Here is a 124977-nt window from a genome sequence, read left to right as displayed (position 1 = left end):
CGCTCCCTGCCTGCCCCAACCCCTCTCCACACCCCTGCCTCCTGACAGCCCTCCCCAGAACTCCCGACTCATCCAACACCCCCCAGCTCCTTGTCCCCTGACCACCTCCTCCAGAGACCCCCCACCCTAACTGCCCCCCTAGGACCTTCCTTGCTCCCTGTCCCCTGACTGCCCTGACCCCTATCCATCCTCCACCCCTGACAGACCCCAGGACTCCCATGCCCCATCCAACCCCCCCTGCTCCCTGACTGCCCCCTCCAGAGACCCCCCCACCCCTAACCACCCCCCTGGGATCCCACCCCCTATCCAACCCACCCTGCTCCCTGTCCCCTGACTGCCCCCACCCCTTATCCAACCGGGGCGGCTCCAGGTTTTCTGCCGCCCCAAGCAGCAAAAAAAAAAAAAAAAAAAAGTGCGGCAGCGCGATCACGCCGCTCCACTCTTCAGTGGCAATTTGGCGGCAGGTCCTTCGCTCCGAGAGGGACTTGCCACCGAATTGCCACTGAAGACCCAGACGTGCCACCCCAATAGCAGCCGGAGTGCCGTCCTTTATGGAGTTTGGGTGGGGGAGGGGATCTGGGGTGCAGGCTCTGGGATGGAGTTTGAAAGTGGGAGGGGGTGCAGAGGGTGGGAGTGCAGGCTCTGGGAGGGAGTTTGGGGGGCAGGAGGGGGTGTGTGGGAAGGGGGAGGGGTGCATGCTTTGGGAGGGAGTTTGGGGATAGGAGGGGGTGCAGGGGTGAGGGCTGTGGGGCTGAGGATGAGGGGTTCATGATGCAGGAGCGGGCTCAGGGCTGGGGCAGAGGATTAGGGTGGATGAGGGGTTTGGGGCATTGGAGAGGCTCAGGGCTAGGGCGGAAGGGCAGGGTAAGGGCAACCTGCCCTGCCATTAGAGGATGGGGGGCACTAGGACCCTAGGGCAGCAGACAGCAGTTGAGCAGGAATGTGCTACACCAGCAGCACAAGGAGGCAGGGGAGAGGCTCACGCTGCTTTCTTTGAGGCAGGGACGCTCCGGGGTGGTGCTAGCGGGGAGACCCGCAGGGGGGTGGCAGGCGGAGACCCACGGGGGGGGTGGCAGGCAGGGAGGAGACCTGCGAAGGGGGTGGTGGCAGGCAGAGGCTGGCCTGGGACAGCGGGGGAGGGGAGGCCGCTTGCTGCTGCCGGGAGAGTGGAGCCATTTGCCCACCCGTGCATTAGGGTGTGCCCATGCACACCCGGCACACCCCATGCACACGCCTATGCCAGTAATACATTTTCACATTTTTAGAAGGTCTCTTTCTAGAAATCTATAATATATAACTAAACTATTGTATGTAAAGTAAATAAGGTTTTTAAAATGTTTAAGAAGCTTCATTTAAAATTAAATTAAAATGCAGATCTTATCAGTTTAGTGTGATCCTTGCCCTTGCTTTTCCTTGCTGAGTTTTCCAATGTCTGGCACGTATTTGGATACTTTAAGCTGCACACAGGCTTCTCAGCGATCAGTTGTTAACCGGCTCCGAGAGAGACAGAGGACAGATTTCATGTGTGAAAATACCTGTTCACACAGGTATGTGGATCCAAATGCTGAAAGCATTGCAAATGCAATTTTCTTCAAACAGTTAAATTTCACTGGCAGGGACATCCAGCAAGTCAGAATAGAGGCCCCATGATCTCTCTCGGTAGCTTCAAGTGCACTCCGCACATCTCCAAACTTCGATGCCCACAATTCTGAGTTTTTTAACTGAATGAGCTGCATTTTGAAATCTTCAACACCCATCCACTGAAACACAGACAAATTCAAGTCGCTTTCGTTGAACTTTTCAGGTTTAATTAGAAAAGAAAGCATTGGGCCAAATCGCTAGAAATCTTTAAATCTTCCAGAAAATTCTGATTCCAGTTCTTGCATGTACATTCTAATCTCAATGTCAAACGCAGTGCGCTGTTCCACGTGGCGTGATGGTGATGTAAGCAGCAAGTCAGGACTTAAAAATATCCCAGTACAGTGGTGCTGGAACAATTTTTAAGGTGGGGGTGCTGAGCTGTGCCCCCTCTTGCCCCTGTCTGCACCCCTCACTGCCCCAGGCTGGGGCCAGTGGGCCACAGCGGGGGCGGCTCCAGAGCCCTGGGCCGGCAGCCAGGACCCCAGGCCGGCAGCAGAGCTCCCCGGACTGGTGGCTGGGACCCGGGGCCAGCAGCGGGCTGAGCAGGGCTGGAGGACGGCACCCCAAGCCAGCAGCAGAGCCCCCGGGACCGGTGGCCAGGACCCGGGCAGTGTGAGTGCCACTGAAAATCAGCTCAGGTGCCGCCTTTGACACAAGTGCCATAAGTTGCCTACCCCTGCAGGAGATAAGAGTCTTGCTCTGAATGTAACAGAATTACTACTGCTCTTTCTTCTATTTTGGTTCCCTAGCTGTAGTGTTTATTTTCCTCCAAACACACAAGCATATTTTAAAGCAAATTTCCATACCTTGGTTACTACCACCACCTTAGATGGATGGTTATGAAGCTGCAATAGTTTTAGAAGTCCACTTTACTTATCACTCGATTTAATTTTCGGATTTCATTCACACAGGGCAAGGAAAACCAGAGTCAGTTTCACTTTCAGGTGCCCAATCCTGCTAAAGCTCCAAATAGTGTAGGAGACAATTTAGGCAAATAAACACGACCTTTGCTTGGGATAAAGAAGATTCAAACAGCAAAAGTGCTTGTTATAAGTGTCCTATCAGCGAGGAAAGGTGCAATATGTAATATGTTAAAAACATTCAAAAGGGATTCCGATTCCCGGGTCACAAATGAAGGATGTAGCTGGAATACTCAGAACGAGGATGGAAAACTATGTTAGCACAAGTTTCCTTTACACCACAATCTCTAGGGGACAAACGTTTCCGCGATAGGAGCATGACATGTAAAGTTCCGCCTGTCTCTCGGAGAACATTGTTTCAAGAAGTCATTTCTTCAAAGTAAGATTCTTCGCGAGAGAAAGCAAGAAGTGGTTTGCTAACTACATCCCGCACTCACCTTGCCCGCACTGGGTGGGGTGGTTAATATGCCTGTGTGTAAACACACAGCCCCATGTATGGAAGTCAGTTCTGAAAACCACGTACAGCCTCTCGAGCAGTCCCAGAAACTAGAACTGAATAATAGTTTTCTTTTGAGAGCTATTGTGGGAGAAAGAGAGAAGAAAAAAGCCCACTGAATCTTACACGTTGTACCTAGGGACGAAATTCCGGCTTTTCGGAGCAACACACAGAAATCTGAAAACAAATCGGTAGTTTTTTGACCACCCCACCTTCCCTCCAGGAGTAGGAATTAATCCACCCCCCCGGCTCCCTTGGAAAACCAGCGCCTTAAAAGTAGCTGCCAACTACACAGCTGGCAACACCATCCGCTAGTGCATTGAGCCTAGCAGAAGCACCAGACCCTGCCCCGCACCTACTAGCCCGTCAGCTGGAGCCGAGTGACCAGCTGACCGGGCGGGGCGTTCCCTCGCCCTCACGCTTTTGGAATCCCGCACTCCCTTCTCCCCCTCCCGAGTTAGCCCAGGCGCTCCGGCTTTAACCATCTCCTTATATGGACACCAGAATGTCTGACGTCATCCAACTCTGGGAAACCAGAGCCTATGCAACCAAACTTGGTTGGGAAAAGCGGGCCGGAGCCGTTGGAATGTTGATGGACGCGACGCCGCAGCCATTGGGAGCCACCGGCATGGCTCCGCCATTGGGCGGGAGCGGCGAGTGGGCGGGGAAGGGGAGGGGTAGGTTGCACCGTTTGAAAGCCCCTGCCGGGCTGCGGGAGGCGACGAGTCAGTAGGGCAGGCGTTGCTGAGCGAGGAGTGTGGCGAGTTCGAGTCCCGCGGCTGGCCGAGCCGGGAGTTCTGTCGGGCCGCTGTAGTTTTTTCGCGGCGTTGGTAGGGGAGTGGCGCCTCCGCCAGAGAAGAGAGGTTCGCCAGGAGTTTCTCCAGAGTTCGGGCTCCGGCCCCCTCGCCACGCCGCCGCCATGCCCGTCTTCCACACCCGCACCATCGAGAGCATCCTGGAGCCCGTGGCGCAGCAGATCTCCCACCTGGTCATCATGCACGAGGAGGGGGAGGTGGACGGCAAGGCCATCCCGGACCTGACCGCCCCCGTGGCCGCAGTGCAGGCTGCCGTCAGCAACCTGGTCCGGGTGAGTGTGGGACGAGGACAGCCAGGCACCCGCCTGGGAAGGGCTTCCCGCGCCAGCCGCTCCCGGGCCCGGCTCCCCTGCCTCGAACTTCCCTCTCCGCTTAGTGCCAACCCCTGCTCGCTCCCTGACCGTGTCTTTCCTCAGCCCCCATCCCCTCACGCTCCTCCCCCTCCCCAGCGCCCAGGGAGGGGAGCTGAGGCAAAGGATACTCCGTGTGCCCTAGTCACCCGCCAGCTCCCCTCTCCTCAGGGCCTCCAGTCACTCTCCTCCTGCCCCCGCTCCAGCCTCCTCAGGGTGCGGTGAGAAGTGATAGCGCCAGCCACAGGGCCACTCGCTCTGATCCTGCTCTTCCAATCCCTCCTTGTCACAGGCACTCTACAGCTCTCCCCTACGTATGGGGGACAGCTCCAGTCCCTCTCTGTCTTATTTTCTTTAGCCAGGGTTTATCAAATCTCCTCACCCAATACACTTTGCATCTATATTTTACATTCACATACACACACAGTCCACTTACAGTAACGTGCTCCTTTCTGCATGGCAGAAAGATGCTGGCTTCCTAAGTGGTGAAGACGTTTCAGTTCAGAAATAATTGGGTCCAACATTGAAAAGCTTTTCTTCGGTTTTTATTTAAAAAATACACCAGATGCTTTGTTTAGTTCTTGTTTGTCCCTTGAGTTGTTTTGTGAGTTCTGCTGATTGTTCAATAGCCCCATATGCAACAGTTGCTTAAGATCTTAATGGCTTAAAAATCTATTCTTTTTTATTTTATGCACTCTTTTCAGAGGCAGTAATGCACCATAATTATTGGTATCTGCATCATGCTTTCCATATGGTGAAGGATACATTTGGAAACCGCTGATGGATATCTTTGACCTGATGATGCATAATCAATCTCTTAGTTTTGTCAATAAAGTGTTTACCTCTATTTTGTAAATTGCTTTCTCCCTGAGTCCAAGTGCTGCTTTGATGTGATAAACTGTTTTCTTTTTTTTAAGTGTGTAAATCAGTAATGATATTTGTGTTCCTTTGTAGTGAAGAGGGTTGCATAGTTAGCACAGCTGTTGGTATGTGTGGAGTCAGGACTTCTTGTTTGTTTCAGATAAAAAAGCTGGGATTGTGTTTTTCAGCAATGAGTTACTGCTTCCCAAAATACTAACCTTACCTAGAGCCAATGAAAAGTCAATTTTAATCTTTGATTTTTTTTTTTTCAAGTGTTACCTTCAGAGTGTTACTTTAACAGTTTGCCATGTCTTCGTTGCTAACTGACCTTGTGTCTGGGAAGTCCAAAAGACTGGAAAGTATTAAAATGTTTTCATTGGATTTCAAACACTGATATTAAATTATATCTAAAGAATAACAAATTACAGATCGGCAACAAACATGCACGTTTTGCTTTGTAAATCGTTAGGTTGCTGTACCATTTCCTATTTCCACAACTCCCTAGAGATTGCACATATCTCTTCCTCGCACATCTGTGGCTTTATAGAGAAGAGGAATTACTCCCATATCACATTCAATTCTTCATTTTTGTCATTAATCTTTTAAGATGCTCATAAAAAGAAATTTCTGCCTTGTCAATATAAGTTCTTTAAAAACTGGGACACAACTCTTTGCCACCTTCTAAGCATTAATCTGCACAAAAAAATCCTGTTCATTTTAGAAAAGATTTTTTACTACTTTTAATGTGGTACTGCAGCAGGACACAACATCTACCCTGGAATATTAACTCTACTCCTTTTGTACATACAGATAAATATTGGATGACTGCTATACTAATGCTTCAGAAAATAAAACAAAATCTATTGTTTAGATTGAATGTCATGCCAAACAGGACTGACTTTCAAGCTCAGACCATGGGGCTGCTGGGAGATATAGGGGAAAAATACGGCAGGAAGGCCTCTAGAAAGGATATGTGGATTGTATGATTACAGGCCATCGTAATGCCCTAGGAGTGCCATACGGTACTTATTACTGTGGTATTACTAGAGCCCTGCAAATCTGCAGATATCTGCGGACCACATTTGTGGATTGGATGAGGATATAAATTTTGTATCCGCCCGCGGCTCTAGGTATTAGTACTCACTTTTAACTTTAACTTTATTACATTGTAGCAGTATCTGTTAGGGAAAGAATCTTGGGCACAGAGTTTTAACAATAGTGATGTATTCTCTGGAATATCTGTGCTTTTTGCTTAGCTCCCTCTGGGCAAAGGAATTTAGTGTATAGGCTCTGAGGAGGTGAACCCTAGGTGTCTGGGGTAGTTTATACGCTCATTTTTCTTTCAAGGAGAATTTTGTAGTGAAGTTTTGTGGTGTTCACTGTGTCAAGCTAGTTTGATTTCACTTCATTATGCAATCATTTTATTATGGAAAGAACTTTAACTGGATAAAAGTAGATTCTGTTGGTAAAAAAGTCACAAAATGAGATTCTCTTATTCTTGACTATTAACACCACTAAGTTTGTCTTCCATTTTGGGCTGTGGCTATGGGAGGCATCCCAGCTTCATTTAACAAATAGTTGTCCATTAGCTATATGGAGACCACCGGTCAGGGATAAACCACTTCCTCCCCTGACGAACCAAGAGACGCACCCCACCCATGTACCTATTCGCTACACCAATACTGACTTGGATTCTAAATACATTCTATGGGCGGCATACCCGAGATCACTTATTCACTGATGCTTTAAAAATTCCCACACCCCAATCTGGGTCTGTGCTGGTTATGTACTATGTATGTATCTTGTGAACCTTGTAACCGATACTTGTAATCTCTCATAACTCAAGCCTGACCCCAGATGTACAGTACCTTTCTTCTTAACTTGTGTAAACTTGACTTTAAACATTAGCTTTTATAACAAGTATGGTTTCTTCCCTGTGGCCATGTGGCTTTGGCTTGCTTCAAAAATACAAAGCAACTAGAGATGGTGTTGAGTCAGAAATGTTCCTGAAAAAAGAAGGTGCCTTAGGTGTTCTAGAAAGTGTTCTACCAAACCCTGTTGTGGAGAAGGAACTAAGTGGTTTGAAAACCATTTGATATGAGATGCTGTCAGAGAGTAAATGTTAAGCAAAGTTGTAAGATGGGTATGTTACGGGACAAAGACTGAAAAAAAACATATGCCAGAGGATGCATGGAGACACAGAGGTTTGGACTCCTGCAGGGACGGTCCACCCAAACTGCTCTTTAGGAACATTGTGTGTTTGAATTTGAAGACTCAGCAGCTGGAGAGAGGGAGCAGATTCATCTGTTGGCTCCTGTGGCTGCAGAAAGGAAGCTTTTGTGAACGTATGCAGTCCCTATTACAGTATAAACTAGGAAGGTTACTGAAAGTTTATTGATCTGTTGTTTACTCAAATTAAATAAAAGTTTAGTGTTTTGTCAAACTTAGAAGTTTGAGGCATAGTCAATTGGTAGGTATTGAAGAGATCTGCAGGACCCTTGACATAGTTAAGAAAAACAGCAAAAAAGTAGCCCAATATTTACAGGCAAGTGTCCTGAGATGAAGATGGAGGGATAAAAAGGCTCAGCTGATAATGTGGTGACATTGAAATTGAATAATGTGTGTGCCAAGGAAGGGGCAGGTTGTGCCACTTGTCCACACTCTGGAACTTCCATTGCTAATATCAGAATTTTTTGTAAAAATTATAAGTGTAATCAACACTCATAAAGAAATCACCTTGAAGTTGACCTTTGACAGAACATCCAGTGGGTTACTAGCTGGAAGACTTACGCCATGTACTATCAATGCTCAGATCCCATGCGGAGTGTTTGGAGAGAAAGGTGGGTGGCTGAAGCTTCTTGCACAAAGGTAGTATTTTTGTGGGGTAAAACTAAGGCCTGGTCCACACTAACCCCCCACTTCGGACTAAGGTACGCAAATTCAGCTACGTTAATAACGTAGCTGAATTCGAAGTACCTTAGTCCGAAATTACCGCAGGTCCAGATGCGGCAGGCAGGCTGCCCCGTCGATGCCGCGTACTCCTCTCGCCGAGCTGGAGTACCGGTGTCGACGGCGAGCACTTCCGGGATCGATTTATCGCGTCTAGACAAGACGCGATAAATCGATCACAGAAGATCGATTGCCTGCCGCCGAACCAGGAAGTAAGTGTAGACGTACCCTAAGACAATGATGGAGAAGCTTCAGTTTTAGTACACAACTGACACAAATTGAGGCAATACACACCTCTCTAAATTAAGCAGTCTCTCTGTAGATTGAAGAAGTCAGTGCTATAAGTAGTTTATGTTAGAGGGTTTCCTTTGCTGCCAGTGGGCTAAAAACTAGAGTCCCATGAAATCCTTTTTGTATAATTTTTCATTTAATTTTTCAGGAGTTTCTTGTATTATCCATCTTCTTTACCCATCCAGGGTTGGGTCCTGCACCAGTGGGGTGTGTGTGGAAGGCCGTGATGGGGGTGGTGTTGCAGAATGAGCCTGCCCCAAACTCACCCAGGAGCTGTCGCATGCCGTTGGGCCCAGCTCCCCGCTCCAGGCATTGCAACCTGGCTCTTGGGGGTGATAGCATTGCCCAAGTTTGGCCCAGCCACCTTTCCGTCATGATTACTGGCCCGCTGGCCCAAACCTGAGCGGGACTCAAGGAACAGGAACTGCTGCTGCAGGGTGAGTTTTTTGTTTCATGTTGCTTTAATCACTGGGTTTTGATTTATTTGGGGGCTCTCTTAACTGTGAAACAGAAAGCTTAAACTGAGCAGTAACTGGTGTGGTGAACAGGCGAGTGTATTTGACAGCCCTATTCAATTTATTTGCTTTGTAAAATGAAGTTCAAAATTCTAACTCCGGTCAAACTTGACTGGACAAAGTTTAGCATAATGGTGATGGATAAAATTAACTAGTGACTCAGTTTTAGAAACTCAGTCACTAGTTAATCTACCATTTTAAGAGAAGTTATAGTACTGTGAAAAATTACCTGTAATTAGGAAGTAGTTTAAAAAATAAGCTTTGTGAACTGTCTTGCTGGGAAGTCTTTGGTCATGGACTGGTTTCTTCATAATTACATACACAGAATTATTGCTAGGCTGTGAATCTGTAAATGTATCTTTCAAGCTAGTAAAACTAAGGTAAATAAATCATATGCTCAGACTGAATTTTACTTATAAGTGCATTCAACTACTAGTTTGTGCTGTGTTCTGGATTTCTATTAGTATTTAAGCACAGTGGTTTTTAGAGTTAAAATAATTGTTTTGCAGAATTGAGGGAATATCTTTTAGCCTTTCAGCAACAACCCCAAATGAGCATAGAAGGTTATTATACATCAGTAAGTGTCTCATGAGAGGTTGTAGATATCTTGGCCTGCAGCTGTGGTAATTTGAATACTTTTCCCTTGTACATACTGTATAGCAAAAGAGTAATTATCTAAAATTGATTAAGCCAGTTCTAGCCACAAATAATTATCAATCGTAGATCAGTGGGGATTTCTTCAGTAAACACGGCCTTTAGATCTCCGAAAGGGGTGTGTGTGTTTGTTTGCGCGTACTCCAGAAAAGACCGGCTTAGGCTTTTAGAATTAAATGACAGCTTCCTTCTACAACTAATACCTGTCATCTGGGATATCAGGGGTGGGCGGGGGAGGGTGAGGGGAATGTTCCATGAATAGAACATGTGTGAGAATGAAAGGTGCTGATACTGCTCATGAGATGTTTCACACTCTCTAAGATATACCCCTAATAGTTAAAATAAAAATAACATTACCCAGAGAATATCAGTTTTATCCAGATAAAGTGCTGCTTCTTGCCCTGTCCCCCACAAAAAGTCATCAGTTCTATACTCTTCCTGCTCTTCCTCAGTTCTATCAGTCCTTGCAGCCTCTTGCCCACTGTCTTTTAGATCATCATGCTTTCCCTTTCCCAGTACCTCACTTACGGCTTGGCTGCACTCGCAAGTTAGAGCGCATTAAATCCGCCCCAGGCGCCCTAACTCCTGAGGTGTCCACACTGGCAAGGCACGTAGAGCGCCCAGACTCCATGGCTGGAATGCCCCTGGTAATCCACCTCCACGAGAAGCAATGAGCTCGCTACGCCCTGGCTGGAGCGCCTCTGTGCTAGTGTGGATGCCCTGGTCTATTAATGTGCTCTGATTGGCCTCCAGGAAGTGTCCCGCAATGCCTGTTCTAGCCACTCTGGTCATCACTTTGAAGTCTACTGCCCTGCCCTGCCCTCAGGTGACCAACCATCAGACCCGCCCTTTAAATTCTCTGGGAATTTTAAAAGTCCCCTTCCTGTTTGCTCAGCTAGGCCTGGAGTGCTCTCAGTGCATCTTTCCAGGTGACCATGCCTCCACACACCAGGCGATCCCCAGTATGGAGCAATGGCAAGGTGCTGGACCTCATCAGTGTTTGAGTGGAGGAAGCTGTCCAGTCCCAGCTGCGCCCCTGCCATAGGGAATTATGATACCTACGGGCAGATATCAAGGGCCGTGATAGAAAGGGGCCATGACCGGGATGCACTGCAGTGCAGGGTTACAGTGAAGGAGCTGCAGAACGCCTACCACAAAGCGTGGGAGGCAAACTGCCGCTCTGGTGCTGCCCCCATGACCTGCCAGACAAGATACTTGGGGGTGACCCGACCTCCACTCTGAAGAGCACCATGGACACTTCAGAGGCTGTGGCAGCCCAGAGTACAACAAGGCAGGAGGAGGAAAGCGGGCGTGAGGGTGCTGAGGAGGAGGGGGGCCCAGAGCCAGAGGACGGCCCGGCATCCCTAGATGCATGCAGCCAGGAGCTGTTTTCAAGCCAGGAGGAAGGTAGCTGGTCGCAGCGGACTGTGTTTGTGGAAGAACAAACAGCAGATGAGGTGCCCGGTAAGCGGCTTTTATTTTGAGATGGGAGTTGTTTGGTGCAGGCTGTTGGGGCAAAGAGGGTTGCAGAAAGAAGGGTTAGGGCTGCGTGCATGCCTAGATGTGGAATAGGGCGTTGATGTACTCTCTCACATCGTGGTAATCGGCCTCTGTGATCTCATCGAAGGTCTCGTGCAAAAGCTGGGCAATCCGCTTGTGCAGGTTTCTTGGCAGAGCTACTGTGCTCCTTGTCCCAGTAAGGCTAACATATCTGCGCCATTGTGCTGTGAGGGTCAGGGGGACCATTGCTGCACACAGGCAAGCCGCATAGGGCCAGGTCGGAAGCCGCATTGTTGCAGAAGACCTTCCCTTGCTTCCCAGGTCACCCTCAGCAGCGAGATATCTTCCAGGACAAACCCATCCTATGGAAAATGTGGGGACAGTGTTCAGTATAGGGGCCCCCTGCAGCTGTTGGCTCTCCCCAGGGCACAGGACCCCAGAAGACAGTATGGCCCTGGAACAATCAGTCCGCTCTTATGTCCGCTCAGCTTGGGGCAGGCAGTTTGTGCTAGTGTGTGTACTGTGCTTGTCTAGATGTTCGGCCGAATCATTGCTCTGTCTAGTGTTAACAATGCTGCTTCTGTTAAATGTTGCATTTTGGCTTTACAGATGCAACCTTGAGATCCCAGCCGTCCTTGTTATCAATGGCCGAAAGGCTGCAAACACTCAGGAAGCGGCCGCGAAGAAGCAAGGAGGACCTTCTGCATGAAGTCATGCAGCGGTCCCTTACTGAAAATAAAGTACAGGAGTATCGGGAGACCGAAAGGAGGGTCCACCAGGAGAATGAGGATCGCCGGCAACAAACCATGGAGCGGCTCCTAAGCATTATGGAGCGCCAATCGGCCTCGCTGCAGGCACACATACGGAGCAGATCCATGCCCGCCACCCCCTCCCCTGCAGCCCTTGTCTCAAAACTCTTTCCATTGTGCCCCCAGGTCACCGCCAACCCACTTTCCCCAACTTCCGGTTTCTTATTGCCACCAGCTGCCTCCAACACCTTTAGCTTCACCGCCCAGCCCTGCAAACTACGACCCTTACCCACTGCACTCTACCCCCATCACCATGCATTTTAGCCAGCCTGAAGTACAGAACTCCTTGCACGGCACTCCAGACAGGAAGGCGGAATATAACAGGACATATGGAAATCTGTGATTTGTTCTGTTCCCCACCCCTTCCCCTTCCCTCCTCCCACACAGCACAGATGTGTCATGCCATGTGTGTTTCTCCAGCAGTTGTTTCTTTTCAATAAATTAATTTTTTGGTTTTAGAAACATTCTTTATTGCTTTAAGTAAAAGATAGCATAGCCCAGGAAAGCAACAGGCACTGCTAGTACGTAGCAAACACAGATGTCTACTAGTATTGGAACCACTGCACTTCAGTAATGTTCGGTGCCCTGCACGGGAGTGGTGGCTTTCAGCATCGAATTGCTCCCTCAAGGCATCCCTAATCCTTATGGCCCCGTGCTGGGCCCCTCTAATAGCTCTGGTCTCTGGCTGTTCAAATTCAGCTTCCAGGCATTCAACCTCAGCGGCCCATGCCTGAGTGAAGCTTTCACCCTTCCCTTCACAAATGTTATGGAGGGTACAGTACGTGGCTATAACCATAGGGATGTTGTCGTCAGCCAGATCCAGCTTCCCATACAGACAGCACCAGCAGCCCTTTAAATGGTCAAAAGCACACTCAACAATCATTCTGCACGGACTCAGGCTGATGTTGAACTGCTCCTTGCTGCTGTCAAGGCTCCCTGTGTATGGTTTCATGAGCCATGGCATTAAATGGTAGGCGGGGCCTCCAAGGATCGCAATGGGCATTTCGACTTCCCCTAGGGTGATATTCTGGTCTGGGAAGAAAGTCCCAGCTTGCAGCTTCCTGAACAGGCCTCTGTTCCAAAAGATGCGTGTGTCATGCACCTTTCCAGACCAGCCTGCGTTAATGTCTGTGAAACGCCCATGGTGATCCACAAGCGCCTGGAGAACCATCGAGAAATACCCCTTCTGATTTATGTCTGGTGCCAGAATTGGAATATATGTGCCATCTATTGCCCGTCTGCAGTTAGGGAAACCCATTTGTGCAAAGCCATCCACAATGTCACGCACATTGCCCAGAGTCACAGTTCTTCTGAGCAGGATGCGATTAATGGCCCTGCACATTTGCATCAACGTGGTTCCAATGGTAGACTTGTCCCCTCCGAACTGGTTAGCATCCAATCAGTAGCTGTCTGGAGTAGCCAGCTTCCAGATTGCAATCGTCACACGCTTCTCCACGGGAAGGGCAGCTCTCAATCTCGTGTCCTTGTGCCGCAGGGTGGGGGCGAGCTCAGCACACAGTCCCATAAAAGTGGCTTTCCTCATCTGAAAGTTCTGCAGCCACTGCTCGTCATCCCAGACTTGCATGACGATGTGATCCTACCATTCAGTGCTTGTTTCCCAAGCCCAAAAGCGGTGTTCCACGGTGGTGAGCATGTCCATGAATGCCACAAGCAATCTCATGTCATATGCGTTGTGTCAACATTGTCTGACTCCTCACTGTCACTTTGTAGCTGAAGGAGTAACTCAACTGCAATTCGTGATGTGTTGGCGAGACCCATCAGCATATTTCTCTGCAGTTCGGGATCCATTCCCACAGACTGAAAGGGAAGACAGAGTGTGCCGTACAAAAAAAGGTTGAAAGATGGCACCAAATGTGGACGGAAGCACAGGTATTGCTGGATGCCCCACCTCCTCCTTCCCACAAGCCTCCATGCCGGAATGGGAAGAGGTGCTCTGTGGGATAGTTGCCCATAATGCAGCATTCCGAATGCCAGTGCAAGTGCCACAAATGTGGCCACACCACTGCGCTTGCAGCTGACAGTGTGAACACATGGCAGCACTTTCCCTGCTGTTGTCTCCGAGGGCTGGTTTAACACCCGGTGCTCTACATATGCAAGTGTACCCGTAGCCTGAGGCTCCTCTACCTGGCAGCTGTTACTTGGAGCAGCAGTGGTAGCACATGGGTTGTCTTGCAGCCTTTGCTGATAGTAGTGTCAGACAGTGGTCTCTGGGTGTGCTGTGATTATTTTGTGGGGGAAGGGGAGGAAGCAGGCCCTCCTTAATGTGTGCTGGGTTGTTGGGTATTGGGGGTACCCTTTGGTTCTTGGGGTTATCCCTGACTGGCAGAGAGGTCTCCTTCAGTTTATCTGTGTGTTTGTGTGCGGAGTGTCGCAAGCTCATAGACACAGTTCATTGGTGGATGCACAAGGCTCCCTCCCAATCACAACTCTTCAGACTCTGTGCTGGGGCTTAGCAGACAGGAATAAGCAGCGATAAGGACTACAGCTACAGTGGCTGTGAGACTACCACTCAATAGCTTGTCCCTGTCTCCTGTTTTCTTCATGTGCTTCTGGAGGAGTTGGCAGTGCAGGTTGTGAGAACTATATGGTATGTACGCCTAGAGGCATTGGTGGGGGACACAAGCAGGGATCTGCAACCGTTGTCACAGTAAATAGCAATAGTGGGCATGCTCAGGTCTGAACACTGTTAATAAACTGAAATGACGTGAGTGTTTGGAGGGTTGATTGCAAAACACTTATTTTCCATTTGTCCCCCGTCTCTCCCAGTTTATTTGATTTGTGTGATTATAACTCCAGTATGCACAAGGCAATCTTAAAGGTTTTTGCAGGGACTTAGTTAGATGATTCATTGGGATAGCAATGAGTTTGCAATGGTTATCTTTGGAAGGAAAAGGCCTTGAGAATTTTTTAAAAATGGAGGTTCTCCTTTGTGGGCCTTAACAAAGGATGTTTTGGGGTAACAAAGGACTTGTGCATACCCCTTCCAGCTCATCAGTGCTTAATATTCTTGACTTTTTTTTAACCTGTAGGTGTACAGTCTTACATGCGTTAAAAAGTAGAGTCTTGATAAATCTGGTACTGGAACATCTCACTAGGATCAAAGAAACCAATTCTTAATCCAGCCCATCTGGATTCTGTTGTATTCCTAAAGCTACTGCCAAATGAAAAATAACAGCTTGCTGGAGGAGTCCTGCCTAGCTAATGAGAAGATAAAAAAAATTTCACTGTAGGTTTGTATAGCTTACACTTGTGAAATACAATTACTAGATCATATATTTTATTTAAGGAGAGAACTTTTACAGGTGTAACTGTCTGAGTTTTCTATTCAGAAAGGGGTTGAAAACATCTGTTTTTCTTCAGTGTACCTGCAATTGCTTGATAATTTAGTGATCTTTAGACATTCTTTGTAACCAGTGGTCATCTGTTTTGATCAAGTAAGTTGATATTTTTAGATGAATAGTCAAAAAGAAAGAAACCAGCTTTGTGTTAATGCCGGTACACATCAGTAGCTAGTTCCTTGTTTTCATCATTTGGGAGCGATCTGTAAAGGAGATGAATCAATCCTTCATTTGAATGGAAGATAATCTTTTGTTCTGTTGATATGTTCTATGACTTTTTTCTTTCAGAAAGGATGGAAGAGAATAGTAAGAAATCTTCCATTTCTTATTTATGACTGTAATTGTCTTTAACTATGTTTCAGTTAGCTAAACAATTAGTGATTGTCTCCTCAACTTGTTCTAGGCAGAAAAATTGGGAACTTTGATTAGTAACCTGAATGTGATTGACTGGACACAGCATATTGTCAGCATTCTGAACTGCTACATACTACCCATGTTACAGAAAAATCTATAACTTGCAGCTAGTCTGAGTAGTCATTTGAAAAGCTGTCTTTTAAAACATTTTATTCCTTACCTGTAACTTTACTGTATTGTGGTGAGACTATTTTCTGTCTGACAACTTTTGTGGCCAATAGCTTGCTGCATATCTGATGCAATGTGTGGAAGCAGATACCTATACTTAATTTATAACTGAACCACTGTAGTAGGAGTTGAGTTGTTAGAGCCAGGTTATGTCTGAGGTGGTTGGTAGGTTGAGATGGGTCGAGGATCAGTGTGTGGATTGATGTGGCTTGGTGATAACTTATGGAGCTTCGACGTGAGATACGTAGTGCTTTGTAGAAAGCGTGTGTGTGTGTGTGTGTGTGTGTGTGTGGGGGGGGGGGGGTTAAATTCTGAAGTGCCATCACGCTCTTGCTACATTATTATTTTTTTTTAAGAGAATTTATTAAGTTGGCTATGCTGGGCTGGACAGAAAACTGTTCGGAATGTCTTGGAAACTGCAGAATACCAGTGTACTACATCAACTCGCCAAGATGTAGCAGTTTGTTTTACAGCTATTTTTCTCCTTATGGCTGGAATTTGGAGTGTGTAGCTGCTCCTTGAGAAGATTGTGTAATCTGGGTGAACAAATGGTGTTTTTTAACACCGGTTGGCCAACATGTATTAAGATTTTTAAGCACCACGTAGCACCTAATTACTAGAGACTTGCATTTAAAAAATGTTAGTTGGTTCTGGTGAACTTTCGTACATGTTTCTAGTTCTCTTGTGTTCCAAATGTGGTGTTAATTTGGTCTGATATTAAAATGTCCATTTCCCCTGTTAGTCCCTTCTTCAAGGACAGGGAACAGTTCATAGCGCTCATTTGCTTCTGAATGAGAGTTTGTGGCCATCCACTTCAATTCATCTGATGTTATACCCAAGATCACTTTTTTGAACTTAAGGCAACCCAGGATCTACCCTGCCCTCCCCCCGAAGCCCCGCCCCGCTCACTCCATCCCCCCCTCTGTCGCTCACTCTTCCCCACACTCACTCACTTTCACCAGGCTGGGGCAGGAGGTTGGGGTTTGGGAGGAGGTGCGGGATCTGGGCTGGGGCTGAGGGGTTTGCAGTGTGGGAGGGGGCTCCAGGCTGAGCCTGGGGCAGGGGGTTGGGGTACAGGAAGGGGTGCATGGTGCAGATTCTGGGAGGGAGTTTGGGTGCAGGAGGGGGCCCCGGGCTGGGGCACAGTGTTGGGGTCCAGGAGGGGTGTGTGGGGTGCTGGCTCTGGGGTGGGGGTCAGGTCTGGGGGTTGGGGTGCAGTCTTCCGATGGGCGGCACTTACCTGGGACAGCTCCCGGTCAGTGGCGCAGCAAGGCTAAGGCAGGCTCCATGCCTGCCGTGGCCCCATGCGGCTCCCAGAAGAGGCCAATGCGCCCCTGGGGAGGTGGCAGGGGGCACGTGGCTCCGTGCACTGCCCCTCTCTGCAGGCACTGCCCCCGCAGCTCCCATTGGCCAAAGTTTCCTGTTCCCGGCCAATGGGAGCTGTGGGGACAGTGCTTGCAGGCAGGAGCAGCACGCTGAGCCCCCTGGCCGCCCACTCCTCACCACAGGGCTGCTTCCGGGAGCGGCGTGGGGCTGGGGCAGGCAGGGAGCCTGCCTTCGCGGCAGCCCTGCTGTGCCACCAGAGATCGCGATTGACCGGTTGGTGACCACTGGCCTAGACCATAGCTATAGGTATCTTGTTTAATGTTATCTGTTTTTTATATAGTCACATGATTTGCTTGCTTGTCATCTCCTTTTCTGTTACAAAGCTTTTTTATGTGTTGTTTCTAAATGCTTGCTTTCAGTTGCATTGAAGTCCATTGTAAATCTTCTCTTTAAGATGCACCTCATTACATGCAGAGTCACTGTCCCTAAGGATGTTTTTAGTCAGGTAACACTGCATGTCTTATGGCACTCACTATATTAAGAACATTCATAGTTGAAATGACAGCTGGAACAGAGAACTAGAAATAGACTGAGCCTTATCTCAAACACTGAACAGAAAGCCTCACTTCTCATTATCCCAAACTTAATTTATATTTCTCTAACACAGTATCATTCTTCCTCAGACCATTTGTCATTTTGAAGTGGATATTTGTAAGTCTTTTTCATTTTATAGTGAATTTCCTTCCCCATAAACTTGACATTTCATTCTTCTTGGGGTGTAGCCACTGCAGTTATGATGTTGGAGTCATACCACAGATGCTACTTCTAAATATAATGTATGCAGAGCGGTAGTTTGGGTCACTTCTCCTCTGACTTAGGGATAGTCATTTTTACATGTGGAACAGCTTCAATTTCAAATGTCCTAGTAGTTTCAGATATATGGATTTCTTTCACAAAGCCTCAGTTGCTAGACAGCTTCAAGCCTTAGATTATAATGCAGCACAGTTGATGCAGAGCCAGTTACTTGGGTTTTTTGTTACCAAGCTTCAAATATTCAAAAGCATACAGGGAGCTTATTCATCAAAATGACTCGGCATACTAAAAGGTTTTGAAGGGAGGGGAAATTAACTGGAAAAAATGGAGTAAACTGGCTTTTAATGCATTAAGGCTTTGATTTGGTGAAGAATTTATGTATAGTGCTTAAGGCATGCTGAAGTCAGCGAGACTATTCATATGCTTAAATTGTTGCTGAATCGGGGCCTTAATAAACAATAGTCTTTGGTTTGTGTTACAGTGGAAGCATGAGGACTGTAAAAATTTAATGATGGGTTGCGAGTGTTAATCTTCTCCTGCAGGCCCCTGCCCCAAAATAAGGATGGAGAAAGCCAAATAAATATATTATTACTTGAGGAATTGGAAACTTTTTTCCCCCTTAAAGCTATAGGCCCTACCCTACCTAATTAAAATGTTTCTGTTGACATATGAATGAAGTTTTAAAAAAGGCCCCACTCATGGATAGTTTCTCTCATGCTCATTCAAACACTGGTAAGCAATCCACTTTGATATAGAGTTCACTCTGCTGCAAGGGGTTTTAATTGCTGCAAAAGGATAATTTCTTCTGGCATTTATTGTTAATTGTAGAAGCACAAGCCTTATTAGGGAGCAATTTAGCATCTTGTTTGGGCAATAAAATAGCTTCTCAGCATGAAGAAAACATTAAGGTGAATTTATTTGGTGTATAAACTGCATTTATAATTTCTTGCCTCTTCAATATTCTGTAATATCAGTCAGCCCAGGAGTGGATCTGCCCTTTTGAATATATTATCTCAGCTTCTCTAGTCAAGGTCCAAAATAATGTATTGCTGGTATAGATGTATGGAGTCACAATATAAACAAGCATGTCTTAAAAGTTAGGGCCTGAAGTAGACTGGAGAACTGGAGTCTCATAAGAGTACTCTTGGACTCTGTGACCAGCACTCTTAACAACTCAAAAATTGGCTTCGAAAGTCTCCTTAGGTTTAAAGCTTGGAAACAGCTGCATTAGCTCAACCTTTCTCATGAGCTCAAGTCATAGCTGCTCTGCAAACCCATGAAAAAGCTTTAAACATCTTCTTTCTTGTTTTGGATAGGAATGTCACAGAGGTTGAGCCATTCCTCTAACCATACTCTTCAATTAAACTTAAAGAAATCTACAGGGTTACCATCAGCAGAGTCGGCTCCCATCCTGAGATGAGAATCCATACTGCTCTTGAAAAAGTTATAGCAAGTTGTTCTAACCTGCCGAACGGGAAAACTTTGTGCTACCATGGGCTCACAAGGTGCTCCTAATACGCTCTCCTTTATGTACAGTAGTAGTCGGTGGCATATTACCCTTGGACATGGCTATCAAAACGGATACCTGCAATACCTTCACTTGCCTCTGACAATTTTTTTGGCTAAAGCAATGTATATGAAATTAGTGACATCAGCCAACATTAATGCCTCCAAATGGGAGGCCTCATACCTGGCATGAACTCATGCAAGAAATTGGTATCACTTTTGTGAAGTCACTGACCTTTTTGTGACCTTTGGTTTTTATTTTGCCTTTTTGTGCATCACCTGTACAGTTACTCATATGAACTGCCGACCCTCTGCTCAGTGTATAGTGCATTCATCAATGTGTGGCTAAGGAAGTGAAGGGAGGAAATGGGAGAAGCCCCTAAGGGACTGTCTATACAGCTTTTTGGAGCCCTCGAGATTGATAGACTTGGGCTAGTAAGGCTTGTGCTCGTGCTCTCAATATAGCTGTGCTTTGAAGTTGCAATTTGGACTGGAGCTCTGGCTCTGAATTCCATCCCTCTAGGCTTCAGAGCCCAAGCTCCGGCCAAAGCTGTAACTTCAAAGCTCAGCCTGCACAGCTATATTTGGAGTGCAAGAGACAACCCGGCTAGCCCGTGTCTGTCAGCTCGGGCTGGGAGGCCTGGTCCCACGGCCTGCAAAATACTGTGTAGACCAGAGGTTCTCAAACTGGGGTGTGTGGAATGTGTTCTAGGAGGCTGAGGGGGGTGAGAAGCTTTAAGGGAAAACAACTGTGCACATTTTACCCACAGCAGTGAATAGGGATCTACTTAAATCATGGAGAAATCCTACATATTTCACAGGTTGGTCAGAGCATAAAGAGCAAATTCTGTGGATGTGTTCATTCAGTTGTATATTCCATGCCACCCCTACTTCTGAGCTGCTGCTGGTGGAGCCTCTGCCTTCTAAGCTGGTCGCCCGACCAGCAGCTGTTGCTCTCCGGCCACCCAGCTTGGAAGGTAGCGCAGAAGTAAGGGTGACAATACTGCCCCCCCCCCCAATAGGTATCTCACTTAAAATACACATTACTGTATACTTAAATTACTCTGTTTGAATCAATGCCTTATTGTTTTTAACATTTAGTGGAAATTGCATGTTGATTTATTTTTTATCGGTATATGTACTTGTGGGGTGGGGGTGGTGGGGGGCATAAACTACTACAGACACAAAGAAGGGGGGGCGCAATCAAATCAGTTTGAGAACCACTGGCGTAAAGTATTGTAAGTGTCCTGGCTGATGAGGTTGGCAGCTGCTTTTGGGGAAGCTTTTAGAGAGGATGATCAGCTCTGTTGCTACCACTGAAGGAACTGAATGTTTGTGAACAGTTCAGAAGTTTTTGATTTAGATGGACTAGATAGGCCAAAAGTGTTAACATAAACCAGTGACTGTCCAATATAAACAGTTTTAAACAAGGTTCAGGGTTTGGCATGCAGAGACCTCAGCCTGCTTAGTACCATGGCAAGTACAACATTGAAAATCTGTGTTAACTTTTTATTAAAGATACAGAAAAGGAAAAAGTACTTGAAATGTAAAGTATTAAGTAAGGCTTTCATTTCAACAACATCCCTTGTTCCCTTTCCCTTCAGCTGGCGAGAGTTTTTAGAAGGAAACTCCTCCCACCCCCCTTGTCTGACAGTCTTTTAGATAAAAGATGGTAATAACTCCTCTTTTGGGGAGAAAAGGGAAGTTAGTAAGATGGGCTGGCGCTGTCATTGAAGTCCGATCCTGTTTCCTGTAAGACAAAACCAGACTCACACACAAGGGAAGAGAAGAAAATAGCAAAGATAGAAAATACAGCTTCTGTCTGCTGTTGACTTTCACTTGCAACCTCAGTGCTGGAGAAACACAGGAACATGTGCTGTGCCTATCAGCATTGTCAAGATCTGGTAACTTGTACCAGCATCGGGCTGTTGAGAGCATTGCTTTCAGTTGCTTTTTTCTGGTCACAGGCTTGCAGTAGTGTTACAAAATAGTGTTTTAGCCTTCTAGGCCGGACTCTTATTAGACAGAAGGAAAAAGAAGAGGAATAGGTAAGGGAAGAAATAAGGTGGCGAAGGAAAAGGACATATGGGAGTGGGAGGGAAGAGACACCAAGTCTCACATTCCAGATGGTATTTGGGCCTTAGCTTGAGCCAGGGGAAGTGGCTGTATCATCTGGGTTCCTCTCTCTGGCCTGGTCCGGTCAGGACATCTCTCAGGATTAGGATGAAGAAGGTCCAGGGTCCCAGGAGATGGTGGCAGTCATGATGGTGATGTAGCCATGTAAGTGAGTGGGACTCACCCCTGCGGCGCCTCCTGCTGGTGGTCTCTGGGAATTAGCTCATCCAGCCTCTAGAGCACCCTCTGCAGGCTGGTGTCCCGCTGCAGGCCGGTATCCCGCTGCCACTAGGCCCCCGTGTCCCTCCCGGACCCAGTGCCCTGTTACCTGGGGTGCTGCCCCCGGGCCATACATCCCTCAGTCTTGGGGTCTCCCCTCCCTGGGGAACCCCCACCCACTATCCCCACCTCACCTCAGTATCAGGCTACTGCCAGTCATCGTCTAGCCCCCGCGCTCTGGGGCAGACTGCAGTATCAGCCTACTCATCACTGGCAAGGTTGGGTTTGGACCTGCTGCCTTTGCCTACCCCTGGGCTTCCCTCTGCAACCCCCAGTATCCGTTGGCCTTCTGCTAGGCCGCAGCCTGGGGCTTTCCAGGCTGGAGCTCTCCAGCTCCTCTGCCTTTTCCCAGCCCTGCTCCACTCAGGTGCAGGTGAGTCTCATCTTATGCGGGGGTTCCGTTCTGCGGTTAGCGCGTAAAGCGAAAACCGCGTATAGTCAAAATTACATTGAGTTCAATGGTGGGCGGAATCGCCCGCACTACAGGTACAGTATTAAAATTGTTATTTTTCTCTTCTTTTTTTGTTTTTGTTTTTGCCGATTGCGTAAAGCTGAAATCGCGCATGTTAAATGCGCGTAAGATGCGACAGACCTGTACTTTGCTCAAGTCCCTGCAGCCAGGTCCCTCCCTCTCAAAGGCTAGAGGGAGTCTGCTGAGTTCCTGGCTCCCAGCCTCTTATATAGGGCCAGCTGAGGCCTGAGCTGGGCATGGCCCAGCTGCGACTGCTTCCCCAATCAACCTAGTAGCTGCTTTCCCCTGCAACCGCCCTCTCCCAGGGCTGTTTTAAGCCCTTCAGGGCCGGAGCAGGGTTACTGCCCCGCTACAAGCCAGTTTTTCAAAGCCTTCCCTTAAGGACCCCAAAAGGGGGCTTGATGGGCAGAATAGCCTAATTTCCAACACATCAGTTTTGGTGCACTGATTTCTGATTCCACGCTTCTCTTGTTTACCAGGCATGATCTTGACACAGGCCTTGAATTATTTCAGTAGGCCTTTTTGTTTGGACTAATTCAGTTTCTCTGTCTCCCTTTCAGATCTTTCCCCATCAATATTTATTGTTATGGGCTGACGTTTTATTAACTTTTACAGTTAAATTCACAACTGGGTTAAGTTTGTAGGCTGAGTTATCACAACAGTGTGAGTTTTGCACACAACAGACATCACATAACTTTTATGGCAGGGGTGAGCATTCTGATTCATGTACTGGTCTTCAAATTAAGAGATGGTTCAGTCTTAAAAGGTCTTTCAAATATATATAAGTGGTTTGATGTGGGCTTCAATTTCCTTTAGAGAGAGACTGTACACAGTGCATGCTATATTCCCTGTCATTGCGTACACAGGGGTGCATGGATCAGTGTTCATGTCGCACTCCCTGTCAGTACCCAGCCCAGGCTGGGGAAGCCAATGATCCAACCAGCGGACCAAATTTGGTGATGAATCCTGGTCACGTGCCACCTGAGGCATGTTGCACATACGCTAAGAAGAAGATTGCATACACATCCTTATATTATTTTTAATACAAACTTTATTTGAAATCAAACTCTGAACACTGGTTTATTTTTCTATGAACGATTTGTAGTGAACATGCTTCTAGTAAACTACACAAATTAAAGAAACATAGAATTGCACATAAACCTTTAGGGATCACTTCTATTGCAGCATTTTTGCTTTATGATAGGTTTCCAATTGTAGTAGTTTTCCCCCTTCCTTTTAATGTCTATTGGAGCTTTGACACTGGGCTCAAAATAATTGAGACTTCTATGCACAGAACAGCTAATAGGCTCTGCGTTGGATGAACAAAAAATGTTTTAAAGCTAGTAGAATGTCTTATAAATATCTCAAGGGTTGTGAACTTCTTCTTACACTGGAAGAACGATCCAATATTTCTCATTCCATACCCACGTGTACTGCTTTTTGAGGGGGAGAGGAACATTTGTTATACTGAATTAGTTAAAAAAGGTAATATAACACAATCTAACAAGGTTTGATTTGAGCAAATGTGGTTGGTTGTTAATCTCCGTGTTCTGATGTAAACATTGTGCTGTAACAAAGATGAGTAAGAGAGGATTCAGACAGCAAAATATTGCTTTGGCTGGTTTACAATATCTTTATACTTGAACGTCTTTGTGTATGCCAGTTTAAATTGTGTGGAGACACAGCAGCTGTTCTCTTGTTTCACTGTTCAGCAGGTCAGCCTTCAGTTCAGATAAATAGGAGACAGTAAATTGTGTATGGTAATTCCAAAGTTGTCTTGACTCCTTAGCAGTTCAAAAAGGCACAGATTGGTTCAAGGCAGTCTTCAGCTCAGCTTGGCACTAGTTAAACAGTAGAAAGCTTTGTTCTCTAGGGATAGTAAAGTCTTACAAAATGCACTTGCTATTCATGTAGATATTAAAAGTACTTGCTATTTTTGGATGGTGTTATCCTGCAATGAGCTTTCAAAGAGATGATGGGAAGCTTTTTAATAGTGACACACTGATGGCATTAGCAGATGATCTGTTCTTCACATTTAGCTTCTGGTTGTGAAAATAGTGAAGTATGATGGTACTCCAACTGGACTGACATCAATATTTTAATTGTAGAGCTTCTGATTTTCAGTTTTAACTGATAAACACTCATAAAACACCCTGGCACTTTAAAAAAAAAAAAAAAATCCAGTGTTTATTAAACACCAATGGCTACTTGTATCTAAGGTCTTGTCTGTACAAAGCAGTAATGCATATTCTATGGGGGTGTGATTTTTAAAGCACACTAAAGCGTTGCACGGTAATTGGTCTGTGCAGACCCTGCTGGCACTCACTAAAGGTTCCCTACAGTGCTTTAATGTAGTGAAACAGAACTTTGATAAAATACACTAAGAAATCGTACAGAGACATTACTCATTACAATATATACTACTGTAATGTATAATAGACTATTATTTACTACAGTATACATACAAAGAACCCCGAAAACCCTCAATTTTTGGACATTTATAGAACACTCAGAAATAAACCCTGAAAAATAGAAGCCCTATTGAATAGCCCAAACTGTGGCTGGCAAGTAATAGAAGTGCAGCTGTGGTCAGAAAAATGAACCTTTTTCTGGGGGTTGGGTGGGGTACAGCAAGGGCTTATGTTTGTCCCCTTTTGTCACTGTTCATGATTTAGGATAGATTAATAGTAACCGAAGGAGATTCTCTAAAGAAGAGGAAACTCCTGACTTGATAACGCCCTCTAGCAGGGGGACTAGAAGAGAAGTCATTTCAGGTTCCTCCCTCCCACCCTTGCCTTCTGGGAGAGTTGCACTTGACAGCATAGGCCTCACAAATTGTCAGCTTTGGACCAAAACCACCACTCCTATGCTCAAATGGTTTTGTAGTCTGCTGAAGACTCAAGCCTGATAGAGAAGGTATTGCCAGGCATTCTGGGCATCCAGAGAAACTGCGTAAAGCTTAAATAAGAACAGATCCATGTGGACTGGTATTGGTTATGACTAGAACTAATCTGCTCTTAACAGAGGGTATCTTCAAATTTCCTCACTCTGGCAATGAATTCCCCTGATCAGTACTGTATGGGAGGTAAGAGCAGGACAGGTATTCATTGGTAGACCATCTGTCACAGATCCACAGGATCAGTGCTATGTCCCCACCTTTGGAACAGTCTCTTGGAGGATCCTGGTCAATGTGCCAGCCCCCCAAGAGATCTCACCCTTCCTTCAGGGTAGATCAAGCAGCCTCACCACCTGCTGAGACTGAACCTCTGGCCTTTCAATACTCTTGTTTTACACCGTGAGCCCTGCTCAATGCCTCCAACTGAGGGCAAGCCTACACTACAAAATTCAGTCAACTTAAGTTACATTGACGTACAGTCACTGCAGTAATTACATTGATTTTGCATGTCCACACTACCCTCTATCTATTGGTGATGTGCGTCCTCACCAGGAGCACTTCTACCAATTTAATTGACAGTATGGAGCACTGACAGCTGCCAGGGGCCCCGCTGCCCGGGGCTGACAGGGGCTTTGGGCTGTCAGCTACCTGGGTCTGACAGCCGGAACAGTCAACACAGTGTGTACACTGTGAGTAAGCGCTATGCCTCTCACAGAGGTGGAATTATTAGATTGCTGTAGTAAATGACTTAGATCAGCAGGAGCAACATTGTAGTGTAGATGCGTACAAACTTAGGTCAGTGTAAGCTGCCTGATATCGACCCAACTCTGTAGCGTAGACTGGGCCTGAGATACTCCTGGTAGAATCTTGTACAGTCTTCAGAACTAATGCACCTCACCCAGTATTTGCGGTGATGCTGAAGCAGCGTTTTCAGAATAGTAGGGTTTATTAGTTAGCTGGAACACAGAACTGGAAGTCCTTAGGTTAACACAGAGAAATAAAGGTTAAAGCATTGTCCATTCTGGTCAGTCCAGACCAATTCGCCTGCCAAGCTGTAGTGAACTCTATTTTCAGGCTGTTTCTCTCACAGACTTCCTTCCTTAGTCAGTTCCCAGGTGAGAGAGCGCCTCCAAGCTTCTTCCAGAAGCCAACTCTTTATTCGCCTGCCTCCTGCTCCTTTGTTCTCGAGCTGGGAGTCTCTGCTCAGCTTACCTTCTGAGAGGCAGGGAAACCCACCACCCTCTGGGTCATTGGTTCGTAGGTATCAATGTTCTGGTGATCGGGTTTTCCATTGTCTTCTCGGATTTACCATTGATCCTCGTTGGCCTTGGACAATCCTTTAATGACCTATTCAGTCTGCTCAGAGAGCTAGGGGACAGATGGACACACACTCCCACCCCTCCCTCTCCTTCTTGGTATGCCCTGAGAGCAGACTTAGTTGAGGTCTACACTACCGCTTAAATCAATCTAATTTACGTCACTCAGGGGTGTGAAAAAGACACCCTCTGAAGGATGCAAGTTACAGCGACCTAAGTGCTGGCCACACTGGCTCTATGTCACGCTGACATAGCTTCTGCCTCTCGCAGAAATGGAGTATTTATGCCGATGGGAGAGCGCTCTCCCATCGGCATAGTGTCTTCACCAGATGCGATGGAGTAGCATAGAGTGTACATCTGTTACCAAGCTGCATACTAGACATTTGAATTTTTTTTCAGTTTTTTATAGCTTTTACTGCTGCTGCTTGTAAGTATTCTGCTGTTTTGTGCATTTCCTGATGTATCAATTGTTTCTGTAAGGAAGACATTCCCTTCTTCTGTTGTCACACAAGCACATACAACAGGATCATTGTGGACATTGCTCCACCCATCAAGACTCAGGTTAACAATTTCACCCTCTAGACCTTTTGCACAGTGCTCAATTTCTCTTTCATACACTTTATCCAGCAATTTGCCTGCGACATCTGCTCTGTTGGGTGGACTGTATCCTGGTCTTAATGACTGAACCATGTTAATGAAGTGTGGGTTCTTAATCATACGGAATGGAGAGTTTGTTGCATAAACAAACCGGGCAATTTTTTCATCTATTTCCTCTTTTTGTAATCTGCTGGTTCTTGTCACAAACTTATCTATGGTTGTTTCTGGATGATGGAGTTTTTTTTTCTTTTCTTTTTTGTTGCAGGTGATATACTGTGGTTATGTGACATACATGATGTGACTGAAACACTATCATTGGCAGATAACTCTGAAACTATAGAAAATGATGGTGATCTTGAAGGTGGATAGTCTTCAGATTCCTGTATGTTGAGGATGGATTCTCCTAAACAAAATAAGTCAATGCAGTTATTTAATTATTATTACCATACTGCTCATTTAGTATTACTCATTGCATTCACTGACACTCAGTACTACTTTAAAGATGAAATTGTAAAAGGAAGATCTGCCTATTTCAGCTATTTATTTTTTTCACAACTGCATCTAAAATGATAGTACTGTAGAGTAACTACTATATTTTTTGCTCAAACATGAGAATTCAAGAATAGTCCAGAAGGAAGACAGGCAGTCCTTAAGAAAGAAGTATGAAATAAAAAAGTTTACCAACCTGAAAATCCTAAATGTTCATACACGTTCCTGTCATCATCTTCAACGCAGCTTCTTCCTGAGATGTTTTATTCGGGCAACCAGGCCTTGCATTTCTTTGTTGCACTGTTTGCATTTTGCACGCATGCCTGTCTTACCCACAGGTAGAGGAACTTTGTTAAAATATTCACAAACTGGGTCTCTTTTACGGCCTGCTGCCATTATAGGTTTTCCCTTCTAGTGAGAGAATGGTATGGTAGATCTCAAATCAATGAAGGCCACATTCAGTAAGACTTCTGGAATATGCTGCTCAAACAGTTTCACTTTTGTTTCTACTGCCTGTCCCTCCCTTCTCACATTTATCTCCAGACTTCTTCTCCTTGTTCAGATTTATTCCGCCCCCAACAATCTTCTATTCATTGAACTTTTTGAAATTTTGCACTTCTAGAGAGAGGTAAGGGATTGACTCTGTGTACACAAATTTGCTGAGGGACAATAGAGTTGAGGTCTGTTATTTCTCACCTCTCTATTATTTATTTAAAAACATTTTTGCTGTTAACAAGCATGTTCTCTGGAGACACAAATCCAAAGTTTGAGAACTGTAAAACTAAGCATCTCTGATGGTCTCTTCTAGACTGAGCACTGAGTCCCATTGGGTAGATAGAAAGATTAACCTAAATAATCTAGAAGATTGGGTTCCTAATCTATGAACTATTGGAACTCATTTACAAAACTTTTCTTAAACGTTACATGAATATATTGTCTCATACTATAGAATTAGAATTTATAATCCCTATTCCATGATGAGATACATTATAGCTCAAAGATATCTTAATTAAACCTATCATTAGATAAGTTTTTTCCTCAAAAAGCGTTTTATCAAAAAAATCTGATTTAAATTAAAAAAAATCAGATTTTTTTTTTTCATCATTGATTTTTATCCACCCTGATTCCCAGTTACTTAGTCACACATTCTTGTAGTGTTACTTCTGCCAATAGGTAGTGCATTTTCCTAATGGTCTGAGCAGGGCTAGTACAGTCTGTGTGCTTCCTTTGTTAGCAAGTGTCATAGAAGTGTAGGACTGGAAGGGACCTCAATAGGTCATCTAGTCCAGTCCCCTGCACTCAAGGCAGGACTACGTAATAACTAGACCATTTCTGACATGTAACTTGTTATTAACCTGGTACTGCATCAGTGACCCTATACTTCCTGTCAGTGACCACCTCAAAGAGATTGGAAGGTGTGCGGGAAACATGTAGTGGCTCTACATTCCATCCTCCTCTTTGAGTTGCTGGCAGGTTGGCGTAAAACTACCCATGACAGATCCCATCATTAAACTGTTCCAAAGGAAATGTAATTTTGGTGTTAACCTGATTTTCCAGCCTAATGTTGATGATAATTACTATAGCTTCTACGTAAGAACATAAGAACGGCCATACTGGGCCAGAGCAATGTTCCATCTAGCTCATCCTGTCTTCTGACCGTGGCCAATGCCAGGTGCTTCAGAAAGAATGAACAGAACAGGTAATCATCGAGTGATCCATCCCCTGTTGTCCAGTCCCGACTTCCCCTAAACAGAGGCTAGGGACACTCAGAGCATTAGGTTGCAACCCTGACCATCTTGGCTAATAGCCATTGATGGACCTATCCTCCATGAACTTATCTAGTTCTTTTTTTAACCCTGTTGTAGTTTTGGCCTTCACAGTATCCCCTGGCAATGAGTTCCACAGGTTGATTGTGCGTTGTGTGAAATACTTCCTTTTGTTTGTTTTAAACCTGCTGCCAATTAATTTCATTGGGTGACCCCTAGTTCTTGTGTTTATGTGAAGGAGTAAACAACATTTCCTTCATTTTCTCCACACCATTGATGATTTTATAGACCTTTATCATAGACCTGATATTTTTAATCTTTCATCGTATGGAAGTTGTTCCATAGCCCTAATCATTTTTGTTGCCCTTCTCTGTACCTTTTCCAATTCTCATACCTTTTGTGAGATGGGGTAACCAGAACTGCACGCAGTATTCAAGGTGTGGGCGTACCATGGATTTATATAGAGGCATTCTGATATTTTCTGTCTTATTATCTATCCCTTTCCTAATGGTTCCTAACATTTGTTAGCCTTTTTGACTGCCACTGCACATTAAGCGGATGTTTTCAGAGAATATATATAAAAATAAACCTATAGAATAAAACTGAAGTCTGTAATAACACTACTTTATTCTGGAGATTAGGTCCCAGGTATCTTGATGCTCTCCAGTTACTCCTGACAGTGACACTTGAGAAGCTGCCCTTGCCATCTTGGCGGAGCGACTCTTGCAGTTAACTGATATTAAGAGCTGTCACTTGGCTTTGGTTTAATGCTGCCTCTTGCTCTTTCTCTCACTCTTCCTGAGAACTGTTACTGTGGCTCTTACATTCCACAGCTGGCAGAGAATAAGTGCTTCCTGTTCTTATATGGTGCCCATCACAATAGTATCTGAGTACCTAAACTGGTAAAGCGTTCATAAACATGATGCAGTTTGTACCTGCTTTCTTCAAAAGAGAGCACTTCGTCTCCTCAAGACCATCAGACCCAGCTGGCCTGAGAATCAATAGCCCAAGAATTCCTTTATGAATCTGGGTCTCCTGTATAGTATATTGCAGTGCTTTGGTCATCAGTGTGTTATCTGGTCTTCTGTGGTGCAAATTGCTTGGTATCTGTTCCTCAATTTCCCATCTGTAAAATGGGATTATAATAGTACTTCGCTTCTTATAGGCGTTGTGAAGACAAACACTTAAAAAGGTTTTCAGGCACTTGGGATGGGGCCCCATAAGTACATAGATGTGAGTAATGGTACTGAAGCCAGTGGGACTTCTCATGCATGCACCTAGGGACTTCAAGGGTCAGGTCGATATTTCAGGTGGCCAGTGTAAAGAGGGCCACATTTGAAAATCAATTTGAATAAAACTAAAGCAATTTCCAACACCATTTTGGCACAAACAGTGTCTTAGATTGAACCATGATTACCAGTTTGAAGTAGACTTTCAAATGTAGCCAAAAGCAGTGTGTAGCAAAAGAGGTAATGGAAGAACAATTGGTGTGAATCTGGGGAAAACTGACCCGTTGCGATTTCGTTCTTTGTTATGTAAATATGAGAAAGAACATGTTCCAGAAGATCCACTACTATTTCTTGATAAGCTTTAAAAAAAAAAAAAAAAAAATGGTGCGGACTCCCTGATGTTGAAGTAATGTAGTTCAGCTGTATTCTTACTTAGTGGGAGGTATTATAATTATCTTAGGCCAGATCTACACTTAAAAATTACATCGACCTAGCTACGTTGCTCAGGGCTGTGAAAAATTTTGTGACCTGTGCGACATCGTTATGTCAACCTTTAACCCCCTGTTAGATGTGGCTAGGTCGAGGGAAGAATTTTTCCCTTGAGCTTGCTACCACCTCTGAGGGGTGGATCACCTACATTGATGGAAAACCCGCTTCCTACAGCTACGGAAGTATCTATGCTACAGTGCTACGTTGCCCCACTCGCCGCATCATAGCTGTGCTGCTGTAGTGGGTGTAATGTAGACATACCCTTAGTCATGCTGTTGTCTCAGTATTGACAGCCTTTAACATTAAAATAACTTTTTATGTCTCCAGTCAAAAAAAGTCTAGTTTCTTAAGATAGTAAATAAATGACTGGTGGTCAGCCCTTTTGTTGGTGTGGAAGGAAAAAGTGATGTTAGTTAAATGCTTTTTGTGTGTGAAATAGCTTAGTGTTTTTTTTTTTTTTTTTTTTTTTTTTTTTTACAGCATCATAGTCCTACTAAATATATCAAAAGTTATCCAGATGTCAGTTAAAATTTTATCTAATTTAAAAATTAATGCAAGGCCATAAGTGTCTTATTTATTTTTTAAATGCCCTAAGCAGCAACCTAATCACAACGGTATTAGTAAGCTTTCTGAATTGAGCAGTCACCTCATGCATGGTGGCAGGCTGTTCTTGTGCAGTGACCATGTGGGGAAAATCTGTGGCTGACTCTGTGCTAGTTATACTGTGTATCAGATGATACAGGATTCATTATAGTGCAAATCCAAACTGCTCTGTGTGTGTAAAATAAACAGAAAAAGAAATGTCAGATTGGAGTATTTCTTGTTCAAATGAAAATAAATCAGAAGATTTTTCAAACCCAATGCAGAAGGTTGACAAGCCATCTAATTAAAATTAATCCATGTTTGAGCTCCTATAAAGTTGCCTTAAGTGAACATTGTCCCATTGAACACATTGTTTGATACTTTATTCTGTTTCATGTAAACATAAGTAGTATTGTAGTGAATATAAGCTGCATGTGAGCAATGGTTTACATTTTTAACCTAATGTGGATATGGGTTAAGGATGCTTATTATTCAAGAGAAATGAGGAAATCAGTGAAGTTTGAATCAAAAATATCCTATGTTTCTACAGAGGATCAGTAAATCTCAATCTCTCTCTCTCTCTCTCTCTCTACTCATTCGAAGATGTATTTGATGCAGGACTATACTGTGATTAATGCTGTAGAGCTTATCTGAAATGAAGGCCTGCATGCAACATGAGCCTGCTTCACAGCAATCACATCCATTATAGCCCCGTATTAAAAAGGGAAGGAGGGAGAGAGAAAGCAACAAAAACCAAAATTGGATTACACAGGTGGAAAGTTTCAAATTAATTTTTGATTTGACAAAATTACCTGGTAGTGAAATACAGTTTCATTAAACTTTAGACACGGTGAAGGTGTAAAATAGGGTTAGATTCTTCCTTTGCAAGTTGACTCGTTAAATAAAAAGGTAATGTAGCATTTCTATAGTATTTTCCCTGGCTCACAATATTCTCTAACAACAAGCAGTTTTTAGCACCCTCCAAAGATCTGCTCAAAATTGGGGGAAAAAAATACTTTTTTGACTGTGGACAGACTTCTCCCGCCTGCACTGATCCATATGGATGCTGATAATCCGCCAGAATATTGCAGGCTGAGATATTTGTGATGGAGCAGTAAATCCTGCAGACACCAAGAAAACCAACTTAATCTCCTTGAAACAATGTTAAGATAAGAATTTCAAAAATTATCTGGAAGTAAAAGTATCGTTAAAGGATGATGGTGGAAAAATGATTAGATTGTATTATCAGTTTTCAAATGTATGTGTGAATAATAATAGATATGTCTTCTCAGAACTTGCAGTCCTCTGATATATTAAAAAAAATTAAAAACTACATGTGGAAGAAGCAAATCTTCAGCCAAATTTGCCATGACTTGGGAGTCTATAGTGACCGATCTACTTTTCACTTGTTATCGCAGTTATACCTCAAAAGAAACATAGAATTCAAAATAAACTAACTGCACTAATTTATTCTCTCCCTACCCTTCCCACGCTTTTCAATCCTGTCTTCAGACACAGAACTGCTATTACCTTGATTTTCAGAAGAAAGATGCCTGAGATGTATTGGAATTATTACCATGATACTGTTAAAATACTGGCACTCCTGAGAAAGGTAGGGGGCTGGCTTTGCTGTTGCCACTGAAAAGGGATCGCTGTGTTTTAAGCAATCTGGTATTTAGAAAGTCAGTGCAAGTATTTGCACATGATGAATGTAAGACCTTAAAATTCAGTACTTGGCAGCTAGCTGCATTTTTATTTGGATACATTAGAGCTCTTTATGCAACTCCCAATTACTGTTAAAAGTTAGCAGTATGTTTCAAGGCTGATTGATGTTCACGGCAATGGAGTACAGAAAACAAGTCAGATTTTTGCAGTAATTAAATGCTGAAGTGAATCTTTGGACATTTAAAAAATAAGCTGTTTATTGTGGTCAAGTAAGATTATAGACAACAGCTTTAAAAAGAGAAAGTGCTTTAGTGTGAGGACATCTTAGAATCTGGGTGTGATCATTCTGTTTGTCTTGTCTTTAGCCTTTTCTACAAAATGAAGCATCTTGCTCTGTCCCTGTTCATTCAGTTATTTAGTGCCATAAATGTACATGACTTTTATTAAACAAACACAATGGAAAGATTCCAGAGTAGCAGCCATGTTAGTCTGTATCTGAAAGAGACATCATTAGGTTTGTCTTCAAGATCAAAAATTTCATCAAAGAATTGGAACTGTCGATGAGTCTTCCCATTTAAGCGGATGAAATTGACAATTTCTAGAACCGTTTTTGTAACATTTCCGTACTTGAAGTATCTGCGTGTGAGATGTTCATGATGGAATGAACAGGGAGAAACTCTGGAAATTTGGAATTGCTTTTCAAGAGTCTGATAAGGCCTACTTTTTGCCCCACCGTTGCAGGACTCCATCCATTGCAACAGTGACAAATTTATCCAGTGGTACATCGGCATTTGTCAGTGCTTTGTCAAGTGTGTTCTTTACGTCAACACCTCGGGTTGTTTTTTTTAACGCCACTAAGTCCAACACTTTTTCTTTCACAATTACATCAGCTGAAACCAGAGGTGAAAGTAAGCCGGTACGGTCCTGTACGGTGTACCGGCAAGAGCTAATACGCCGTACCGGACTGGACTGGCTTCCGCGGTGGAGATTTAAAGGGCCGCTGCGGGGAGCCCTGGGCCCTTTAAAGCACCGCCGGAGCTCCGGCAGCCGGGCTCAGGTGGGGATTTAAAGGGCCCAGTGCTCCGGCCGCTGCGAGGATCCCTGGGCCGTTTAAATCCCCGCCGGAGCTCCAGCAGCCGGGTTCGGGCGGGGATTTAAAGGGCCTGGAGCTCCGGCTGCTGCGAGGATCCCCTGTCCCTTTAAAGCGCCACCGGAGCTCCGGGAGACGGGCTCCCGTGGTGATTTAAAGGGCCCGGAGCTCTGCGGCAGCTGGAGCCCCGGGCCCTTTCATTCGCCCCTGAGCCCGGGGGCTCCCAGCTGCCTTTGCAGCTGGGAGCTCCGGGGTGATTTAAAGGCTCTGGTGCTCCCAGCCACAGCCAGAGCCCCAGGGCCTTTAAAACTTGAAAGGCCCCGCCTCTTCTGGTTGAGGCCACACCCCCGCTCAGGACTCCGGCATACCGGTAAGTCCTTTAAATTACTTTCATCCCTGGCTGAAACATAGTGAACATAGATCGCTAGTTGTGGTTTATCTTGTTTAATTTATGGATTTGTCGACAGCTAGGCTAAATGCTAGAGAATTCTTTAGATCATTTTGTATCTTGCTTGCAACATTAGCATTGATCTGGGAGAAACACCTCTCCATAGTGTGGCGCAAAATTGGAATTTGCTTTATTAGTCGTTGAAGTATTGTGTTACTTGGATCTAAAATTGCAACCACTTCTGCAATATTCTTCTCAGACTTCTCTTAAAGTGTTGCCTGGAGCCCCCTGTGCCTTCCCCCATTCTCTGCCTATCCAACTGGCAGGGGGAGCTCAGGGCTTCTGTCCCGTGTGTGTGCGCACGCTGGGGCCTGGGGCTTCAGTCCTGTGGGGAAAGCTGAAGCCCCGAGACTCCCCTCTCCACAGGGCAAAAAAACATTGCTCCCCCCCCCCCCCCCCCCCCCCCCAGTCTGGTAGATATAGAAGCTAGTAGTTGTAGAACAGGGGGATGGGGGACTCCGCTAGCCACACTTTAACTATAACTATAAAAGAGCCATGTAGCTTACAAGCTGTGGTTTGGTCAGTCCTATATAAATACATAATTTATAGTTGGTACTTACAGTACTGAGATCTGTGTCACTTGAGTTTGTCATCCTGCTGAAGGGGGAAAACCAACCATTAACCTTACTGGTTTAGGGGTCATTTTCACGCATCAATAAGTGCGCTCCAACATGATATATGCCATCATGTGCCAGCAATGCCCCTCTGCCATATACATTGGCCAAACCGGACAATCTCTACGCAAAAGAATAACTGGACACAAATCTGACATCAGGAATCATAACATTCAAAAACCAGTGGGAGAACACTTCAACCTCTCTAACCACTCAGTGACAGACTTGAAGGTGGCAATTTTGCAACAAAAAAACTTAAACAGACTCCAAAGAGAGACTGCTGAACTTGAATTAATATGCAAATTAGATACAATTAACTTAGGTTTAAACAGAGATGGGGAATGGTTGGGTCATTACACTAATTGAATCTATTTTCCCATGTTAAGTATCCTCACACCTTCTATGGGTCGTCTCGATTATCACTTCAAAAGTTTTTTTTTTTTTTTTTCTCCTGATGATAGCTCATCTCAATTGATTGGCCTCTTACAGTTGGTATGGCTACTTCCACCCTTTCATGCTTTCTGTATGTATAAATATCTTCTTTCTGTGTGTTCCATTCTATGCATCCGATGAAGTGGGCTATAGCCCACGAAAGCTTATGCTCAAATGAATTTGTTAGTCTCTAAGGCGCCACAAGTACTCCTGTTCTTTTTGCGGATACAGACTAACACGGCTGCTACTCTGAAACCTCTTAGGACTGGGAGCACAAGTTCATACAGGCTACTTATTCTCCCTTTCAGGGGAGGAAAGCTCTCTTCCCCCACTAGCAGAAGTGTGAACATTTTGTGATGATGTCTGTCTGACCTACTACATTTTAGAGTGCTAAAAAGAAGTTTCTATCTTTCCTTCCCTCTCAAACGTCCCTATTAATACTTTCCATATATTTCCATCTCTGGTTCCCCCTGGAAAAAGCCACTAAACTTTTATTTTTGTGTTGGGGTTGGGGTTGTTGACCAACATTAGGCCATCACTAACACTGATACAATCATACCCGCATATCATTGATGTACAATATACTCTGCCCCGCTCTTCAGACTAGTATGTTTCTATTGGATAAGCAGAGGGGTTTAACCCTATAATATCACAATTGCCCTACTTTTCATGAAACTCCCTGGTGGTATGCTTCAGTTCACATGTTGTTGTCTTTCTCCAAATGTTTATGTACTTCTATAGAATTCTGTATCACCTACTGGAGCCACTTTGAGACTTAGGGATCTTTTACAGCCATAGGTGTCTTAAAAGTGGGTCAGAGAACAGTATTTTGGTATCTGCTGTGAAAGATTTTCCTGCATCTCCTTCATGTGAGGCAGAGTTGACATATTGCAATTGTGCGTTTCACCAATTAGACAATTGCCATTTTTCTTGTGCATATATTAACTTTATCTGGAAAATCTAGGAGGAAAGAGTTAATCTTTGTATGGGCCTGATTAGAGTGGGGCTAGCATATTATAATCTTGGAGTAGTTCTAGTCTAAGAAGTATTGCAGCAGGAGAGAAGCTTTTCATAATAGTGCTGGAAAAATTCTCCAATTCAATACAAAATATTTTAACAGTTCACTGTGGCATACCTAATATTTGCTTTTGTGTTTCCTTCATGTTGCTTTATGTGCCCTGCATTTAATCAGAACACTTATGCAGTGGACTCATTATCTGCATAGGGTTACTAGGCTTCTGCAGCATCAACAGAAATCAATTTTGCTGTCCAAATGATGTCACTTATTCTGGTTTCTGTATAGTCTTTTTCTGTAATTAAACTGTTTTAGTTGAATTCTAGGATTTCCTTGGCCCTGGGCAGTTGGAACTGGTGTTAAAAATTTCAGTGTAGCAAGTAGGTTTGTTGCCTGATGTTGGGGACAGATGGCCGAGCTTTAATTTTCTTGATTTATTGCTGGAGGATGTTGGAATGGTGCCTTGAAACTTCTGGAATTCAGTCTCCAGTGTAATCCTGAGAAAACGAGCCAAAAAAAGCATACGTAAATGAAAGATAGGGCCTATAGATGGAACTGATTCAGCAAGGTATTTAAACTTGTGCCTGACTTACAGTGTAAATAATCCTGTTGACTTCATTGAAACTACTCATGTGCTTAAAGTTAGGTGTGTGCTTGGGTACCTTGCTGAATCAGGCTATACTGAGGTTGGGTCAAGTATTAATGTTGCAATGATAAAGATTTATTGTGTTAGAGGACCATAAGATACTTGATATGAACTACAGGTAAGAAAGGAAGAGCTTGGTTTCTTGTTGGTTTACATACATGTTTATCTTGCAGCTCCTAAGCAGATGTGGCTACTTTTCACAGAAGTAGTGCAGTATACAGGCTTTATCAAAACTTTCAGAAAATAGTGCTAGAGTATGCTTTTTAAACATCTGTCACTAACATCTTTTAATCTCTTCTTTAGAGCTGGTGCAACTGATTTAAGAGTGGCAGTGGAACAAATTAAAGTTCAAGGCGCTAAATGCGACAGGGATGAATTTTGAATAAGAAACATGCATTAGAGCAGTGGCTTTCAACCTTTCCAGACTACTGTACCCCTTTCAGGAGTCTGATTTGTCTTGAGTACCCCCAAGTTTCACCTCACTTAAAAACTACTTGCTTACAAATCAGACATAAAAATACGAAGCGTCACTGCACACTGTTACTGAAAAATTGATTACTTTTTCATTTTTACCATATATTTATAAAATCAATTGGAATATAAATTTTGTATGTACATTTCAGTGTATAGAGCAGTATAAACAAGTCATTATCTATATCAAATTTTAGTTTAGTGCTTTTTATGTAGCCTATTGTAAAACTAGACAAATATCTAGATGAGTTTATGTACCCCCTGGAAGACCTCTGCCTACCCCCAAGGGTATATGTACCCTTGGCTGAGAACCACTGAACTAGAGTAAAGCTGTTAGGTTGTGTTTTTTCTCATTATTCCTTGATTATTTATTAATTATTTTTCAAGATTATTTCAACTGGGATAAATACATTATAAGGTGGCAAGATGTTTCCATTTGCCTTATTAGGACCTTGATTTAACAAGTTAGTTTTAAATATGTGAGTAGTCCCATTGATGTCAATGAACTGGAGTAGCGGGCAGGGAGTAGCCTGTAAAATGGGTGTAATCCTAAAATAGCCTGTTCACGAGTCTTCCATAGTCTTAATTCATTCTTGCTTGTAAAACATACTATATCTTCTCTATAGGACGCTGAGGTCATCATCCCATCAGACTATTTATTGGGATTGAGGAGTGACAAGTGAAACCTGCATTAAATCTCACAGCTTTCATGAGCCACCCAAACTATGTATCTTTATTCAGAAAATTCAGTTTTTTTATTGCTAAACCAGAGTGTGTAAAGTAGAGTTGACCTAGTTTATTCTTCGGTAAATTTTTAAATTAAATCCTGCTGGGTGGCAGTATCTGGGGCCCAAGTCCCATAGAGCAACTTAGAACTTGAGGCACATTCAAAAATGCTGTTGATTGCCTATACGAGCCAAATGTTTTGCCCTGTTTCAGTGGCTATTATGGTGTGTGGTTGCTAAATTTCGTCCTGTATTTACGTGCTAAATATATATCATCAACTGCAAACTAAACATTGAGTTTACAGTCTCAAATCAGAGTGATCTGAATAAAGCATCTGGTAATCTCACCCAGTGTAGTAAATATTTTCTCTTACCTGACTTCAAATTTAGCAGTTCTGTACAAACAGGAGGCAGGCATAAATTTATCATAATTGCAGCTGATTCCAGTGGTATTTGACAGATGCTTATTTTTAGCCTTGCAGCCTAGGCCATTTTTTATTGTTTTAGAGCTGACAGAAATTATATTGACCATCAGCTCCTACAGCCTAAATATTTTCCTCTGGATATTGCAGTTTGACATTAATGTGGGTCCTGACATGTGTATAACCAGGAAGTTGTTTTGCATTTGCCCTTTAATGCTTCAGTAGGTCATTAGTATTTGTTTTCAAGACAAATTCCTAAGAGATGGGGAACATGAGAAATTGCAGAAGCTGCAGAGGATTTGATTGAGGTGCATAGATAAGTAGATAATTTCTGACATGTTTTAACACACAGTTGCTAAAACATCTTCTCTTTCACAGTCTGTGTATTCCTCATTGGCTTGCTTTAAAATGTGGGTACATTTTAAATCCTGTTGCTGGCTTAATGCATATGCAGTGGCTTGGGGTAGTGATGATATATTTCTAGGATATAAACAGGACAAGTTCAGTAGATAAGGTAATTTTCTGCACAAGCCATTCCTAGCATTTGTTATGCTATATTTGTTTATTTAATTCTTCACTTTTTATCAGTTATCCAGCTGACAAACACACTGGTGTTCAGCTACAGCAGCTGAATTTATTTGTTATGATCTCTAATAGTAAGGATGAAAGTTGAGGACTATGACTTCACCTCCCCCCCCCTTTTTTTTTGTCATGGTGCTTTACATTAGTGAATAATATTATGGAAAACCGATCTTGTTTTAAACATTCTAGAAAGCACTAAACTTTCTTCCTTTCTAATTGAAGTGGGGAGGTATGGGAGCTGTAAGTAAAGATTTCATTTCTGACTTTTAAGTCTGAATCTCTTCGTTTCTGAGGTTTGGCAAGTCCTCACTATTGCCAACCCTAAGCATTCCAAAATCTTGAGATTGGCTTAAAATCATGATTTGTTTTTTTAAATCAATTTTGGATTCTTTGTATGTGAGGCTTTACAGTGCACTCTGTTCACATTTTCAAGCTGTTCTCCACAACCATAAGGGCTAGAAACTTACTTTCATTTTTTTTAAATGAAAAGAAAGTTCAGTGAAAATTCATAATTCCAGGAGCTGGGAAATAAAGAAAAATATCCAATATAGCAAGACTTGTGATAAAACTGCGAGCATTGGCAACACTGGATCCTCAGTCTTTGTTCTGGGAACATAGGCACTGGAGATGGCACCTTTTAAACAGGACTGTGACTCTTTCCAGATTGCCTCTTTCTCCCACAGCAGCAGCCTGGGGAAAAAGTCACTAGCCATGGGCAGGAATTTTAAAAGGTACTAGACCTTTACTAGTCACAGGTAGATAAGAGGGAATAAGGTCCTCACCAACAAGGTCAGAGAGCTACAGTTTGATGAAGAGCCCAGCCTCCTGCCTACCCTAGCTGCTAAGAGTTCCTACCAGCCTATTGTCCTTTACCTTTGTACAGGAGAATCTATTCTTCATATCTGCCTCTGGCTTGTGGGTGTGGGATAAATCTGAAACTCCACTCCTTTAACTTCTGGAAGGGACGTATCTCCCCTTCTTGAGTATAGTTAGTGGCTACTGGGGGGAGGGGATAATAGGATGAAAGAAGTTTCTACTACGTACTATATATGTCCCTTAATCTCTCTTAGATTCCATTCCTTGCTTTTTTCATTCCCCTTCCTCCCAAACTGTGTGGCTTATTGGTTTGCCCAGCAACTGCCAGGTTCTCAATTTCATGCTGTTGCTTTTGGTCAATCTGTGAACTGCAACAGAGTCACTGAAAGTGTCCATAGACTCTGTTCACCTTTGGGAGGCCTTCTTTGCAACCGTAAGTGCTGACACTTAATTTTGTTTTAAAATGAAAGCTTAGATTCTGCAGAAATTGGGGTGGTCCCCGTCATTTGCCAGGGCAAGCTTCTCAAACAGAGAGAGTGAGGTTTTTCAAGTCCAGATTAAGATCACCCAGTTTGCTTTACTGTTTATCTGATTAAAACATGTTGTGTAGAAAATATCAAACTATAGAAGTTCTTGAAATATTAGTAAACATAGATACTCCTTTTGTGTTAACTGGACCACCCATTAAGTCAGGGGTGGGCAAACTACGGCCGTTTTAACACTGCCCTTGAGCTCCCACTGGGGAGCAGGGTCTGGGGATTGCCCCGCTCCGGCACTCCAGCCGAGGAGCAGGGTTGGGGGCCACACCATGTGGTTGCCGGCAGCCGCAGCATGGCCCCCCCCCCCCCCCCCCCGGCGCTCCAGCCAGGGAGCAGGGTTAGGGTCTGCTCCATGCGGCTCCCTGAAACCACAGCATGGCCCCCCTCTGGCGCTCCAATGGGAGCAGCAGGGGTGGTGCCTGCAGACGGGGCAGTGTGCAGAGCCGTCTGGCTGCGCCTCTGCGTAGGAGCTGTAGAAGGGACATGCCGCTGCTTCCAGGAGCCGCTTGAGGTAAGCGCTGCCTGGAGCCTGCACCTCTGAGTCTCTCCCCACGCCCCAACCCCCAGCCCTGATCCCACTCCCACCCTCTGATCTTGATCCCAGCCCTGAGCACCCTCCTGCACCCCAAACCCCTCATCCCCAGCCCCACCCCAGAGCCCATAACCCCAGCTGGAGCCTGCACCCCAACCCCCTGCCCCAGCCCTGATCTCCCTCCTCCCCTCTAAATCACTCGATCTTAGCCCAGAGCACCCTCCTACACCACAAACTCCTCATCCCCAGCCCTACCCCAGAGCCCACACCCCAGCCGGAGCCCTCGCCCCCCCCGCACCCCACTTCCCCAGCTCAGAGCCCCCTCCCACGTTCTGAAGTCCTCATTTCTGGCCCCACCCCAGAGCCCGCACCCCTAACTAGAGCCCTTACCCCCCCCCGTACCCCAATGCCAATTTTCTGACAATTCATGGCCTGCCATACAATTTCTATTCCCAGGTGTGGCCCTTGGGCTAAAAAGTTTGCCCACCCCTGCACTAAGTTATACAGTAGAGCTGTTTGGGAATTTTTTGGAAACCATTTTTTGTCAGGAAAATGCTTATTCATCAAAACAATTTGTAGGAATGCGCTGATTTCAACAAATTTCTTCACTTGAAATTTTCTAATAAATTCTAGTTTGCTCATTCAAAATGACAGTAGAAGAACCATTTTTAAAAAAGCCAAAATCAAACTGAAATATTTTGAAATTATCTGTATTTCTGTTGACCCAAACAGCCTTTTTTTTTCCTCCAAGTTTTTGGTTTGAAAATTTTTTGAGATTTCTACTTTTCTCATCCCAGCTAGTGTTGGGAAAAATTTTCAAAATCTCAAATTTTCATGAGATGGGTAAAGAGATGACTGCCCAGCTCTATTATACCAACTTTGCAAAAGACACAGAATTTTATAATTTATTTTGCCTTGTTATAGTCTGCATATATGCAAAAAAGAGATTGAGAACTACCTCCACGTGAAGTCTGGATATTCTTTTCTCATATATTCACACAGCTCTAATGGACTTGAGTGGGAGTTTCTGTGGTGTATCCAAAGGCAGAAATGACCCCTGTACCTTGCAAGTGTAACACTCCTAAGTTACAATATGTATGTTAGTGGTAAACGTGGACTGTTTTTTGGTGTAAGAACTAGAAAATGTCAGGGCTATATTTTCCTATGTCTTGTCCCTGTAAAGTTTAGAACTGTACTGAAGAGGTCAAAGAGGGACAGTGCTGATGAGCAGAGTGTAGGTTGTACTCCTGGAAGACACTCAAGCATTGAGGCTTATGCAAGCTCTGTGTGTGTCTTATGGATTCTGACAAAAGTTTTAATAAAATGCGCCAGCTTTAACATCTCTCTGGTCTGGGAGTGTAACTCAGGCAAACCTCTTCGGTTTAATGGTTGTATGTTAAAACATATTTGTTACAGTAAAAATTAGGATACAGTGTTGTCTTGTCTGTAGCTCAGGCAGCCCTGGAAGCACTTAATATAAACTAGTGTCTGGGTTAAAGATCTTCTGCTTCCCCGGGCCTTGCTGAATGGTTTATTCATCTGGAAAATACAGTGAACAATGCAACTGGAAAGACTCTGTCAAGTTTATGATCTCATAGACCACAGAGAACCAGCTGCTGATTTGAAAGATTTGTGTAACACAAGAGCTATTGTGTATGAAAACAGTGAACGTTGTTACCCCGATCTTCGTTTAGTCCCTTCATTATTAACTATAAGGGGAAACTTGTGCACCATTACTTTGCCTGAGGATAGTCTATTTTGTGTGTGTGTGTGTGTGTGTGTGTGTGTGTTTACTTCCTGTAGTTAATTACATTTTCTAATAGGCAAGTCAGGTCGAAGGGTAGAAGAGGGATTTGTTTTGTTTGTTTTTTACCTTGGAGCCTTCTTTCTGATTCACATTTTATTGGCAAGCCTGCAAAGCTTATTGGGGATATAAAGTTCCTTCTCTTTTCTTACATAATTGTGTAATGATTTTTTTCTAACGATTTCTGTAGGAAGAAGATACAAACTAGCTTCTTCTCTGTTTCTGCATTGAGATTTAGTAGGGTTACCATATTTCCACAATCAAAAAAGAGGACAGTGGGGGGGAGCCCTGCCCCCAGCCCCAACTTCCCCCCTCAGAACCCCCAACCCCCCCTGCTTCTTGTCCCCTGACTGCCCCCTCCTGAGAACCCCCACCCTAACTGCCCCCCTAGGACCCTACCTGTCCCCTGACTGCCCCCATGGGTGGCAGGTTTGTAAAAATTTTGATGGTGCCCAGAACCTGCCCCCCCACACGTGCCTAAGGCTCTGGGAGAGGGGTTGGGTGCGGGGAGGAGGTCTGGGGTGCAGGTCCTGGGCTAGGGATTGGGGTGCAGGGTGCAGGCTCTGCGATAGAGTTTGGGTGCTGGGTGCAGGCTCTGGGCTGGGGCAGCGGGTGGGTGTGCAGGAGGGGGTGAGAGGTGCAGGCTCTGGGATGGAGTTTGGGGGTGGGAGGCGGTGCAAAGGGAGGGGGTTCAGGCTTTGGGAGGGAGTTTGAGGGCAGGAGGGGGTGTGTGGGAAGGGGGAGGAGGTTTGGGACAAAGTTTGGGGATAGGAGAGGGTGCAGGGGTGAGGGCTGTGGACCTGAGGATGAGGGGTTCATGATGCAGGACGGGGCTCATGGATGGAGCAGAGGATTAGGGTGCAGGGGGATGAGGGTTGGGGCTGGGGATGGGGGGTTCATGATGCAGGAGGGGGCTCAGGGCTGTGGCAGAGGATTAGGGTGCAGGGGGATGAGGGCTGGGGCTGGGGATGAGGGGTCTGGGGCGTTGGAGAGGCTCAGGGCTAGGGTGGAAGGGCAGGGTAAGGGCAGCCTGCCTTGCCATTAGTGGATGGGGGGCACTAGGACCCTGGGGCAGCAGACAGCAGTTGCTGCCTGGAGCAGGGTAGGAATGTGCACAAGCAGGCAGGGAAGAGGGGTGCGCTGCTTTCTTTCGGCCAGGGACGGGGGGGAGGACCCGCGGGGGGAAGATGCATGGAGGGGGGGTGGCAGGTGGAGGCCGGGGCCCGCTCCAGGCAGGGCTGGGGGGGAGACCCAGCTCAAAATATTGCTGGAGCCAGGCCCCTGGCCCTGGATATTGCTGGAGCTCGGGCACCACAAAAGAATATAACCTGCCACCGCCCCCCACCCCATTCACACCCCCACCCCCGACATGCCTATCCAACCCTCCCCCTGCTCCCTGACTGCCCCCCGGGACTCCCCTTACTATGCCCATGCCGGTCAGATGCTGGCTCCACGTGTAGGCAAAACACGCTGCAGGCAGCAGGGGGGGGAGCAGGGGAGGGGCTCTAGCTGCTGGAGGCCAATGGAGTGGCTCAATCAGGCCCAGCCGCCCAATCACCACGCTGCACTCTGCATGGGAGAGAGGGAGGGGAGGGGGAAAAATCCCGGACCTTTTAACCTTGTTACCAATTCCTCCCGGACGGCTATTTAAAGACACAAAAGTCGGACATGTCCGGGGAAATACGGACAGATGGTAACTCTAGATTTAGTAGAGATGTTACACAGGACATAAAATGCATTTATTCGTAATACACGATAACGTGACTAACACCAAGGTAATGTTGGTGTACTTACACTAAAGATGCAGTGACCAGTTTTATTTGGCTATTAATATGCACTTTAAAAAAGTGCTCTCATTTAGCATATACTCATGCTCACATAAGTGGAATCCCACAAACCCATAAATAAGATTGCTATAAGACTAAATGTTCAACTCATGTAATTTGCATTATAAAAATGATTAGATATTTTATTTTTATGGCTCAGTGCTGCAGTTGGTGTTCTCGAAATGCATATTACCTGTTTAAAAAAAAAAAAATAATAATTGTCTTTCAGCAGTAGCGAGAATTGTTTCCTCAAAACTTGACTGTAGCAATATTGGAAAGCAACGTTTTTATTGGTATTATTAATTTGACGAGATCTGTACAGGGAACATTACCATACTGCTCTCCACAAAACTTGTACAGTGATTAACTAGCAGTTTATTGTCCATGAATTTAATGCTTTCCAAAAAGAGTAAACTTTAAAAATTCTACTACTTAGCACCTATATAATGCTTTACATATTCAAAACTCTATACAAACATTACTAAAACTAATAAAAGGGCTTGTCAGTTACTAGTTCCTTTTGTTGGTATATGGTCTGATTGATGTAAGCATTAAACTGAAACTCCAAAGCTGAGGGGTTAAATATGACTCTTGGATTTTTCATACAGGTTGGAAAAGAAACAGTGCAGACAACCGAAGACCAGATTTTGAAAAGGGACATGCCACCAGCCTTTATCAAGTAAGTTTATCAACATATTCAACATGTCTGCCATAGGTACAGGAACCTACATCTAGAACAGGGGTCGGCAGCCTTTCAGAAGTGGCGTGCCGAGTCTTCATTTATTAACTCTGATGTAAGGGTTCACGTGCCAGTAATACATTTTAACATTTTTAGAATGTCTCTTTCTAGAAGTCTATAATATATAACTAAACTATTGTTGTATGTAAAGTAAATAAGGTTTTTAAAATGTTTAAGAAGCTTCATTTAAAATTTAAATTAAAATGCAGAGCCCCCCGGACCGGTGGGCAGGACCTGGGCGTGTGAGTGCCACTGAAAATCAGCTCGCGTACCACCTTTGGCACACATGCCCTAGGTTGCCTACCCCTGATCTAGAAGTAAATGTTTCTTTACAGTGGGGGACGGGGGGGCTTTATTTTTAATGGCCTTTATTTTAATATGCCTTTTACTTCCCTGGTCTCATTTACTTGCTTGGGCTATGTTTACACTACCGTGGTAAGTCAACCTACGTTACGCAACTCCAGCTACGTGAATAAGGTAGCTGGATTCGACATACCTTAGATCAAGTTACTGCGGGATCTACACTCTCCCGTCGACTTACCTTACTCTTCTCGTCCGGGGTAGAGTACAGGGGTCGACTGGAGAGCAATCTGCTGTCAATTTGGTGGGTCTTCACTAGACCCGCTAAATCAACCACCGGTGGATCAATCTCACAGCATAGAATAGATCCCGGCTGTACTGTTGGCCTGCCCTTAGGCAGAAAGATTGTAGGCTTTTGCTAACAGGAGTAGCCAGATGCCAAATCTCTGCCAGAGGTAGCTACTTTGCCAGCCTTTGCTTGTATGGGTAGCTTCCCCCTTTCCCTCCCGCCTCTCCCCACCCCATGGTACCTTTCTTTCCCTCTGGAGGGACACTGATGAAGGATGGGTACACGGTATTTCTCCATGCATCCCGTATTAAGCTGTGCTAAAGGGCTTTTTCTAAAATTTAGTGCTGTTCTCCCCATAAGTGTTTTTCCATTCTTTTGGCTGGAGGAGTATGTCAGTGACTGTATAGCCAGTTGCTGCATAACATGACTTGAAAATATTTTTAAGACACCTAAAAACTAACTGACTGGCACTTCTAATTAAGTTCATGGCTCAGTACTGAAGACAAATGATTTTCTCCTCTGTGGCCTTGAGTCTTAAAAATGAAACATCACTTTTTAGCGGTCATTAAACTGCCACACCTGTCATGTCAAATGACAAACTCTCATTGAAAAGACTTCCCTTACCCAGCCACCCCCTGTGAATTCAGTGTTTTCTTTATTAGCAATTTCTGCTGGCACATGCTAAGTCACTGAATATCCTAATGTTTTCTTGAGAGAGAGTGAGAAAGACAAGATGCTCAAGAACCGGAAACTACTGAACCAAATACTAAAATACTAAACAAATGAGTTCTGTGGGGGGGGGGGGGGGGGGAGGAGGGGGAGAAACAGAATGGTTCTCAAAGAGAAACATTTTTGAATAATTTTCTAAGATAGTCTTTGTGAAGATTTACATGCATGGCAGGGCTATGTTTATTCTTTTGGATGCTTACATTTTTTATATTGCTGCTCCTTTAGAGTTATGCAAAATGGTTTATTTTGTTGCCTTTTGCTGTCCAAGATGTATACATAATAAAGTGAAGCCATGGTTTAGTTGATACTCTTTATTTAGGAGGAGGATGGGAGAAGCAGATGGAAGAAATTAATAACTTTACTGGAATTTAGTGAGCCAGCACTGCTTTGTGGAAACTTTTAAGTATCAGTCATTAAGGGCATGTCTACACTACGAGAGTAGTTCGATTTTACTTAAATCGAATATGTGGAATCGATATTACAAAGTCGAACGTGTGTATCCACACTAAGGACAGTAATTCGACTTTGTGAGTCCACACTAACGGGGCAAGCGTCGACATTGGAAGCGGTGCACTGTGGGCAGCTATCCCACAGTTCCCGCAGTCCCCGCTGCCCATTGGAATTCTGGGTCAAGCCCCCAATGCCTTCTGGGGAAAAAAATGTGTCGAGGGTGGTTTTGGGTAACTGTCGTCATCCAACCGTCACTCCCGCCCTCCCTCCCTGAAAGCGCCGGCGGGAAATCAGTTTGTGCACTTTTCTGGTCAGTGACAGCGCGGACGCCACAGCACTGCGAGCATGGAGCCCGCTGCGACCATCGCTGCAGTTATGGCCGTTGTCAACACCTCGCACCTTATCATCCACCTTTCCCAGAGGCAGTTGCTGAGAAATCGGGCGAGGAGGCTACGGCAGCGCAGTGAGGACCTGAAGTCTGAGAGTGGCACAGACCTGTCACAAAGCACGGGACCCCGCGCCGAGGACATCATGGTGGCAATGGGTCATGTTGATGTTGTGGAACGGCGATTCTGGGCCCAGGAAACAAGCACGGACTGGTGGGACCGCATAGTGCTGCAGGTCTGGGATGAATCCCAGTGGCTGCGAAACTTTCGCATGCGGAAGGGGACTTTCCTTGAACTTTGTGAGTTGCTGTCCCCTGCCCTGAAGCGCAAGGACACCCAGATGCGAGCAGCCCTGACTGTCCAGAAGCGAGTGGCCATAGCCCTCTGGAAGCTTGCAACGCCAGACAGCTACCGGTCAGTCGCGAACCACTTTGGTGTGGGCAAATCTACCGTGGGGGTTGTTGTGATGCAAGTAGCCAACGCAATCATAGACTCATAGACTTTAAGGTCAGAAGGGACCAATATGGTCATCTAGTCTGACCTCCCGCATGATGCAGGCCACAAAAGCTGACCCCCCCACTTTCCCTTAACTCTGCTGTTGAAGTCTCCAGATCTTGATCTAAAGACTTCAAGTTGCAGAGAATCTTCCAGCTTGCGACCCCTGCCCTATGCTGCGGAGGAAGGCGAAAAACCTCCAGGGCCACTGCCAATCTACCCTGGAGGAAAATTCCTTCCCGACCCCAAATATGGCGATCAGCAGAACCCCGAGCATACAGGCAAGATTCTCTAGCCAGACCCTCATTTTACCAGCGATGGCCGTTATTGCCTAATTGACTAAAATCACGTTATCCCCTCAAACCATTCCCTCCATAAACTTATCTAGCCTAATCTTGAAGCCAGAGAGGTCTTTCGCCCCCACCGTTTCCCTCGGAAGGCTGTTCCAAAATTTCACCCCTCTAACGGTTAGAAACCTTCGTCTAATTTCAAGCCTAAATTTCCCCACGGCCAGTTTATATCCATTCGTTCTCGTGTCCACATTAGTACTGAGCTGAAATAATTCCTCTCCCTCCCTGGTATTTATCCCTTTGATATATTTAAAGAGAGCAATCATGTCCCCCCTCAGCCTTCTTTTGGTTAGGCTAAACAAATCAAGCTCCTCGAGTCTCCTTTCATAGGAAAGGTTTTCCATTCCTCGGATCATCCTAGTGGCCCTTCTCTGTACCCGTTCCAGTTTGAGTTCATCCCTTTTAAACATAGGAGACCAGAACTGCACACAGTACTCCAAGTGAGGTCTCACCAGCGCCTTGTATAACGGAAGCAGCACCTCCCTGTCCCTACTAGAAATACCTCGCCTTATGCATCCCAAGATCGCATTAGCTTTTTTCACAGCCACGTCGCATTGCCGACTCATAGTCATCCTGCGATCAACCAGGACTCCGAGGTCCTTCTCCTCCTCCGTCACTTCTAACCTATGCGTCCCTAGCTTATAACTGAAATTCTTGTTAGTCATCCCTAAATGCATCACCTTACACTTCTCACTATTAAATCTCATCCTATTATTATTACTCCAATTAACAAGGTCATCCAAGTCTCCCTGCAGAATATCCCGATCCTTCTCCGAGTTGGCAATACCTCCCAACTTTGTGTCATCCGCAAACTTTATCAGCCCACTTCTACATTCGGTTCCTAGGTCAGTAATGAATAGATTAAATAAAATCGGACCCAAAACCGAACCTTGAGGAACCCCACTGGTGACTGCCCTCCAATCTGACAGTTCACCTTTCAGTACTACCCGCTGCAGTCTCCCCTTTAACCAGTTCCTTATCCACCTCTGGATTTTCCTATCGATCCCCATCTTTTCCAATTTAACCAATAATTCCTCATGCGGTATCGTATCAAACGCTTTACTAAAATCGAGGTATATTAGATCCACCGCATTTCCTTTATCTAGAAGGTCTGTTACTTTCTCAAAGAAGGAGATCAGGTTGGTTGGGCACGACCTGCCTTTCGTAAACCCATGTTGTAATTTGTCCCAATTGCCATTCACCTCAAGGTCCTTAACTACTTTCTCCTTCAAAATTTTTTCCAAGACCTTGCATACTACAGAAGTTAAACTAACAGGCCTGTAGTTACCCGGGTCACTTTTTTTCCCCTTCTTGAAAATAGGGACCACATTAGCAATCGTTGAGCTACTGCTCTCAAAGGTAGTGACCCTGGGAAACGTGGAGGTCATCATAGATGGCTTCGCCGCGATGGGATTCCCAAACTGTGGTGGGGCTATAGATGGAACTCACATCCCTATCCTGGGACCGGACCACCAGGCCAGCCAGTACATTAACCGAAAGGGCTATTTTTCAATGGTGCTGCAAGCACTGGTGGACCATAGGGGATGTTTTACAAACATCAACGTCGGATGGCCGGGCAAGGTTCATGACGCTCGTGTTTTTCAGGAACTCTGGTCTGTTTAGACGGCTGCAGGAAGGTATTTACTTCCCGGACCACAAAATAACTCTTGGGGATGTGGAGATGCCTATAGTGAACCTCGGGGACCCAGCCTACCCGCTAATGCCCTGGCTCATGAAGCCCTATACAGGCGCCCTGGACAGTGAAAAAGAACTCTTCAACTACCGGCTGAGCAAGTGCAGAATGGTGGTGGAGTGTGCTTTTGGCCGTCTCAAGGGGAGATGGAGAAGCTTACTGACTCGCTCTGATCTCAGCGAAACCAATATCCCCATTGTTATTGCAGCTTGCTGTGTGCTCCACAATCTCTGTGAGAGCAAGGGGGAGACCTTTATGGCGGGGTGGGAGGTTGAGGCAAATAGCCTGGCTGCTGATTATGCCCAGCCAGACAGCCGGGCGATTAGAAGAGCCCAGCGGGACGCGCTGTGCATCCGGGAGGCTTTGAAAGCTAGGTTCCTGAGTGAGCAGGGTAACCTGTGACTATTAAGTTTGTTTACAGAGAAGCTGAACCTGCCCCCGTTTCTTTACCCAGTGAATGTTCACTATCCTCTCCAGTTACATACCCCGTTTCCCCCCTTCCAACACACGTTTAAAAATAAAATCACTTGAAATTTGTTAATGAACACCGTTTTCTTTATTACTGTTTTCGCGGTAAAGTGTTGAACCTGGGATGCAGACTGTGGTGGGGAGCAGGTGTAGTGTAGTGATGCAAAGGACGCTTCTAAACTCGAGGAATGACAGGCTCCGCACTGGTGGACTGGTTGTTTCAACGGAGCCTGCCACCCCTCCTGTTCGGGACTCTGTGTGTGTGTGTGTGTGTGTGTGTGTGTGTGTGTGGGGGCTATGTGACTTTGTGGCAGGGGGAGGACGGTTACAGATCCCCTGCTGCGTGGCTCTGTGATCCAGGATAAGGACCGCTGCATAAGATCTCTAACCGCCCTCCCCCGCCACAAAGTCACATAGCCCCCCCCCACACACACACACAGAACATGAAAACCACCTCCCAGACTGACCAGGGTAACTAGTGACTGCAATGTGTGTGTGCCCTGCTGCTGAACCTGCCCCCGCGTCTGTACCCTGGTAAAGGTGACTGTCCTGTCCAATTACCAACCCCCTTCCCCTCCCTTCAAACAGACTCTCCTCTAAAAGAACATGATGGAAACAGTAATTAACAGAAACGTATTTTTTATTAGCAACTACACATGAAACTGGGGGATGAAACTGGGACGGGGGCTTGGGTGAGGCGGGAAGGAAAGGACTTATCAAATTTTGGGGAATGAGAGCCTTCTGGTACTTGAGCAGTCTGCAGGGGCGTAGTGAGAGTTTTCACGGACTCTGCCGCCCCTCCTCCTTGGGACTTTGGGTGAGGGGGGTATGGGACTTGGTGGCGGGGGAGGGCTGTTACAGATAGACTGCAGCGGGGCTCTGTCCTCCTGCCTCCGGTCCTGCAGAACATCCACAAGGCGCCGGAGCGTGTCCGTTTGCTTCCTCATTAGTCCAAGCAGCGTTTGAGTCGCCTGCTGGTCTTCACACATGGAACGGGAGGAGAGGTGGCAGCACGATTGGTGGATTTGGGACAAGTTCTCCCTCCACTGGGTCTGCTGGGCTGCCTGGGCTCGGGAGCAGCCCATAAGTTCCGAGAACATGTCCTCCCGTGTCCTCTTCTTCCTACGCCTAATCTGCGCTAGCCTCTGGGAGTGTGATGCCAGGGTAGGTCGGCAGACAGTCGCAGCTGTGGGATGGGAAAAAGGGAGTGAATTCCTCAGAAAGATAAATTTTTTTGTGAATGAAGAACATAGTCTTTCTCTGCGAACAAGACCATGCACAGCACCTATCACATGCGCACTCAGGACAAGGTCGAATTTTCAGCCTTCGCATTCAGTGCCTGGGGTCTTGCAGTGCAGATCAGACAAGCGGGGCAGGACAGCGGAATTTGGGTAACAGGCTGACATGGTAAGCCGTAGACTTGTGGCTGCTTAAAACTTGAATAATAGCACTGGCCTCCTTTCACGTTCAAAGCAATGCCAGTCCCTGCTGCCAGCAATCCGGCAAGCATGAACTCTGCCCCTGTCCCACTCCCTCGCGGCTGTCCCAGGGAAAGATCCCTGTATGGTGCTCCTCTCCTGCCTCCACCGCGTGGCTGTAAACCGCCGGTTACAGTTTTGTAAAGGAACAGGCAAGCAGTCCCAATACTAACATTCCCCTACCTAATTCAAAGCAGGTCACCATGAGCGACATCACTCTAATGAGGATTTCAGAGACCGAGAAAGAAAGGATGCTTCGGGAAAGCCTGCAAAGACCAGGACCGTATGCCGCCATGCTCTGCAAGGCAATGATCCCCGAGTACTTGATTGTCTCCTGGCGCAGAAACGTTTCCTACCACGGAGGACCCAATAAGGCCGCTCTCCCCAGGAACCTGATGCAAAGGCTTTCCAGTTACCTCCAGGAGAGCTTTGTGGAGATGTCCCAGGAGGATTTCTGCTCTATCCCCGGACATATAGACCGGATTTTACTGTAGCTGCACTGGCAGGGACTAAACAGTAGAGCGCCTAGGGCAAACCAATCATGCTAAACCGGACATTGTTAGATATTTTTTTCAGTAGTTGCACTGCCAAGGACTGAAACGTTAAGCGCCTAGGGCAAACTAATCATGAAAAACCCATTGTTAATATTTTTAATATTCCTGTTCTGTTAAAAATAAATGTTTACATGTTTAAAACACTTACTGACTGATCCTTCCCCTGATTCTGTGTCCGGGTTAACGGCTGGGGACGGTTGGTAGGGGATCTCTGTAAGGGTGATGAAGAGATCCTGGCTGTCGGGGAAATCAGCGTTGTAAGCGCTGTCGACTGCCTCGTCCTCCTCATCTCCTTCCTCATCTTCCCCGTCCGCGAACATCTCCGAGCAACCGGCCGTCGACAATATCCCATCCTCAGAGTCTACGGTCAGTGGTGGGGTAGTGGTGGCGGCCGCACCTAGGATGGAATGCAGTGCCTCGTAGAAACGGGATGTCTGGGGCTGGGATCCGGAGCGTCCGTTTGCCTCTTTGGTCTTCTGGTAGCCTTGTCTCAGCTCCTTGATTTTCACGTGGCACTGCGTTGCATCCCGGCTGTATCTTCTCTCTGCCATGGCTTTTGAGATCTTCTCGTAGATCTTTGCATTCCGTCTTTTCGATCGCAGCTCGGAAAGCACGGACTCATCGCCCCACACAGCGATCGGATCCAAGACTTCCTGATCAGTCCATGCTGGGGCCCTCTTTCTATTCTGAGATTGCACGGCCATCTCTGCTGGAGAGCTCTGCATCGTTGCCAGTGCTGCTGAGCTCACCACGATGTCCAAACAGGAAATGAGATTCAAACTGCCCAGACAGGAAAAGGAATTCAAATTTTCCCGGGGCTTTTCCTGTGTGGCTGGTCAGAGCATCTGAGCTCGGACTGCTGTCCAGAGCGTCAACAGAGTGGTGCACTGTGGGATAGCTCCCGGAGCTATTACCGTCGATTTCTATCCACACCTAGCCTAATTCGACATGGCCATGTCGAATTTAGCTCTACTCCCCTCGTTGGGGAGGAGTACAGAAGTCGAATTTAAGAGACCTCTAAATAGCTTCGTTGTGTGGACGGGTGCAGAGTTAATTCGATGTAACGGTGCTAAATTCGACACAAACTCCTAGTGTAGACCAGGCCTAAGTCAGTATATGTTAGACTGAAGCGGAATTGTGTTGGAAGTTTTATGAAAGATATCTAAGCAGTCAACCCTGAACAAATTCATTTTTAAAAATAAATATTTTGCCAAGTATTAAAACAGTTAGCAAAACAGTGTACTTGTACAAGATTGGGCTTTTATATTTTATCTCTGAAATGTTTGTTCATGTAGATGGGTCTCACAAGTTCTTTTGGGCATTTGTTAATTTGATTAGATCATAACAGTGGCTAAAAGTATATTCACAGCTTTTATTATAGACCTTATTCTGTTGCAAGGCCAAAGGTAAAACCTTGGTAACAGGGAGTGCATGCTTAACTGATATACATGTCTGACATTGAATATTGGTGTGATACCTAAGACCTCCAGAGTTAATTATTCCATTACAATTGTGTTGTTCCTGATTCTTTACAGAATCTAAAGAATTTAATGTCTGAACATAAAAATTGTCATTATAAATATGCAGACTTTCATAGAACCACCGTTTTTTATAAGCTCTGGTATGCAGTATAATAAGTACAAATATATCAGATATGTAATTTGGGTTATTTTTAGGGCTGTCAATTAATTGCAGTTAATTCCTGTAATTAACTGAAAGCAAAATTAATGTGTTTTTTTTTGTGTTAATAGCATATCTGTGGGTGGGGCAGGAGGCATTGGCGGCGGGGGGGCTGGAGCAGGCCAGAGCCCCCAGCCCTGACCCTATATTTGAAAATATAGAAAACCCACAAATTTATTTTAAAAAATTAAACACACTTAATTGCAGTTTTAATCGCACAGTTAAACAATATTAGAATACCATTTATTTAATCGCTTGACAGCCCCAGTTATTTTTCTTGAGTTACAAACTAGCTACCACAAATGATATCCATGTGGATGGGTTATGAACTATTTTAATATCTTTTCACATGGCTAGCTTTGCTTTGGCACACTTACTAATGGTAGTAAAATAGAGGATAGTGTTTCACATAAATACCTATGTAGTTAAATAACTGTTCCTTAATTACTTATATTGGAACCGTATACTGAAAAATGATTAGTCTTTACTACTGTTGTGCCCCAGAATTTGCAGCAGAGAGGGCTCTTACATTTTATTCTCTTGTTAATAACAAAAATGCTTTTATCAGTAAAGTGACCTGACTTTTTTGTGTGATATGGAAAAACTGTAGAAATTTAAGACCTTGCAAGAAATTGTTACTGTCCTTTAAACAATGTTGAAAGTATGTTAGATACTTTCAGGAATGAAGAAATGCTCCTTGTCATGATGAGTTTACTGCAACTACATTTTAGTATCTGAAATACAGTATCTTTCACTTACTGAATATCTTCTTCTCCTAATGATTTATCATAAGGTTCTATGCTGTAGCCCTTCATCATAGTGCCAGGGGATAATCATTCAATTCAGTTCAGGAAACTTGGAGCTTTTTTTGTGGAAAATGTGTAGCCACTCTACCTTGCGCTGTGACCCTATCCGATTGGTTAGACCAGGTCTATACTTGAGCTGGAGATACTCCTTGCAGATTTCCTGCTCAGTCTGTTGTAGGCAGTGCTACTAGTGAATTAGGGTAAATAGGTGGCACACTTCCATCATAGTTGATATTGAGGAATGCCTTTTATGATGTTAAATGGATCCATCTTGTTGGAGGTGCCATATTTTGTGTGAGACCCAAAAAGGTCATGATGAGGAGTGCCATGGGAATTTTAGTGACGACAAGAGAAGAGTCTCTGAATCTTGTGTCCTAGCTGAATGGCACTTAAGTAATTAGTTTCATTTGGACAAAGGGTAGAATTTTCAAAGGCTCCTAACTTCCAAGATACTTTTGAAAGTGAGATTTAGCAGCCTAAATAATTTTGGATGAAACTTTCAAAAATAACTTGAGGGTTAACTTCCTGCTCTGACCTATTTTTTTGTTTCTACATACTATCAACCAATTGCCCTATTCCATATCGGAGGTGGATAAAGAGATCATTGGGTGTAATTTAAGTTTCACATGGGATCCTTTGGGATGAGAGCTGCTGTAAAATGATATATTAAGAATGACTCTTGCTGCTATAACGAGCAGCTTGCAAATAAAACACTTCAGAAGAGGTGCCTGTGGGAAATAAGGTTTGATCGGTTATTTGAGGTCATGTTACAGAATATGAATTGGAAAATTTGAGCAAACATGCAAGTGACTACAGAATTTCATTGAACCATTGTTTGTATATGTGTTTTTTCCATATAACTACCAAACCTGGAAAGGATTCAGAAGGTACTTTCATGCAGCATTTTTATAGAGCATTTTGGAAACATTGAGGAGTTATCTAGCATTCAACAAATGGAATTTAATTTTCAGGCTTGTGTCCTGCTTGATTTTAGGTTTAAATAGCTGTTCAGTATGGGGTATTCTATTTAAAATATTTGAATGTTGTTTAAATTTATCACTAACTTGACAGCAGTTTGACAGCAGTATATGTTGGAAAACCTCCACTCCACTAACTAAATTGCTGTTGGTCAACTTTACATTGTGTTCCTTGTGGTAAATGTCACTGTTTCTATAAATTGCAAGTGTACCCTGTGCACTTATAGAAACTAGTTTCTGAAGAAATGATAATTGATTGCCAAGAGTCCTTTAACATTTTTGTAATTATGGGAAAAGCTTGAAACTGCTCTAATGTCAGTAATTCCAACAGAATGATGCAAATGTCATTGACTGTAATGAAATGTGATATAAAATAATTGTACCAGAAGGGAAGTACATCACAGAATAAAACATGAGAAAGATATATCGGCACACCTGCAGTAATTAAACTTTATCTTTAGCAACTGAGCTTTTGTGTGGCATTTAAAATTAAGGATTGGCTCTGGTGTTTAAAAAATAAATAGACGTTTTGACACACATGGATCCAATTACATCACAAGTCATCCTAACGTTCTGCTCATGTCTAAAACAAGAGTATCAAAATATATTTATATATAATTAATCTGGTCTATAAATGTGGTGTTACAGCAGAGGTGAGCTGACAAGTCTGGCAGTTAGATTTCTAGAGCTACCATTTTCTGTACAGTGGCTTTTCCATTTCAAATTATTGTCATTAGCATGCATTCTGTATATTAAAATGAACCAACCCCCTCCCCCTCCCGAAAAATAGCCTTGATGTTAGTAGAGAAGTGTCAGATTAGTATTTTTGCTTTACAGAATGTATAAACTGACATTAATATAGGTTGAGGGGAAACTGCTCTCAAAATGTTCCAGAAAAGAGTAAGAAACCTAAACACTAGATGTAAAAAATAGATCCTCCTCCTCCCCCTGGATTGGTGTTGACAAAATCTTAGCCTATGGTCTTCCCTCTAGTCCCCCAATAATTTTACTGTGTGGGAGAAAATAAATTGAATCATAAGTTGTAAATTAGTTCGTTACTTAACTATTTATATAGCGTTAAGCATAAAGAATAAGTTTCTAAACATTTTTTTTGTCCTTTACACCTACCCACAATCTACCTACCTGAAATTTTTGTTGGCCTAGTAATTAATCTTGTCTAGATAATTATGGATCCTCTATATCAATTTGCCTTTTTACAAAATAAGAGCATAAGATATGAGAGAGTTGTCTTCAGCCAATAACATTTGAATGTTTTTGTAGCTTAAAAGCTTTGTGTTCTCTGGTTGAATCCAAATCTAGCAGTTAACTTTTGTTCAATTTTTTTAACATACTACATATAGATTCTGTTGGAGGGAAAAAAGCAATTGAGTGGTGTGATTGTGTGTTTTTTTTTTTTTTTTTGCATGTCTTTCAACTCAAACTAATTTTTTTAAATTGGGCAATAAATTTTGTTCTTTTACAAAAACCCCAGTCCTGCAGGCAGAGGCACATATTCTGAAGTTGCAGTATTTTGAGAGGTAATGGTGTGGAACATTTCACTAAACTGGGCTTTATACAATTAAAACACAAATCCACCTCTAAATCTTCTAAATGGTTTTTAAATGAAAACTACATTGTAGCTAAGACATTCCATTCACATGCTGAATCTTTAAGACATGAAGATTTAAAGAGTTTTTACTTTTACATCAGTTGTTCACAAATGGGAAATACAGCCCTACCTGCATTGGAACTTTTATACAAATGACCATGAAATTCCATAATGCAAATCCAGCAGTTTTGAGCGTATTATTTTGATTTGGGTGGATAGGTGACCTGTTTAATGCCTTTCTTAGTGTGGCTGAAAAGAGAAAAGTTTAACTGCTTCCAGCAGTGGGAAACTAACTTTAGTGAAGTATGTTGGACTGAAAGCTACAACTACATTTTACATAGTGGAGACCAGATCATTCCTGTTTTCTGACTCTTGTTAGTCTTAATGGATTTTCTTACGCAATTGTCAATATTGCCCCTAATGAGCTGACCAGATGTTTCATTGTAGACTACATCTTGTGATAAGGCCCATTTGAGTCTACTCAGGGGAACCACTGGCTGAAAATCTTGTATTGTTCTGATACCACTTTTTAAAGTATTGTTTTATTTCTTAGTGGGGTCAGGAATATAGGATGGATTAGTCAATTTTCAATGATTTCACTGCTCTCAGCACTATGTCTAAATGCTTATTAGGAGGAACTCTGATCAGCATGAAGAAAGTTAGGTATCATGATCCAGTTTCTCTGTAGTAACTCTTGGTTTAGCTCAGAACTGGTGTAGTAAGAGTTTCATGTTTGACTGAACTTTATTCGAGGATCGCTTAAGATCGAATTGATGGATGACAGTAAGATCAGTGTAAGGAGAATCTATGTCCTGCGCTGTACTTAACTGTCTTGTGGGAGGAAGCCAGAAAATGGAAGAAAACCCATGAGCAACATAATCAGTGTCGTATCTCCAGGAAGGTCCTGCATCTGAAATTGTATCTGTTACTAGGTCGGCAATGATTACCCAAAAAGCTAGAATGTGTCACTTTAACAATACTTTGTTTGAAGCTTTTTATAGGCCCCCAAAAGTGGGTAGCTGGGACGGATAAGTCTTGTAATCTTGATGTCCTGACTCTTCCTTTTGTGAGCTTCAAACACTGAAGGGATCTGTGATCTTCAAGTACTTGTCCAAGTGTATTCCACCATTGGTGCATGTGTACGTCATGTACGCCAGTTTGTACTCTCTTGGCCAGCAGTGTCTATTAGGCATGTGAGGGTATGTCTACACATCAATGTTAATCTAGGGCTAGTGGGACTCAAGTCAATTGACCTGTATCAGGGAACCATGGGCATTAGCATCTACACTGCATTCTAACCCTAGGTTAAGGATTTCTGACCTGTGCTCAAACCTAGGGCTCTGGTGTCCACACTCCAGTGCACAGACCCAAGGGGGCCGAGCAGTCCCCCCTCTTGCCTCCACCCCGTCAACACTCTAGCTCTAAGAATGTGTTGCACAGTGGGAAAATGCTACCAGCCACCGTTTCCTAACTGATGGTGCTACTGACGGGGCTCAGGTGCCCATAAGGAACACATGAGTACATAAACTGCATACTTAGCTCCTTTCGTGGCTGTCTCAGTAGAATGATGGCAATGTGAGACGGCTTTATACTGAACTGACATCTAATCTGAGAACTGGGTTCTCCACCTCTAGGTTGAATCACGTTTGCAGGAAAAGGCCCATGTGCACCTGTTCTGAGGATAATTAGGACATCAGTGTCCAGGGCTGTCAAACTGGAATGGGATGTTCAGTGAAGAGGATTTTATTTAGCTGTATTTTTATTTATTTTTGTCTGTTTTGAAGTTTGACATAAAATGTAGGTTTTAGAGGAAAAGCACACACATCCCCCAGCCTCGCTGCTGCCAGCTGTGGGGCAGTGAAGTGCATCCCCAACATGACCCCCTAGGATCCCTGCCCCCCGGGAGGCAGGGAGAAGGGATCTGTGGGGAAGTTGTGTGGTTGGCTCCTACTCACTGCTCTCACAGTGCACGCTGCCTGGGCACCTCTGCATACACAGCCCCAAGGAGGCTTTCTTCCTCTGTGCGGATGCAGAAAGAAGACAGGACATCTTAGAGGTTTTTGTTAGTACACTTGAATGCTTTTTTGTTGCAAACAAACTTTGGTACTAGCTTTATTTCTGTCATGTTACCATTCAGTTTCCTCTTTAACAGTCTCTTAATGTTCCTTGTCTTATAAATACACTATTGCTTTTCAATTGCTTTCCTTGCTGCACCTAGCTAACTACAGACAACTCTATATTCTTACTTATTCAACTGGCTCCCTGTAGGCACACACCTGAGTACAGGAGTAGTGGAGAATTGTGGTACTTTATAGGGAGGGAACAGTTTTAAAATTGTTAATTCTACTCCTTCAGCCCCTCATAGTCTATCCCACCGCACCTGATACATAATGTCTTCTGCTTCCTTCTCTCCCCATGCCCCAATTTCAGGGTTTGTGTGTTTAACTTTTCCCCACTTCTGCAAATCTAATATAAATTCCTAACTTGTGTTCAGTGACAAGTATTCAGAGTTGTGCTGTTTGGTGTTGGTGCCCAGCTGTGATAGCTTATAGCACAATTATTGTGGAGAAAGAGGAAGGTGGAAGCTAGTTTTTTAAGCTGTTAAGAAAATTTTACAATTGACATTTTTTTTTTTTTTTTGGTTTTGTCAAATATTTACTTGGTGGGAATAAATATACAAAAGGTGTTTGGGTGAGCATGAAAATATATGCGCACCTATACAAATGCCTGTATTCACACTAAGAAGCACCACTTCAAATGCTTCTGTTTCCATGAATGCTCAGGGAAATGTGAACCTAGAAGATATGAATACTGTTTGATCAATGAGTTAAACTTGGCAAAACATTCCATTGATAGCTTTGCCCTGCAACAAAATGGTGGCAGAGCAGATGCTTGCTTGCTAATCTGTGTGCCAGGATACTATCCAGATATGAGAGGCCAAATTAACAGTTGCGTAGTTTGAACTTGTGTTAAAGCTTTAGAGTTTGGCTGGAAAGCCAGCTTTTGCTCTGCTACCAGAAAGCTTCTGATTGACTTGTTCAAAGAATACGACATTTGCGAAAAGTGAAAAAGAAATTGATAACTGAAACAGGGTTAACTCCTTAACTCAAAATAGTTTTCTTTAGGGCTGCATTTCAAATAGCTGGATAGAATTAGTTTAATTTTAAAGCTCATATCAACTGTGTTGAGTTAAGGGTTATAATAACACTCAGACAGTCTGCATTTGGGACCTTCTCTCTTAGACTTGGTATCAGAAGTTGAGAGATTCAAACCATATGCCTATTCACATGATATTGACGTGCACAAGTAGTAATATATATTAAAGAGCTGGAAAGCTTCTTCATTAACAAATGAGGATCTGAGGAGCCTCAATACTTTTCACAAAATGTCCTTTTGTTATCTTAACTTACAGGTGTGATTAATTACCTATTGATGCATTTGCCTGTTGACATTAATAGAACATAATGCAAATGCCAGGATGTTGCACAGTGATTACTTTTACTCTATGATCCTGTTGGAAAAACTCCCCGCTACCTAACCTCCTGGCTTGCTGGAACTAAAAGGGTATTTTGTGACTCATGTCAGTGTCTCTAACCTGTAGCCTCAGTGTTGTTAACTTATATATCTTGCTCTAAAGACAAAGGCTGACTTCATCAGTGATGTGTAAATATTTATATTTGCATATTTAAACCATAAGTGTGTGTGTTGGGATGGATAAACAGTTTGCTTGCTGTGTTTTGATAGTTACAAATAATGAGATTTCAACCCCCTATAAGTTTACACATCTGTTCACTTCTGGCAGAGTAAGTATTAATGGCTGAATCTTATTGTTGCACACAGAGTGGAGAATGCCTGCACTAAACTTGTCCAGGCAGCCCAGATGCTGCAAACAGATCCTTATTCAGTACCTGCTCGTGATTATCTCATTGATGGATCAAGAGGCATCCTCTCTGGTACATCAGACTTGCTTCTGACGTTTGATGAGGCTGAGGTAGGTGTCTTAGTACCAATAACATCATCTTCTATATATCAGTATCATGTTATCTCAAATACCCACTTAATTTACATTTGCTAATTTACAGCACTTCCCAAAATTCATTCTGTGACAAGGACTCTGTTTGGATAGATTGAAAGCATTCTTTGTGCCTATCTTCCTGCCAAGAAAAACCTTTTTATGCTGCCCTGTTACTTAAAGGTTTTTGTGTATTTCTTAATCCCCCTCATCTCCGCCCCCCCTCACCCTGAAAAAAAATGGCACTCAGGACCTTATGTAAACCCATAGATGCAAGGAAATGTGAGATTGAGGCTTCTGCTTCATCTTGTGTATGTTTGTGTGTATGGTGTTAGTAATGGAACCAATTGGGTTGCTTCACTTTTGTGACCGTGTTTCCCCTTCTTAAGAATATGGTATCTCCTGTTTTCTAGCGACTAGCGTCCTGCCTTTAAGAGGGAATGAAGTTAAGATAAACATATCCCATTTGGTTGAGGAAAAATTGATGCTACTTACAATGTTTACCTATATCCTACTTTTCAACCTGCAAAGTCTCCATATGCTTTCCTTCCCATGGTATGTGAGCACTCCAGTACCAGTGTTGCTGCTTCACTGTTAACTCACTGATTACTGAAACTGTTCTTATCATGATATCCTGAGATGACGCTAATGCTTGGAATTACTTTGTGGCTCTAGCGATCACATATATTTTTGCAGGTGATTATAATCAGTCCACAAAGAGTTATGAGCATGTCCACCTATTCCAACTATAGATCCAATGCTCAAGAAGAGGATTCCGTTTTTTTAAGTTAAACTTTTTTAGAAGCTCTCAACCTCAGCTGTGACCATACCCAAGTTCAACAAGACACATATATTTGACTCTGGATTTGATTTTCACAAATCTAGCATGTTCCCAACCACTTTCAAGAGAGCCCTTGTTCTAATGTTCTACCTTAGTTTTAGTGGTAATTGTGAGCTACTGTTTTTGAGGACAATTTCTAGAAGCATAATTTCAGACTTATCAACACTTGGAGTTTGATTTGAATCCACCACAAGCAGTACTTTCAAAGTTACATCCTCTAAAATAAGATTTCATGGTGCCATGGGATCTGTCTGTTTTTCCATGCTCTGAAGTATGTGGTAGAAGAATTAAAGAGGCAATATTTATACATGTTGGTGTGAATCTTTTAAAAAGCAGTTAAAAACCGAATATGGATTAACAGAGTATTAAACTAAAGTGTACAGAATCTATATTGAAGTAAAAGGAGAATAAGTACCTCTCTTCAAATGTGCATTGTTTTTTGGAAGACTTAAGAAATTGGATCTGCCCTTCAAAAAAGGATATTGTATATTGTGTTCTGCATGTGCAAAACTGCCTAATGGATAACCTTTCATAGGGTAGTCTTTGGAGTATGCTACTCTGATATAGGTTGGCTTAGGTGATTTCATTTTTTACCAGTTGAATAGCAATAATAAACTTGAAACTATGCTGTCTTCAAGCTGACAGCATTTTCTCTAGTGCCATGATAGTTAAATACACTTCCTCACCATTTTACTACTTCTTCTCTGTTATTCTATGTTGTCATACAGTTGGAAATTGTTAGAAGCAGGATTTGCATTTCTAAGTACAGATATGTTGATTTTGGCTAATGAGGCTTTCTTGAGTAATCAATTGGTGAGCAGCTTATTCAACATTCCAAACCACATACTTTTCTATAAATTATGCTACCAGATGCTGTACCTGTTCTGTTTCAGTAATAAATATTTCTAATTTATTGTATTATAGCTTGATCTAATAAATGCTGAAATGTTTTTTTTCCCCCTAGGTCCGTAAAATCATCCGTGTCTGCAAAGGAATTTTGGAATACCTAACTGTAGCAGAGGTGGTAGAGACTATGGAGGATTTGGTGACATACACAAAGAATCTGGGTCCAGGTTAGACCTTTCCAGTCCTGTGACTATATTCTTGCATGCAGCTTTATTTCTCCAGTAGTTCAGAGGCAAGATCTTGGAGAGAGCTAAAGCTGGGGCTTTGAAAACAACTAGAGGCCAACCGTTTATCTCTTTTTGCTTGACAAATATTCTTTTCAGTATGTATAGTAGTTCTAATTAGAAAATTGTGCACCATGATTTAATTGACCAGTGTTGGTTTATTTATGTCAGAATATCCATAAGAGAGGTTAATGGAATGCACTATAATGTCTTTTACTTTGATGGAGTAATGTGCTAAAAGTTAGCATTTGCTGTTGTATTTTTGTTGTACATCATAAAATACAGTTGTGGAAGCTGTGCACTCACTAACACAGAGCTGAATCCCATTTGTGGAAATAGTGTGTTCTGATTCAGATGGTTTATGTCTTGAAGGCTCTCTTGGGATGGTATACATTTAAACCACAGTATGAGTTTGACATCTTCATGTTAGTGAGAATGCAGAAAATAATGTTATAAAAGGCCAGCTTGGGCCCTACCATTTCCCCCCCTCATTACTCACCATCCTTTCTTTACTTGCCAGCTAGTTTGCAGCCTTTTTATGACCTGTTACCTTGCTGATGAGGTCTTTCTGTTACATGTATTGATGCCTTTGCCCAAGAGTCTGATAAAGCCTGTGTGACATATGGAGGTGCTAGTTGTGCTGCAGGAAAATATTAGATATTAAACTTTGATTTGAATAAAAATAAATATGTCCATGTAAATAAGAATTACCATACAATATCAGAGCAATGAGCCATCTTGTCTAGTACCTTATCTCTGACATTGGCCAGTGTTAGCTGCTTCAAAGAGAGAACCAAGAAACCATATTCTGAAATGGTGTGACAAAGTCAGGGTGGGCGGCTGCAAGAGAGTGGTGGAAGGGCAGGTATGTGAGCCCAAGAGTGATATGCCCTTTTTCCTACAAGCTGAGAAGGGGTTACCCTTGGTCGATTAGGGACACCTGAGTCCAATTAAGGGCTGCTTGAGGCCTTTAAAAACCCCTCCTCTGGTGAGAGAAAGGGAAGAGAGACCAGCTGCTGCAGGTCTAGTGGTGGCAGGGAGATATGCTGTTCCAGAGTGAGAGGCAGCTCTCTTCCCTACAGGGGAAACAACCAAAACTGAATGCCTGTTTAGGAGGAGGACTGCCACCCCCCCCCTACCCAGTGAGGCAGCAGGGAAAGGTGCATCCCCTTGTTTTGTGTTTGTGAATTGGTTTCTTTTGTTTGGTGGAGGAGCACTCCTTGGGCCTGTGCTGAGGCCTACCTTGAAAATACTGATAAATAAACTCAGAGTGGGAAGATAAACACTGTCCAAAGTGGGGTTGATTTTACTCCAGGTCCTGCCACCGTCAAAGGGGGAAGTACTGAGCCTGGCGAGATGGAGGAGGTACCTTGCCACAACGGGTAATCCTTTTCATCCTCAAACTCTTGGCCTCAGTGTTACCTTGTAGTAGTAAGTTGGTTATGCATTGTGGTTAAAAAAAAAAAAAATCCTATGAGAAATAACGAAATTGAAGGCAATATATTTGGCATCCCCTTGTTGTGCTTGAAGAAATAAGAACCATTCATTATTTTACATACTTCTTAGTCATCATCTCTAAATCAACAGTCATACTCTTGCCGGTTTCTTCATATGGAAGTCATTCTATAGCTCTAATTGTTTCTACTGGTTTTCTCTGGACTTCCTTTACTTCTGAGATATATAAAATTATTTATTTTTGAGCTAAGGTTACCAGAACTTAACGCTATTTCAGGTGAGGCTACACCATTGATTTACAAAATGAGGATAATACTTACCTCCTTGGTAAAGCAATTTGAGATCTACTGACGAAAAGTGCTATATCAGAGCAAGTTGTTGTTTGTTTATACTTCCTAACATTTTTGTTTTGACTGCAATGACTTACTAAGCAGATATTTTCATTGAGCTGTGCACAATAAGCACAGCTCGGTTTCCTGGAGTGGTTACAATTAATTTCGAACCCAGTAATGTGTATGTGTAGTTCAAATTATGCCTATCAGTGTTTAGAAACTTTGCATTTTTCAACCCTGAATTTCATCTGCTATGGTATTGTGTATTTTATCTAGTGTTGTTAGGTCCTCTGAAGTTCTTCAGTCTTCTCTAGTTTGAGGTATCACCATAAATGTTGTTAGCTCCATAACTTTCCACCTCGTTATTGATCCCCCTACTCCGGAATATTAATGTGTTAACATTAGCACACATTAAACTCCAGTGCTAGCCCAGATCATTGATGGGGCAGTACCCTTTCACAGTTAATCTTTTTTGCCATGCTGAAAACTGACACTTCCGTCTGTCTGTCCCTTAGACAGTTTCTAATCCATGACAATCCTTATCTCTTGCTCCTCATAACTAAGATTATTTTATGGCTTGTTGTGAGAGAGTTCTCAAACTAAATATATCTCTTGTGTTGCCTACTTTGTTGATAGGCTGAAACTTAGAGTGGATTGGAAAGCCATGATTTTGCTTTGCAGGAATGATGCTGGTTTGTCCCTGTCACGTTTATCTCGGTATTTTATAACTCTCATTTTCCAGCCAGTTCAATTGACACTGAAACAAGTCTCATGGGTCTGTCATTCCCACGATAGTGTCTGCTGTCTTTCATACAGCCAGATGCAATATTTGCTATCTACCAGTCATATGGTTAGTGTTTAAAGTGGTCTCCAAAAAAGGGTGTGGGGTGTCTGTCGACACCCCCACATCTGCCCAGAAATCAGTTCTGCCCCCAGCCCCAAATCAATCCTACCCCTCTAGCCTCATCTCTGCAGCACGTGGGGTTCTTTCTCTCTCCCAGGCCTGTGGGGTGAGGGGGCTACAGTGAGGACTTTTCTGCCCAGTTGTACCGGAGGCTGGAGGGGCAGAGGAGTCTTCCTGTTGCTCACAGGATAAGAATAGGGAGTGGAGCCATTCTGAGCTGTTGTTTTTTTTTTCCCTCTTTTTTTTTTTTTTCTTTTTTCTTTTCCCTGCTACCTCCTATCCTCTCCCACCTAGTGAGAATGATGTTGGTTCCTAAGGGGAGAGAACTCTACCTGTTTTTGCCCTAATTGGCTGTTTCCTAGCTGGCCCACCTTCTGAGGAAGAGCAGCCAATTAGAGGGTGTTTTCCCCAGATAGCACTAAAAATGCGTATCCCTCAGTGACATTGCTTGCTTTTGGGAAATTTTATTTCCTGATCTGCGACCCAGCACACTTTAAGTATTCTCTCTGGTATAGGTGATTTTACTGAGATTGCATATTTTCTGCTGGTTTTGGCAGTGTAGTGTCCTAGAGCAGGGATCGGCAACCTTTGGCATGTGGCCCATCAGGGTAAGTCCCTGGCGGGCCGGGCCGGTTTGTTTACCTGCCGCGTCTGCAGGTTCGGCTGATCACGGCTCCCACTGGCCGTGGTTCGCCGTCCCAGGCCAATGGGAACTGCGGGAAGCGGCGCGGATCAAGGGATGTGCTGCCCGCCAAAGGTTGCCGATCCCTTTCCTAGAGCCTTTCCCTGCTACCTCCCCCTGCCAGAGTCTTTCAATGCTGTGAATAGCTACACACTACAGTGTGAACACTAACTGCTTTTCACTGAGGTGTGTAACTACACATACGCTACACACCACCACCACCACCGCAAGTTTAGACAAGGCCTTTGATACCTCAGTCGCTGACAGTGCCTTGTCTTCTTTACCAGGAAAGAGTAGATCAGTAACATTCTCTTTTGCTCCCATGCAATCATGTAGACCCACCAGTTATCTCACAGGTTTCTCCTTCTGGTATAATTGTTGCTTATTTTTAGGCATGGCAGAATTGATTTTTTGTTTGTTTGCAATTTCAACGATTAATAGCACTGATAATGGGGCTGCAGGGGGTTCCCTGCTCAGCCAGGGGACCAAGACACCTGGGTGCAAGGTGCAGGGGAAGTTTTGGTTCTGGCCCAGCAGAGCAAAGGGCTGCCAGGGGGAAGATGAGCTCCCAGCCACGAGGGAGGCCACCCCACTGAACAATTCCTGCCTGGGGATGGAGCCATTCTGTAGTGGGGTGGCCTCCCCTGTGGCCAGGAAGCTCTTCCTTCTCACCATCCTGGCCAGGGGACTCTGCTCCCCCTGCCAACACAGAAGCCTTCCCTGAACCTGCACCTGCAGGGATCAGTTGTCACTGTTTGTGCAGGGAGCCCTCTATAACTAACTCTGCTGTCATATCCCCAGTGACAGCAGGGCCACAGAGGGCTCCCTGCACTTCCACAGGGCCAGTGACACCCAATCCCTTCAGGTGCAAAGTTGGGGGAATAGGCTGCACTTTCACCAGCTGTTACTAATGGATATTTTTTTCATCTGTTTCAGTGAGTCAGCTGAAATCGACATTTGCCAGTATCTATCCATTAAAATTTAACCCTGCCAAGCCTACTTATTTTGTATCGCTTGCTTTTTATCTTCAAAATTCCTCCTAGCCCTCCTAATATTTTACATGTCTAAGTTGTGCTCCTTCCTTTTGGTTTCACTTGGGCTGGATTTTGATTTAGGAAGAACATTTGTTTGGCTCAAATAATCACTAAACACTTAAAACATAATATTGATAGTAAGTTTTTTATAGTCTTAGGCATAATGCTGCTACTCCATCTCTGTGACCTCAGCAGTTCTTGTGTGGTTTATAGTCAAATAATAAAGTATCCCACAAATGTTTCTTTTCTCTAACTCCTTAACCTGAGAATTTTCTTTTTCCTTCTGGAGTGTACCTCTCCCAACTCAATCTGTCCTGTTCTTTACTGGTTACAGTGTTACTTTGGTATCACTGGTATCCCTCAGAGATGTCTTTTTGCATAAGTGCTCCTCAGCACATATCTTTTCCCCCTAGTTCTAGTTTAAAGAACCACCTTAAAACCTTGTCAGCTCTTCCAAGGCAGAAGTTTGGCTTCTCTTTAGCTAAACCAATGTGCAACTTTATCTTACTGCCATCATGAATACTATTACCATGAACATATGCAAACATGAACAATGCATATCTTAAAACCTGCAGATTGCATGTTGTGTTTAAGATGCGGGTGAGGAGAAATACATGGTTTCCTCTATAGTTTCTGGCCAGTTGAAAGTGTGATTATACATGTATATTCCACTGTTCCTCATGCAAGCCTTGAAAGTGCATTTACTCCTGAAATCCAAAGTAACACGTGCTTTGATTCTCTTCCTTTCATCACCAATATAATTTTTTGTAGAGAATTAAGATATTTTTATTTAGTTTTTCTAAGACAGTGTAAATTAATACAATCATGTAATACTTCCAGACAATGAAAGTCTTTGAAGCCAACAAAACTAAACCTGTGTCAGGGATATTTTCCTATTCTTGTCACCCACCCCATTATTTAGGTGAGAACTGATCAAAGCTAAAGGAGGAAAAAGAGCTCTAAACTACCTTGTCATACAATGCTGAACTGACTAATTTCCAAGAAGTAGGCTATTCATTACTTTTATATTTGTATAGCTCTTTTCTTAAAATTCATGATAAATGAACGTCAAAATTATGAGACCTATATTCTATCTTGAATTAACAACTAGAAACTGGATCTGTGGCTTCCCTTAAACTACTGAAATATGGTTTAATGAAAAGTAGGTGATACAAAACTTCTTCAGTGGTGGCATAACTCATTACATGTTTGCGTTCTTGTTTGGAAAGCTAAACAAATAACTGAGCCTAGACATGCTTTGTAAAATGTTCATAAATCTGGGGAAACTCAATATTAACAGTTTTATCACTTGAACTTCATTTTATGACCTAGGAATGACAAAGATGGCCAAAATGATTGATGAAAGACAGCAGGAATTGACTCATCAGGAACACAGAGTGATGTTGGTGAACTCCATGAACACTGTGAAGGAGTTGTTGCCTGTCCTTATTTCAGGTAGTTTCTGCTGTACTATTAGATGCAAATACATGATCTGAATTTGGATGCATGTGTGTTATACCATTAAAAATAGAAGCTTTGACATGCCTCTTGGGCTGACTGCAAATATTTAGATGTTTCACTGATTTGTGGCAAACTGGGAGGGGATGGCAAGTTGTAACGCCAACTCTCCATGTGCATACCCTGCGTATTTCCTATTTTAAGTTCTGTGCACCTCAGACTTAAAATGAGCTACATAAACTAGTGATACACTATTTATACCAGATGTATTTGTGTCATGCATACTTGTCACAGTGTACAGGGTTTAGTGAGTATTTTTAAATCGCAGTATGCATGTGTGCATTCATATGGATAAACTCTCCCATGGTTGTCCTATTTTTTTCAGTATCTGTTCATAACGTGTCTCACATTAATACAATCTAGTTGCCATCATGGAAGGATTAAGGGGAACGATCTAAAAAAACTTTATGGGGGTGAGAGCCATGGAAAAGTATACCAAAAATGGGGCACACTTCTGCTGTATTTCTCACCCTTTTGTCTGGCATGATATGGGGTTTTTTATCCTGTGAATGGGCAAGAAGAAAGGCGGGCTTAACAGCTGAAGATTGTTCAGGAGCAGAATTGCCAATCGGACAGCTGAAATAGCTTACTCGTCTAGCAAAATTCAAGGGGTTAGTCAGAGGGAATGCTGGTCTGATAAACTACAGAGGGACGTGGAATTTCCTCCCCAAGACAAGGGTGAAAGGGGGATTGGGGAAGAGGGAGGTATGTAATAGGACTGAGCACATTTTAGTATGTCAGGGTTTTCACACTTGTGAACATATTCACCCCCTCCCTGGCACTGACCTAGGTTTTACCTAGTGGTATAGGTGGTTTAGAACATTAAAGTTTTGCTTTTATTTTAAGAACTTGCCATAAAATGAAGTAGAAACTGAAAATGAATTTGACAGTTGCTTCTTGCTGCTAAGTGGGTGTCATCTTGTACATCATAAAGCACATTTAACTAAATTACCTACTCAGAGGCCCAAGCAGGAGTAGCCATCAGTGTTACAGATCAGGACAGCGGATGGAAGCTTTTGAGCAAGGCCATGTAGGAAGGCTGCACAGAACTTGCCTGCATTTGGTCCATGTGTAATTCCTCTTAAAGCTCTACTTTTGTCCTGCCTTTGATTTTTAGGTGAATTTACTGTCAACGGCCACTCAGATTTTGGCCTCTATCTCCAGAAGAATTTACAGCAGTGGTAATGCCCTGCCAACACGCCTCCGTCTTAAGTCAGTGGAACTGATTCCAAGAGGTTGGAGGATTAGTTGAGTGTTTAAACAGGGTCAAACCAGAGTTAAAGCTTGATTCTAACATGGCTTTGGTTCTGAGTAGCAAGATAAACCAACTTGTAATACATATGGCCATGCCTCCATATAAGGCCAGTGCTTAAATACAATGGTGTTTGTAATGCAGATAGGGTTTTTTAATTACTTTTTGTCCTGGGGTGGATTTTAACTGGCAACATGGGGGAGAGGAGGAAGCAAGCTTATGATTGCCTCTGCATTTTTGCTGAATATATGATACATTGATGTGTAAAAAAAAAAAAAAAAAAAAAAACAGTAGGAGAACTTTTTTCTCTTTAAATGAGAGAGTTTTGGTTTTTTTTGTCACCACATGTATCTAGTCTAAGAATGGGACTGTTGTGCAACCATGGCAGAGCCTGATTGCAAGCAAACACTGTTGAATGCATCCACACAGCACCATTTTCCTCAGCAAAAACTCCACTGACTGTAGTGGCTTTTGCATACTGTACTGCACAACCATGTTTTTGCATCTGTGCATTCTGTGAAAACCTGGGCAGCTCTCCTATGTTGCCTCAGCTGCTGCATGCCCTCCACCTCAAGAGCAGAGGATTATGGGTGTGTTTTGCAGAGTGGAATGTACTTGGTATCATTCTTCACAGAAATGTGGGAGTAACTGTGACATGTAACTTTGACACTTGGTTAGCTAGTCTAAGAGATGTTTCGATTGGTCCTAGCTATAGAGCAGAAAACTTGTCAGGGTCTAACCAAATTCTAAGAAATATGTTCTAGCTCTTCTCATAAATTAACAAACAGTATAGTTAGTGGCAAAAAAACTCTCTCTAGTGTAGAAACAGTTATACTAGTATAAAAGTGCTTATACTACTATAGCTTATTCTTGTTTGAGCCCTAGTGTAGACATATTTATAACTATCAGCAAAAAACCCACACTGTTAATCAATATAGATTTACCAGTAAAACTTAAGTGTAGACCAGCCTTTAAAGTCATCAGTCTTTATGGTGTTTTCCTGTCCTGTTCAAAACATATAGCTTCCTGTTCCTGAGTTTATGCAGGAGGAGGAGATCCTGTATATCAATCATATCTTCTTAGATAGTTTCTCTAATCTAGAGTGCAATATTCACAGCTATGAAGATTTTTGTAACTACTAAAAGTTCCAAAAGCCAAGGAATAGAAGAGGCTTTGAAAAACCGCAATTTCACAGTAGAGAAGATGAGTGGTGAAATAAATGAGATCATCCGTGTGTTACAGCTCACTTCCTGGGATGAGGATGCCTGGGCTAGCAAGGTATGTTCACTGTTCCTTCTGGAAATAGAAGTCAGATTCTACTTAGCTTCTCACAGCAACAATAAATTGAGGTTTTCAAGAATGTTTGATTAAAGTGTACACTACCTGATCTTGTAACACAATATAGTGTTATATCATAAATAGGATTGGAAGGATTAGATTTTTCAGTAAATGCTCATTTCACTGTATACACACAAACAATGAAAAATGTTGCCATTGATGTTGATCAAAATTTACAGATAGGCAATGTAAGAAAAATGCTACTTAAGAACTTACCAGAGTTTGACTTAAAGCTATTTACGTTGTATATTTTGACATAGATTAAAATTTGTGTTTTAACCGTTATAAAGCTTTAACTTTTTTTGAATCTGAATGTCTGTCATAAAATTGTCTGCTCCCCATAGTTTCCCACAATTGTGAAAGATTTTAAATCAATAAAAATCAAGTGCTTAAAATAAACCATCGATATAGTCCATCAAAATTATTTAAAAAAAATTGAATTCTGCCAAGCTAATCACAAGATACCAAAGTAAAAAGAATATCTTTGGAGATAATTTGGTCCCTGTTAAAGCTTGTTTTTAAAAGTAACTTGCCTGTCCCATTGCTTAGTCTTTGCTGATTTCTTTAATAGAAACAAGAAGGTTAAAACGTATGGCACGTGACTCAGTGGCTTATTGTACTGCCATGTAGGAGATCAGGGTTTGTGTTCATTTCTGGTCTCTCTCTTTGGCTTGATAGGGAAGTGTTAGAATGTAGTATGTCTTTTCAAGGAAAGAGTGTGTTTAATCTCAGTCATGTGGTGACCAAATTTTACACTGTGTGGTGTGAGTAAGTTGGGCACACAAGCTGTCCCTTGTGGTCTGGACAAAATTTGTCCAACTCAGTACAGTACTTAAACACCCAATCTAGTATTACCTTAAGGCGCTTCCATATGTGTTAGCAGGCAAGCTAGTTTGCATTCATATTCTCACTAGAAACTTGAATTTGTTGCTTGGTGTAAAAACTAGGTGAAGAACTCCACATCTTAACTGAGCAAGTCTTTTTGTACTAACATGGGTGTGGGTGGGATTAGTATCAGTATATGTTCTCCTTACCCCTCACCTCCCAAAAGGCACTGTGTTCTGAACAGTCTTTCTGGAAGAGAAGAGGTGTGAAATGAGATCTGAGAAGTTGGAACTTTTACAAAAATGACTCCCAGCCAACCCAGCGTATTTGGGTTTGTTTGCAGCTGCTGGCATGCACATGGAGTGTGCAAGGGATGCCATTGCTCTGCTTGACTTGACTGTCTGCTTAGTACAGAAAATGCTGCCTATGTCAATGCCTGCCTGCTCACATGGATGGAGCACAGGCAGAATGGAGAGCTACTGCTGTGTGCATTCACATCCTGGGTAGCTGCAGTTACCAGCAAACACAGCAGCACACTAGTGGTTGGGATGCCAACTGTGTTTGGATGGCCTTTAAAGTATGCTGCTAATAGGCTTTTTAGGATCAGTGGCACAGCAGCAAATAACTGAAAAACTATATTTTAAAAAACATTTAGACATAAAGACAGACTAGTTCCCCCTTAGAAAACCTGTTGTGATATAGACATTAAAAGCACTTTAGCCTATGTATTGGTGCCTTGACCCTTATTTTGCATTTGAAGTATTTTACCATTCTGCTACTTCCTTATTATGACTACTTTATGCATCTTTGTTTTTGTTCTCCTGTTTCTTATCTTTTCTCACCTTTAGAAGGTAAGATTTCTTCCACACCCCACACCTGTACTTCTGTACTAAAACAAAAAAGCATGTCTGTGGGATTTTGTGCTGTGTGCAGACTGTGTGCTGTGTATATTTTTTTCTGTGTGCCAGTTGTAACACCATACTTATGTATGTAGGTCTAATAGAGGTTTTAAAATGAGCTTAGCTACCCCGCTGCTCAGCTCTAAGATATCTGAAGTTTGAAGCAGCTTGTTAGGTGAGGGTGATGACAGACCAGACTATGCAAAGACTGCCTTTCAGAGTTTGATGGGAGTCTTCCCAAGTATTTAGGACAGGTTCCTGTTATTTAACCTATGTTACTAGCTTCTGGTGCTCATAATCATAGAGTCCAATTATGCAGAAGCAGGCTTTCTGTTGGCTGGAAAGCGTTATACAGTTTATTTCAGTAATTTTGCCCATCCCATCGTTTGTGGGAAGAATCTCTTGCTTTTCATCAGCATGGCCCCTCAATAAATAAGTTTCCTCGGAGAGCTTAAGCCTTCTATACAGGGCACGTGGCTTAGGCTCATAACTTGTTTTTTTAAATTAGCTTTTCCTTATGTATTTAAACATTTCCCCACTTTGTTTGAAACACACACAACCTCACTATTCTAGTGCATGGGGAAACCAGGAAGCTTTCAATGTCCCAAGATGAATGCAGTACGAAGTAGATAGTAAGTGAGATTTTCAAAATTCTTAAGATATATATGTGAAAAATTTCTATTAGTAAAACAAGTCAAGGAGCTTTTATAAAAATGCTTATATTGACAGTAAGTGGAAAATTTTGGCCAGGGTGCATAATACATAAGTATGCTTTGTGGTCAGTATTCCAAGTACATCATTGTGCACTCTAGGTAAATTTAGAGTAATATTTTAATTATAAATTATATTTCAACATGCAGGATTATGATAGTCTGCATTTTAGACATGTAGCATTGGGCATTGCTTGTGTGTTGAACTGTTCATGGTACAAAGAATATTAAATGTTACAACTGAACACTTGTGAGAAGAAATAAATCCTGGCATTGGTTGTCTTGCTAGTGGTCCCACACAGAAGACATTCCTCTATTGATACACATGGCAAATGCTTGATTTGGGGAGAGAGGAACTATTAATTTACTTATATTTGCTGTACTTGTTGCATGCTTCTCCTTACTGATGGAGACTTCCAATGGAAGGAGATGATTCCTACAGAAAGGAGAGGGAATAAAGTAAGTGGAGGAAAAAATTTGGAGCAGAACTGCTTTTCCTATCAAGTGCACACCATTATTAACGTCATTAAGATAATTCCAACACTGTTTCTTAGACTGGGTGTTAATTTCAAATTTAGACAATATTTATAGTTCTGGCAAACCATAAATTTGCTTAAATATGGTTGTTGTTTTTTTGTTTTTGATTAAACATAATTTGAGTGTTGGTTTAGAATTTAAATGCTGAATGAATGTTGACATTTTTCTGATGCAATTAATTGTTGAATTGTCTGGTTGCAACAAGTTTTTCATGTGCATGCTTTTTTTTAATGAACAGTTAAATGAAAAATCCCAGTAGATGAGTGGGGATGAAACTACAAATGGAATACATTTGAGTATATAAATGTTTAGTTTCTCCTTTAATTCAAATGTCTACAGGCTGTAACAAAACTAGGAAAAGAGAATCTGCTGCTGCAGTGCTCAATTCATATAATTCCCACTGAGGCTGAAGACGAGCAAGCCTGTAGTGAATGAGGAATGGATGCTGCAAGAAGCTGAGCACTTCTTGAGAGTTGAGGGCTGTTGGGAAGTATCCAGCAATCTTGTTGGATGTTTCCCAGGATTGAACCATGTTTGACTAAGCTAGTTGATATGCCAAAAAACAGGACTTGCTGTACTGTACTGTACCAACATTGCCTTCTTTGGTAAAGAAATGCAGATATTGCACAACTTCTCTAGACTTAGAGTACTTAATAATTCAGAGATTATAGTTAATATTTAGCAACAAGGGATAGTGTCAGATTTCGGAGATTCCCTCTCAAGCAGGAGAATTGCCAATATCATTTTTCCAATCTGGACTAGCTCTATGGCTCTTTACAAAATTACTAGTGACAGCAGAAGCCGCAAAAAGAGGAAAGTAGATCTAGGAGGTATCCTTGCTGGAGGATTGGCTAGTAAAATGCCCATTGCCTCTTCCCCACTCAGGCAGTGGTAACCCTGATTGTTTTGCCTGTTTTATCTAAGCTCTGTGAAAAACCAGTTTTGTTTCTGTTGCTCCACCTTCTTTATCTGAGGAAAATTTAGATACCATAAATTTAGCTGAGTCACAAGGGAGACAAATCAGTGGAACAGTTTCAGATCTCCAAGAAGATCAAAGTCCAGAAACTGAAACATCTTGCTTAATATTTTTGTATTAAAACTGGTTTCCCTGGATACGTTTTTAGTTCCAGGTCCCTGCTTGCCAACCTTTATCAATCAACAGGACTGTAGGTTTCAATGATTTCTGCGCTCCAACTCTCTCCAAAAGTCTGACAGTGGGGAAGGCTCTGTCAGTGCTTAAGGGATGAAGCATACAACAAGTACAGTATCAGTGTGTCCAGTTAAGGGGCCTGTTCTGATGGAGTGTGTCCACTAGAAATGAATCCTTTCTGGATAGAATGAAAATGTTAAAACAGGCTAAAAGCTGAGCGCAATCTTCTGCATTGCTGTTCAAAAGCAGATACTCTAGTACCATACGACCATGATTTTGATAGGCTACAACTGTGGAGCTATCTGGACATACCAGGGGTTGATGTGAAGCTTGGTAACTATGCTTTTAAAGAAGAGATGCTCTTGAATTTGTTGGAACGATTTATTGGCTACGCGAATGAGTTTCCTAGCAGAAATCTGAAATATCCAAGCAGAACAGACCTTGATTTACCACCAAAAGGGGGCGGGGGGGAGGAAAAAAGGTGGGGGAAGGGTGCTATTCCAATCTGTGCATTATGTCTGTAGCTTTTGGGGAGCCCCAGGAATTGATATATTGATACACAGGATGGCAAGACTTAGACAACAGAATGATCAGGAATGGAGCCCTGGTGCTGATGGGAAAGATGACAGAAGACAACTTGGCTCTTTTAGATCCCAGGTTGAGTATGTAGTGCTGGGAGTTTTCAAAATAAAAAGTGTAAAAGCTTTAAAAAAAAAAAAAAAAAAAAAAAATCATGTTGCCTTGTGTTGACTAAACAAGAGACTCAGTAAAATACAGGAAACCTTCAGTGTCATTTTACTGATTATAAATACACAAATCAATGAAGAGGACTGCAATTAGCATGATTAAATATAATTCTTGGGCATCATCCGTGCACATTACTAAGGAGGAAGATATGGGTTTCTAAAAATGTTAAGTAGACTTAAAGTGGAAAAAAATCGATGAGGTTTTTTTCAGTTTGTCCTCTTGAAACCTCTTTAATACACAGTATAAATCCAAAGCTTGAAAGTAGTGTTCTACTGAATGCCTCAGAGATATGGATGTGGTGGACAAACACAACTTTAAAAATCGTTTAATTTATAAACCCCTTTCTCCATGGTAAAGCCCTGATTCTACAAAGATTTATGCACAAGCTTTACTTTAAGCACTGAGTGATCCCATCAAGTCTCTACAGGGTCAAAGCATTAATATAGAGACTAGTGACTAATATGTATACCTTTTTAAAGCTTCAGTTAATGCTTTTGTGTTTGGATTATTTATGGAGTGGCTGGCTTGCTGTCCACTATCCATTCGGAGCTAAAACACCTTTAATCTGCATATGCAATAACTGAAAGCTGCAACCATCATCACAAGTTATAAGTTTATCAGCTTAGTTAAATGTTTAATAGCTTTATGCATGGTGCTTATTTTCTTCACACTTGCCTTACATTAAATACAGAATTCACAAATTACAGAGCTCTAAAGTTAATAAAAAACAGTACATCCTGCCCTATAATGGTTTGAAGTAATTTAAAAGCCACTCCAAGTACAGATCTTTCACTTAGCCCTGAAGGTCATCAATCTCTAGTTCTGACAGACTGTAGAGGAAGCAGGTTCCGAGACCTAGGCCTTCTAATGAGCATGTTCTGACACTGGACCTTGAGAGCTCAAACCCAGCCCCTGACTCCAAGAGCCATCTAGAAGATGCAATATAGCATGAGGTGACCTTTAAGGAGCTGGGTCCCACACAATATAGGACAGCATAGATTGAAACCAGTCCTTTTGAACTATGCTCAGAGGTGAATAGGTAGCTGGTGCAGGTCATGGAGCAGGGTATAGTCTGTTGAAAACAGCTCACCCTAAGAAAAGAGTAGCTGCATACTGCACCAAGCGAAGTTCCTGTGTTTAGCCCTAAACACAACATACTGTAGCAAGCTAGTTTTGGGATTACAAAGGCATGGATACACCAGGGGTGAAAGTAACTTAAAGGACTTACTGGTACGCCGGAGTCCTGAGCAGGGGTCGGGGCCTCAATTGGTAGAGGCATGGCTTCAACTGGAAGAGGCGGGGCCTTTAGGGCCTGGGGCCCTTTAAATCAAGATTTAAAGGGCCCCGGGCTCCGGCTGTAGTGGCAGCTGGGAGCTTGGGGCCCTTTAAATCACTGCCAGAGCTACCAGCTGCAGAGGCGACTGGGAGCCCCGGGGCTCAGGGGCTACCGCAGTGGAACCCTGGGCCCTTTAAATTGCCGACGGAGGCGCAGGGGTCCCGGCTGCTGCCGCTGCAGCCGGGCTCGGGCAACCATTTAAAGGTCCCGGGGCTCCGGCTGCCGCTACTGCCCTGGGTCCTTTAAATCTCCGCCGGCTCTGGCAGCGGGGCTCTGGCGGCAATTTAAAGGGCCCGGGGTGGTAGCAATGGCCGGAGCCCCGGGCCCTTTAAATCACTGCCTGAGCCCTGCTGCCAGAGCCCTGGGGTAGTGGCGGCGGGGCTCTGGTGGTGATTTAAAGGGCTTGGGGCACCGCTACCACAGCAGCGCCCCGGGCCCTTTAAATCACCGCCGGAGCCCTGAGGGTCCCGGACACCTCCGCTACCTGGGGGCTCTGGCAGCAGGGCTCAGGTGGTGATTTAAAGGGCCTGGGGCTCCAGCCGCTGCTGGGAGCCCCAGGCCCTTTAAATTGCTGCCTGGGGAAGCTGGTCCGGTATGGCGTACCGGTGCATACTGGCTTACTTTCACCTCTGGGATACACTGATCCACTTCAAAGAAGGGTTTCAACCTCTAGTGCTGCCAGTGTACCCCTCATTGTACAAGACACAGACAAGTGTACAAGACACTGAATCCTGTCCCAAGTATCTTACAGTCTAAATAAGAGATCTGACATGGGTGCTTTGGGGTTGTGTAATGGTGGGGGTAGGGGAGGGAGAAGGAAGGCTGGGTTCTGCTGACTTATTGTGCTAAGTACCAGAACTCTGCATAAAGATACTGTCATAAAGACATGACTCTGTGGCAGGGGCAGCTCATTAACACCATTTAGAATAAACAAATGTAAGTTACTTTTATCACATGCTTATTGAAGAGCTGTTATTCTAGCCCTGCCCAGACTTCTTGCATTTGATGTTCTTGTTCTCTCCTACTGTGTTGGATAGAAAACTCACAGTGCCTTCTAGTGGAGAGTTAACAGATCAACACTGGCAAATACACACAGAGAAAGGACTCCATGTTTTCAACTTTTCTAGGTGAAGGAGTGTTAGTGAGCCAATACATTTCATAGAATCATAGAATATCAGGGTTGGAAGGGACCTTTGCTATTGTTAGAAGAGCGCTTCTCAGGAAGAGACTCATTGCCATGGGTAGAGTAGATGGGACCTAAAGTGCATGTGCGCCTTAATCTCTATAGATTTAAAAGTTCTGATTATTCTCTGAATCCTGATAGTTGACAGTAAATCTGTATCTTCTTCCATCCTTGTTATTGTTGACTCAAAAGTGACACTTTTAGTGTCTGACTTTAAAGGGCAGATGAATTCCAAAAATGTAGCTGTTCAACAAATTAGGCAGAAAAGGGTATTAAAATTGTCATTGACCTCTTAACTATAAGACACCATTTCCAGTAGTATCAAGTCATTTCTGAAAACACCTGTAAACCATAAACTTGTTGCTAAATTTACTGTAGTTGCTACAGAGTCTTGGTATACTCTTACAAATCCTGATTTCCAAGATACTGTCTGAAAATTGTTGCAGCTTTTTTTCCTGAAGGAATTGTAGGACTGGGAAAATAACTGAACAGAAAAAGTAACTAAAAACTTGCATGAAAGAGTTCTTTGCATTTTGTGTGAAATGAAAACATATCTGTTGGTTTTAATTCTCAAGAAAAGACTGTGACCTGCTTCTGTCCAATACTTTTTTGAGCTGTTTTAATGGGAGAATCAACTTGTGTTAAGCTTAATTTTCTGTCAGCTTTGATTTGTATTTACTATCTGTGTTTTGGCAAAGAGAATGATTGTGAAGGTTTCTCTTTTGTAAAGGACACTGAAGCTATGAAGAGAGCTTTGGCCTTAATAGATTCCAAGATGAACCAGGCAAAGGGCTGGCTAAGGGATCCCAATGCATCACCAGGTAATAATCATACTCCACCCATGCAGTGTTCAGAGCCTTACTGTCTAAACGATTGTTTCTTTTAGAGAAAATTCTGGTATATTACTAAATTACAGGTGAAGTATTCTCAAAAGAAATGCTTAGATGTTCCTTCCTTCAAATATTAATGTTAAGAAAAAATAATTTATATGCAAAGTGCTTTGGAAAGGTTCCCCCCCCCCATGTTGTTCAAATGATATAGTTCAAACCGTGTGTAAACTAATCTTCTCTTTTTCATCGTTAGAAAATGTGTTCAATATTTAGTACTGTATTTATCTTCCTTTGCTAGTTAAAAAAAAAAAAAAAAAAAAGTGTAATACGCTACAATTGATATGGGAAAATGTGGCTCAGCAGCCCAGAGAATAAAAAAAATCCCTTCTTCACTTCCATGCTTGATACCTTTTAGTTCCATATAGTATTTATCTATCAATCTATACACACATACACAAACCCTCCTCCCGTGGTCTTCTCAGAAATATCTTTTTAACATATAAAACTATTTGACACCTTATTTTTTTTTTTATTCCTTTAAGACTTTCCTGTGGCTAAACATAACCAGTTGCCAGTCTGTTTGTTTTTCATTTGTGCATCAAAGATCTAAACAAAAAATATATATATATATATATATATTAAGGTGGAGGTCAATGTACACCTGAGCAGCAATACTGGAAGTGTTTATTTTTGCTGTGTATGGTGTCACTGTTTTAAACCTCCCTCTCACTCTCTCCCCCTCCCTCTACATAGTCAACTGTGGCAACTTCAGTTTCCTGTGGCTAAAAGTCATTGAAATGCATCCTACAAAATAACATTTTAATGAATGTGTTACTAATACAATCCAGTGTTAACTGGGTTGGTAACTTTCCTTTTAAAAGAATTTTTGTATCTTACACTTGGATTTTAATTATTGTATTAACTAGGTGTGTATAGCATTATAGAAAAGCCATAATCCAATTTTAAGAAGCGAGACAATTTATTAGATTCTAGATTAAAAAAAATAAATGAAGTAACCTTATTAATCCCAAATCTGCTGTCCCTACTGTTTTGTTGCCCCTTTCATTGAGTCATTGCTAAATTGTAAGTGCTTTGGCACATGGACGTTGTTCTGTGAGTGCTGGACGTGCCTACAACACCTGGGTGTTTTTTTAAAAAGAAAGAGAATTGAGAACTACCATGCTCTTTGTTGAACACCAAGAAAGCTTTGCTGTAGGCTACAGCTAATACTTTGAAAGTTTGTCCCTCTTTCCCTTGCCTCCTACCCCACAATCCAAAATCATGTTCTTTTTTAAAATGTTTTTATATTCCTAAACTTTTATATAGAAGCTTCATCAGTAGAAATGAAACCATCCTTAGGGATTCATTTCATGCCTAATTCATGGGACAGGATATGCTATTAAAACAACACTATACTGTTGCAGGAACATTGTCTTAGTACAAGGTATTGGATTTCTTGCACTCTGGGTGCCTTTCCAATCATTTCAATTAATGTACTTCATTCACTGAGTAAAGTATGATTAGTGCAGCAGGTCTTGATGGAATTAGCAGTTTCCTCTTAATAAGTAATGAGTGTCTTTCAATGTACTTATTGACTGTCTCCTGCATATTAGGGGATGCTGGTGAGCAAGCTATAAGGCAGATCCTTGATGAAGCCGGAAAAGTGGGAGAACTGTGTGCAGGCAAAGAACGCAGAGAGATTCTGGGAACCTGTAAAATGCTAGGCCAGATGACTGATCAAGTGGCTGATCTCCGAGCTAGGTAAACCTTCTATTATTAATAAGAGTGTCTCTGAAGTATATAGCTGTTTAGGCTGTGATGTTCATCACTGTGGTACAACAGGTTACATTTGTAGGAGCGTACACATTATCTTATTTGTTTTGTCTTGCTGTCCCTTCCAGAAGGATGAAACATATGGTGATGTGAATTCATATTTACAAGTGTTCTTGGGACAAAGCAAACAAAATAGTTGAATTAGATCATTCAGACTTCACTCAATTGCAAACATGTAGCGATCTGATTTGCCTTGGAAAAATCAACAAGCAGAAATGAGCTCTTCAGCTCAGTATAAATCATTCCACAAACTCAGGTGCCTTGTATAAATCAACACATTTCATATGATTCAGAGTACCCTAGTCCTTTGGGTTGCCAGAGGTAATGTACCAGAAGATAGTTGCTCATCACCCTGATAAATAATGTAGAAGTTTGTCTTCACCTACAGTTCTTTTTGTTTCTAATTTGCATTTGACCTTGATGAGCCTGATTCTTTTGCTTACACCAGTCTTCCATCTGTGTAACTTCATTGACTGCAAGAGTTACTCCAGACTTGTACAGTGTTTTGAGAGGAGAATCATGCCCAGTGTCCCATGATGAAATTCTGGTTCTGGGCTGGAAGAGCAATTTTGTAGCAGACACAGTTCAATATATGGTAGCCTAATTGGATCAATTAGATCATGTTTTGTAGAGCACATTGGCAGTGCTTTCCTGTTCAAAGCACTAAGAACTTTTTATTATACTCTCAAAAGCTCAGGGGGCCTTGTGTTCCTTTGTGAAAGTGGAAAGGCAGGAGGGTTCCAAAATACCTTGTAATATGAATTTTATAATTGAATTTTGGTGGCTGAGAACACAAAATTGATGTGCAGTTGAAAACTGTCAGTCAGTTTCCTAACATTGATCTTACCTCAACAAAAAAAACTGTTCCAGTGATCCATTAGGTAGTTGTGCAATGGCTTCCTGGCACAATTATTTTCTTTTGAAATATTAATGAATCATGCATATTGCCAGGAGTAGCAACAGAAATTGGTAAGAGGAGGGCATGTAAAACAAAACTTCATAAATACCATGTTTTTCAAACTTGCGTAAACCAAATGGCCTCTTCTGGCATAAGCCTCCTAGTGAAATATGGGTGAGAAGCGAACAAAGCCAGAAATTACTTACAAGTTACTTATTTTGAGCTCTCAGCTTTTTTTTTTTTAAATAGAAATTAAATCCACTGTATGCTAAACCATAAAATATTTTAATGGTATACCCTCATGCTTGGAATACTACTTTTGTATTTAGCTAAATGAGCACTCGTATACATTAATAGTCGTTATCAGTTCACAGTCTTTGTACATCAAAAGGCACAAATCTGTTCCAACTTTCAGAATATTAACTTAGTTGCTTAATGATTCCATTTGTGCAATTCTTAAACCTGAAGCAGTCTCTAAATTATTAGTTGCATTGTCCACAAAACCAGTTTCAAGGTGTCGATCCATTTCGGCCTTCATGGGAGCCGTGGAAGAAAAAAGTTAAAACTTGAATCTAAAAGCTTCTAGCAGATTCATAAAGAAATAATGCAGGATTTGCCTTGAAATTTTACCTGTTTTTTTTGCAGAGCATCAAGGACAAATTCAGTCTCAAGGTTGAGTTTTCTTTCTTTCACAAAGCAACAGTTGATGACAGTCTTGTATTGGCTTGAAACGTCCAGGATAATGCTGAACCTCTTTCCCCCCCCCCCCCCCCCCCAAACAGTTAATTTCTGTGCTGGCTAAATAGTTAAAAGTCCTTATACCTAATTTCTCAGAGGATAGGGTAGAAGAAGCATATCTAGAGATCTGGCCTGACTCAGGAGAGAGGACCTTTAGACTTCCTATTACATGATTATCCACAACCTCCTCATTTGGTGTCGTCCCCCCTCCCATCCCCCCCCCCCCGGTCATCCATGTCTGCTCTCTTAAACTAACAAAGTATTCTTTTATAAGAAGAGGAAAAACCTCTTTATTAACCCTAGTACTTCAGACACTTAGAACCTGAGAGTCCTACAACCACATCTAAAAACCTATAAGATTCTTGGGCTTTTACTTTAAAGAATGTTCCTCTTCAGTTGTACTTCATTTCTAAATGTTTGAACAGCCACCTGTGGTGGTTTCAATTCTTCTCCTGCAGAGCTTTGCTGATCTCCTACATGTATTTCAATAACCTTCCCTCGGGTTCCAATTTAGTAAGATGTCCTACCAAGAGCCGGTGTGTGTTTTTCAGTATTCTATCTTTTGAAATGGTGTAAATATGGGAACCAAAGAAGAGTGTACCTTTGAATTGCAGTACATAACTCATTTAATCCAGTCCTCCTTGCTTTATGCAGCATAAGATGTGGCAAAAGATTATTCCCACTAAGTGCCATTGTTTAAACTGTCCTAGGAGTGTTGGGAAGCCTCTGAGGAATGAACAGAGGAAGTAGACACAGGGCTCTACCATGGGTAATTCAGTTGCACTCTGCCCCCATAATGCCCTTTCCTCTTCTTGTCATCATACTAGGGAACCTTCAAAAATTCAATTCTTGTGCTGATGCTGCATGTAAAACTCTAGTAAGAGACAGGTGCCATTTGTGTTTACTTTTCAAGAGGCACCTGTCCTAGCCAGTGTTCAGATGAGCTGTTGCCTTCTTGTTCCCGCTCCCCAGCGTACTTTTTAAACATGTCTCCTGAACACCTTTGCAATATCATGGTTGTGGTAAGAATTGATGAAAAGTTCGAAAACAAAAGTTAGTGTTTTTTGTAATTTAAAAAAAAAATACTTTTTGTATGATATTCCTATGATGATCTTTGTGTTTTTTGAGTAGAGGACAAGGTGTTACACCAATGGCCATGCAGAAAGCACAGCAGGTGTCTCAAGGTCTGGATTTGCTTACAGCGAAAGTGGAAAATGCAGCCCGCAAACTGGAGGCCATGACCAACTCTAAGCAGGCAATTGCTAAAAAAATTGATGCTGCTCAGGTACCTAGTAATTTTATGAATTCCCAAAATCTCTCAAACTGTGCCTTTAAGTTACTGTGCTGAACTATTGCAGGCATCCCCAAACACAGTCATTACTTTATATGAGGTATATATTGGGGACACTTTCTTGAACGTACGTAAGTCTCTTCTTTCTGATTTCACTATCTAGTGGGAGCTCATAGGAGTTCTGTTACAGTTTCTCACAATCAATCTCTCTCTCTCTCTCTCTCTCTCTCAAGATGGAAATTCTTTAACACAGATGTAAAAACTGATACATTTCTGAAAATAGACGGGGAGGTACAGTCTAATTTTGGCCATAACATTTGGCCAATGCTATGAAAGTTTCGCAATTTTGAACTCCTTTGGGCTCTCTGTGGGAAGTACAAATGCAGTTTGAGAGCTGCTGTGTTTTTATGCAAATGGTAAACAGTACATTGTTGACCAAGAGGGTAGTTTATTCAGCTTTATAATGGAGGAAGAATATGTAGTACAGTATCTTCTTAACAGCAAAACTTAATCTTCAATTGTTAGGTCATGCACTCCATTAATTCAGTGCTAAAAAAAGAACTACTATCTAGCGTTCTATTGTACAACATTTTTAGAAAGATTCCTAAAAAGAACTGTACATTGTCAAAATAAAAAAAACAATTCTTAACTTGTGAGAAACATAGGTATAAAACAGTTGTGAATACTTAAACCGAATCTAGTTAAAGTGCACTTGTGAAAACTGTACATGTGAGTGGGACTTGACAATGGTAGCTAAGATGTACATAACTTTGTATGCTTGCCTCATATAACAAAACACCTGGTTGCCATTAGAATATCAGGGTATGTTATCAATATAAGAACCTTTTGTGAAGTGCCCTTGTTCAAAAGATTTTATATAAGGAGATGACTTAATCTTTATTTGTACCTATTTCTTTATATGAAGAACTGGCTTGCAGACCCTAATGGGGGAAGTGAAGGGGAAGAACAAATTCGGGGAATTATGGCCGAAGCCAGGAAAATTGCAGAACTGTGTGAGGACCCCAAAGACAGAGATGACATTCTGCGTTCCCTGGGAGAAATCTCTGCTCTGACAGCTAAACTGTCAGATCTACGAAGACAGTATGTATCTGTACTGCGCACATTGTGGTATTTGAGCATCTTGCAGTTGTAGTTTAAGTGCATGAATTTGATGGATCAGAAAATTCAAAATAGTTGCACAGAGAAATTTGCATCCTGAAAGTATAATTATCTGTTCTGTTGAGAATGTATGTCTCATACTGTGGGTTTTCCTTCTGCATGGAGCAAAACATTTTCATGGGACAGAGAATATCATAGTCTTGCACTTCAGATTGACTAGTAGCTTGTAGCAAAGGACTCCTTCCTGTACCATATCTCTACTGCAGAAGATTAGATGGCTTGAGGTCCTCCTATAAGAAGATATTTATCTCCTCTGCCATAAAAATTCTCCACTGGCAAGGTGAAGCCGAAACTCTCCTCTTTGCACCACCGGAGCAGTAGAAAGGAGCTGCAGAATAACACAGAATTTCGCCACAGTCTGTAATACTAACTAAGGTGCACTTATGCATTTACTTATACAATTGCCATCCCAAATGATAACTCTGGTCCTTTAAGAAAGTTACTAAACTGTCAGATGATCTTTCAAGCTCTTGGATCATTAATCATTATACCTATCTTTTAATACAGATAAATCTTAGAAAAGCATAGCATTAAAATGGTCCCACAAGGATCTGTCAGCTTTAGTTCGATGCTTAGCTAAAGAAAGTGTTTCAGTATCAGATCTGAAAAGAAAGTGCATGGTGGAAGAGGAGGGTTACGCTTATGTGGTGTCAACAGTGGTCTTTAATATTAAATCTGTCACTTTTTCCATTTGTAGTTAGTGCTTTTAACATAAGGTTTTCTTCAGATTTTGCTACCCTACAGTCCGTACATTGTCTTTCTAACACCATAAATAAAGTGTTGTCGGTCATTATTCTTAATTTCTGTTTTTGTACATAATGAACGTCGTTATAGTGAATTGAGTCACGAGAGTATCACAGTTAAATCTACAAAAACAACGAGGAGTCCGGTAGCACCTTAAAGACTAACACGTTTATTTGGGTATAAGCTTTTGTAGGTAAAAAACCACTTCTTCAGATGCATGGAGTGAAAATTACAAATACAAGCATAAATATACTGGCACATGAAGAGAAGGGAATCACAGAATCATAGAATATCAGGGTTGGAAGGGACCTCAGGAGGTCATCTAGTCCAACCCCCAACTAAATCATCCCAGCCAGGGCTTTGTCAAGCCTGACCTTAAAAACCTCTAAGGAAGGAGTTACCTTACAAGTGGAGAACCAAGGCCAATTCAATCAGGGTGGATGTGGTCCACTCCCAATAATTGTTGAGGACGTATCAATACTGAGAGAGGGAAAATTGCTTTTGTAGTGAGCTAGCCACTCCCAGTCCAAGCCCAAGTTAATGGTGTTAAGTTTGCAAATGAATTGTAGCTCTGCAGGTTTTTTTTGAAGCCCCTTCGATTATAATGTCAGAGTTGTTTCTGAGGCTGTGGATGGTGTTGCGTTCTGTACGGCTGCTCGTTGTTTTTGTGGATACAGGCTAACACAGCTACCCCTCTCTGATACTTGATAGTTAAATCTGTTTTCAAAAATATATAATGTCTTGTATTGATTTCAGTTGAGCGAGTGACTGCAACTATCTTTTCTGAATTTTCAGTGGGAAAGGAGACTCTCCAGAGGCCCGGGTACTGGCTAAGCAAGTAGCTACATCACTGCAGAATTTACAGTCTAAAACAAACAGGGCGGTAGCAAACACCAGGCCAGTTAAGGCAGCTGTTCATTTGGAGGGCAAGATTGAGCAAGCTCAAAGGTGGATTGACAATCCGACAGTTGATGACCGTGGAGTAGGTGAGCTGTTTGCTGAATCACTGTTTGGCTTCATAATAAATCGGAACAATAAAACTGCGTCTCCTGAGATTTTTGTTTAGCACATTTGAGACGTTTGGTTTATGTAGAGGTGTGTAGTTTGTAGCATGTGGCTCATAGCAGCATTCTGTGCTGCTTCTGCTGGTGAATGTTGAGGTGTGGTGATGGATCCTCCACTGGAACTTAAGCAGAGGAAAATGAGCATCATATCAAAGATGGGAGAGCTTGCAATATAGATAGGACCTTTCTAAGGTGATGGTCAGATCAATTGGATTTGTGAATTTAACATGCATTCACTATTCTAACTAAAAATTGGTATAAAATCACTGTGCTCACAAAAAACTTGATGAGTCAACAAGTGGTACCATACATGCCTTTGAAGTTACTTTCTAATATCCATACATGTAAGTAGGAACAAAACATAATGCAATATTTTTACACTGCTTTGTATTGTTTGTAATTCAAGTACAATGCCTAAAATACACATTTGTATATCGGCTGCAAATTAGGAAATTAACTCCCATGTAAATAGAAAGTAGATGTTTCATTCTGTAAGGTTTTTCTTAAAGATATGGCTTCACCTCATACAGTTTCTACACAATCTTATGGAACAACAATATTATTTTGTTACCAGCAATCAATGGAAAAAGTGATCAAATAGTCATGGTATGTCACTTGCAGGCATATAATAATGATTCAGGAGTTGCTTTTTTGTTAATAATTGGAAGTGGTGGGAAAATTAATTAAACCTTTTTACGAAGACAAATGATTCAGCCCCGACCACCACATTTGTGGTGGTTTTCTTGTTTTCTGACCAGCTTTCTAGCTGGCAGGATGGCTTTTATCCAAAAAATAGTTTCAATAAAGGTTTCTTTGAAATCTTGATTTTATGAGCTCATTCATCATAGTAGTGAGGTGCAGGCAGCAGAGCTGTGAAGACCACCAGGAATCCCAACCTGGCCCAGGTGTAGTGCAGCTGTAGACCTTCAGTGTCTGCCCCCATCTTTCAGTGCAGTCAGGATTACTTCTGTTGATGCGTGAACAACCTGATGTTTAGATCACAGGTAGGGATTGCAAGGCTGGCAGTTAAAGAGACCTTTTTATTTTTGAACTTTGCAAATTTTCTCTAGAAGTTGACAACATGGAACGATACCATGCAATTTTAGCCATTTCCTGATGCAGGAACTGCACAACAAAGTGTGATGAGACTCCCCAGGCCTTCTGGAAGCTGTGAAAGTGTGTCCCAGGAGGTCTGGTTGGTGGGAGCTTCTCCAATTTCAAACTGCCCCAGAATCCACTGCATCTTACATCAGCATTCAGCTCCTGGAGGCATGAAATGTAAACAGATATGATTGTTCACTCTTTCCCCCTTTAAAAGAAACAATAAGCAAAAGTTTAGGTGCAAAAAAGATATATAATTGCATAGTTACGTTTGAGATTTTAGATGCAAATTATGTAACTTCCATAAGAATTGGAACTCTCCTGCACTGGAAATAAGTTAAGGCTTTAGTCAATAGGTACAATAATATGTAATGTCAAAAATGTGTGAAGGGCCAGAATAAGTAGTTGTGGGAGCCTTAACTTCTGAATTTGTTAAGCGTTTAAAAATTTGTCGTAATGTTGCATTAATGTGTGTTGGTTTTGACTTTTATTTTAAATCTATTGCATTTGTTATGGCGGGTGGTAAGATTCCTCTACGAAGGATTCATTGAGAACACAGTGCTCTGTTAGATCTCTACAGTACTATTCAAAGAATTTGGCCTGGTAAATTTAGTCTTAGGAAAATATTTCTGTGCTGTTCTCTGAACAGGGAGTTGACCGTGTCTCAAATAATTTTGCATGTTTACACTTCTCCCAGCGTAAAACTTGGCACTATAGTATGGATTGATTTAAGTTCTGAACCATAAAACATGTTGTTCTAGAATGGTGTGGGTCATTTTGCTGGCATCTCCTCTGTTTGCTTTGTAAACAGCTTTATTATAATCTGCTTCTGCTGAGCAATAAATGGATTGAAATCTTTAATTCTCACTGCCAGATTAAAAATTGGGCAAGATAGGGTGAAATATCAAATGAATGTCTTCATCACCTGCTCTTTGCTTACTCCAAAACAACAACTTGAATAGATATTACTGGATTCTAACAAGACTCTACTTGGCTAAACTAAGATGTCACAAAATGTTGCTGTCAGTACTCTGCGTTGCATCTCTTTTATATTCTGGGGCTGTGACAAAATTATTCTCAGCTCTCCGTAACCAAATCTTTAAACTTATGTCCTGAGTTCTAAACTTCTCTGTTGCACAATCAGCCAAATTTCTGTCTGTTAGACTTAAGTGAAGACAGCCATACTCCATGTATCTTTAAGACTTAAATGTAATAACTCCTATTTAAAAGAACTCTGCTGTGGTATTAGAAAAACAATCTCTAAATAAATGAACACAAGAGATTGTCAAGACTAAATATGGAGATGATTTGCAAGAAAAAAATGGTTGTCATCCCTCCCACCCTGCCTCCGCCCCAACCCGTGAAAACTTAAGTCTCACATCACAGCTGATAAATCTCTCCTATCTATGATATCTGAGGAAAAGAGGATATGATGTACATCACTACTCTTTCTACCCCTTTGTCTCTTCCTCCTTGTTGCCTTTGCTTGATTTAGTTACTGCACCTAAACTTTTTTTCCCTAAAATAATTTGAGGGATGGACGCCAATTTACAGTAATCAGAATTGGTGAGTATTGTTAAGGTGGTATCAAGTTCATGGTGATTAGGTCAGTGGGAACATAATTAACTAATATTCTGTTCTTGCCAACCCACCCTAGCTAAGGATGGTGAGGCTCGGGCCAACCATCAGCATATTGCACAAAAGGAGAGTTTGAAAAGACTTTAACTTTTTCCATTGGGTTTGAAATGCTGTTGAATGCAAATCTCCTTCTTCAAATACAGCTGAAAAACCAGAAGGTTAATTGTTGAACCAAAAAATAAAATTAGTCCTTAATTGCTACTCATTTGACAGTATAACTGAGTTACTCCCTCTACCTCTGGGGTCTGTGAATTATTGAAGTACTTCATTTTATTGTAGGCCAAGCTGCAATCCGGGGACTGGTGGCTGAAGGTCGTCGTTTAGCCAATGTCATGATAGGACCTTATCGTCAAGACCTCCTTGCCAAATGTGATCGTGTAGAACAGCTGGCTGCCCAGCTAGCTGACCTGGCAGCAAGAGGAGAAGGAGAGTCTCCTCAGGCTAGGGCGATTGCCACTCAGCTCCAGGATTCTTTGAAGGTAAAACTTCACTATAGGTAGAACGGTCACCATTTTATAGCAGTTTAAGTGCTGAGGAAGCCTCTGCTCATGCTGGTGGGGTGGGTACATAAATACTAAATTCAGTATTAAGTAGCATAGGAAAATTTACACTGAATACTTGACTGTGGAAGCAGCTTTCACTGGAAGTATAGAGAGCCCCATGCTTCAAGTGAGACTTTAAGCACTTGATTTCATACTTTAGGGACCAAATCTTGGTGTGCTGTGGGATAGACAGACTAATTTAAAGAGTCTATTCTATCTGTGATTCTTGATGAATAGCAGGATATGTTCTGTACATGGAAGGGGTTGTTCAGAAAACTGGCCAAGTATTTAAAGTTTTTCTTTTTCACTTACCAAAGATACCACATCAGCAGCTACTTATCTGAGGACTATCTAGGGTCTCACACTATACTATTCATTCCTTCAAATGGTAATTTGGTCTATAATCACTAGTAGCCAAAGGGTTAACATTACAGATGGCTTTAAGAAGCCGTATTTAAAAATACTTGGTAGAGGATATTTCTGTTTGTTGCCATTTTGTGTGGTCCCATGAACTTTGTTTTTGCAAGAATGCTGTTTCTGGGATTTGACAGTTCTACAAAATCTTACAATTTTCATGCCATGTTTTTCAGGATCTGAAAACAAGGATGCAAGAAGCTATGACCCAGGAGGTTTCTGATATTTTTAGTGACACTACAACCCCAATTAAACTATTGGCAGTAGCAGCCACTGCACCTCCTGATGCACCCAATAGGGATGAGGTAAGTGTGGTAGGAGCAACCAATATTTTCTTATATTCAGCTTCTTATACTTAACTACACAGTTTTTTACAAGACAAGATTTTGCCCTTATTCTTCTGATCCATAATTGCTAATAAAGAATGGCTGAGCAGTAGTCTGAACTACTGGAAGTTGAAGGTTGTGTCATGATTCACTGGAAAATTAGTCCCTAAACATTCAGTTAATCCTAGGATCTTACCAAGGATCTTCCTGTCCTGATGCTGTTGACATTCTTAAGCTACTTGTATGACAGATGGGTACTTAAACTAGTTAATCATTTTTATATCTTTATATGCAATAGATGCTGATCATGTTCATGCAAGGACGCAACAATGTGTTAGACCTAATTTCTCTCCCCCGCCCCCCATGACTAGAGCATATATTCAGAAAATAAGTGTATAAAACAAAGTGTGTGTGTGTGGAGAGAGAGAAAGACATTTTTCTATTTAGAACGTTTTAGTTTCTAGAATAAATATCCACTTTATTATAACCTTCCATGGAAAATTCTTTTCTGTTTTATTTCTCTTACTTTTAAAATTAAACATATTAAAGCCTTTTAGGAAAAATCTGTCACTTCTAATGAATTAGAAATAATTGTATCAAGAATGACAGTCATAACCTTTGGCATGTGCTGCATTCTTCCCATCAACGAAACCTAGTTTTTGGTAGGCAAATTAATTCCTAGGGAGCTATGGGTTCAAAGCTGCTGTGACAAAATGCCTTTTATTATGCAGTGTGAGGAATTCCTGACTAGTTCTACTACAGAATAATGTAAGAAATACCATGCATCAGTGGAAGTGTGATGACACCCCTTGCCAACAAGCTGTACAGGATGGATTAGCAGTTTAAAATGTCTGTTAATTTGATTAGAAAAACTTGGCAATAACATAAGAATTACAAAGTAAAACATTGTTGTCCGAAGATACTACTTGGTAAAAGCACCTGACTAGCAAATAGGAAATCTTGGGTTCAAATTCCCCCAGTGTCTGAAGTAAATCTATTAGTTGGTCAGACATCATGGTGCATAGTATGGTATTACGCTCTGAATAGAAAAGAAAGCATTTCTTTGAGAAGGTAAACTGCTATTAATGCACTTTCTCTCACAGGTGTTTGATGAAAGGGCAGCAAACTTTGAAAACCATGCTGCTAGACTTGGAGCAACAGCAGAAAAAGCAGCTGCTGTTGGAACTGCTAATAAAACGACTGTGGAAGGCATTCAAGCAGCTGTGAAATCAGCAAGAGAACTCACGCCGCAGGTCTCTTTACTCATCTCAGAAATATAATAAATTAGGTGGCATTGTTAATCTCCAAAGGAATTTTCTGTATGATCCCATTCACCAAAACAAGTTGTTGGTGATATTACCGTTAGTATTTGTGTTAAGATGTAACTAACGTGAAGAACTCTGTGTGTATTTGTGTTGTGACATCCACTTTAAAGTGGAACTATAAAAATGAGGATATTGTGTTTAGCCATTACATACAACAAGGCTGAATAGATGATGGAGACAGTCTCATGCTCTCCAGTTTTTGGGCAGTAATTTCGATGAATTTTCCTGCTAACAAAAATGATTTTTAACAAAACATATGAGTAGAAAATGTGTTTTTCTTTTAAAATGATTTTCTAACTTTATGTAAAAGCATAATTTTGTACAGTCCTATAGATCTAAGTTTTGATATATACTGCTCATTTGCTTTAGCTCCTTTGAGCAAAATTTTATCATGAAAGTGGACCTTTTTGTGTGACATGTGAATTGCAATTCGAGATACCTGGTGTCTAAGGGCAATTTTAAAACCTTTTCACACAGTGGAATTCTTTGTGCAGCTGAAGGCTTTTCATAGTGGAACTAAAATTGACATATGAGTATTAGAAGTAAAACTGGACAACTAGTTGTATTAAAAAATAGTGTATTTTCATGATAATGTATAGTGTCCCTGTGTAACAATATTTTTGTATTAAATATTTGACATTTGGCAGGTAATATCAGCTGCTCGTATTCTCTTGAGAAACCCTGGAAATCAAGCTGCTTATGAACATTTTGAGACCATGAAAAACCAGTGGATTGATAATGTGGAAAAAATGACAGGTAAAGAATTCTTGTTGAAAGCTCTTTTACTTATTGCTAATTTTTGGTATTTTTCTCCTGTTAAGGTGGATGAAATGTGCACAAAATAATGGCTGCACAACTTTTTATGTCTGAAATAAATAGCAGGCCTACAGTTTGACCCAGGAAAACACCTATGTTGCATAGTACTAACAATACTGGTTTCTTGTTTTTATATAGGTGCTAAATGAAACCCCCCATTATTCTCTAGTTCAGGGGTTCTCAAACTTTATTGCACTGCGACCCCCTTCTGATAACAAAAATTACTATAAGACCCCAGGAGGGGGGATCGAATCCTGAGCCCGCCCATGCCTCGCCACCCCACAGGGAGCCACTGTCTCAGGTCGGGGGGCCCAAGCCCAAGGGCTTGGGCTTGGGCTTTGGCTCTAGGCCCCAGCAAGTCTAAGCCAGCCCTGGCAACCCCATTAAAATGGGGTCATGACCCACTTTGGGGTCCCGACCCACAGTTTGAGAACCGCTGCTCTAGTTCAAACTTACGTAGGCATTTCTAATGCACTTTCAACATGGTATTTCCACGCTGGGATATCTTGTCAATCAAAACAAATTTCTTCTAAAAGTCACCCTTTCTGATGTGGTGCATGTTGCTGCTGGCATGCTGTGGATGAGGGCAGGCATGAGTGGATTGTGGATTATATGCTGTTCATGCAATAACATTTCTAGATATGGCATTTCTTGTCCCTTCTTTCAAGGTGACCTATGACAATGGTTGGGAAAATTTTGTTTTAAGTTGTTACAGATGATGAAGATAATGCTGTATCTTTGTGCTACTGTATGTAACTTTCTCTGGCACACTTTTCTCTAACAATCTAAACTCTGTATCTAAGGAACCAAACATTCAGGAAAGTAAATACTTACTTCCAAATGTGAACAACCTCCAGAGCCCTAAATACCCATTTCCCTTTTCATACATGGAAGTGGAATGTTAACATGTTCAATTTTTATCCTAGGGTTGGTAGATGAAGCAATTGATACCAAGTCTCTGTTGGATGCATCGGAAGAAGCTATTAAGAAAGACCTAGATAAATGTAAAGTTGCAATGGCCAATATCCAACCTCAGATGCTTGTAGCTGGTGCCACCAGCATTGCTCGGCGAGCAAACCGGATCCTGTTGGTGGCAAAGAAGGAGGTTGAAAATTCAGAGGATCCCAAATTCCGGGAAGCTGTTAAGGCAGCCTCTGACGACCTAAGCAAAACTATATCACCAATGGTAATGGATGCTAAAGCTGTGGCAGGAAACATTTCTGACCCTGGTAAGCATTAAGCTAAGAGCTTCTCTCAAGCATTTTCCCCCTTTTTAATGTTTGAAGCTTTTGCAGATTTGAAACTACTAGTTTTTCTCCTTGTCCGTATATCATGACCTCAAAAACCCTAGTATCGTGCAATCAAGATGCACAGTACTTAATGCTTCTATTAAATTCAATGGGAAATCCTCCAGTGAGTTAAAGGGAACAGGATCAGCCCTTAGTTCACTACTTTTGTTACCACCTATGAAGAGACTTGTGTCTTGTGATCTTTGTCCCAGGTGAATATTTGAAATGTGCTGGCAAGAGGACCACCTGCATTTTTTCTGTAAAATGGCAAGATGTTGCATGTTTGTGCCTGAGTCTACTTTGGCTATTCATAGTGGATTCTTACTCCAGCCTTAGCACTGGTTTAAACCCACTGGCTATTCTAGAATTAACATTCCAAAAATTAAAACTCACTGTACAACATGCTGTCTGTTGTTTAAATACCATTATATTTTGCAACTAAATTTTGAAGGTACCAAAATAATTTGAACCAGGTATTGTGCAAACTGCAAATACTCCTGAGAGTAGTACTCTCCCTCCCCCCCCCCCCCCCCCCAAACATGCAAGGTGACAAGGGCATATTAAATTAAACATTGGATCTTCTGATCAGGTTTGCAGAAGAGCTTCCTGGATTCTGGATATAGGATTCTGGGAGCTGTGGCAAAAGTCAGAGAAGCCTTCCAGCCTCAGGAACCTGATTTCCCTCCTCCTCCTCCCCCTGACATTGAGCAGCTTCATGTAAGTGCAATTCAGTTTCTCAGTAATAGTATATTTGAGTTGCACTGATAAAGTACTGATTGCATCCAATGACAATAAAACTTTTTTTTTTTTCCAGAGACACTTCAGTTCAGGTAGAGTCCTGTTGGGATGTACTGGACTTCTTTTCACTTTAAATAGTTTTGGTGGTCCTTTTTTAGAAGCTAGCGTAATTACTTAATTTAAGATTGAAGCACTTCATCAAAGAGCCTGATATAAAGACCACTGAAGTCAATGGAAGACTTTCATTGACGTCAGTGGACTTTGGATGAGGTGCAAACATCACAGAACCCTTCTTGAAGCAGAAAGAGGGAGAGAGGCAACCTTTGAGACAGCTAGACCCCAGTCCATTGTTTGCTTTATAGATCCATGTTTCTTAAGTGACAGGACTTTCAAACAGGAAATACAGAAGTTAACTTCATCTTCTAAAGAGAATGTCTTTCAGCGCAATGGTTGTAATTTTAGTCTTAGCAAATAAAATGATTAGAAATATCATCACCTCACTCTTATGTGCTTTGTCTCATGTAGTGAGGAGTGGGGAAGCCTCAAATTCTACCCACTAGTTCATGTTCGTTATGATCTCCCATACTTTTGCCTGTGATATGGTTTAGTTTAAACCTCATCTAGTGTAAAACAGCACTCAGAGAGGTAAGCCACAGAACATATTCTAACTACAAGACAAGGGAATAGCATAGGCTTTTCATGCCACTTTCATGCCACTCTTCCCCTGCCCCTCTAAAATGAATCCTTTTGGATCCATTTATATCTCTGGCTACATGGATCATGCAATGTGCTTTTGGGAGAAAAGGGACCCCTGTGAATTTATATGGAGGTGGCCTACTCTTTCTATTAAGCAGAGGCCATAAGTCCAGGGCAATGATTTGAGTTTAAGGTAGAGGAGAAGTATTGATTTTGACCAAATGGAAAACATTTGTTTTATTCTTTAAATAAAAATGGTAGTTGTATTTGGCCGGTCAGCACCAGAAACTTAGCGGGCCAGCCTTCAGTGTGAAAAGGCGTAAACTACTGTGAACGTACTTTTCTTGTGATGGAGAGTCCTTTAAATGTGAGACAGCATGAGCTCCTCATTGTCCTGCAGATGTCTAACAACCTGGTACCATGTTTTGTGCCAGTATATTTTCAAGTGTACAGAATATATTCCTTTCTTGCTTAGCTGACTGATGAACTTGCGCCTCCAAAACCACCCCTTCCAGAGGGTGAAGTTCCACCACCCAGACCACCTCCTCCCGAAGAGAAGGATGAAGAGTTCCCAGAGCAGAAAGCGGGAGAAGTGATTAATCAGCCCATGATGATGGCTGCTAGGCAGCTACACGATGAAGCCCGAAAATGGTCTAGCAAGGTAAGTGAAGTGTATAAAAGGGCTTGTTTCTATTGACTCTTAACAACTAATGTAAGAAAGGTGTTTATCTCTGGAAATTAGAAATAATAGTCAAAGATCTAGGACTGAAAGAAATTAGAATCATTCTCCAGGACCAATCATGAGCTTGACTGTCCAAAGTCAGCTGTTGGCATTCCTTTCATTTTCTGGGATAAAACGAAGCATTGTAGATGGGATTCCGTGTATGCCATGATTAAACAGCTGGATATTTGTCACAGCATTATGCTGAAGATTACAGGCTTTCATTTTTCCAACCTTTTATACTTCTCAGACTAGGAGTCAATTTAATGATGTGTGTAAATCCCTAAAAAATGGCTCTGCGAGACATGATATGCTCCATATGCCTCCATGGGGTGTTAATTTTGAAAACTAATGATGCATATTTCAGTGGTAATATCATTAAATGCTAGTGAACTGGTTAACATGCCAAATTAATATGCTAATCCCACAAACCCAGACTGCCTTCCACTGCTTCTCAGATGCTGGAACCACCTCCTATTTTCCCCTTCTCCAGCTGCAAAACTTCCTGCTTTCTCCTGACCTCCTTTTATAATAGAATTTATACATTTGTACTGCTAAGCACTGATCTACACCTAAAACTTAGGTCAACCTAACTACATTGCTCAGGGCTGTGAAAAATTTTGCACCCTGTGTGATGTAATTAGGTCGACCTAACTCCTGCTGTAAATACAGCTAGTTTGATGGAAGAATTCTTCCATTGACCTACCTACTTCCTCTTGAGAGGATAGATTTACTACAGCAACTGGAATAAACACACTAAAGCAACAGAAGGGAAGTATCTACATTACAGTGGTGTAGCTGCAGCTGCACTTCAGTAGACATATCCTAAGTTCTGGAGTGCGCTGAAAATGTAAATGTTGGGGGCAGAATAAAATAAATGCAATTTAATATTACACGAAACAAAGGGTACAATTATAATTAGGTTTTTTTAAATTAAATATGAAAATGCAGTTGGAAGATGCCACAGAATCTCCTCACTGCTATAATGTGACTGCAGAAGGCAAGAGTATTGCCACAGAATTAGGCCAGGCTTGTTGTGAAGTAGACAGGCCCTTGATTATAACATCCCTGAATTTGTGAAGCCACTCAGTTTGAATGTTTATAGCCATCCACTGGATAGCTATTCTTGAATCATTGCTGCTGGAGAAATTAGAAGCTTTTTACCTTCAAAACATAAAATAGCAGAACAGCTTCTCTCAAGGTCATTCTTATGTGGAGAGCTACTATAATGCACTTACATTCTGTGTAAACATGGATTTGCCTTCCATGCTCACTTTGTGTTTGTGGTCATCAAAGCTGGTTAGTATGTCACAGAACCATTGATATTTTTTGCCCTTTTAAGGTAGGAAACTGACAACTACGTTAAAACAACTATAAGTAGTTCTGGTGGACATCACAGAAACGAACCAGTCAGGCTAGATTGGGTAACTGTAGGTAGCTCATCCATTTAACTCTTCTCCTCCTGAGCCATCTGTTTCTAGAAGATGTATCATCTTTGTTTAAAATAACCCCTACCCCTCTAGGAAGGTACTATTTTGTTAAGACACCTTATTATTAAAAGCCATTGTATGGCTTTGGGGTCAAAGATCATTCAGTTTAAAGGGTTAAAATTTAGCACTGAATTGGGAGTTAATGCTTGGCGCATTAAAATTCCATACATAGGAAAAGTGAAACTTGCAGCACTTGTGAGCTGGGTTGTGTTAATTCTGGGGAGAACCTTTCTACAATAGCTGTATAAATGTACTGCGTAGAAATTATTTTTAAAGCTTGTAAGGTGCAGTTATGGTCAAAGTGACAGTATAAAAATGGGACCACCTCACTCCTTTTTATTCAGTCACACTTGCACACACTGAGTCTATTCTGGCTTGCACATCAATGTAAGTTTTTAGCTATGTTACAATTATAGAGACAAATTCTGCCCTCGTTTGCAGCTGTAAAAAGCCCATTCTAGGCAGCAGGTGTGGGCTTCCACAGGTGTAACTTGTAGGCCAGAATTTGGTCTGCAGCATTGCCATTGTTTGGGATGATATGTAAACCAGAAAACAGATTCTAATGAGTTAGGAGCACTGAGTTGGAAAAGGCCTCTTTACTTGTAAAATGAGGAAAATTGATCTGGATCATTGATGTAATAAACAAGAAACCCCGCAAATCCATTTTGGAGCCACTTTTCTGACTAAAACTGTGTTTTACATGAGAAGTTCAGTATATTTTTCTGCTTGCTTTATTGTGTGTTTATATCCCAAAAGGATTACTCCTTTATCGTGTTAATCATCTTAAAAGGTAATTTTGAGGAACAATAGGTTATAATTTGCACTTTTCAGAAAGTGCTTAGTGGTTTGGATATTAAAGCTGACAATCCAATTAAATACAATAAGTACTGAAATATTTGTTTACTATATGTAGATTATATGTTAAGTAATATGCCTACTAAAATATTTACCTACGAGAGCAAAACACCAATACAGCTTAAAAAAAATAACAATGTACAACTTCTCCTGTTTTTAGCATGAGCCTAAACTCTGGGGTCTCTGGATTACAAAACAATATTTTCAGAACTTTTCAAGAAAAGTGATTCAAACCAACAAAACCAGGAAATTGAAGTCTAACTTTTCATCCTTCGTTCATGCTTTTAAAGTCACACCAGCTGCAAAGCAAGCTGGTCCCATGGGTACAACTTCAGGAAACTGCAATGTCCCATGGTGTGTGTCCCCTGCTCCCGTTCTTCCCTGCAGATCATGGATACCATCCTGGATTTGCTCTGGGTTTAATTTTAAAATGCTTTCTTTTGAGCAGTAATGATCCTCAGAGAAGCTACATCTCTACCCCGATATAATGCTGTCCTCGGGAGCCAAAAAATCTTACCGCGTTATATCGAACTTGCTTTGATCCGCCGGAGTGCACAGCCCCCCCCCCCGAGCACTGCTTTACTGTGTTCTATCCGAATTTGTGTTATATTGAGTCGCGTTATATCGGGGTAGAGGTGTATTTAAAAGATGAGTCTTTAACTTTCCACTGCAGCCACAGGAGGTGGCCTTCTCTTTTGGAGAAAATCTAGCATGGCAGGCACTGAGCATGGTGTGTGGGACTTGACAGATCATGAGACACAAGGTCCAGCTCATCCCAAGCCTGCCGGACTTCAGGCTGAGGCAGGCTCTCTGTTCACAAAGCCAATCTTTCACTTTTGTGTTTTCCTGGGGTTTTATTGTCACAAACAGACGCGTCTATATCTTTTTTGTATGGGGGGGGCGGGGAAGGAAGAGGGGAATGCTTAATATTTTTTTAACAGGCTTTTTAATGCTCTGTCTTTATAAGACTCAAAAGTTACCAATTTAATCTTTTTACAAATGTCATTTTTCACTGGGCAAACCCTGGAGTTCTCTCACCTCCGTAATGTCTTATGGAGGGTCCATAAGCCCACGTGGGTCAGTTTCCCCAAATGCACAGTTTCTGCCTCTACATTATCTATATCAGGATAGCTTTGGCATTCGGGTTTGAGAGTTAAATTACGCTTCAGTATAAAGAATTATAAAACCCATCAATCAAAAGGGGCTTATATTGTGTAATGTCTGAAAGATGCTCTGCATGACTAAGATTTTTTTTTAAGATGAGTCACTTACTGAGTTTAAATTATAGCTTTTCTCTTTCAATGTTTTTCTCGTGTAGATTTTGTCCATAAAAGGCCTGCCTTAAAGACAAGGCACATTAGAAAATACATACCTTCTTGATAAGGATTGTTTGGCTTGTTTCACTCTCTTCATCTGGTATGAAGAATGTGATTAGTAATTTTGTATAATGCAATGGTCTTGGAAGTGTTGGCTATGGTAACATTCCATGCAAAATATGCTGTGACATTGTTTTCTTAGGTATCTCCTCTCCACACTCTGCACTGTAGGCATTAAATCGTCATTTTTTCACACATAAAAAGGTAATTGCAACATTATGGCAAAACAATATAGTCCTCTTCATAATCCCTTTGTACTCTAAACATTCTTATTCACAGTGCTTTGTTTTACTAACTCCATTTTCAGTCTGATAACAAACACTAATAACTTCATTTACCAAGAACGATCTCCTTTCCCTTTAATCTTTTTTGTTCTCTGTGTACTCTTGATAGCCCTTCATTTCCAATCCTGCTACTCCTCTGTTGTTAATTCTTTTCTTTACTTCTCTAAGGGCTTGGCTACAGTTGTGAGTAACAGCGCAATAAAGGAGCCCTGGGTGCCCTAGCTCACTCCCCGTCCACACTGGCAAGGCACGTAGAGCGCTCTGTCTCCGCGGCTACATCGCTGCTGGTACTCCACCTCGGCGAGAGGAATAACTTTTGCTGTGCCTTGGCTGCAATGCACGAGCGTCAGTGTGAACGAGGTGTTGGGTTACTGCGCTCTGATCGGCCTCCGGAAATGTCCCATAATCCCCTTAAGTCAAGTGGCCACTCTTGTCATTGTTTTGAACTCCTGTAGGAATGCGGAAATGCCCTTTCAAAGCTCCGTTTCTGACAGCTGGCATGGAAGCATTAGTGTGGAATGCTGTGTGTGTGTGTGTGTGTGTATGTGTGTGAGAGAGAGAGAGAGATGAGGGTCGGGGGGGTCTGCTGCTGTCTGGACTAACAAGACAGCATGCTGACATGCTCTCAGCCCTCCAAAACCCCACTCTCTCTCCCCCCACATATACACAACACACTCCCTGTCACACTCCCCCTCCCCCCCCATTTGAAAAGCACGTTGCAGTCACTTGCATGCTGGGATAGCTGCCCATAATGCACCGCTCCCAATGCCGCTGCAAGTGCGGCCATGCCAGTGCGCAAGCAGCTGTCAGTGTGGACAGACTGCAGTGCTTTCCCTAGTGTGCTCTCCAAAGGCGGGTTTAACTCACAGCGCTCTACATCTGCAAGTGTAGCCATGCCCTAAGGGAACAGAAAGCAGTATCTGGCAGCTGTATTACCTCAGCCTATTCTTATCCCATCCAGACATCCTTATGTGAAACCACATCCACAGGCAAAGTTTGTTTTCATCAGTACTGGGTCCTTGTCTGCTATGCATGCTTTTCTAGTCTCATTGGCATATTTAAAAAAAAAAAAAAATTATACCATCGTTGTCTTGCCAGAAAATGTTGTTCTGAAATTCAGATTTCCTTGAAATGCATAAGATAAATCATGTGTACTCATCTGAACAATATTTCTTTCCACATCTTTCAAATAATCCTAACTTTTTCTCTCCTTAATTTCTTAGTAATACTGGTTCACAGGTGAAATGGTTGGCCCCCTTTCTGCTGATCCTTGGATTGCTTTCATTTTCCTTTCATAGACCAAGAGGTTGTTTGATTACTAAACCAGCTTAGCTCTTTTACCAAATCCTGCTTCTAATACTAACTGTCCCTGTTTCTCCAATCTCCCTGCCACTTTCAAAGCCTGGTGTGACTGAGGTTAATGAAGCCGCTGAGGCTGATGTAGATGTAGATGAGCAGGAGGATGCAGATGATGTTGAATTCACTCTCCCCTCTGACACTGAAGATGATTACGAGCCTGAGCTGCTGTTAATGCCAACCAGTCAGCCTGTTAACCAGCCCATTCTGGCCGCTGCTCAGTCTCTGCATCGGGAAGCAACCAAGTGGTCTAGTAAGGTACTCCTCAGTTTCCCATTGGCAACTGATCTGTGTGCATCCAGCCATTTGGAACGCTGACACATTTGCATCACTCTTGATACTTGCTGGGCCCCATGAGTCTGAGTGAATAAACGTTTGCCTGCACTTCATTTTAAGGATTGAGAGTGGCTTCACAAGTTCGGTAGGTCTGTCAATGTCAGATTTCAGCGTGATTTTTGGGTCACTTTTTAGAATAAAGAGGCTTCTTTTCCTTTTGATTGCATCTGCCTATCTTTCTGCATATGGCAGTATTCAAAAATATAAAAGGCGTTTTTCTGATCACCTGTGAAGCCATGGTTGGTTTCTCAATGACTTCCAGATAATAACAGAACCTAAGTCATTCAAGAAGTCATTTAACATGTCTGTTGTGCTTTGCCTCTATTGACGGCTTCAACTAAAATCTGTATGACAAGGAATGGCTTTGTATGGCAGTGTTATCAAGGAGGACTTTCTGCTGACTTGCACTTGGCTGTACTGCAAATGCTGGCTTGGATGAGAGAACTCCTTTTAAAGAACCTGCACTGAATGCATTAGTTGCTGCGATCAAAACTGTTTATATGGTACCAATGGAGAGCTAAGCTGCAGTTCAGACATTCACAAGTACACTCTTGTATCTAAACACAAGTTTTTGCAAGGCTGGTCACTTACTTCATTGTGGAACCGGCATGCTTCAAGATATGTAAGGTTGTTGCTCTCCAGTGTGTGTGTCATATGTGGTCAGTCATTCATTTTTAATAGAAAGGGCTTTCAAAAAAAAATTCCTGTCCTTTTCAGATTCTAGTGCTAGATAATTAGAGGGTTTAACAAATGATGTTATTGAATATTCCTAATTACTTTATCCCTCTTTACGAATGAATTAAAAAGTTGCCTGTTCTGTCACCTCTTTCTTTAATGGATTAGAAATGGCATAGTGGATTAGCAAACTGTTTAAATTTATGATAACAAGTAACAAATCTTTTTATATGATCTCACTATGCAACCTGCAATGACATATTCGGGATATCTTTAAATTTAATGGCACCAAACCCTGGAGGGAATATCCATGGAGGTAGGAAACATATTCACTGAATCAGGTTTTCAGTGTGTATTTTTTGCGACAGACTTTCTACATGTTACTACCCAAGGATTAACACCTTTTTGCTCAAAAAAGAATTGTACATAGGGAGCTGTATTTTTGTTCTGCTTTGTCAGCTCACCATGCTAACACCTCACTTTATCCACAAATGTGAATATTTCACAAATCTAGCATTTATTATAAAAGTGAGACAGAATATACTAACAGTTCATCTCAGTGATTTGACTTCTCTTGCACCTGGTATTGACTTTGGAACTGAGGACAAAATACTTTTTGCCTCAGTCATGCATATATGTCACCAATGACAAATACTTCTCAAAAGTATTTTACTATAATTTCACTTGAAAAATAAACTCCCCTTTGAAACAACATCTCTAGGAGAAGAGTTGGTTAAGCATTAAAAGGTAATCTATCGGAGCTTTTCTTCTTTGGTTAAAAATCAGATACATATTTTGCTATTTTTATGAGAAAACTAGCAAAGATGGCCAACTGGAAGGAAAAAATATTTTAACAAACGGTTTCCACTTTAGAATTCCCATTGTCTTCTGTGGATACTATAAAGTGGTAGTGTAGTTGACAGATTTTCATGATTCAGTTTCAGATGCCATTTAAAATTTTATGTTCAGCTGTTCATAGTAGATTATTTAACTTCAGAGAATTGGTACTGTTTGGTTTAACTTACTTTTTTTTAATTGGCACTTGTGTTTTCAGTAATGCTGCTTTTATTGGGGAAATCTAGAATGTCTATAACACTTGAACACACTTGGTCTTAAAATCCTAGTCACTTCCACTCCAGGGACAAAGTATCACTTTGATCACCATTTTTTTTTTCTTTTCAGTTTTGAAACGTTTTCATTGAGTGTTGGAGGGGAAAGTATTTCACAAACATTTGTACAAATCTTCAGTGCTCCTTATGAAGAATCTTTTTCAATAGACTTGAATTGTTCTTTCTTCCTTGACTTAATGAAAGGGTTTGTTAGTGAGTGTGGATTACAGTTCAGGTGTAATTATATTACCTTTTTTGTGTCTAACATTCATTGTTATATTTGTTCCCTGCAGGGTAATGATATAATTGCTGCTGCAAAGCGAATGGCTCTGCTGATGGCAGAGATGTCCCGCCTAGTGAGAGGTGTCAGTGGAAACAAGCGTGCCCTTATTCAGTGTGCCAAGGATATTGCTAAAGCATCAGATGAAGTGACTCGATTGGCCAAGGAGGTGGCAAAGCAGTGCACCGACAAGCGCATTAGAACAAACCTCTTGCAGGTAATAAACTGGGCTAACTTTAAAATAATGCACATACCACTTTCCTTCCTGTGTCCTGCTCCTTCAGTATGGCTCAAGGCTGGAGAGTGAGTTTATTTTTTGGCTGAGAGTCACCTGTGGATCCCCTTGGCTCCCTATCCCTGCTTTTGTGAGTCTTGAGGCCCAAGTATGTGAAATGTTGATTTTCTTCCACTCTCACTTTGCAAGATCAGGTCCTTTTATTCCGATGGGAGAAGACATGTCAGTGTCCTGTAAGAGAGACTTTGAAAATTCCATGAATGTCATAGACATTGCTAGACTGGTCGCTTATCACCTTGGCCATCCACATAGCCTTATCAAGTCATAGGGTATTGGCAATAGCATAAACCAATACAGCCCCAAATCCCATCCCCCATTCCTGATGACACAGACGGTTGAAAGAAGATTTGGGACAAAGGAAAAGTGAATTCTGCTTTAGTGAAGATCCACATTGCTAGAATGGTCACCCAAGCTTATCAGGAAGGAATGGGAATTAAGTTGCAGTGCCTTAGCTCATGTCTACAAGAACAATTAGGGCGCAGCAAACTAGAGTGTAAATCTATAGCACTCCAGTGTGCTGGGCACTAACTGTTCACATGGTTCCTGCTGACACTTGCTAAAAGTTCCTGAGTGCACTTTGACATTGTGCTGTTTCAAACCACAGTACATCAATGCGCTCTAGGGAACTTTTAGTGTGTGGCAGCAGGGTCCACATGGTGCGTTAGTGCATAGCATGCTGGAGCACTGTAGATTTCCAACCCAGCTTGCCGGAGTAAGTGTTCATGTAAACATGTCTTCAGTGATATCATGCAAGGTACCCTTGAAGTTTACATGTACATTGTATGTTTTGTACCTGAGCCATCAGCAAAGAGAAACTACTGTAGAGTTCAGCAAAATCTTAGTTTCCATTTAAAAATGGAATATCAATTGATTCGAGTTAAAAAACTAAAGTGATGCATCTTCCCGACTCCTTAGGTCTGTGAGCGAATCCCAACCATCAGCACACAACTCAAAATCCTCTCCACTGTTAAAGCTACCATGTTGGGTAGGACGAACATCAGTGACGAGGAGTCAGAACAGGTAAGAGCTGCATAATTGATTGTAATATAAACTCCTGCTCGCTAGCTGATGCGGGGCGGGGAGAGGGCGGTCAGGTGCGTGTCCTATATACAATCAGATGTGTCCCAGATACTGAGAGTTAGTAAATCTGACCCAGTGTCCAGTAAAAGTGTTAATTTTAATAAACCTTGGTATATATTCTGCAGTTAACAACAAGACATTCCTCTGTCTCATGGAGAAGACTTAATTTGCTTCTAACTTGACATTGCCTCTTGTTTTAAAACAATCCACAGTCCAAAACAAAAAGGTAGAGCTGTTTTTTTGGCATAGGAGATTATTCATTAGCGCCCTCTGGTGGTTTACAATGAATACTAGGTTAAGAATACTGTAACTAAAGTGGGCAATTATTTAAAACATTTTTAGTTTCCGCTCTCCCTGCTTCATTAACCAGCAACTTCATCATTGTTTTGTGAAACTTCGACTTCTGCAGCTACCTTCAATGGCTCTGGGTATACAGGTCTGTCACATCTTAGGTGCATTTAACATGTACGATTTCAGCTTTACGTGGTCGGCAAAAACAAAAAACTAAAAAAAGAGAAAAATAACAATTTAAATACTGTTTCTGTAGTGCGGGCGATTCCGCCCGCCATTACATTCAATGTAATTTTGACTATACGCGATTTTCGCTTTAGGCGCTGACTGCGGAACGTAACCCCAGCGTAAGATGAGACAGACCTGTACTTACTTACATTTTTGGTCTAGAATTCCTGTAGGTTCTCTGAAACCTTTGTTTGGTAGATGGACGTGTTAGGAATAGTGAGCTATTCAGCTTGTGTTCAGCCATTAGCTTTCACTCAACTTTTCAAAAGGTAGGCCGTGAGGAACAGGAGCCAGTGCTGTTCTTCTTTGAGTAGTGTCCCTGTGTGTGCTTCTTTTCAGGTGTGCCTGCACCTTTGATCAGAGATTTTTGGTAGCAGTGCCCATTCGGCATGTGCATGCACCCACACACCCTCGTGACTTGTGCCGAGGCTATATGGGGCTGCACAGGCCAACAGGCCTTAGTTCCTTCTCAACCGTCTTTGGCCAGAGACTGAGTCTACTGTGTGCCTGTTTGCCATAGTATTCGATAATTAGTCAGTTACCTGTCCCCCCCAAAAAACTTTATTGCTAGGTAGCTTTAGATAAGTTAAGAGCTTTTTCCCTTCTAGGGGTTCTCTTTGTTATATTATGCAGGAATGCCAGGTTTGCTGGGATTCAAAAGGTCTCTCTCCTGTGGTGAGGTGATTGCCATCAGTGACGGACACTCCCTGTGCCTTTGTTATTTGGGAGGTAGACACATCCCCAGTGCAAGATCTGTGCTTCGTTCAAGGGGAGATTCCCAAAAAATAGGGAAATCAAGTTAAAACTCTGGCTGATGGAGCAAACTTTACAACCAGCTCCAGGAGTGGAGGACCCCTGTGCGCACAGACCTCCAGTACCACTAGTGCCCTGTTCACATCAAGATCTCAGTCACCAGAGATCCCTAAAGAGAGAGACGGCACTGCAGCAACTAGTACATCTAAGGTACATAAGTCCTCTATAGAGGTAGCCTCAACATCTGCCTCGAAGCAGAAGGCAGTAAAGAGTAAATCACCAAGAAAATCTTCATCACCAATGCAGATGACTACTACAGAGACCTCGGGTCCCAAGGGGAGTTCTATTCAAGCTCCGAGTGATGCTGGTACCACAAAGATGAATAGGAGGCAGTTGTCTAAGACAGACACGGTACTGAATTCAGGTACCTGTATCCAGAGCAGCAGAGACACTGGTGAAAAAAGTTCTAAGCCTGTCCCTAAGCAGCACTGAGTACCGGTAGCATGACAGTCAACAAAGACCGCTCAGCTACCTGTGGTACCAATGGAATCTGAGTTGACTTACTCCTATGCCAAATGTTTGGTACCAGCTTCATCGGCAAAAAGCCGTCTTCCACAGGTTCTTGCTCAAACCTATCTTTTATACCATCAGTACTACAAGAATTTAGGTACCCTAAAGACCTGCTATTATCTTGGGAGCCAGTGCCTCATCTCTTAATAAGCGGGGGTGGGGGGGTGGTTTGTCAGCATCGAGACTCTCTCTTGGTCACCAACGCCTGGAGTACCATACTTGCCCTCATCGTCTTTGCAAGCCGGACAGCTATGCCGCTGCCCCTCCACCCCTTTCCCCGCATTGGAGTACGTGGAAGAGGATATTTCTGACTCTTAAATATCAGTGCAGGGTTCCCCAGTCTATTCTAGGACACATTGCTGTCCCTCCTCCACTGACGTAATACAGGAGAATAAACTTCAAGTGACGCCCATCCATGGCCTCATTTTACAAAGCAACAATTTACAAAGAAATTATCACACCACAGGAGGGAGCAGGAAAGGGCCCATTCTCCTCAACCTCCTATTCCACCACCTATGCCAGAGGAAGAGACCTGCGAGGAGCAGAAAGGAAGGGAGGGATAAGGAGATGACTCCTCTTACTAATATTTCTTCCTCATCACCTGATGAAGCTGTGATGCCTCCACCTCCTCCTGTGGCAGATGACTTCAGGCAGTTTCAAGAACTGATGAAGCGAATTGCGGGCATGCTGCAGATTCTCTTTGAGGTGTTTCAGGTGTCCCACCATAAACTCCTGGATACCTTGCAAACTTTGAAATCTATGAGGCTTGCCATTCTGGGCACTGAAGCTCTTATGGAGCCTGCCAAGACTGTTTGGCAAACACCAGCTACAGCACTACCTACCTGCAAGAGGGTGGAGGGAAAAATATTATGTCCCTGCCATGGAACCAGAGTTTCTTCTTCGAGTGATTGTTCACGTCCATTACACATTAGGTGTGCGCGCGCCGCGTGCACGGACGTCGGAAACTTTTTCCCTCAGCGGCTCCCGTCGGGCCGGCAGGGTCCTCCCTCCCGCCAGAGCGGCGCCCCGCTCTAGCGTCTATATATCCCTGCAGGCCCGACCCTCCCTCAGTTCCTTCTTACCGTCCGTGGCGGCGTTGGAACAACTCTGTCTCTCGTCTGAGAGTGTCCCTTAGCGTAGTAGTTAGTGTTATCTTTACAGTTATCAGTTCTTTAGAAATACTTAAACTTCTTTGTGTTAGGTGTTTGGTCAACCCCGGCACCGGCCCTGGGCGGCGGGGCATGCCGCACGCCTAAGGCTTCAAGGCTTGTGCCACGTGCCGCAAACCTATGCCATTAAATGATCCACATGACTCGTGTCTCCATTGCCTGGGGGAAGCACACCAAAAAGAGCGCTGCAAGATCTGTAAGGCTTTCAAGCTCAGGACTAAGAAAGAGAGAGACTTTCGCCTTAAGCAGCTGCTCATGGAGACGGCGTTACAGCCCTCCACTTCGACGGCACCGTCAACCTCAGGGCGGAGTGCCCCGGCATCGGTCCGTGATCCGGCGCCGGCGGGGCACCCTAAGCCCACGGCACCGAATCAGCGGGAACACCTCCGGCATCGGTCGTCTTCGCCGGCAAAATCGAAGGGCCAACCCAAGGCCCGAGGACGCTCCCCGCATAAGAGAGTAGCGCCCGCGAAGACCTTGAGTGTGCCTAAGGCCGTTGCGGCCCCGGCACAGATCCCGGTGACAGTGGCTCCGGCGCCGAAAGGCCTGTCGAGCCCCGGGATAGGCGCGTCGAGTGAGGAGGAAGGGCTGGAGGAGCTTTTGGAACAGCCCTCCACCCCAGACACATTTGAGGCAGCAAAGGACCTCATTGAGTTGTCCGCTGAGGGCCCCCTCCAAACTAAAGACAATCCGCCGCGACTGCCATCCAGAGGCAAGCCGGCAATGGTGCGCCCATCACGGTCACCATCTCGGCACCGTTCACGGCGCCGGTCCCAGTTGAGCTCCGCCTCGGTGGACTCCCGGCTTCCCTCCGCGCAGAGAGCCGCACAGCCGTTGGGCCCCAATAAGCGCCCGGCACCGACCCAGCAGCCCTACTCGAGTAGGCACCGGGACGTGTCAGTTACATGATCCCCGAGACCGACCACCCGCAGTCGTTCCCGGTCCCGAGGTCACCGGTACCGATCCAGGTTGGCAAGACGCTACTCCCAGTCCCGGAGGCACTACTCTCTGACCCCAGACCGGCACCGTCCCACGGCACCGCCGTGGCCTTCCAGATCACCGTCCGTGGTTTCAGAGGCAGACTCGGGCCGGTCCAGCAGATATGCCCACAGGGCACAGGCCAGTAGGGAACACTAAGCCGCTTGGCACCCACAATGGGGCCAGCCAGGACAATGGCCATTCTGGACCCATTGGGCCTACCACCAGCAAGGCCCCCCATCCAGGACCTCGAGATCTGGGTCCTCGGGACACCGGTTCCACTCTTCGCAGTGGCGCCCACCCTCTTGCAAGGAGGCCACGGTCTCCAGGCCACCGGAGCGAGAAAGGGCGGACTCGGCACCGAGCCCGGCACCGTCTCAGACCCACGTCATAGAACGGGCTCCAGAGGAGCGCCCAGTTGGTGAGGAGTTGCAGGAAGAGGAAGACGCGCAAAAGGCCCTGACCTCTTCCTCCACACCAGACGAAGCCGTGGCGGGCACAACAGTGTCCGGCCCTCCCCCGATTGACCATCGAGCGCACCAGGAACTGCTCCGACGAATAGCCCTCAATCTGGGGTTGCAGGCGGAGGAGAAGGTAGAGCAGGAGGACCCCATGGTCGACATCCTAAGCCCGGAGGGCCCCTCCAGGATCGCGCTCCCGCTCATAAAAACGGTCCAGTCCAACTACAAAACAGTATGGCAAACACCGGCCTCCAGTGCACCAACTGCGAAAGGCGTGGAGAGGAAATACTTCGCCCCATCTAAAGGGTTCGACTTCCTCTTCTCTCACCCAACACCCTGTTCGCTGGACGTCTCTGCGGTCAACGAACGAGAGCGACATGGCCAGCAAGCCCCGGCCCCCAAGGCCAAGGAGGCAAAACGCTTGGACTTATTTGGGAGAAAGGTCTACTCGTCCGGGGACCTCCAGTTGAGGATCGCTAACCAACAAGCGATTCTGAACAGACACAACTTCAATTCTTGGGCATCAGTCTCCAAGTTTAAGGAATCCCTGCCTCAGGGCTCACAACCTGAGTTTGCGGCTATAGTGGACGAAGGGAAGGCAGTAGCCAAAACCTCTCTACAGGCCTCCCTTGACTCCGCGGATGCAGCTGCTAGGACAATCGCGTCAGGAGTAGTAATGAGGTGCTCGGCATGGCTACAGGCTTCCGGCCTTCCCCCAGAGGTGCAAAACACCCTCCAAGACCTTCCGTTCAAGGGCTCAGGCTTGTTTTCGGACCAGACGGATGCCAGACTACATAGCCTCAAAGACTCTCGAGCAACCCTCAAGTCGTTGGGAATGCACACCCCAGTGACACAGAGGAAACCCTTTAAGCCCCAACCACCGCAGAGGCAGTACCACCCTCGTCCTAGACAGGAACCGTACCGCAGAAGGGGCAGGGATAACAGGTGTAGACGTAACAACACGTCTAACCAGGGCCAAAATCATGGCCAAGGCAAGCCGCAGCTGGGAAATAAGCAAGGGTTTTGAAGCTGCGATCGAGGACAGCGTACCAAACTCTATTCCGGATCCCCCTCTATGTTTCAGGGACCGCCTGTCCCATTTTTACCGTGCTTGGTCACATATAACATCGGACCGCTGGGTCCTGCGCACGGTGGAGGCGGGCTACACCCTTCAGTTCTCCTCGCCCCCTCCCTCCCACCCCCCATCCCCGTCCCTCTTCAGGGACCCCTCTCACGAGCAACTCCTCATGCAGGAGGTGCGGACCCTCCTCACAGTAGGAGCAGTGAAAGAGGTTCCTCCGGACCTAACGGGGAAAGATACTTCCTCATTCCCAAAGCAAAAGGGGGCCTCCGTCCCATTTTGGACCTACGCGCACTAAACAAATTTTTGGTTAAGGCACGTTTCCGTATGGTCTCCCTTGGCGCTATTATCCCATCCCTGGATCCGGGGGATTGGTACGCTGCCCTCGATATGAAAGATGCGTATTTTCATATCGCCATCCGCCCGACCCACCGGCGGTTCCTGCGCTTCACCATCAACCAGCACCATTTTCAATTTACGGTCTTGCCCTTCGGCCTGGCAATGGCCCCGCGAGTGTTCACAAAATGCATGTCCGTGGTGGCAGCTTTTCTTCGGAAAAGAAGGATGCGCGTATACCCGTACTTGGACGACTGGCTCCTCGCGGGCAGGTCAGCGGCCAAGGTCCGCCCCCACGTGATGCTGGCACTACAGGTGTTCCGCAAGCTCGGTCTACTGGTCAATGTGCCCAAGTCCTCACTGATCCCCACGCAGAGACTGGACTTCATAGGGGCAGTCCTGGACTCGGTGGCGGCACGGGCAAGTCTTCCAGTGTCACGGTTCTTGGCCATTCAAAGGGTCGTAAGCTCCATCCAACAATTCCCCACGACCACGGCCAGATGCTGTATGCAACTCTTGGGGCACATGGCGGCCTGCACACATGTAGTCAGACATGCCCGCCTAAGACTCAGGCCATTACAGTTGTGGCTGGCCCAAACGTATCGCCCCAACAGAGACCCCTTAGACCTGGTAGTGACAATCCCAGCTTGGGTGTCGAACTCCCTCCGCTGGTGGCTCGATCAGCAGCAGGTTTGCGAAGGGGTCCCTTTCACCACCCCGCAACCCACTCTGACGTTAGTAACAGATGCGTCGGACCTGGGTTGGGGGGCGCACCTGGGGGACCTGCGGACCCAGGGCTTATGGTCCAGGGAAGAAAAGTTGCTTCGCATCAATCTGAAGGAGTTAAGGGCGGTTCGCCTCGCCTGCCAGACCTTTCACGCTACCATAGAAGGCCACAGCGTGTCAGTTCTGACGGACAACACTACCGCCATGTTCTACATAAACAAGCAGGGCGGGTCCCGATCCTCTCCCCTCTGTCACGAGGCGCTCCTCCTATGGGACTTCTGTATAGCCCATTCAGTCCACCTACTCGCAACATATCTCCCAGGGGTCCAAAACGGGTTAGCAGACCGCCTCAGCCGGTCCTACCACATGCACGAATGGACGTTGAGACAGGACGTCCTGCATTCAATCTTCCAGAGGTGGGGGTTTCCCCAGGTGGATCTCTTCGCCACCAAGGGCAACAGCCAATGCCCTAAGTTTTGTTCATTCCAGAACCTCAGCCCGGGCTCATTGGCAGATGCCTTCGTGATTCCGTGGGGCGGGAGCCTGAGGTATGCCTTCTCTCCATTCCCGCTCATCCACGAGGTCCTCCTCAAGACCTGCAGGGACAAGGCGGCAGTCATCCTCATCGCCCCGGCGTGGCCACGCCAGCACTGGTTCACGACCCTGCTGGAACTGTCTGTGACTGCCCCGATCGCCCTCCCCCTCCATCGTGACCTCATCACACAGGACCTGGGTCGCCTACTCCACCCGAACCTACCGTCGCTACATCTCACGGCGTGGTATCTCTCTGGCTAAACGATACGGAGCACAGGTGCTCCCACCAGGTCCAGCAAATTCTCCTTGGTAGTAGGAAGCCCTCCACAAGAGCGACCTACCTTGCCAAATGGAAGAGGTTCTCCCACTGGTGTGAGCCTCATCACGTACAGCCTCTGCAGGCCTCAGTCCCATCAATTCTGGACTACTTGCTGCACCTCAAGCATCAAGGGCTCACCCCCGCCTCAATTAAAGTGCATCTGGCTGCCATGTCGGTGTTCCACCCTGGGGAGTTGGGCGTTTCGGTGTTCTCCAACCCCACAGTAGTCCGATTCCTCAAGGGGCTGGAGAGGGTGTTTCCCTACTCGCGCCCGCCAGTCCCTGCGTGGAATCTCAACCTGGTCCTAACTAAACTCATGGGGCCACCCTTTGAACTCCTAGCCTCTTGCTCCCTCATGCACCTCTCATGGAAGGTAGAGTTTCTCGTGGCCATCACATCGGCTAGGAGGGTATCGGAATTGAGAGCCCTCACTTCGGAACCTCCTTATACAGTTTTTTATAAGGATAAGGTGCAACTGAGGCCGCACCCTAAATTCCTTCCAAAGGTGGTCACGCATTTTCATATGAGACAGGACATTTGTTTACCGGTGTTCTTCCCTAAGCCCCATACGGACCCAAGCCACCACAGCCTGCATACCCTCGATGTCCGTAGAGCCTTGGCATTTTATCTAGAACGGACCAGGCCATTCTGCAAATCAACTCAACTGTTTATTGCCATTGCGGAGCGAATGAGAGGCCAGCCTATCTCGACGCAGCGCTTGTCAGCATGGATTGTGCTTTGCATACGCACGTGCTATGAGCTCGCCAACGTACCAGCCCCGGAGATCAGGGCTCACTCGACTAGGGCCCAAGCGTCCTCGGCGGCTTTCTTGGCGCAGGTTCCACTCCAGGAAATCTGTAAAGTGACCACCTGGTGGTCGGTGCATACGTTCACAGCCCACTACGCGATCCATCATCAGACCAGAGAGGACGCGGTGGTCGGCAGGGCTGTGCTTCAATCAATTGTTCCTTGACTCCTACCCTCCTCCAATGGTAAGCTTGTGAGTCACCTAATGTGTAATGGACGTGAACAATCACTCGAAGAAGAAAAAACGGTTACTTACCTTCTGTAACTGTTGTTCTTCGAGATATGTTGTTCACGTCCATTACACTTCCCACCCTCCTTCCCCTCTGTCGGAGTCACCGGCAAGAAGGAACCGAGGGAGGGTCGGGCCCGCAGGGATATATATACGCTAGAGCGGGGCGCTGCTCTGGCGGGAGGGGGGACCCTGCCGGCCCGATGGGGAGCCGCTGAGGGAAAAAGTTTCCGACGTTCGTGCATGCGGCGCGCGCACACCTAATGTGTAATGGACGTGAACAACACATCTCGAAGAACAACAGTTACAGAAGGTAAGTAACTGTTTTTTCTATGTTCTCACCCAGCTGCAAACCATTTAGAAGATTTCCTAGACTATTTGTACTCATTGCGGACAGAAACAAGCGTTCGGCTGTTTCAAAACAGGTTATCAAAGAGGATCTCCGGTTGTATTAAGATTTGTTCAGCCCACTTCGAGAGTGATATCACGTTGGACAAGAGCACAATCGATGTTTATAGCCTTATAGAATGGTAACGTGGTCTTCTGTTCACATGTTTTTCTAAATATTTATGCCATGGTGCCTAGAGCTAGATCAGATGCTGCTGTAGGCAGGTCAGTTCTTTTTTCTGTTGGACTCTGGTCTGAACCTCCCATCTTCTTAGGACACCTTTGGAGTCACCTGAAGTTGAGCACCCACAGAAGAGCGGTTGTTACTTGTGCAGTAACTGGAGTTCTTTGAGATGTGTGTCCCTGTGAATGCTCTATTACCCACTCTCCTTTCTCTCTGCTTCGGAGTCTCTCTCGTGGGACTTGGCGGTGGAGAAGGAACTGAGGGCGGTACATCCACATAGCCCTTTGTAACCATGGGGCGGGGCACAAGTATATGTGGGGTGCATGCACAGGCTGAATAGGCACCGCTACCAAAAATCTCCTGTCAAAGTTGCAGGGCACAGGCACACTTGAAGTGGAGCACCCATAAGGGGACATGTCTGAGAGAACTCCAGTTACGGCATAAGGTGTGTAACCTCTTCTTGTGAACGAGAGAATCACTTGCTACTTGGAGGGGGGATAGCCTTCCAAATTATGGAACAGGTCACTTTTGACATTTGACTATCCTGAAATGTACATTAGCAAGAATGATGTAACATCGTGTTCCTGTTGTGAGTCCCCAGGCGGGGTGGGATTTATGCTTCTGAGTTAAACAATTGCTCATCTGAATGTGAACACTGTTCTACCACTATGGGTATTTAAGAACTTGAAAGAATAACACCTTTCCTTTGTCTGCAGGCTACTGAGATGTTGGTTCACAATGCCCAGAACCTTATGCAATCTGTAAAGGAGACTGTGAGAGAAGCCGAAGCAGCGTCTATTAAGATTAGAACAGATGCTGGATTCACTCTTCGCTGGGTTAGAAAGACTCCTTGGTATCAGTAAACAACTGCCAACTAACATTATCTTCTGTAACATAAAAAGCCTTTTTGAAGCAGAAGAGAATTTAACAGCAAAATGTGCTGTAAACGTGAGCTTAAAATTAGCTTCTGCTAATGCCCCATTCTAAGGGCATTAATTATAAAAATATGCATTTAAACATCTTCGGAAAGTATCTCAAAATTGCTTCCGACACATTGACAATTTTTATTCTTTTTGCTTTTGAAGATTCTCTTTTCATGAATTCTGTAATCCCAGAGACACACTTCTCATTTATGCACTGTATATTCCAGTAGTTTCCATATGGTGGTATGACACATGGACTTTACTCAAGCTTGAATCGGCGGTCTGGAACACTTAACAGTGTTGCTTAGCTATTTTGGGGGGACAATCAATGACACTGAAAAGGCAAATTGTTTTAATGACATTTTCAGCTAGCTGTTCTCACACCACAAAAGTGTTACAAGGTATATGTAGTAAAGTTCATTTACATCAGAAGTGATCCCCTCTTTGGGGTGGGGGGGTATCACATTGCTAAAATAGTCTCGTATGCTGCTGTTACTTTGGCAGTGATATCCCAGGTCAGGAAAAACTGAGCTGTCTTTTTTACTTCCCATTGCCACCTGTAGTCATTCCAGAATCTGCATTCTTGTGCTATACAGAAATGGTTGGTGATGGATGTTCGTCGCAAATAATGACAGCTTGACTGTTCAAGTTTCAGAGGCCTTAGAAAAGCACAGGACCCCCCCCCAGTTAAAAATTTGGTAGAAATAGGGGGCTAAAAATATAGGATCTATCGAGTTAGCTGCATTAGTCAGTCAATCATGTTCAAAGCAACTTTTTGTATGAACAAAATGCTCAAATAGAACACAATCAAGATCGAACTCCTTTCCTTCGAAACCAGGCACACCCACACTCCGCCTCTGCACACTTTCTTCAGAGTTGTTTTAGGGGAAAATTACACTTTTTAATGATGCTTGTGCCTCACTGCCCTTCATTCTAATGATGGAGCATGTGGGAAAGTAGAGGCACTCAATTTATGGAGTCTGTTGGTGTTCCCAATGTAAATCTGTTGTTCAGATATAATGAGCCATGAAAATGATTTCTAGACTGAAATTCTATATACACATTTAAGGCTTAATAGAAATTAACTGAATTAGATGTTAAATTATTTTTTTCCAATCGTGTTAAGAAAACAGACTTGGGATGGTTTTTGTACTTCCATACTACTTACATGCCTTCATTTTTAACATGCTTATGATAGCTGTTCAATAATATTTTTTGACATTTAAAATGAAAAGTAATTAGGTTGCTAACATTTTAGAAACTGCCTTTGCGTGTGCAAAAACATTTACTAACTTGATTATGTTTGCCAGCATTGACATCATAATGGCTCCTTAGTTTCCGTTTGCAATGGATTGACACAATGATCATGCTCAAGCCACCTTTGTTAATGTGCTGTTGCTGCCCGTTGATCAGACTCACAGTAACAGCAAAGGCGAGCTGTGTAGTAGTGTCAGACTACAATTACTCTACACTTCCTGTTTTTCCTCTTGCCTGCATGGTTATCTAAAAGGGAAATTACATATTTAAATTACATTATAATAATCTGCCTCAAACTGACTTTAGCAAGAGAAAGCACTTGTTCATCCTTAATTCACTCCTTGTCTCCTGGTAATGCCAAATACATGGTACTTAGGGTCTTTTCTCAGACTCCTCCAATAACTACCCACACCAGAAAGGGTGAAGGAGTGGGACAGAGCCTTAACCAGAATGTCTTGCCTTTGGTTGGTTTATATCAGACCCTTAACACTATGTAATGTAGCCATTTCTATTTAATAGTAAACACTGAATAGGAAAGGACTCTTGAGGGTCTTCTGAATAGTCTTCCTGTATTTGCTTTCAAAATAGTTCAAGCTTCTCTGTGGGTACATCTACACAGAGACTAGATGCCCGCGACTGGCCCATGCCAACCAACTTTGGCTCACAGGGGTTGGGCTGCAGGGCTGTTTTATTGCTGTGTAGACTTCTGGGCTTGGGTTTTAGCTTGGGCTCAGGACCCTCCGAGGCGAGTCCCTGAGCCCAACTTGCCTGGCACCGGCCAGCCGCAGGTGTCTAGTTGCTGTGTAGACATACTCTGAGATTTTTAGCATCACTATCTAGTTGCTTGACTGATATTAATGCAATATTACTAATGCCTTTAATACATGATTGTTTATGCCAAAGATCACTTTTTGTTTTATTAAGGAATGGTTGGGAAAGTAAGAATCATGTTTGCCTTTGATATTTCTTCAGAATGTTTGCTATATAAGTTCTTAACTGTTTTGTAAGAGCTGAAATACTGTACACCTTATGCAATTTGTGCTTGCTTGAACACTATTGGTCTTCAGACCTAAAATGAAGCAAAAATTTAAAAAGACCTTGAATGTTGGTTAGAAATGTTTTACCACGAATACTTTGTTTATAAATCAAAATTTGTTGTATAGTCTAATATTTTCAACCTTTTTCTTTTTGTTCTGTTAAAACAAAATAAAAATGCATTTGTATAAATGTCACTTTATGAACATTTACAGAGACTGAATAGTAAGAATATTCTTTAATTGCAGAAAGAACATAGGTGAGCACACCAGAAATATGAATTTGGAGGGTTAGTTATCTTCTAAAAAGTTATAAAACAATTGTATGTTGAGTAATAATTATGCACCCCCAATGTGCTTAAAATAGGTACCCTAACAATTTCTATACATTCAGAATAGAAAGATAGAATTGCTACTCCATCGGTTATGTTGGCTTCTGGTTCTGATTTGGTACAAGTTATCTGAAAGAGTTAACAACACTTACGAGTTTCTAATACATGGAGGACTCTGACATAGCTATTATGTCAGACAAAGTGAAAAAAGCATTGTAATGGGGGGGGGGGAGGTTAAATGTTTTGGTACTTTGTGCAGACTGTTCACTTACCTTGTAGGACAAATTTCCTGGTGCCAATACAGGAAATAATTCAGAAGTGCTAAGTCCTGCTTGAACCCTATAATCAAGCAGTTTCTGGGTGCACACATGTCTTGCCTGAAGAGTCAGAGTGGTTATGTTGAAGACTGGAGAAGAGACTACTGGGCACAAGGAAACACCATGGAAGTCCTTGCAAATCCCTGCTCCACTCAGCCAGACTACCCCATGGTTTTGGAGGCAATTGCCATATGGTGGTGGAAGGCTGTTGTCAACTTTCACCTAGCAACCACTGACCGTGCTGGACGTGGCCATCTTGCATGCAAGTGCCAACAAGCCACTAGGCAGATTTGGAGGTAAGGAAGGTCAACTTTGAATTTGCTTACTCTATTATGAGGGAGATCTAGTTCCTGGTCAGATTCCAGCTCTGTGCCAGGTAGGTTTGTTAAGGGCCATGGGAAACCTTAGTCTGGTAGGGAAGTTTCAAAACTCTAAATTATACCCTCTCTGGGCATAAGAGGAGCTGTCATGTACTGCAAAAATCAGCTAAAACATTCATAGCTACATAGGAACACATACATTCTATGGGTTCTGCCTTCTCCAAGTAATGCCTTGGGAGAAGCCTAGCAGTTGGTCAGCCTTTCCTGTTAGCTAACAAAGCCCTATTCCCATGTGTCTGCCATTTTGACAGTGGAGTTAGAGATGAGGGGAAAGGACCTTTTTGCCAGCCTTTTTCTGCTGATAGCTTTACTCACATCAGAGTATATACAAGATACCCTTAAAATAGATGGAAGGGTTTAGGAGGGTGTCTTGTGCTTCACGTACCAAATCCCTCGTCATCCTGGAATGGTATTCCCATAAAGCTCCAGTATGATTGGCGTGTTAGTGTTGGACCCCTTTCCCTTGAAGTTGCCTGGTAGCCTGACTCACCTTTGCCTTTCCAAGCCTTTGAGCATGGCTCAGTTCTCAGGACGTTTTTGGAATTCTGTTGCTGCCTCAAGACACAAGTTGCATTGGACAGAAAAACAATAGGGAAAAGATGGACTGGGCAGGCAGCCAGCCAGCCTCTCTGCATTTCACTGACCTAGGCGTGAAGCATGTTCATGGTTTAATGAAGCTGTGTTGTTTCCAAAATGGCAGGGAAACCTCAGGGAATGTGAGGTGTGATAGCATGGATGCAATCAGAGAAGATCCCATTAGAGTCATGTTTTTGTGTGCTGCTCCATACAGAAGGGACAGCCATTAGTGTGTTTACAAGAGGATCTGGTGCACTTGCCCCTCAGTAAAGCCCAATAAGCTTGCTCATCCTCATGTAGCTTTCTGCCTAGGATGGGACAAATGCACCAGTGGTTGTTGCCTAGAACTTTCCTACCCTTAAGTTGCAGTTGACATCTTAAACCAGAAGGTGCCCTATAGACAACTTGTTGTTGCCAGCTTTTAGGTGGAAGTAAGTGACTTGGGGGTCTGAAAAGATGTCTGTAAATCAGAGTGGCTCTGTTGAAGGGCTGGTGCTGTAAAGCTATCTTCAGATGGTGCAAGGAAAAGGTGTGTCTGGGCTTCCTATTCAAGCAGAGGGAAGGTTCAGATTGGCAGTTGGAGCAGAGTGGAGGGCAGACCCCTTAATTTATTTTCAGTAGATTTAAAAAGAATCCCTTAAATACAAAAAAATTAACAGCCTCTTGTTTAGATAAATGCCACAGCTTCCCTCTTTGTGCAGGCACTAGGTTGAATTGGGATTTAACTATGGACTCAGTAGCAAGCTAACCAGAATGAGAGCTTTTAGGAATGAAGAAGGAATGACTTTCTGCCTTGGCCCTCAGAGCCTAAATATAGCATCTTCAGCTGGGAGGAGCAGCAGGAGATGGGATTTCTTTGCAAGAAATCCCAGTGGAAAAGTGTGTGCTTTTCTTTAGACGCTGCCCTGATGGGAAGGAACCAAGCTCTCAACTAGAATCCACCTAGGATGACCAGATAGCAAGTGTGAAAAATCGGGATGGGGGTGGGGGGTAATAGGCATCTATGTAAGAAAAAGCCCCAAATATCGGGACTGTCCCTATAAAATCGGGACATCTGGTCACCCTAAATCCACCTGCTGCCAGGAAGCAGCTAATCAATCCTCATTGACTAAAGGTCCATCCCCAGTCTGGATCCACTTGTAAGATATGTCTGCTACAATAAGTCCAGCAGCAACTATTTATACTGTACCCATAAGAAATCAGACATGCAAGAAGTTTACCTGCCACCTCCACTGTTGTAGCCTCTGCTGTGGGCTGGTAGCTGCAGCTGGAGAAATGCTCGGGTGGGCTTCACTGAGAAAGCCAGCCAATAGGAATGTGTGAAGAGCAACGTGCTAGCTGAGTGTTAGACTCACACTATAGTGACAATACCCACTAAAATAGCAGCGCTTTTCACTTAGTGCTAAGAGCTAGGTTTGAAGTAGATCATTGTTTTAGAGGCAGTCAATGGTTTGGTTGTCCATGTAAACTTTAAGAGGAAAAAAACATGGCTTTGAATAAACCAACAATGCATTGACAGCAGCTAGATTTTCAACAGGACTGGCGGTCAGCTGGAATTTAAGGGATGGAAACCTGCCAATTTGGTACTTACAACATATTGTTGCACATTAAGCCTATCAAACAGGCTTATTTTGTATAGTGTTCATCCATTGTGATATTTTTAGAGGCTGGAGGAAAGACAAGGTCTGTATGCAAAGCAGCATGCCATACGGGTCTTTCTGTGTATCCACAACCTATTGAAGCACACCATGCTGTAACTTCGCCAAGTACTTTAGAGAAAATAGAACATGTTAAGTGCCCTGAAGATCTTATCTAAATCACATTCCCAAACTAATGTTCATGAGCTACTACTGGCAGGCAGAGAATGGGCTGCTGCTGGCTCTTCCTCGTTGCTGTCTGAGAGAAACCAGTGTTTGGAAAAGGAGAGTAAAATTAAGTGTGATTAATGGAGCCAGACACTGAGGGCTTGTCTTCACGTACAGCAGCACATCTGCACCGGTGCTGCTGTAGTGCTTCAGTGAAGACATTCCTATGGCGATGGGAGAGCTTCTCCTGTTCGCATAGTTAATCCACCTCCCTGAGAGGCAGTTGCTATGTCGATGGGAGAAGCTCTCCCATCCAGGGAGCTCTATGTACACTGGGGGGTTAGATTGGTAAAACTAGGTCGCTCCGGGGTATGTATTTTTCACAGCCTTGAGTGACGTAGTTATACCGATTAGAGGTCTGTAGCGTAGCACTGGCCTTAGTATACAAGACATCTAATACTGTTCTATCTATACAATTGCTGCAGCTCAGAAATGAAATGTTCTGTGCAATTGGGAATAAGCTGTCAAAAGGTCCTTAAGATGCACTAAAGCTGTGGTCCTTCTTAAATAAGACCTCTGCCCTCCATAAGGAGAAATATTGTTTGACAGTTCAGGAAAGGATCTGGGGGCTACTAATGTTAGAGAAGAACTAGGCTCTTTCAGTTCATATGGGGTGCTGGAGAAGAGTGGATGCTTGGCAGATGACAGCTCTAGGTACACCATGACATGAGTCATTTCAGCATTGCCAACCTCACTTGTTCAAAAAATCGTGAGTCATGACTGTAAAGAAGTTGTATTCTCCTTTGCTGGCTGAACCTTTTGCTTTTACATCTTCCATTTTTTCTTTGCAAGAATGAGAGGTAGGAACTTTTTGAAAATGAAAGCTGAGCTTCTCACTTAAGTGAAGTCAGAATTTGGGGCTTGAATACCCCAGTAATTAAAAAGCTCATTCCTATTTTTCATCAGTCTATTGCATAGTGTACACATTGCTCCTACTGGAATTTTTGTAGATAATGAACTCTTGTGGGAGAAAATGTGAACAGCAATCCCTTCAGATGTAGGAGCTTTGCATACCCTTTTCCTTTAAAATCAGGACTTTACTCTCATAACAGTGCTGACTATGTTCAGTGTTTGAAACTAGACCCTATACTCCAGTCTAGGAAAGCAGATCTGGCTCATTACATGACTTTGTGTAAGATACTGAACTACACTCTCTAGGGTAGCTTTGTTGGCAGCATAGGAAATTTTAATAATACTGGAGTATCAAACATGAGCTCTAGTATGGCTAATAGGATTAATTTTTATTTGTTTTAAATGAAGATGCTGCAGCATTTCCAGTCTGCTGTATTGGAGCGATATAGAGAGAGGTGGGGAGGGCCTGTCACAGAACATAGGAGGCCTCAGTACGATGTTAGTAGAACATGCACCGCAGATGGACTGGATACAGTCATGCAAACCGTGTTTTCATTGGGGAATTAAGGGTAGAAGTCACATTTTGATTTGATATTCAAAGATTGTAATGTTCTATAGCTTTAAAGTGCAAGCTCTAGGTGTCCATTGCTTGTATTTGCAAGATCAGAGATTTACAGCACATTTCTTAGAGTGATTGTTTTTTCTAGAGCACTTGGAAATCACTATACACTTCCACTGGCCCTTAAGGGAAAATTCTTGTTATTCATTACACCTGCATGAGGAATTATGGGCTGAATTGAAGTTTTTCATTGCTCAAGGTAAAAGAGGTGCTAGTTGATTATATAGCAGAGTAGCTCCCCTGTTCATAGAATCAGAGAAGATTAGGGTTGGAAGGAACCTCAGGAGGTCACCTAGTCCAACCCCCTACTCAAAGCAG

General features: G+C 43.2%; 1 protein-coding gene across 2 annotated transcripts; it reads left to right on the top strand.

Moving 5' to 3' along the window:
• Positions 1-3823: 3823 nt before the first annotated feature.
• LOC112106604 (vinculin) lies at positions 3824-117461 on the top strand. 2 transcript variants are annotated; one of them, XM_026653689.2, is made up of 22 exons: positions 3824-4144; positions 45853-45923; positions 62088-62238; positions 64065-64173; positions 69970-70092; positions 72525-72685; positions 80863-80953; positions 82576-82723; positions 85563-85716; positions 86648-86823; positions 88441-88631; positions 91728-91927; positions 92581-92709; positions 93834-93983; positions 94703-94811; positions 95798-96100; positions 96750-96877; positions 98070-98255; positions 103722-103934; positions 106090-106293; positions 107287-107391; positions 117221-117461. In XM_026653689.2, exons 1-22 carry the CDS (start codon positions 3977-3979, stop codon positions 117365-117367), a joined length of 3417 nt encoding a protein of 1138 aa, XP_026509474.1. In that variant the 5' UTR covers positions 3824-3976; the 3' UTR covers positions 117368-117461. The 2 variants fall into 2 exon arrangements, with proteins under 2 accessions (XP_026509474.1, XP_026509475.1); XM_026653690.2 differs by lacking the exon at positions 103722-103934.
• Positions 117462-124977: the final 7516 nt, after the last annotated feature.

Source organism: Terrapene carolina, unplaced genomic scaffold (assembly GCF_002925995.2).
Source record: "Terrapene carolina triunguis isolate 2854851 unplaced genomic scaffold, T_m_triunguis-2.0 Scaffold147, whole genome shotgun sequence".
Taxonomy (NCBI): Eukaryota; Metazoa; Chordata; order Testudines; family Emydidae; genus Terrapene; species Terrapene triunguis.
This window is presented reverse-complemented; position numbering and strand designations above follow the sequence as displayed.

What these genes read in the sequence shown, in the direction of transcription:
- LOC112106604 (XM_026653689.2), top strand. Translation starts at nt 3,977, where the DNA reads ATGCCCGTCTTCCACACCCGCACCATCGAGAGCATCCTGGAGCCCGTG. An exon ending in TGACGTTTGATGAGGCTGAG is followed by an intron (nt 62,239 to 64,064) that starts GTAGGTGTCTTA and finishes TTTTCCCCCTAG; the next exon opens with GTCCGTAAAATCATCCGTGT. An exon ending in CTGACATTGAGCAGCTTCAT is followed by an intron (nt 96,878 to 98,069) that starts GTAAGTGCAATT and finishes TTTCTTGCTTAG; the next exon opens with CTGACTGATGAACTTGCGCC.